The sequence below is a fragment of the Battus philenor genome, unplaced genomic scaffold (genome assembly GCF_028537555.1).
Source record: "Battus philenor isolate CCGP_79_NKW_IND1 unplaced genomic scaffold, ilBatPhil1.0.hap1 SCAF_7, whole genome shotgun sequence".
Lineage (NCBI taxonomy): Eukaryota > Metazoa > Arthropoda > Insecta > Lepidoptera > Papilionidae > Battus > Battus philenor.
In genome coordinates, this window is record NW_027181737.1 from 5843067 (window position 1) to 5987245 (window position 144179).

The window sequence follows — 144179 nt, forward strand, 5'->3', positions numbered from 1 at the left end:
GCTATATTTACAAAACTTGATAAATTACAACAGAAAATTTAATAAACACTTATGTATATCTGCAGTAAGGAAAGAATTTAGAAGCATTGTGTTAACTAAAAAGACGTAGCACCAAATTAACATAATAATTTCGGGAAAATGTTCGACGAACACGAATCAGAAAGCTTAGTGTTTACACAGTAGGAAGTTTGATGGTTACGTGATTACTTCCGCTTTCCGCTGGTTAGTCACGACGTAACCGCGGTTCTTAACCATCTGTGTAACACAGTGTAAACTGTGGAAAATTATAGAGGTAGTATTTTATGCGCATTCTAATGACGTTTCATCTCAATTTTGTAAACTACTTTGTCAAAGGGATTGATTGTCATGTAGTTACAACTACATCCATATCCAAATCAATTTTTAAAAATTTAAACCAATAAACCTTTACCAAGAACTCTTAAGGCGATTAAACGCCTTGTTCCGCTTTCTGATGTATTGTGAGACACACTAGAGTTTATATATATACATATATATATGTATATATATATATATTTATATATATAATATACCGATTCCAACTATTGTGTTCTTCTATATATCGTGAGATTTAACTATGCCATTTTCCGCTGTTATTTTTAAAGCACTTATATTCGTATCACAAACTTATATTTTTGTAATTTACAGAGACAGAAATTTCTAACAAAAAGCGAATTCTTAGCTTCTTGAAGGTTTGACCCCTAGGACATTCCAGGCTGGGACAGTAATTGAAGATCACTTAATTAGATTCTTCCTTTGGCCAGATTTACCTTAAAAAATAATTGAAACCACTTAAAACCATTCTGTATGTCGCTAGTAGACGAATGACAAGTTTTTCACATTTTATGTACTACTTATATATTGGGGAGCTAAAAATGTTATAAATTATCACAATTAAATTTTGTCCAAGCAATTTTGTTTTATAGTGACTTTGCTATCTTCATCAGGTAAACATCACGTAGTTTCGCGGCACACTTTCTCAACTCATTTGAATTCCTCAATACATAACTTAAATTTGCGTGACATCAAAAATGTTTTTAATGTAGCAAATTACAATTTTTTTATCTTACATCTGTAAAAAAATGCGTATGTTAAAATATGAATATTGAGGCGAGTAAGCCAAACCACTGCTCAGGTCTCTAAATTTTATGGGTTTTAAATTACACTTTATATTAAGTTTACAAAAAATCATGAACGTCACACGTATATATCGAAATAGAAAAACTCATTCTACAAACACGCCCGTTATGCTGTTCCGTGTATGTACATGTTGCATCAATTGTAATTAAATAACTATTGTATAATTTTTACAATTAATTTTTTTTTTCAAAAATTTTATGGTTTTATTAAGACTTTTTGCCTTTTTATTTTACTATTTGCAATAAATTTGTACATCCATGTGTGAAGAGGCTCCAAATTATGTTTTGTCCAGGGCGCTCAAAATGACCTATATGCCAAAGTCAATGCATTTTTAAAGTTTAAAATAAACATCTGCGGTTAAGTAATAAGACGTGTTGCAAGTTAAGAGACCTATTCTTAAATACGCGACATGCTTCATTCATTTCGCGAGAGCATGTGACAAACATCAACTATTTTAAATGCGAGACGCAAATACGACTAACTCGTTCCGTAACACGATGAAGCCTCTAGTAAACAATAGTATTCATTAATATCAAGATTTCCTCATTAATCATGTGTTACGGTTAAATCTTTATTACAAAAAATTATATTAATTATAAAACATTACTTTTGTAAGTCTCGAACTATATTAAAGTATAAAATTTAAAAATCTCCATATTTAAAGACACGTTTAGTACAAGCACAAGTTGTTAAAATTAATATAGCCACACACCCGTTTATATCTACTATTTATTTACATCAACTAGAAGTGTAAAAAGTATTTAGACAAAATGGACATCGAAGTGAAAGTGCGATAGTTGTTAATTATTGTTTAAACAGCATAAATACTTTAACGCGGTATAACGAAACGTTTCCTTGGGAAAGTGTAACTAATAAAGATTTTTTTTACGTTTCTGGATGAATTAGTCGTTGGTCCGGATGAATTAACATTATTTGGTGCAGAAAAGTATTTATAAGGCTGTAACTTGAATACATGCATGAAAACACATAATGTTTCATTAAAAGTTTACTTATTATATGTTTATTGACCCGTGGAATTAATGCAACAAGATAAAAAACTTATCTGTAGGTGGTATACTTTGATAAAGGCCACATCGTATTATTTTAAAATTCAGTCGGTTCTTTAAAAACTCCTAAGTTTTGACAGCTGCGACCAACTCAGTGCTCAAACGTAGATCCGGAATACGAAACATGAAATACAAAAGTTACAATAGCGTTATATACACATCACTGTCTCCTTGTCTTTCAAAATAATGTTATTTATTTCATATAAGGGACAAAAATAAACTAAAGATTATCTGTATCGATTGTAATTTATTCGTTTATTTTTATTTTTATTAATTTCCATAGGATTTCTTCTCATTTTTCCGTATAATGTCTCCGCTGTCGCATATCAAGTTTTCCATCTCTTGTTTCATTTGCACTGATACAACTTTCATTCATTCGCATTCGAGATGTCTTGTTCCGCCCGCGTACGCGAGCAGATCAGTTATCAATGATCATTTAAAAAATTACCACTAGTCATCATACCTTCGACAAAATAAATTACAGTCTTCATCATTTTCATCCCCCATAGATTTGTTATATATATATATATATACATATATATATACATATATATATATATATATATATATATATATATATATATAAGATGAACAAATGAATATATACAAATCAAAATACTTACGACCCCGGCCCGCGCGACTTAAACCCGCGGCCACGGGTTGGATGTGGCCTAAATTTATAATTTTTATGGTTCAATCATTACATCTGTTAGATTAGGTTAGGTCAGTAAAACTTCTTAGGAAAGATATCATCAGATAAAGATTAAAGTCAATTATCAGGATATAAACAATAATTTAACATTATATATGTTTATTACATTATAATAGTGAACATAAAAATATTTGTTCCTATGAACATTGATTTTTTTGCGGTAAACCTCTCGTTAAGCATTGCTTATTTGGCCAAAGTATTGTTTTGAGTTTGCCACCCCTGGACTAAACGATTTGCAAATAAAAGGTCCAATGCGTAGCGAAATACGCCTCGTCAATTACATCTTTAAATAAATTGTAACCTTTAACTAAGTACTGAAATTTGTAATCGTTCATTTCCTTCTTTCTTAGATTTAGTAATTTCATAAATATAAATACAACAAAGGCATTTTATTATATATTCTCATTAAGACGTTGCAATACGTAATCAGAAAAGTTCTTGTTTTAAATCCGAGAAGGCGTTTTAAAAATGTGGGTCGAGGATTGCGAAACAAATCCGCAAGACGAAAGTGTAGAAAATATCTTTTTACCAGGATGATGTCACCCGGATTTCGATCAGAAACAATCATGATAATGGAATATTTCGTGTTATATTTGGATGTTACTATATAATATACAAAAATGTAAAAAAAATACGTAAAAGCAATCCTATCGGTATTATATCGGAATACAAAAGAGAAATAACCTAAAATTTTAATAAATGTAGAGTATCTAAAGTATTTTAAAAAATTTCGTCTACTTAATAGAAATAAATTATCACAGTGAGATTAACAAGTTAGGCCATGTTTTTCTAAAAATGATTATTAAATGTAAAAACACTTTCTCACAACACTTTATAATTTAACAATCTTCTATAAAATACTTCCTTGAAGTGTTAAATAATACTTTTCAAATAATTTGATAATAATGACAGTGAAATTGTGCAATAAAAATTATGCAAGTCGTGTTCACGACCGCTGATGATAAAATTTTAGAGACTCAACATATACGTTGTAATTAATCTTATTTCACTGTTAAAGTGATTACATAAACTGTTATTTAGAGATTTGACACACGTTGTATATATTTGGCGAAGTTAAATTAAAATCTTCGTTTAAGAGATAATATATTGTTATGAACGGACACTACGTAACTCATGCATCATGAACTTATTTGTCCGCTCTTTAACAAGCGTACGGTGAAAGTTCTTTGTGCAATGATGCAAACAGCCTGCATCTGCGAATGGAAAACACTTAAACTACGTCATACGACGCCGCGACTTAATAGCATATTTGCACTTTGCGTTTATACAGCAGCAATCAATACTATTTATATAAGTTCAGAAGTCATGTAGAGCGCTAAGTTCTATTTCATTTTTGAAAGTGAAGAAATGGGTAGGGTGTTAAACTTGAAATACACAAAGAAACAACTACTTAAACATATGCGAATGCTAGTCGTGAAACAAACTAAGCGGGCTATTAGCGTTATTTTTTATATTCCCGACTTATTTATGTGGACCGAACTCTTACTGCTGCCCAATTGGCATTTGCAGAATCCGATGCGATAGGGCGCAGAAGGCGCCAAGGTTAAGACCCGCTTTAAGGTAGCGAGGCTCGAGGACTCCCGAAGGAGTCCTGGCACAGGCCGTCACATATTACTATTTCACCGGGTTCGGGCTACCTCCTATGCGATGCTCCGTGGAGAGAGATTAAACTCGAGGGCACCTTCGAGGGGACCTTGACTTAGGCTGCCACTGTAATACCAGCTCAGCATACCGACACAAGAGGGACCAAAAGGGCCAAACGTCGATTTGAACAATAATAACACTACTACCACTTCGGAACTAACGCTTTCCGCTTAAAGAAGAAGTGACGAATGAATCTCCAGCAACGCTTCGCGACCATCATTACGGGTACTCTTGTGAGATGTTGAATGCGCACATAGTTATACTACGCTAGTATAGTTCCTCTATGTTTATACCGTATTACTTTCCAACTAGTTTGTAGTTTTAATTTGATTTACGCAAAATTATATTTTACTCTTCATGTTTATGTTATAGTCCGATAACAATGTTTAATTATTAAGACGTATAATTAAACATATAAATATATGTATATATACGTCTATATAAAGGTTACCGTTTATTTGATAATGGTGTGCAGAATAATAAACAGCCATTAGGGAAACGTAATAATTACATAGTTTACCTGGTAAAATAATATTTTGAAAGCGCTTAAAATATTAGCTTGAAAATGATTTAAATCTTAATCAAAATCTACGTTATTGATTGAGTTAAAATATACAAGTAAATAACTCTATGTGGTGTAGAGTAACTTAATTTTTTATTTTCTTTAGCTAAGAAACTAACGCCGTTTACTTTGCATAGATTATTCTAAAATATTTAAAAAATTTAATAGGGCGTATGAAAGGGTTCGTTGCATATCTTGTTAGTGTGTTGGTTTGTGCAAAGAAAAGAATAAAAAAAATATTTATAAGAAACCAAATGTTACAGTAGTAGGTGAAAAAAATCAATGCCAATTTTTATATTGAATATGTTTAATCAACAAAATAAAATTAAAGAACTAAAGAAAAATTAATATTAAGTATAATTAAGTTAGCGTACGACATGGACTTGATACAAACAACTAAGATTTAATTTTTATTTTATGTTTAAAAATAAAATATTAGTTATATCTTGGGTATAGAGGAGTTATACCAGCGTCCTGGATATGTACTTAGAAAAAACTAATAAATGCGCCATCTCTCGTCAATTTATCTTTCGTTGTGAAAATTATAGATGGCGCAGAAATCATTACTAAGAAGCTGCATCTTATTTTCTAAAAATAACACTAGAGTTCGTTCGAAGCGCTATATTTAGTCTAAAGACATTTGACAAAAAAGATGGCAGCGAGTGCCGACTGCTGTCCTTTGGATTTATTGCGAAAATGGCGCATTATGTGATATTTCCACGTAATTTATTAATTATAAGTGAAAATTTGTGTAGTGCTGCTTTGTGATAGTGTGATTATTTACATGAATGACAGTGTTCTCGTGTGTAAATCGGACTTCAACTTTCTTCTGGATATTGGATTACACATAAAATAAAGGTATTTTAGCTCCTCCTACGCACAAAATATTATTTGGTTGTGATGTTATCCACTAATCAGTTAAACGAAAAAATCCTTTCAGAAGAACAGGCTTCCTTTAGGGGTATATTACATAAGAATTCGTTTGATATGTATGGATTCTCTTCCCTTTTTAGTGCCATGGAGATATTTTGATTCGTGGAACTACTAGTACGTGCTTTTTGACGTGGTATTAGAATCATGGGCGCCTGAATTATTAGGTGCTTCGTACAAGCTTACATGACATCAGTGCATACATTTCCAATTGCTGTAAACATTTAGAATAGTGATTCATCGTGCTTTCATGTTTTGTAGATACAAAAATTTTTCATTTCAATAACATTTAATAATTTTTATTGAACTGTAAATTTCTTATAATTACAAAAACGTTATTAGTCGGGATAATTGTTTTTTTCTAAAATAAATTCCCAATATTCCAATAGGTTTTATTCTAAATTTAAAATTTTAACCATGCATCATACAGAAATTATAAACTCAGTATATTGAGACGTTAATATAACAAATAGTTTTTTAAAAAATTAATAAAATAGAAGAACACATTATCTGCTATAATTTTGTAAGACCTTTAAAAAATATCTTTCTCTGTCTATCGAATGCATGGCTGTTCTAAAATTAAAACTAGGTCTACAGTTTTTCTCAGTAGCTTCCTAAATTTGTGAACACGGCTGTTGTGACATAGATAAATGATTAGGTCAAGTTGGTTTGTATTGAATTTAATAAAAAATAATGTGTTAATATTTTAAGAGAAACACATATTTATATATTTAAATATCAGTATTGAAATATATTAACCGGAAAAGTTGTAAATTTAATATGCTTTCTAAAATTATTCTATTCCTAAAATATGTTTCATGGAACACACAGCCTCCTTTAATTTATTAACAGGATTTTAAAATAATTCAGAACCAGAGAGGAGAATAAAATGAGAATGAATAAAACAAGATTTTTTATGTAACCCTATTACTTGGCTATCACTGGCAGATGCCTAGTCTCCCTGAAATTACCAATATTGGCTTTTACTATGAAAGTTTCATAATAACTTGAGCAATATTTTATATAATTTTTAGTTACCTATTTTTTTTTTGAATAAAAAAGGGTGGCTATCTTTTTGACACTTATAGGCATTTTAGTTTTTTAGTCTTATGAAATGTCTATTTTGATTGATAATTTAATTAGGGCATATTTTCTATTTAACTTCAGCTCGCAGTACCCACCTTATTATATTTTACTAATCTCACTTCTTGTTACCATTGTTTAGATTTCTTTGTAAAGATTAAGTCTTGACCTACAGCTGTTTGAAGCCATATTTCTAAGCGGTCTCCTTTTTCTTACCTCTCATGAAAATTTTATATAGTCTTTAATCTAATTATAAAGGTGTAGGGCATTTATTCTCTCCAGAATATATTTCATAACTCTCATAAAAAGATTTAAATACACATACATTTGCTCACTAACATTCAAATGGTGTCAGGTATATTTTAAGAAAAGTAATTTATTTTCACAGATTTTCTGTTGTATGTTTAATATGTTTAATTTAATATTGGAAAAATATAAGTTCATGAAAATTGGTTTCTATGAACGCTGTGTTATGTTGAATATTATATTATAAAGCAATGCAATGGTGTCGGTAATATTAAATCATATAAGAAACCACATAAGTTGCCAAATCTTACTCATAAAGTCAGACGAAAGACACCTACTCTAAGGTATAGGCCTCCCCTAAAAATCGTCTCGATGACCCATTTTAAGTTGCCAGCATTCAGTGACTTCCCGCCACCATAACTATATTGACGGTTCACTTAGTTAGAGGGCTTACCCACGTCGCTAAGTAAGACGAGTTAATAAGATAGATATATATTCTTCAATTAGTGGCTTTTACATTTACATTACATTTGTTTCAAAATTGTATTAATATCACAGCTCATCAACCGGTTACGTCCATTCCGATCTAATGGACACTTTTCATAGTGATTATTATGTAGACAGCGTAAAAATTCACGTCTACTTCTTCGCCTTCGCCCAATGCAGTGAAAATGTAGTATGTAGCGGCCTGAGCGGAGACTTCAAGGGAGCCTTCGAGCTTCACCACCATAACAGAAAACCAGCCTCTTAAAATTCGGGGAATCTATAAATACCACTTGAGCAGTAGTATAAGCCGGGTACAAATAAAAAAAATACTCCGAGTAATAACATTGACTCCAATTAAAATTATCCGATACGTAAACGGCCTCTTGATTTTTACCTTCAAACTTTTATATATATAATAATGTTGCTTAGTCACGTATTGGCTATACTTCGCAGATTTTTAAATTCTAACGATATAAACTATCGATTTTACTGTGTGTTGCTTTGACATAGAGTTCATTGTAACCGAAGCCATAGTCTGGCTCCGCTCGAGTCGTCGTCCTCCAAACTGCATAAAAATGACGCACCGATAAACTGAATTGCTTATACTGTTTACTAACGCAGATAAGTTATTTGGATGGTATGTTTTCCTCTATTATTTGAGTACCTAAATGTACAAATTCATAACGAAAGTGCTACACGTGCAAAATTATATATTTTTTAAAACTCGATGTTACGCATACACTACTGCTCATATAATATTGAGCGCAATCAAATATATTTTTTTAGAGACAAAAATAAAACTTATGCTATAAGATGATTGGTTATAGGTGTAAAAGTTTTAAAGAGGTGAATGTTCATTTAATCTATAGATAACTCTATTTAGAAAAGCTCATTTGTCAGCAAACCTCTTGTGGGGGATCCTTAAAGTTTTAAAACTATGTCTAGTCACTCTGTATAAAGTGATGCCTCTGTAACTCTATTGGAATGTGATTGGCCACTAACTATGGGTCGTACCTAAGTCTGTAAGAGCAGATATTGAAAAATATATAATTTAAATGTTTATTTTACAATCGCCCCTTTAAAGCATTATACAGGTTGTATCGCCACCACGCGAAAACCACGGACCCTTTCGTTCCTAGAACTCTGATTCGATGAAACTGTTAAAGCCCCTAGGGCTAATAACACTGCAATCTGAAAAAATAAAAAGAACTAGAAAACCACCAGCTATGCGCGGTTATGGAAAAGAATTAAACATTTTAATAGTTTTCAAGTAACGATCGAAATATAATTAATACTCTTGCGTCTTGAAGGTGTAACCTTATGTTTAGTAGGTATAGTTTTGTTTTAAACGATTTTAATTATAAATAAAAAATTAAAACATTTGGCGCAGTGCACACAAAGTTCTTAAAAAGAGCTCTATTTCATTTTATTTCATTACAATTAAAATATAGTATTAAATGGCAGAAATTAATAAGTTGTTTTTTAAATTTAACTGATTTGTGTATTTCCACAGATTATTTACACGTATTAAGTAATATTTTGAATTGAAAATGGATCAAATCCAGTAATATAGTTTTTTTTTAATGGCCTTTGAAAGAATGTAGATGAGAAATAATGTAACTGTTGTTACAAACACCCGGTACATTAGTTTCTCAGACTTTTTTTTCTCATAATCCACTTTCAAAATGTAGCTTACATTTTTAGCATATTCCCAAAACTCAACAAAATATGTTAAAGTTAAATTTAACCGCAACGCAAATATCCGCATATGATCTTTTATGGAAATTTGCGTTGCGACTGAGTTCCGAGCACAAATTAACCTTTCGCAAACACACACACACACACACACAACATAAACGGGAATTCTTGCAGACTTGCTCAAAGAACTACTTTGAATCAGCCACGACACACCGAAATCCCCTCATAGCTAACTTATCATGTATTACTCCCCTTTCCTTTTCCATGACCAGAAAGAAGCGTTCTAAGAATATCCTTATTGATTCCATCTCAGGGTTTCCGCAACGTATCCTCATACTACCATACCACATCCTCCTCAATTACTCATAACATTGCAAGCGCACATCTCACAACAATAATAACTCCACCCGTGACACACTCATACATGAGTGCGATGCACCAAGGTAACAGTGGCACGCAAAAGGGGCAGCAGATTCCGCCTCCGCTTCCCTGCACAACAATCCGAGGTAGGACCCGTATCCCTCCTTCGATTGCTGAGTAGTCCTCGCTTTCATCTCACATAGGAAACTTACACTCACTATACCATACATTCAAAATTTATATTATACTTTTGTGCGAACGTCTTCGTTCAACTGGCGAATTCAGTCTTTTATTTTGTTAAGTTCGTGAACCCTTCAATTTCGCGAAGTCAATTCATATGAAGCTGCATAAACTTCCAGGCTAGCAGCATTAACATGAACAGGTACAATATACACTACGATTAATATTTCGTGACTTTGCCACGTTGTATTGAACATGGAATATGATTTTTTTTACAAGTAACAACAGTCCCCGAGCTCTTTAGAATATTATCTGTCCATATTGATATGTTTCACTATCAAAAGCCGATAAATTTTTGTGGACCTCCGTCGACTTTTCTGTTCACCACTTAGGGTCAACCTGAACTGGTTTGGGAAATAAGGCTCCAAATGGGTAGTTAAATAACACCACTTGTTTTAAATTTGTATTACTGTCACAGTACTATATGTAATAGTTATGAAGTGGTTTCAACGATAACGTCAACAAGTTATTTACATATCAGTAGTACAAATATTACAATTTTATTTTATTAATTATATGTCTATCATCAATGTTAGTCTATATTTAAAGCTACATTTTGTGTAGATTTTATGAAATAGGATAATGAATATTTATTCAATTAGTTGAAAGATGATTAATGTGGGTTTTTTCCCGAAGTGTTACACCGAAAATATACAAGGAAAGTTTTTCGGTATGTATACAAAACTATAAATGTTTACAATACGAATACAAACACGTGATTCAGAGGAGTTCGGATAGCCGTTTTTGAGCGCACCTTTACGACGCCTTGACTGGTCAGTAATTCGTCTTTATAAGGAACGGGAGGAAATTCTCTGTTATAAACCCTACGCAAATAGCGTTAGTCACTAACCAAATCACTTATCTGTAACTGTGCCTTGTTTCGATTCGTTTCCTTATAAATTTTCAAAAGTGCCATTAGTGCATGAATCTCTGGTTTTCTCTGGATAGTACTTCATTTATGTACATACATTTTAAATACAGTAAAATCTCCTTAGTCGCGCTTCCTTCATTCGCGTTTACATTATTCGCGAATTAAAATAATGTGACCCAATTCCTATGTTCGTATATAATACAATAGATATCAAACCTTCAAACGGACTAATAAAAACGGTTACGTTAAAGTGTTAAAAATTCACTGCTAATTGAAGAAGAGGCTAACACCAAGCACTAGAGACGTGAGATTTAATTTGAAAAATCTCAGTGAAGGTCTAAGAACGGCAAATGAGCTTTTCGTTTTCTTTATCAATATTGATCCATCTATGGTACGAAATCTTATTTTTAAGAAAGAAATTACTAAAGCTACTGCTGCGTATCAATCCGAATTTAAGGAGCTTTTAGAAACTGCCAAGCAAGAGAAAATTACAAAATTCTCCAACCCATTGTTTAAGCCTTAAGATAATTAATCAAAATGCTCAAAAGTTTCATTAAATGTAATTTTTATATATATTTTTATTATTTGGCCAAGAATGTTCTTCTATAATCCTATATAAATTATAATATCATTCGGTTTCTGTATTCGCGGCATATTTATGGTACATATACTTCACGAATAAAGATTTTTTACTGCATATACAAAGTGAATGAGCTTTTCAGTCGTAGTGGGTATTAATTCATTATAGCTCAAAGATTTAAACTTAACCTTCTTTAAATTTTCCAGTTTAAAGTGATTTTTACGGTAATGTCGACGACAGGCCCTCACGTTTGCCCGTAATTTTTTAACTTGCTATGTTATATAAAACATACTGTATCAATCATAATAGATACACATTTCGTTGGTGACAGTAAACTATGAATTCGGAAAAAGAAATCTAATCTTTTCTTGTACACTACTCCGACATTTATTTTCACAAATAGGCGACAAATTCAAATTTACGTTTCAACTTCATTATCGATTATTTGCGTGATATTTATTTGCGGTCTCTGTCAGCAACATAGTTACCATAGATTTCGTTTGACTTTTGCTGAAGTTATCATGTTACTATGTACAACTGGTTTAACGAGTTCAAACGTAGTCGTGAGGTGATATCCGCGTGAGGCATATTAATATTCATCAGCGACTGCTGAAACTAAATCAAAATTGTGCGGCACATGATAGTCTGATAAAAGAGTTAACTGGAGTAAGCTTCGACATTGTTATGAGTCAAATTTCGCGTGATTATTTGGGTGTTAGGAAGCTTTGTGCTAGATAAACACTATTTATTCGGATGGTGAAACTTAGATCTAGTGTTAAAATCCTGAAAACGAAAAGAAAATCTCTTTTGAGGATGTTTCTTTAAAAAAAATTGCCTACAAAAAATAAGACCAAGAAGCACAGTGATGATTGACTCGTTCTTTGGTCGGATAGGTTAATAATCTACAATTGTTCCCAAAAATAAGAAAACAATAACAGCAGATTGATACACCATGGTACTTGTTTGCTTGATGGTTGAAAAGTTGAATAACAATATCCACGCAACACAGTCCTACATCGTTTGAACAGCGCGTTAATGCTTGCGGCCAAACAAATAACCGATTATTAGATATAAGTCTTCTCTCCTTAAAGTTCGACCTCGCACCCCGCTACTTTCATTTATTCGCAATATAAAAAAAAATTCTTTGTACACGATTACAAGAAACCATGGAAACGGTGATCGCTACGAAAAACGTCGTTAAAAGACTTCCAAAGAGGAGTGGGTCCATCGCTTCTCCTAATCATTTTACAGGATGCAACGATATGTAGGTTGTCAAAAAAACTATTTTTAAAAACAATTATTTATAAGTTGTTATTTAGTATAATAAAACCATTTAGACCTTCGTTAAATCAGTTTATAATCGATTGCCTATTATCGCTGAGATGATTAAACATTTATTTGAAATAACGAGCACAGCCCATGCTAACATTCTCTCAATGACAGCGGGTTAGGAAGGATTGATTATTGTAAATATTCCTGCTTGTTGCCTGTTGCTCTGGCGGGCATCCAAACTAAAGTGTTCTGTCGCTGAATTGATGGTATTGGTGATTGCGCCCAATGCCTTGTATTTATTTATTTCTCTGCCAACGATAAAGTTTTACTTTAAAGAGAGAAAATCGGCAGCTTACAAATTTTACTTAATTATTTCAACATCATCATTTCAGCAGTAAAACGTTCACTGCTGGACATAGGCCTGCATATATTTCCGATATGCGGCTTGCATTCAGCGACTTTGCCCGATCTGGTGGACTATAAAAAAGGTCAGAACCACCTTGTGGGTGGACGGATGTCTTGCGCTTGCTGGTCAATCGTTAAAGTTTTTAGTTTAGTTAATAGTCAAAATTTGAAAGGTAATATGACTAATTTCTTACCTTTTATATTTTCGTCAAACTTTTTTACGTGCATTATCAAATATCTACATGTAACTAATTCACATGCTAGAACTCTAAATTTTGTTCTCATATGTTTTAAATTAGTAGGAAAAATAACGTAATAAATAAAATCTGAGGTTATGACATGATCTCTAAAAATATGCTAAATATTTGGTCATAGTGTTATGAGAATATAGGCACTAAAACACTCTTTAAAAATGGCCATGTATGGGAACTGTGCCAAACATGCTCTAATACAACTTTGAGACCCTGCGAAAAAATGCTATGATATTTCAATTATAATAATTTCATTTGTTTTACTCCGTGTTAGAGAACAATTGCGAACTACTACTACTTGCAATAAAGCGGTACACAAATATATGGCTTAGAGCAAAATGTACAGTTGAGTCAGCAGCATGGAATTATGTTCTATTTCTGATACTTCCATCGGTTTCAAGCTCTAGACTCTGCCAAATTATAAAGCTACGACAAAAATATGCTACTGCGTCACGCGTCGCTGCTTATGCTTGTCAGCTTGTTGCCTGGAAGAGCGTTGTTATGCAATTACTTATTGAATGTAATCATTTTTTAGCACACAATGGATTGCTCGTGTCATGTTTTATTATTATTTAGACAACTTTTTAATGTTGTTTTTTATTTTAAATAGTAATTAACGTTTAGATTTAAGTCAGCATAATTATGGCCAGGGCTATGTACACGCCTACAATAGGCATAAATATTTAATTTTGTACCTTTGAAATGAATATAAACTAATATTGTACTTTTATTAACATATCATATACTGCTATTGGCGTGCCTATCCAAAATAAATTACCGTTAAACATTTGTTTTGTAAGAATATCGACCGGGGAGGGGTGTTGCGGATGGCTCCATTTTTATTCTGATTTTTGTTATTAAGTAAACTATAGAATATCAATCTGGAGAAAGCAAGTATTTCTTACTAAAATATATGTCCTGAATGTTTATCTGGAAATATATTGATTATAGAAAATGTGATAGAAATTTTACTTGTCACATTAGAAACTCATCATTATTATCATATCATCGATACACGGCCTTTGTAAGGTATAAGGCAGACTTAAATGTACATAAAGAATGTTTCGTGTATTGTTTTAAACAAACCGCAACGTACTATTTTTACACACAATTTAAAATTAAATCTTCGTTCTTGGCTAAGTCTAATTTACTGCATTTAATTCTGTTTTTGTGTCCTTAGTCACTACGATTGATGTCGTTAAGCGACGATATCGTCATGACATTTGTTAAAGCAATTACTTAAGCTTCGTTTAATTACATCACTCAACAATTAACCTAATAGAATTGTATATGTAATTTTTGTTGATTTATCAAGCGTAAAATTGTTTTAATACCTACTGGAAATCAAACTAATGCGCTTTATAGTACAATTTATTTTTCTCTTGCGTGTTTCTCTCTCCGTATATTTCCTATAAAAGAGATAAATTATTTTAAAGTAATAATAAATGTAGACAAAAAATTGTTACTTGGAAAATACTGAAAAATGATTGATACTTACAGACAAAATACGTAATACACTTCAAATGTAAAATGACTACATTATACGTAACAAATTAGTAGATTTTTGATAAAATTGAAGTTTAGAGAACATTCAGAATAACATAACAAGTTTGAGACCGCTCAGACTTACAATACTTATGGAAGGAAAGATTGTCCTTGATATACTAATACAATTATTGTAATTATTATGTGGTATTAAATATGTTCGCGCCATATAACGCTCCAATGATAGCTTTCTCTAGCACCCGGTGTTTAAACCAAACTTATAGTCATCATAAGGGTAAGATGTTCGGTATGGAGTAAAGCCCAAAAACCTTTTAGTAGGTTAACTAAAAATAGTACTTTAAGGTTTCCCACGCTACAGGAAACAACACAACCCACTTAAACTCTACGTTAGTGCCTCCAGTTCGTGCATAAGTACAGTTAACCTAATTCGCTTACTACGAGTTTTATGAAGTGTTCACGCTGCCGAGTACTCACACTGTTCGCTTGTAACAGATTTCGCGATAACAAAAGAATAAAGTTGTTACTTCAGAAAGTCATCGCATTGTGGCGTTTTTTATGCTTCACAAGCACAAGGTTTTCATGAGTCAAAATTCTTTACAGAACAAAATTTGGGGTCGATACTTTGAGACATAAAATAATGTAATTAGTCTGAGAATAGCAATCGATCAGGTAGACGTTCGGAGTATTATGAGTAACTGCCCAAACCGAAACCCTCTCATGGGTGCATAAGCCGTGGCTCCCGGGAAACCTTAAGCCTGGATACCTTTAAAGAGGTATTAGGCTAGGCGACCTCCTTTGCAACACTTTCAAACTCAATTACACTCGAGCAGCAATGAAAGATAGGTGTAAAAAAAATGAACCTAACATCTTTATATCGGAACACGCTATACTTCCATTGAAACCCATATAGATTTCCTTTTGTAAACGAGACCTACCATCCGTAAAATTCTTACGACAGTAATTATAATTTCTGCCTCACCGCGAACGCGTTACATTCTTGTAATACTTAGCTAACTATCGGATCGGTGTTTAATTAACTATTAAGATAACAATTACTGTTTCGCGGTTATTATCAGCGTTTACGTGTAGCTGAGTATTTATAATGGTTTTCTATGAAATGAATGACAGAAATTTTACGATTTCCACCCTTTCTTATCAATGATCGAGGAATGTTAAAATGGTGTATCGATAAGCGCGTTTCCTACTTAAATTAAAGTATATGCCTCTGATGTAAAAGCCATTCTTTTATACGTCGTGCCAAAACCTCATTAACGTCGCATTATATTGAACAGAGCATATAGTTTACTGATTAAATATCTCCTTTATCACTTTTTTGATTAAAAAGAATCGAATGGTGAACCAATATCTAAAAATCTTTAACAAAATAATATTTCATTTCTTTTTCTTCTTCTTTTTGAGGCAAGTGCGATCGAACCAATACTGATCGAAGTCAGTTAGATGTTTTTATTTATTATTGTATTATATTTATAATATGTATTAATCCTTTTTTATTATAAGTATATATGTTATATACGTATGTATGTATGTTTAAGTATATTTATGTTCATTTGTTTGTGAATATGTATTTTTTGTACACGTGAACTACCCTTTATAATACTTTTATCTTTTCCTTACTATGGTTGTCTGTAAGAGATTGCCTTGTGTGATAAGACCGCCGCCCATTGTACTTTTCTGTATATTATTGTAAAACTTATTAAATGTATCTTATCGTGTACAATAAAGAATATTAAATAAATAAAATAAAAAAATATGTTCAAATATACTTATTGCCTTCTGTAGACGATGGATTGTTCCTGATTGATGTGTCGATTTTATTTCACTTATAAATTGCTGCAAATCATAATTTACCTCAAGCAAGAATGAAAGGACCACAAAAAATTTGTTTTCTCTAGACGAGAAGTCGGAAAGAACACATAATTTTCTGTAATATATTGTGATTATGATAATAATCAGTGAATATTATACGATGATTGTAATCCTATTAAATTAAATAAATCAATTCTTCTATATACAAGACAAATAAATATGATGATATGATCAATAAGGGATAATAACGTCACTGGGTGATTTAGAGATAAAAGCTATTGTGCGCTAAATAATACAGGCCATTGTTATTTTTGCGCTTAACAACAGCCTCGTTCTTTAATAATGGAGATGCAAAATCATGGCTCATTGCGAATTCTTAGCAGATGCTAAAGCAAAGCGACAACGGTCCGTGTGGCTGTGTCAGTGGGAATCGTAGGCGAAGTAAGTGCAAATAGTTGATTGGAGGTTATTCAACTGGTGTGGACAGAAATAGCGCGATCACTCGTGGCATCTCCCGCTCGACGCTCCTAGCCGCGCTCTCATGACGCCCCAGGGATGGCTAGTACGTCCCACGGCTTTATACCACTCGTTAATGAAATTTATACTCACTTTGTTTTTTGTATATATAATTTTTATTTCATGAAAAATCAATTTCAGTTTTTCCTTTGTTTTAAGAGTTGTAGTTTGAGAATTAACGAAATATTAAGCAGAACACATGTTTCTCGTTGGGTTCGCCATAATTCAACTAATGTTGATAGCGAGAATTATTTAGAAAATAATGTTTTATACGCGATGAAGCCCAAATCCATTTATAACCGCCACAAAGATACCAGTGTCGATTGCAAAGTCTACGTAGTCATCTCATTCTACCGTCAAACAATAGTGTGCAAGTATTTATATATTCCTGTTTTAATTACGCCTTAGAGAAAATACCATACAAATGCGATAACTCGTCTCTTGTCATAACGCGACAGTGCAGACGTGGTGCTGTGCTGAATTTTTATAAAATCTTATTTAACACAGTTAACAAACATTGACTGGTCAAGGGATTTAATGTGAGGTGATTACTTTATTCGTTCATCTGTCATAATATATCCTATATTATTAAAAGTATTTTACCCAGTTATATTATTTTATATTGTTTAACCAGACATCTCTTTAACTTACATGCAACAAATGTAAATAAATTGCAAGATCGTTACATCGATGATCGGCTCGTCACCGAACATCACTATCCGGGTCGAGCTTCCGGGATACGGGCGCGATTTGTTCGCTCGATCGTTAAAAACAAACCCTGCCCGAGTGATTATTTTGTTCACATGTTCCTGTTTGTGGGGTATCCGGTCTCACCTGTGTACTAGACTTCAACGGGATATTTAGACAAATTGTATTTATTTCCTAAAGTCTTTTTTCTCTCAAATACTCGTTTTATTCTTTGCGTGCACACAAATTTATTCAGTTACATGTATATATTGTGACCCTGTATCAATTTTAGCAACTAGTATATTTTTAATTTAGCATCCGTTCTGATGATATTTAATAAAAGCAAATGTTATACAAATAAAACAGGTAAATAATTTTGTAGCATAAATATTTAGAAATATTGGTACGATAACACAACAAAAAACTAATTTCTTAATAGAAAAACGTAGTCTTAATTTTTTTGAACATTGTTTTTCTCGTCGTCGGAACGAAGTTTTAAACAGGGTATGGATATAAGTAAGTATCGATGACGACAGAATTTTCATTGGAAGAGTTATACTTTGTCTTTATATTATTGCGATCGGCGGTGGCGTTGCGACGGGAGCGGTATGGGGGAGGGTTCGGTGGTGATATTTATAGAGGCGCCGCGACGCCGGCCCCTCACTATCACGCGTGTTATTTGGCTACTTGCGGCACATTTTTCTTGTCGTGTATGTTCGCTCGACGCCAATGTCGCAGTATCGGCCCCGCACTCGGCCGATAACATTGATTCGTCCTGCTTCACGATGCCAACTCAACTCACACTGACATATTACAACTACATATTCACCGATTCTGCGCAATTCTGCATAATTTCTGTTTAAAATTGTATTCGGTTTCTCAAAAAGCGATATCGTTTCTCGAATAGCGAACACTAACCACCGGTACACGCGGTGTAGGTAGACCCCGCATGGTGTACCAACGACTTAGTTCAGGTCGCAGGAAGTTGCTGGATGCGGCAGTGCAAGAGTAATCGTTGTGGCGATTTGCCAGTAGGCATCTGTCGGGGCTGATATGATCATGATGAATTACGTTTTTACCCGACAGAGAATTCAATTGTATGTTTTCGAACGTAAAATCACAATTAAGCCGCATAATCATTATATGTTTTAAGATATGATACTTTTGAACAAAAAGATAATTTATTGCAATGTTTAATGTCCTAAAATTTTTATAGATAATTCTCTTTCAGAGAAATCTGGTTAACGGTTAAATGCAAATCTCTATGTATTCATTCCTATATTAATTTATTATTTATATTTCTTTGCCTTTATTCGGTGTCTTTAAATAAATCATGTTTTTAATTTATTGTAATGAACGGAGGTACCGTCTGCGATATATAATGCGAAAATTTTCCGGTTTGAACAAAAACCCGAGTGGGCAGCTCTGTTATGATTTTTGAGCAGACTACATCTAATTAATTCAATAATATTAAGTAAAAAATCTAGAGTTTGCAAAGCCCATATCAAAATCAAAAGCCCCTAGGAAGCCCTCGATTAGATATGGATGTCTAGATGGCTTCAACGCCCTGCCGCCTTAAATCCGCGAGTCGGTCAATGACCAGCAAGGAAAACAGTGATCTGTCGTAAAAAATATGATCATGGTTCAAATTATGTATTTTGTATGTAAATTAGGTATTAGATACCTATCGAATTCTTTAGAGATGCCAGTTTATGTATCGTGGTAATTCTAACTAGATATTTGGATTTCGTTTAATCTGTTTTACAATCCTATTTCACTGCAAGATAAAAAGTGTCCAGTGATGGTATTATCCATGAAATGCTTAATCAGGCGTCCAAAATAAACAGTAAACGGACCGGAAATCGACCAACGAATTTTTTTTTCAATTAGATTCACACTGAACTGAATTCACGGAATTTAAAGAAAAATAATACATTTACAATACATGATGAATTTCGAGAAAGAATTGTATTGTATAGTTATAAAAACTGTACATTATATTGACGAAATTAATTATACTTTTACTCTCTGTCCCCCGTTAGCTTCGTGTGAATCAAATGTTCAAAATTTACATTTTTTACGACTCTGACTGCCTTTTATAGAAGTAATTTGATAAAAAATTCTAGGTAATTTTTAATACACAAAAATATTCTGTTTAATTATTATACTATAGTTACAAAATATGCTTTTTTAATATAAAAACCGTCTCAATCTCCGTTGGTATCATTTCGTAAAATCCGTGTCTAATTATAAATGTCGTGCTATCGTCATTATGCTTTTTAATCATAATGCCATAAAGTACGATTTCCCACGAGATGGTTTCAGAAATTCCTCATGTTTAGTATGAAAATTTCATTTTTTTTATTTTAGTGTAAAAAAAAAATTCTCAATGAAGTATTTTGTAACATTATATTTTAACGTATACCAAATCTAAGGTAAGCCTTAAATGATGTGTAGTTGACAGCCCTAACTCTACACAGATTCAGGTTTATTCGGCTCTATTAAATCTAGCGTTTCCAAGAAATTTCTGTAATATTTCTTTTTCTATAATAAAGTAAAACCATAATTCGAAGGTAGAATGTTATCTACCTTCAAATGACACACGTATTTATAATATATTGACTGCTTATCTTTATTTGCAAAATTTTAAAGTAGACTACTGTAAGGTATTACCGTAGTTTGAAATTATTGATATACCTCCAATAGATTTCCTTGTTTGAGGTAATGTAAAATACATAACGATCTGTTCCAATAATTCATATTACTTCTCAACTTTTAGAAACTCGATTGTACAATACGCTTATAAATAAAGTAAATATTAATTAAAACCAGGAAAACTGAGGTAAATAACTTCTCATAAATCTTTAGCATTGTCCTTTACCTTGTTATTGACGGTGTATTAAGAAGGATTATTATATAAACTCATTAATGTTCTACATTTGTACGTCTTTTTGTTTTGTATGTAAGGTTAATAGGAATAATTTATTATTTTTTATTAAATCATTGCAATCGTCTTAGCTTTCGGCACCGATAAAAACTGATTTCGGTAAATCTTGCTACGCGAATACTTTTATATAAGTTTTATTTCGAAGTAATTTAAATTAACTTTGATTAGATATAATATGTAATAATGTAACTTGCAAGCTTTTGTCCTTATTACCCTCGCTTGGACGGACACCTTGCAACGAGTACATTTGCCTCTGTAAATAAATTTGCTAAAAAAATAAATCTAAAAGATATTTGCGGCATCTACTAATTTTCATAAAGCTTTTACGTGGATTAATCTTTCAATCTTTTGCTCTAACAATGAAAACAAAAAGCAAGCAATAATAACAACATATTATAAATATGTTTAAAAGATTGATTAGCGAGCCAACGGGAAAAATCAATGTAGCTAACATAAAACATAGTGGAACATTCGTTAAAGAATGATTATCTAATTTTATTAAATAGGTTTTAATATCTAAATCAATAGCTTTACGTGTGAAATGTCGCTCAGAATAAAATATAGTTACGCGTAAAAAAATGATACAAAAACTAGGAAATGTATTTCTTTTTTACTGTTCGAATTTTGTATTGTAACAACGTTCTATTTTTTCCGCTTGGTCGAGTTGGCGGGAATATCGAATTAGACTTGCCATTGTCGTGCCTCCAATGTCGAATATCTTCTTAAAAAAAGCTTTTTCTTATGCACTCGGCTATAGAAAATAATGTATTGGTTTTCCTTGTATTAATAACTTTATTTTAATTTTAGGTTATTCTGAAAATGAGCAATTTATTTATAAAAGATTACCATTATTGAATAATTACAATATTAGCTTGAATTATAAAAATAATAGTCAAAATGTAATGTTAACTTTGTATTATCATTATCCATCATGGTCGGTTAAAGATATTATTATATTTGCAATAAATTTCTTCCTTCTGGATATACAGCTTTCGTTAAAAGTAAAAATAGTATATTATTGTTGCCGCTAATTGTCTTATCAAGTCTTAAACAAACAAAACTTAAAGAAGTAAGTAATTTACATATTATGACCTAGGGTGCACGTGTTTTATGGGGGTATGGTAACAAATAAATATATAATTAAAATTTATGACTACATTCGCGTGGTTATTTGGAGTTACTGGGGTGCTTCTACGCACAAGACGGTTCTTAGTGGCACTTGTACGTAAATAAAAGTGCAACTAAGTACGTTGGCGTACGGCGGCGTACGGTCGTGTAAAGAAGAAAAGGTTGATAGTGCGGATTTAACTAAAAGCGAAGCCGAAAGGCATCTATGTAACAGTGTTTTCAATGCACGAACCTGGTAATATACTCGTAGCCTAAGTTAACGGTAATTATGGAATGAGGATAAGGTCACCAGCTAACACTTGGTCGTTGACAAAAGCGTTTCAGAAATTTATCGGCTCCGCAATTGGGAATTTTATTCCACTGTCATTAATTCTCAGCAGAGTACTTCTGATATTTGCATTTCTTATGTTTAAAGAAATATTAATAACATACGAACCTTTTTAATTTTCGTTAAACCTCTTGGTTTCATTATTGCTACTTAACCTACATACGTTTTATAATTTACTTGCTAAAATATTAATAGGGGTCGGTTATATTGATTTATATGATAACGATGAAGTTATAGGTAAGGCTTATCGGCCTTGATGGCTTATTCAGCATTGGCGCATACAATTCTACAATCGACATGCACAAATTATGACAGTTTTCCTGTATGTGTTTTTATTCTAAATTTCATAATTTCCTCAACGGGTTAATGACGTTTTAGATTTTAGTAGCTTTTTAAACTCATAAAATAATTCATGATATCAAATTTAAAAGTTGTTAAAAAAGTTTAACGTAACTTTATCTTTGTTTAATTACAATTTTAAAAGACGTAATATTGGTAATAATAATGTTTTGGTTAGCGTAAAACTCAAGAACGACATGGTCAAATTGGCAATCATGGCAGTTTAAGATGATCGAAGCATTTCGTTAAAAATCATTGTTGCAATTTTTTAAATGAATTAACATATGGAAGCAAATCACGACTTACTAATTTTTATATATTACAATGGCAAGTAACCGATGAAATCCATTATTAACTAGAATTGTTTTGAAGTTTAATGAATATATTATAATAATATTAAAATCACAGCGCTAAGAATTATAAATACATTTTATAGCCTCATTGTTTTAATGCTTTGTCCTGTGTCTGTGTTTGATGTAAAGGCAATTTAATTATATTGCAATAAAATACTGTTTACTTGTCGACACGGATAGAAGTACTAAAATCTTTCAGCTGTCTTTATTCTGGTTAAGAAACATTAAAGTAAATGAAAAGTGGTTATTTAACATAACTTATTACATTATTGGGTATGTAACGCTGCGATCCATAAGTAAAGTAAATTTGTTTATAATATGTATGTTTTTCATTTTTTCTTCCAAATCAATTTCATTCCCTTCAAAGTAATCCCCGTCCGACAAAACGTAATTTTGCCAACATTTTTTCCAGCCCTCCAAACGGTCGAGATAGTCTTTTCCGGAATTGTCTGAAAGACATTCTTCGATCTGGTTTTTATCTCCTCATCGTGACAAAAGAACGTCCCTGCATTTGCTTTTTAAATTTGCTGAATTGCCAGAAATCTTACGGAGTCAAATCATGCGAATAAGGTGGTTGCAGAACGATATGAGACGCGTTTTTGACGGTTTTTTTTTAAAATGGAGCTGTTTTGGCGCCAATCAATACTTGACGCATTTCAGATACAAAACTTCAAAACGACTAAAATAGACAATTGGCTAATGTTATAGACAGTCCTACCAACCTAAAAAAAGTTCTTTCTAAAGTCCGCTAGTTTTAAATGACAATTTCATCTTTTTGATTACTGTAGTAAATTTAACAATTAAATACAGCAGTGACCAGTACGTATCAGCCACAATAATGGCCTTCATTAAATTTCATAGTCAAAATATTGTACATACAAATATAAATTTATCGGAAACACCAAAACATTAATGTATTTTTATGAAGTTTATATTGTGTTTAAAATATACAATAGAAAAAAAATAAAAATATACAATAAATCCAATCTACCAGTAAACAGAATATGCAGTATTGAAATAAAGTCGTATTTGTCTGTATCGACACCGTTTTATAGAACGCTTTGCGATTGTGACGAAAACGGTCAGTGGGCGGGACTGAACGACTGTCTCAGCCTCTACTTCTATTTTCTACGGCTATTATTACCGAGCCAGTTACACGATCACAGGTTTAGGTACTTTCTACAATTAAATTAACTATTAAATATTGTTTACATAGTTGCTATTTAAAAATATATAATGCAGAGGTTTATATTCATAAGGTTTTTATTATTGGTAAGTATTTAGTGCCAAAACTGCAATTTTTTTCTGTATATATATATTGTATCAAAGTGATCTATGTCACATTGTCAAGAAATAACTGATGGTAAATCTAGTAAATTCATCTTCAATTGGTAATAAATTGGTCCATACATATTATTTCGATTGTTTTGAACCGTATCTAGAGGTTAAAGTCATAAACGAAATATTTATCATGACATACAATCCATCGTGTAGTCTACCTGCAAAGTCGTATCAAATTTTACTGTTTGAATAAATGAATATCGCAAACTCGATTTGCATTTGTATGATACTGGTACTCGATACCAGTAGGCAGTAAGCATTTATTTATATAAAGGGCATTTTGGTATGAAATGAGACATATACAATTGGAAATTTCTGCTATGGATCAATAATTAATATTTAAAAAAATTCCCATACGGTACTTTAAAGCTACATGAATATATATATAAATATATTAATATATATATATATATATATATATATATATATATATATGTATATAATATATAAGATATTGAGAACCTTATTATGATCTCACAAAACTATCTACTATTTTCTCATAACTGTGTGACGATACAGGCGAAAGAATATAAAGTACTGTACTATAACCTTTTTAAAGAAAGGTCAGAAAAATATTTAAGCAAAAAATATTACTACGAAATTTATGTTCCTTAAAAATATCTCTAATGTTAGAAAAAACGAAAATAAATTTAATTTGTATGTGATAACTAACGTGTAAAACCTGGAACTAACGTATAGTTTTGCATTGAATGATTCTTCTTGCTTTTTCTATTGCGTAAAGATCTTATAACACATCTAAAGTTCAAACCATTAATATATAATGGTTTTCGAATGAATACGACCTGTCGCCACCGGGGACTAAAATAGAACAGCTTGTTACTAGTAATTAGGTAACTAAAGAGGCAATTAATCAGTCACTACAAGGAAGTAGAACAGAATTAGGACACTGTTTGTCGGCGTTGTGTGGGAGATCATTCGTTTGCGATCTTACTAAATCATCCAGTTACGAACCTAACGGTAAAGGACTGAAACTTGCGATCGTAGGTCGCGGGCTTGATTCCCAGGTTACGATCTTATGTAATTTACACTTGTGTATTAATTATATTGGATTGCCATTGCTCACAAAGAAGTTTCCAGAGGATGGGCAGCAGCGTCCTCTGCGTACCATACTTCATAGCGAATGCCATCTCGCCTGCCAAACGTGGTGATTATTTTATATCCCCCCATAAATATCTTCGAGGGAGACCTATGCCTTGAGCATGTATGGGTTAAAATGATTCAATACGGAAATGATAGAGTTATATATTCGCTAATATTCTTTGGGATTATTAGCTATTAATTTCTCGTTTACAATTGGTACAATAATTATAATTCCAGTATTTCCAAGGGAATATTATAAGTGATACTATAACAGTAGATCTTAGTCTATAGATAAAGATATAGTTTGAATCGAGACTTAAAAAAAAAGATATGTTATTGTTATGCATTCCATATATCTCTTTCATTCCAACCAAGAAAGGTAATTCCTTTGTCGTATTTGTCTCTAACAAGAAGACTGAATCAACACTACGCATGATTTGATCCAGTCTTTACGGCTCTTATACCATTTAAGTACAAAATATAAATACCGCGAAGTCAATTTCATGATTAAAATGATCTACGTATATTTTTTCTGTTATAAATATTTGAAATTTATGTTAAAACAAAATAAAGCAGCTTCTGCAAATCCAACAAATATTTATCAAAATTAATGTCTATTGTTTATTACTTTAAAAGCAAGCACATAATGCAATAATAATAAGACATGCTTGTTATACTTGTTTTTCTATAAAAATTTGAAAATTGGAATGTAAGTATTTTAAATTTTAATTTTTAAACTGTAATTAGAATTAAGAAAAGAAATATATAATGCAAAACAGGATTACATAAAATTTTGTTCATATGTGCTATATCACTTTCTCTCACTAATCATTTTAAATTGTTTACAAGCAACCTTATTGTATGAACTCTGAATAAACATACAGGAAATAATTTGAAATTGCTATAGTTTTGTTATTTGATTTTATACGATGTGTAATAACTTGTAGCACAAATGTAGCATCTCTTTTCTCCTATGAATTACATTTTCGAAAAAATGTCTACTACCAAAAAACAGAAGAGCTTTCCATTACAACGTCTGATATGTATAAGGTTGTCAAATATCTCCCTTCCGCTTTTTTGCCTTCCAATCCCACCAAACACACAGCAAAACCTTCCTGGCCGTCAATCCCGGCTTGGCCACTGTTTGGGACGATTCACCGGCCTTCGACCACGACCGTTTTCGCTTGATATTGTCGTATGTGATCCATTTTTCGTCGCCAGTCACCATCCGCTTCAAGAATGGGTCGAGTTCGTTCCGTTTCAGCAGCATATCGCAGGCGTTGATTCGGTCCAGAAGTTTTTTTTGCGTCAAATCATGCGGCACCCAAACATCAAGCTATTTTTTTGTATCTGCCTTCTGCAGATGGTTTAAAATGGTTTGGTGACTAACTCCCATCTCCTGGGCGATGTCACGAGATGCCACATGCCGGTCTAACTCGATGTAGTCCATGATTTGATCGGTATTTGTCGTCACAGGTTTTCCGCCGGCTGGCTTATCCATGGTGTCGTTTTCGCCGGCTCTGAATCGTCGAAACCATTCCTCCGCGGTTCGAAGTGATAGAGTACCATCCCCCAAAACACCATTAATCTCACGGAACGTTTCTCTAGCGGATTTGCCTTTAACGAAGGAAAACTTTAAAATAGCGTGAATTTCGGCGTTAGTGAACTCCATGTTTACACGTCTATAACTTGAACGCAATATCCAAACTAATCATGCATCTAATCAGCGTCGTTTTGTAGGTTATGTCAAGACCTTTCAAATTATGTATAGTATTGCCAGATACGAGCTCTGTAGCGCTTTGTACATAGCCGCGAAATTCAAAAGACAAAAAGGCGGAAGGGAGATATTTGACAACCTATTATATATTTATATAACAATGCGCGATATCTACTATAATCTGACTGTGATTTTCCACGATTATTAACAGATTAAATAAAGGTATCGATATTCTCTCATTATTAAATAAAAAGAAGCAGTTCTTTTAAACAAATTTGACTTCGTCGCATTATAGCTTTGTTTTTCAAGCATTCTAGTGCAAGTTGTCATATTTACATAAATAAAGTTACTTCGAGAGCTCTATTTCTAACCAAAGATATAAATAAATTAGTACTGAATTTCTGAGTGTAGCTTTCAAAAGATTTTCTTGTTTTTTTTTTAAATTGATACTATAATAAATCAAATTTTAAACTCCACTCGACATATTTATTTTATTTGTTTGTAGAATAGACAGATCTTACAAATTTTATTGTTTCAGTAGCATGTTACTTCGTATTTTAATAAATTATAAGTAGTAAGTAATAGGTAAGTAATAGGTGATAAGCAGTAAATTTAATTAAAAATATAATAACATTAAATTTACTTTCAATTTTTCTGAATATTTTCGTGCTTTTTGGTATTTAATCCTCAAATTACCTTAGAAAAAAGTTATTACAATTATTAAAACTGGCTGATAAGCCTATGAATACATACTATTCCTAAATATCAATAGATCTGAGGGGATAAATATGTAATGCAATTTATTCGCGTTGCGATTAGTTTAACTAACCTAATTTGCTTTGCCTTCACGTTCTAGTTTGTCTAAGTAGGTGAGGAACGATGTGATGTATTTCTGCTGTTAAGAGATTACAATGCTTATCGGAATTAGTAAAATTTGGTTTAAGTTTTTAAGTCACTTACATTTTTTATAGTTTTAGTGAAAATAGAGAACAGTCATAAATATTGATAGTTTATACGAGTATGCTTGTAACTCCTTCAATTAACATTATCGGATTATTGTTGATGTCAGAGATGAATCTGGTGATTGTTTTTATAAAATATTTCAATTGTTATCAAAGTCTAAAAGAAATACGTATTTATAAACGACAAAAGATCTATTTAAGTATATGCTATGATTTTTCTTGTCTTTTCTTAACGGGCTGTTTTCCACAAAATTCTCATTTTATGTAAGGATGCTATGGTTTACATACTTTTATTGTTTGTCGTAAATGTCATGAATTTTAATTGTGGATATAATTTCTGGAAGTAAATGTCGTCTGCGCACGCTATTGGAATTTGTCCATAGTAATGTTTATGTATGTGTGTGTGTATATATATATATGACCTATAGATAATGAGATAAATCCTTGCAAATACTGGGCGTAGTACAAAAAGGATAATATACTAGTAAAATGTAGCTTAATTATTAAATATACTAAATGCATAAATGCTTTAAAAAAATATAACGTTTTTACTTCGATATTTCGAAGTCGTCTTATTAATCTTTTACAATACATTTCTTAAGTTTTATGTAAAAACTCAAAGGCACTTTCTGCCTACGCACACGAGTAAAAATGTAATGCCGCTGTATTTTTACTCATATCCTAAACGAAACAGGGAGCCCTCGCTATGAGTCACGCGTCGGTTGGGGAACACATCTGTATTCTTAGTTTTTAAACGAATCTCTTTCATCGCTTGTACACGCCGCTGTCTGCTACTAATATTTAAAACCCGCTTTATGAACCGCCTATAACTAACGACCATTTGGCAATGTTGACTAGATGGTACAATATTTCTATCTAACCTTTTCGCTCGGAGCCATTAACTGGAAAAATAATATCCTGTGCTTTTGACCATTGATTAGAATGTAATAACGTTTGTTGAGATTCCCTCCTCACGTGAGCAGCGCCTACTTTTTCTTGACTATTGGGGTCAGTCGGCAATGCGTGGACTCAAATGGGTCACAATCACTTTAGTAGCCGGTGAAATTTAAATTTGTTACTTAATACAATTGTACGATAATTTACCCACAGTTTTGCTTGCGAATAAAATAATAAATAGAATATTTAGAGACTCTTTTTGAAGGCAGTTAGTGTGTTTCATTAATTAAATAAATAATAATTATATTAAAATTATTACTTATTTGGAATAAAAATTAAAGCTTGTTGGTTGGGAGGGTTTTATCCTAGTTGATTATTTAAGTCTAAATGTGTAGAGAAATGAGTCCGGGTAACCGGCGTCGACAGATTCATGTCTTCCGGCTACTCCGCCATCTCATTAAATACGTTTTTCCATTGCGTTTTCGTATAAAAGTAACAAATCATTATTTACATCCTGTCTCCGTAACATTTGGTAATAAATTGAGAATTTGGAATTCTTTATATGAAACGAATTGTGAAAGATATAATGTAATAATCATATTTTTTAAATTGTCCAACACTACAAACAGATACTATGACACTATAGTCCTAGATACATAGAACACAATTCAATAATAGTACTCCTATTACGCACCCTTTCACATGAATGTGGGAAAAATGCATATATAAAAAAGTGACCGACCAAAGACATCGTTTTCCTGTATTATTCCATTATTTTATTGACTCATTAGGTTAAACACAATCCAATTATTTCTAAGAAAAACGAGATGTTTGCATCATCGGTCAGATTGCGGTACGCGAAAGACACTACGTGTTCGGATATTTTCGTCAACGGAGTGAATCTGTTGGTGGCTTTATGATACTTTGATGATGCACAGTCTTAATATTCCTTATTCCTAACTAAAATTGAACATTAATTCACGATATTATATTGATCATAAATATGTTTGTAAATCTTACGTCTACTGTTTATTTTCTAATTTAACTATAATCTATGCTTTAAACCTCTCAATAGGGATAACAACAAGAAGTAATAGTATACAAATATTCAATGCTTTATATGTATGTCTGTATTTTGAACAAACGAATGACGCTTCGTTACTTTCACGCCTGTGTCATTCCGAAAGCTGTGGCATTATGTACGTGCATGGCACTATCAAGTAGTTGTTGCGAATGATGGCGCCCGTCAGTTAACCGTCAGCTTTTGTAGGATCACCATGTATCATGTGTTATAACAACGGACAAGCACAAAAGATGTATCAGAATGATTAATATCCATCACACAGTATCCTTAAATACTTTTTGAAATTTAAATAACGAACACATTAAAATATGTATACTGTAAATTTCTAAAGGTTTCAAGATTTACATTTAAAGAAGAAAATTAAATTAAAAATAGCAACCAAAAACATGTCAATAATATAGAAAAGTAGTCAACAAAAAACTTTTTTCCTAACGTAAAAGCTAAAATTTGTTGTAACATCTTTTGTTGTTCTGTTTTTATCTGGCCGGTTTTGATACAATAAAACTGATGTCATTTAAATATAGAAAAATAACGGGTGTAATGGTTACGCGACCGAATTGTTATTTTAGTAGGCCAAAATAACTGATTTATTGAAAATAAAGACATTCGATAACTTTTAAGTGTCATTGCAAAAAAAAAAAGAGTAAAATACTGACGCACATGCGATGAAAAATGTTATTTTTATGAAATTACCGTAGTGTGAGTAATAAGGGTATCACAAAATTGGTCTATATAAAATACAGAAAGGAATTGATAAATTGGCCATTTGTGAGTGCCCTTTACAAGCATGTTATTGCTAAATCTAAAAAAGTCGACAATAGATTACCTACGACAAGAACTTGCAAAAAACGTCAAAGTTTATTCGATATACATTGACTGGTGTTGAAACTAGTCGTGGAATAACTTGCATTACGATGAATCTGTATAGTGGGATTGAAAGGGCATCGTTCAATATTGAAAAAATTTGGTTAGGAAGTGAGGTAATGCATCCACCATGAAGACATGACCTTGAAACTTTGGACTACACCTTTTTTGATGTCCACAGAATTTTTAAAATAGTTATAGATATTAGAACCAACAAAATACATTCCAGAATCAAATGTAAAAAAAAACTTAAGTTGTTTATCTTAAATTAAATTTTAAACAGAAATAAAATTAATATTTTTCACCCTTCTGAAATTTTTCGTTTATTTTTCATGTACCTAAATAATATTTAATTCGTCTTAGTTCTTATTAGGAATCATTGTGGTTATAGTTTTTTAACTAAAAGTTTTATCCAATTTTTGTCGCCGAGGCGGGGGCGATTGACGTAAGATCTAATAAATTCGAAACGAGTGCAACTTTGTAGGTATTACCTTCGTTTCCAGTATTTCTGCATATATTACAGAGCTCAACACATACATCGTACAGAGGATAGCCTTGCATCATATATTTAGAACATAGTGTTTGATTTAAATTTAATATTGCTCATATAGTTAAAACATTGTCGCTTACACTATTTACAACTCAAGATCTAAACGAATATTTATGATTTTATTTTAGGTTTGTCTTGGTCCGCAACAGGATAATAATTATTGTAACATGAACTTGATCAATTAAGAAAATATCATTTAAAATTTATTATTTAAAATTATTACGTTTAGTATTCTCACAAAAATTAAAGGTAATAAATTTGTGTAAGCATGAATTCATGTGCGGAAGACGGAACCAAGTCAGCCGGGACAGCTAGTAATAATAAACATTTTAGATATTTTGATTTTTGATATTTCACTTGTATAAGCTTTAATAAGTTTTAGTAAATTTCAAAGCCTAGTCACTGCCTGTTCTTATTAGTAAGCTACAGAAGTCGGCGCGAATAAATAAATCAACGCGACCCAGTTGACGGGTCCGGCACGAGCGCGGGCGGCGGTGAAACAGACCGGCAGATGTGTCGACTCCCCCTTTGTGGAGATAAATCTAATTGTCCCATATGAGCTGTGATGGTTCCCAAAATTTATTTACGCTTGGGTGGATAGGGTCTCCAACAGTTGATCGTGGTTTGTGATGGAAAGAATTCCATTCCATTCTTTTTAAGTCCATCGTTGTCTTAGTAAAAATCTTCATATAATAAATCAATACAAATATTTTTACACTTATAGCAAGATAAACTTAAAAATATTTGTATTGATTTATTGTATGAAGATTTTTACGATAGAATTGTGATGCTTCCATATGGTGATGACGTTTTATTTAGTAAACGCACTTGCCAAGTAATAAATTACTAACTGTTCTCTTAAAAGCGCCTTCATATTCAGATGAAAATGAAATTGTTATCTCGTTTGTGTATGCATTGAAAGTCGAAAGTAAAGACTTCGTTCAAAAACATCGAACATCCCTAAAATTTGTACAAAACCAAGTACAGACAAAAAGGTACATTTTACAGATCTAGTACATATTTTCAGGTAATATAATTTTTTTTTCGAGTATAACTTTATATTAATAATTCTAAATTAGAATATACATCTGTTAATCTTTTTTAAAACAATCCTTCGAGTACTCTTTACTAGTGGTATTACATTTTTTATAATTTACAACAATAATGAACTCTGAATTTTTGATGGAGGTAAATATAAACAGAATTTATTTTTACAGGTCAAAATGGTGGTAGGCGAAGCGAAGCGGACTTCTAACATAATGGACGGCATCGAGAACACCGGCGATGTGCGGCTTCACGATCATCGACTACGTCTCAAACAGAGGTGTGTATTTTAAGTGTTTATTAGCCCTAAAGGGTCAGTGATGTGCAGACATGCATTAATCTATCCCGTTGTAAAACGATTCAGTCAAGGTCGTAAGAAGTAGCTGAAGACAAGCAGCGCTAGACCGGTCATCGTCGCGATCTCTAAGGGAGATCTATGCCTTGCAGTGAGCCCCTAACTTCTGACATGATAATAAAGAAACTCGTGCTGAAACCATACTATTGTAACATACAAACTCAACTGTTAGTCTAATTAGCGCAGTGGTTTCCTTTAGGTCGTTTTTAAATTTTTTATTATTGGTGCAACTAGTAAAATAATACCTTTATACTACTCAGAGGTGAATATAATACGTCTGAAAGTGATGCTGATAGACGCTGAATTACTTTATTTGCATTCAAAAGCCCGTCTATCACTATTTAGCTTGGTAGAACAACCGGCGTAATCTAATATATAAAATTCTCGTGTCACGGTGTTCGAACTTGAACTCCTCTGAAACGGCTCGACCGATTTTTACCAAATTTTATATGCGTATTCAGTAGGTCTGAGAATCGGCTACTATCTATTTTCCATACCCCTAAGTGATAAGGGTTGTTCACCCTTAAAATTTTCTTTTTAATTTTTTGACGATTTTTTTGTTTTTATTTCTTTACGATACAGCAAACAAAAATACATACAACCCTAAATTTTTACCCCTCTACGATAAACCCTTATTTTTTATTTGTTAATTAAATTTTTTTCGCAAAACAACGTTTACGGGATCAGCTAGTATTAGATAAATGCCACGCTGTAAATTATTATTTTTTATTTCAGTATTCATCTATGACACAATTATAGAAATTGTTGTATACCATTTGCCCTCGGGGCCAAAAATTTCTCTAGTAGCGACCCTGAACCCTTAGACGCGGCGTTGGTTGGCCCCTCGCTCAATATAACGACGATATGGTCATAGTCACGGAAAAGCGGCAGATACGGACAGCGCAAGGCTGGTCGTTGTGGCGATCGTTGACGGTGGCCTATGCACTGCAGGGGGCGTCCATCAGCGGACATGATGTTGAATTGTTACTTGTTACTTTTGTAATTTGAGAGATTGATGAAGAGATGATTAAATAGTAGTGAACTGTGTTGTTTTGCTTTCATATACGAAAAAAGTGACTTATTAACCCAATGCAACTTTACGGTTGTCAGTTGGCTAACGCACAGATTGGATCAGAGCCAGCGAAGCTCAAATGTTAAACAAAAATATAAAACGAAGGCTTAAGATTCTACTGAGAAGATAACTTTTTTTTATTCATTTATAAAGGATTGATAGGAACATAAAACAATTAGTTTTTTAGCCTCATTAAAAACTAATGTTTATATTGTCAAATAAACATATGTCAAATAAATAACAGACAAAACTATAATCATGGTCAAATTCTTAACTAAAAATGTTACATTGAATTGTCACGAGCTTAAAGGTTGTCGGTGACGTCACATGGCCGTTATACGCAAGCTTTCCATGTAGCTATAGTATAATAAATACGGAACGTTAGGTTTTACAATACATATGAAAATGAAGTTTATACTGTTTGTTTTTTTTTTTTACAATGTGATTAGTTATAGTGGTAAAAGCTTAAAAGAAATGAATGTATAGCTCATTTATCAGCAAAAAATTAAAATTTAAAGCTACTTATTTCTAATCAGCCTGTATAAAGTGATCATCTGGAAATATGCGAACACCTACTAGAGCAGTACAGAGTCTGTAGGAACAGATAGCAAACAAATAATCAATTTCAGTATGTAGTAATCCAAATTTTGTTAATGCTTTTTGTTACTATGTTATCATTACGTTATTTATTATTTCCGAAACCTGATTGGGTGTACCATATATTAAGTGACGAGCTGTACATTCACTACTTTAAAGCTTTTACATGTAAAACCAATCACCCTTTATAAGTTTTATTTCCACATTTATGTGCCATCTATTTCTTTTATACAATATAATCATCGGTAGTATTGTTTTAATTTTTATCTATGACTACATTTTCGTAAAATAATTCTATATTATTATTTCTTATTTACGCTTTCAATTATTATCTATAGTAAGACAGAGGAGTATGATTTTTTTTAAGTTAAACATCATTTATTTATTATCTACAAATACTTAGTTGCTATCCACTTGGATAAGAAGCCAACACCAATGCGATGCTCATCTCACATTGACAATAATTATTCAGTGCAGACAAACTGACGAGAAATGTGTTTCATTTCTTGGCAGATTTCGAGTATGGAGATTAGACGTCGACGATCTGTTTATTAGCTGTTATGTTGTATTTCCTTTTTAATGATATGCATATTTGCTATACATACGCGCATGTTATACATAATGACGTATTATAGTGTTGAATGATATAAGAGACTTAAGACTTTTTTAATTTGCGCTATCGACATGTGAAGGAACGCAGACGTTGGTTTGATTTCCGTTAGTTAAATCTGCTCTATATTTGTGCACATAAATTACACGTTACAGTAATGAAGTAGTACATTCTTTATAATCACTATCAAACATAGGCCCCCCATAGATTTTCAATAGGGCCCTAGTAAACACCTTTAATAAATGGATTTATTGATGTCTTTTATCAACATTTTAAAGTAATCATGAAGCTTGATCCTTTAATCAGGATTCATTATTGCGTGGACTTTATTATTCTGTACTGTATTTTTAAATCTTTCTGGAATGATACGGTCAAAGTATGAATGCAGTAAATAGCATCATGTAGCATAGTCAACAGCATAGATAAATATTAAATTCTCGGCTGGTGTTCGTGGCACTGATTCGAAGGGTCGTCTCTTGATACTTCAAATTAGATTATTTAATTAAAAAGAAAAGTATATTTAGCCTTGTATCATTGTTTTTTTGCATACACATAGCTTGCACTAAAGACGCTTAGCCTCTTTTGATTAACAACAATAAGCTTCACCACGCCGCGTCTCCGGGCTGTTATTTATGGACTGGATTGTGGTAGATCAAGCTTTCTTAGCTCATTTGGGCGGAGGCTTCAAAGAGTGACAGCGCAAGGACCTCGCCCTGGTTTTTCCATTAGAAACGCGTTTACAATTCCTTTTACATGGTGCCCAGGATCAAGCCTAAAATAGATCGACTGCTCCATAAAGTTGCCCGTCTAGACAGCTTTTCACGCAAAAGAATAACATCTCTTTTTTACTGATTTATTTTGGCCAAATGTACCCGATAAACTGATCCTCTGGCATCTGTAAGAAATATTCCGTGACAAAATGCCAGCTAACATAGATCTATCAACGGAGCCACAAGAAATTTTATTTCGCTTAATGGTTGATATTATTTGAAGAAATAAATTACCGAATTGTTTCCTAAAATACTCTTCTGTTTAGGTTTTTTTTTAATCGATTGACGAATTATAATACATTCATGAGGTCCACTCTGATGAAAAATTACAGTGATATTGGAACGTATTTTTTGAAAATATATAAGTGACTAATTCAATACACGAATTTAGTACGAAGGTGCTCAACAAAGAAAACATGGCACGCGACCGCATGCGGATGTGTTTACTCAGCAATGCTGCCTGAATGCACTGCCGGCTTACCGCGTTACATTGACATCGAATTATCACATAAATGCCGCGCTCGAGGCGTCGCGTGCTAATCACTCATTAATTATGTTGGTGCATGGCCACCTATGTAACGCCTTATATAATTATCTACCGACATGTAGTTTCAATCGTTTCTTTCGCACCATTAAATAGTCACAAAAAATAAACAAGGTGAAATTGTTCGCAATTATTTTCGCCTTGTTAATTTTTTGTTTAATGAGTTCTATTAGGTGGAATTAGGTTGTTAAATTTTACTCTTAATATTCACTCCATGAAAAAGTAGTAATAGATAGTGCTTAATTATTATATGTATAAAAGTGTTTTTCATTAGAACGCGTGTTCTGTAGTTATAACAACAGGCATTTATTAAAAAAAGTTCTCACAAATAACAAGTTTTAACTATGACGTGTCAAGATTTTTGATAGATACTTTATGGAAATTTAAAGTTCTTAAATTGCGTTGTCTGTTTTTCGACATGGATTTATGGGACAGTGTGTTTATTCCAAAAAGTGGGGGTTCGCAGGCAAATTTTTTTTATATCGTATAAGTATTAGGCGTTATCCGGATAATATGGGAGTGAGCTTATCTGGCATTCCGAACAAGGATTAAATCGTTAGTGCATTTTTGGTGATTTAAGTGAGAAAGCCTTTCAACTTCATCTCCTGCTTAGAGAGACAGGTCGTGTAAATTGGTGCCTACACTCGGGCAAGTTTACTATCCCCAACGGTATAACCGGTATAATGATTGGGAACTTTAACAAATTTAAGAATAGGCAAGAAAGGTGGTCATGTTAAAATGGTATCATTTACTACCAAAAGAACGCCTTACTTGTCTCTTCATCTTAAGATATAAAACCTTTATGAATAATTTTAATAGAAAATAAGAACTAGATTTTTAAAATTTTCAATTAAAATGCTTAATTTTTTTTGGTTTTAGATTTGACATAGTTAGAAAATTAGGACAAGGCACATACGGTAAAGTGCAGCTGGGGATAAATAAGAAGACAGGGCAAGAAGTTGCTATCAAAACTATAAAGAAATGCAAGATAGAATCTGAGGCCGATCTCGTTCGAATCCGGCGAGAGGTGCAGATAATGTCCTCTGTCAGGCATCCGAACATCGTGCACATTTATGAAGGTAAACTTAACTTTTTTTTAACCACTTTTACATAGAAAACCAAATGATTAACATTTGTAATTAGTTCTTATCATTTACCATTTAATTTATTTTTTTATATTATATTTATATAATTCACTGGAGTAAGTACTTTCATCATCTCAAGTATTGATATTTTTTTCTTTATGATTTTTGATTTTTTTTTAAAATTTTGTTGTGTTTAAATTACAGTATTTGAAAACAGCGAAAAGATGATCTTAGTTATGGAGTATTGTTCTGGAGGAGAATTGTACGATTACCTCAGTCAAAAGAAAGTATTAGAAGAAGAAGAGGCAAGAAGGTTAGTCAATAGTTTTAAACCGTACTGTTATGTTTATTATCACTAGGTATTGTCACGACTTTATCGCTTGTATCTACCGTCGGCAAAACAGCAGTGCCAGTTTTAACGAGTTTCACTTTGAAGAAGTTGTAACCTGGTTAATAAGACATATCATCATATAAATATAGTGTTACTCATGATGTATATATATATGTTTATATATATACATATATATACTGTATATATACATACGTACTTTCTGACCCGCGTCTGTTTCCCTAACTTAATGAATGTCACTCAACCCCTCTGCGGATATAATTTCGCAAAATCCATTGCTTAGCTAACAGCGAAACAAGTATTCTTCATCAAATTTTAAGTCTATAAGTATTATGGTTTCAGAAATATCGAGAGAAGTTAGTACATAAGTGAAAATCTCTTTTATATGTATATATGTAAAGCGCTATATCTTCTTTTTAACTTTTTTTTCTTTTGCAATGTACAAAACATGAACTATAACTACCGTAAAGAGTCAACGCCGAGCCTCTGGCGATGGGAAATAATCTGACACAATGGCCGCTCAGCGCAAATAAAACGGTATATAGTGGCCGTTTCGAATAAATTATTTAAAAAAATCTGAGGCGGAAAGACGTGGGAGCTAATGGGTATTATTATTTTTCGAAGAAAACCCCTTGTTTTGTGAGAGTTCATGGAATCATGGAAAACGACGCAAAGAGGATAAATGAATTTAAATAAACATGAAATCATTGTATCCATATTAGTTTTACTTTACTTATTCATATAGACAGTAGATCATTTGCAATTATTCATCTAACATATGAAAATATCTCATGTTGTTCCAGGCTGTTCAGACAGATCGCGACAGCTGTTTACTACTGTCACATACATAAGATCTGCCACAGGGATTTAAAATTAGAAAATGTCTTACTAGACGACACTGGAAGCGCTAAGGTTTGTATATATTTTCAACTTTATTGAATAATACTCGTATATTATCATTTCTACAGTATTAACATATATCCTTACTAAATATAACTTATTTACGTTTATTCAGCGTAGTTTAAATTCTAAATACGGCTGTACATGTATGCTCACTCCCGAGATGGGGTTTGAAGCACCGATATAAACAGAAGTGTATAATTATTATTAGAAGTATAATATTCATTAATTTATTTGTTTATTATGTTTACGGAAAAGAATTTGTCCATAATCAAAACTTTTGTCATACACATGAACAGTAGTGAAAGATCGGATGATTTAAGATGAAGAGCGAAGTAGCACTGGTTTGAATGATCTTCCTTTTTCATTATCGTTTCGGAGTAGGGGGAATGTTTTAGTACACTTGATCTTAGGAGGGAAGGCTGGTTTATCTGAAATTTACCCTCTTAAACTTTCCCGGAGGCCGATTTTGAATAACCCTATGAATCTTCGTCAAATTTTGATCAAACCGGTGCCTTCCACTATTTTGCCATAGAAGTACCCGAAGGGTATTAGTCTTTCACGATAAACTCTCCTACCACAGCTACACAGGCCGAAACCATTTCGTGTTGCTGCCTTAACCGTGTTCGCTTTAATACAAAACCGCATACGTGAGAGCCGCATCGTAATTTTGATGTCGCCAAATAATAATCTTATTTGTACCGATACTTTTGTTTGTGGATAGATAGATACAAAGCAATGTAATTTAGCAAATAAATTGTGATTTACATTAAAGTTTTCATCGAACAGATTGCCGACTTTGGTCTATCAAATGTGTTCAAAGAGACCTCATTACTTTCCACGTTTTGCGGTTCACCGTTATACGCATCGCCCGAGATCGTTAAGGGAACGCCGTACATTGGGCCCGAGGTATGTGTATATACATTATCAATCAATCAATATAACATGTTTAATAGCTTATATAGGCATTTAAGATAACTAATATATTTTAAAATGCCTTTAAAACGTTAAAAATTTCGAAGTATATGTGGATGAACATAACCGAGACAAATAAAAAAGACAAAAACGCGACACAATTGTGGCCACCTATGGGTTCTTTAATATGGAAAAATTGCAACTGATACAAAATACCCAATAATTTTACTGCTAATTTAAACCACAGAGAGTAATATTTTTTTTTAAATCAGGTCACGCGCACTCTATATGGCTGTATTCTTTTTTACTATTTTGTGTTGCAATTAATTTCAAAGAGAAAAACATTCCAAAGAACTTTAAAGAAATATCTAATACAAATAAAAATATTTAAAACGCACCCATAACCGAAAAAAGAAACCTAAAGGAAATTATTGTGATAATATACAATGATGAACAGTGTCAGACAGTTCACGTCTGCAGATTTAATTGATTTAAATATATCAGTGTAACCAAAAATAATCCGGACATATTTAAATCGAAAACTGCTTAAGAAGATTAGTGAAAAAGTTTCTAGAAGAGATTTTCTTCCAGGTGGACTGTTGGTCGTTAGGCGTGTTGCTGTACACTCTTGTGTACGGAGCCATGCCTTTCGACGGATCCAACTTCAAGCGACTAGTCAGACAAATCAGCAATGGCGATTACTACGAACCTAAGAACCCATCCAGTACGTTAATATATAACAATACATATTACAAAATAAAATAATTTACACGAGATCCTCTACATAGATCATCTGGATTACATTTTATTGACAACTGTAAAATAAAATGTCAACATGTCCTCTTATGTAGAGATAACATGCATTACACATTATAATGACACAAACACACAATCACACATATAAAAAAAATAAAAAGATAAAGCTAGAGACAAAAATTCCCATTCCACTTAAAACTGAATGTGGTAAAAATAAGCACTTATTACATTTTAGCAGGTACAATTCACATGTGTGGCAGTATTGTGAAATGAATGGTTAATGATTCATGTATAATATTCTGTTATTATATTATATGAAATATTTATTTCTGGATTAATAATATGTTTAATAATATGTCTGGATTAATAATATGTATGTAATATTATGATGACTTATGGTGTTAAGCATAATTAATCTTTTTAAAATTAAACGGTTAGAAAAAACAGACAATGGTTTATCTTTAAAAATATTCTTTCTTTAGGTTAAAGTAATGTTTATGCATTCGCAACTAATTAGTATCATCAGTTTTAGTTACAATTTTGTTTCAAATTTAGAGAAGGATTAAAATCTTTTTGTTTAGGCTATATCTGGCAAAAAGCGGATATGCATAAATTGGTATTGTTAAACTTTTTTAAAAAGTTTGTTGTTGCGGTGCTTCTTCCTAATTCTCCACAACTCAAACACCTTGCAGATGAGACAAAAATAAAATAGATTCAAAAAGAGTCCTGTTAAAAGTTTCAATGTTAAATAAATTAATTTTAACTTTATTATATCTTTGAAAAATTGTTATTATTCATAAATAAACTTTTACAGCCGCGTCGCCGCTCATTCGGGATATGCTGACGGTGGATCCACTGAAACGTGCCGACATCGCATACATATGTGATCACCCGTAAGTAACTTTGTAATACACTTATAAGGCAAAAATGAAACATTATTATATTACTAATAAAACAGTATCTATAAATATCCACTTGTAGTACCCACTCAGCAATTGTAATAAAATTTTTGTTTAACTTAACATTTCATTTTCAAATCTAATTACTTCTCATGCACTTTATACACATAAAAGTCTTTATGGTCCATACCGATTCTGGATTATCGTCCTGTTTTTGGAGAGGAGTTTTGTATTCTAGTGAAAATGAGGCATTTATAATTCTACGAAAAAAGTTTAAATCGTACATTCAGTAACTATAATTTACTATGGTCTATGTAAAGATTTTCTCAATAATAATAATTAGTTTCAATGATGAAATTGTAAAAAATGGGTAGCCAGAAATATCAAATTATTATGTGTATGTTGCAGGTGGGTGAATTCTGGATGTTCGGCTTCATGTTTGGAGGTGGCAGAGGCGTTGGCCGCAGAGACACCGGTGCGCCTTGACCTGTTGCTGTCACTCGCGCCACCGCTCGCCGCGCCTTCACACTGCAACTCCGTCGTCGTGCCACCAGAGGTCACTTTCAACAAATTTTATAGCATATTATATTATATTTTATTTAACAGAATATCTGGTATTTCCACGGACTATTGATTTTTTTATTATTTTAACATTATAAGTAATAAGCTGAGCTAGCTACAAAGCGGAATGCAAATCTGCTGAGAAGAGCCGTCCTTAGATTGGTTATCGGATATCATTAGCAATATCTCATAAACCTTTTACGAATAATTTAGACTAGAAGAAGAATAGATCCTTGTGTAACACCCATGTTTAGGTGTGAATCAACAATAAAGATTATTTACAATTTCAAACAATTAATGTATGGAATGCATAGTTTTATTTATAACATAATACGAGCTAGTAATTGATATACAAATAATATTATTGATTACAATATAAAGTATAGACTTTGAATTTTTTGACAGTTACGAAGCAATCATGTCTAGTAAGAACTGTCTCGAATCAGAAGCCATTAAAAGTAATTAAAAAGAATGCAGCTGTTTTGTGTAATGTGAATAATTTTTCTTTTTGACAGGCTGAACTTGGCCCAGAAGAAAGTTGCACAGACCTCACAAGCTCAACATCAATGCCTGTGGAGCCCAGCAACTCTGCGGAGAAGAGAATCCTTGATTTAGTTGCTGGCAAGTTATCAGTTAATTATCATTCAACAACAACATTTCAGCCATAGTTTTATGTACGTTCCAACGTACATAACAAACTATGTGGGAGGTTATGCTGTTGGACATAACCTCTCGCGTAGTTTTTTATTTTCAAAAGGAGCAGTTTGAAGTGGTCTGCAGTTAGATTGATTGTCGTTATCATACCATTGTCATTCAAAAAGTAGCATTGATCTGTTTTTAAATATTTATGTGTAGATGTTTTTCAAACTTTCTGCTCACTACACTGCAACAAATTGAAAACAACAATAGAAATTGTAGATTGATTTTGAAAATATAGCTTAATTCGGAGCTAACTATTGCTTTTAATGTACTTTTATTACATAGATGGGTTTATAAATTAACTTTGCAAAGTCCTGCTGGTGATTACATATATTGATTATAATTATTTTTTTTATAATTGTAGAAGGTGGAGAAGATGCAATAAAGCCTTCGCCTACGCGCACAATAGTTTCAGCGGGTGACAACAAGCGTAAACTAGAGCTCGCTATGTCTGCGAGCGGACTGCAGCGTAAGAAAGAGAAGGTTGCAAGGTACTTGCTTCACACCTTTCACTGCCCCTTTACCAATTTCTTTCAAATTTCGATTTTTTTTATACGATAGTCGTTATTTTACTGTTTTCTTAAAATGTAAACTAAGGAAAGTGTAGTCTTTCTTAAAATGGTTTAAGACTTTTATTTACAGTCTTTACAACTTTTTGTCAAATTATGATTTCTTCAATGATTTTTATAAACATGCGGGAAATATCCTCACTTTAAACTTTTGGAAAGAATGTGTCATTTATTCTGGGTCCATGTATTGGACCACGTGATAGCTCAGTCCTCATTCTTAGAAGGCATGTGTCCTAACAACTCAAGTAACCCAAGCCTGAGCTTATATAATTGTGGATGTTATTTATTATTTAAGATTAAATATGATTCTGTAACAGTTGCGCGAGTGTAGCACTAATGCCGCCTGCGCTGCCTGAAGAAGGTTCGCTGGACTCTCCACCTGCCGACGAACACCTGTCCACTGAACCGGTAAATACATGTTATATATTATTATTGTTAATATTTTGATAAGGAATGAAATACAGCCATTTCGTTTGACATTTTTAATTAATTACTGTTTCCTGTGAAACAAATACACCCACACTTCATACTATTAAGCTAAACAGGTTTTAGGGTGTAGTTAACGAAATAATTAGAAATAAAATCATAGTTAATAAGTAAGAAGTATTGCTGAAAGTCATATCAAAATCTCACTATGACCTTGCTGAACGAGGTTGCGGCTTGTCATGAGCTCATTTCTGGAACAGGCTTCTAAAGCAGCATTGGTAGGATCATTGAAAATATTTAGTAGGTAGAGAGAGAAATCAGGCTGGTGAAAGAGAATGTTAACGCATAAAAGGAAGACATCCCTAAACTGGCAATTCGAGTCGTCAGCCTAGAGCACCCTTCCCCGGTCCCTCTCCCAAGAACACTAAGGACCCAGCACAAATTCGGTAAATTCATAGAATCCAAATCCGTCGTAATTGTAGTATGTAGTGACCCAAGCAGAAGTTATTCAGGGAGCCCTCGTCTGCGGCCTGCCCCCGTTGTACCCACGGAATTTGCAAACCCCATTTGAGTAACAGTGCAAGTCAGGTCAAAAAAAATCATGAAACAAATATGTTACAGCCTCAGCCGTGCCTCAAATCTTCAGCTACGATCACTATTGCCCCTGCACCGGTTGAGCTCGCCAAAGATGCTACAGTGGAAATTTCAAAGAAAATACCCAAAGACGAAGATCTTAAAGAGGTTAAGCCTCACGTAGGCGTCAAGAAAAAGACTACTGTACCTAAAGAGGAAGAGAAAATACCGCAAGAGATTCAAGAAAAAACCAAGGTAGATATAATTACTACAATATATTCTGTTGCAGTAAAGTTACGCCGCAGCGAATAAATTGTAGTATATTTAACGAATAAAGTGCATTTAAGCACAAATCATATTTTTTCATTCAATCACATTTGTATTTATTAATAAAAGTCATAATAGTGTAAGTGCTCACAGTGCATTGGCTGGCATCTTTCTTAATCAAGCAAGAATAGGGTATTAATCTATAAGTTTTTTTACTGACATAAAAATAGCAGCTTTTATTACATTTTTGAACATATGTCACTTGATTACTCTAGGTGGAAGAGACAAGTCCAAAGTCGGTCGCGACCGCCACTGACAAATTAACGTCGTTGACATTGACCCAACAAACGCCTGCATCTGCCACGCCAGTGTCTGCAAAACCAAAAAAATTGTCTATAGGTGTGTATAAAATTTGATTCACTATGACACAGTGTTAGTCCAAAAAGACTTATTGTTTCATTATTGAAGAAACAAATATAGAGAAGAACCATATTTTATTTAGTGTAATTTTTTGTTTAGGCGGCCATGTGGGTAGCTTCAAAGAACAATTTGAGAGACGAGCTTCGCTTACCACTCCTCCGGAGATCAAACGCAATGTATCAAAACCGGGTGAGTTAATTATTATGTAATTAATAACGTATGATTACTTTAATTTATTTTATGAAACGTGGGTTCGACATACTTTCGAAAATGCTAAAATGCGAAAGCCTATACCTACTTATAAATTTATAATTATGGTAATACATTAAACTTTAATTGCCCATATAGTGATTTTCATGGATACTGAAACTTCATTTTGTGCATGAAAATAGTTATCCGTGACTGAAGTGAGAGTATTAAATTTAATTGATGGAGTAAGTCAAATAGCATAGTGTATCAGATTTTTTATCTTAATTTATCAAAGAAACATACATATTTGTATAAATGTTTCTTTATTTTCAATGATTTAGGTTAAAAAATGTGTATAGTTATAGCATGGCTGTGTTTTACAGTTGTATCAAAGATTGCCAAACCCAAGGCGCAAAGCGAAGATAGAGAATTACCTGCAAAGTCTCCTGACAATGGCACTGTGAGGTTGCAGCAGATTGGAATTGAACCGACACAGGTAATCGTTTCTCTCTAATGTTGCACGGCAAACATAAAACCGAAAAAAAAGTTAAAAATATATTTTTGTTACTTTGTCTGTTATTAAATTCTGTTAAATAACTTTCAGATTCCTGTAGAAGAAGTAAGAGAAATTAATCGCAGCGGCGTGAAAAAGACTGAAAGCGAACCGATGCATAACACTACTCAGGTGGACCCGTCAGTCTTGTTGCAAGATGCCAGAAGGTACTAACTTTAAAATATTAATTGAAGTTATAAATAAGTAACTTAAAAATAATTATGAAAAGTCAGCTACGGTTACGTTTTATCGTTATTGCGATACGCAAAATGTACACCTATTGTCTTGTGTTCATATTTCAATAGTATTTAATATTTCTTCCAGAAATCGACTACCTTGTATATACAATTTTTTATTAATATAAGTTTTATGTATAATACCTTAAAATAGCAATAATTTTTTTTTTAATTATTAAGAAAAAGATGACAAACAACTTGAGGCTTGACTTAACTATGAAAATTATCTTTTTATTTTTAGGAGTCTTCAAAACTCTATGGCTAAGCTGGTTGAAGAAAAAGCGGGTGAGGAAAACCGCAGGCGCGCTGCTCGCGATATTATCTCATCTGCCATTCGCACTGGTATGGAAATAATGCTTTCATTCTAGAATTCATACATTAATATTATTAGAGCACAGAAATCGAAATTCAAAATTGTAATTTAAACACATAAAAAATCGGTAAATTCATGATCACTCTACACTTAGTTATCATCTAAACTATTTCGTTTAAAACATACTAACTGACCATGTTTCGTCTCACTTGTATAAACGAGCTTCTGCAGCTTATCGCAGTAATCATTGCGTGTTGTAATGAATACAATTTAATAACTAATATTAATGTCTGACATAGCGCCCCGTTATGTTGTAGGTTAAAAGGTAATTGAGTGTTTAATTTAGGTAAGCCGCCAGTGCCTTATGGGCGTTCCTCGTCGGCTGGAGTAACCTCTTTGTCGTCGCCACCTGGTACTCCCCCTGCTGCACCCCCTTCTGCGCCCCCTGCTCCTCGCGTCTACCGTACCGAGGCACAGCACCGCGTCGACGATCACCGGCACAGGTACGTGACGCACTTTCACGCGCTATTGATACCTATTTACCTTTTGGGCTGCGACGCACAAGCATTCTTCACAATGTCTCAGTTACACTCGCCCAGAACGCTACAGCAGTACATCTACAATCATATAAATGGATACATCTCGTTAACCTTTTAGGCTCTAAATACTCGCGATTTAATAGTACGTAGATTGTGTTCGGCTATCGCTTACGGTCACTGGGGATGGAATACTTTTTACTAGATTAAAATGACCATTTAAGGCGCAAACAGTATAATATACAGTATAATGAATAAATAAATAATAAGAACCTGTTTGCACGGGATTAAGTAATTAAAGAGTTATTTGATTTGCGAGTTGCGACTTCGAGCAGGTAAATGCGAGATGGGTAGGCCCCTCACTAGGTGACATAGTAGTAAAGGTCGTGGGCCTATGTCGTGTAGTAGGCGTCGATCGGTTGTTATGATGATAATGATGATTTATAAGCATTCAATTTGTAAAGTTTAATATAAATGTTGAAATTAGCTACTACCCATGTATTCTTTTTTTTAAAAAGTTATTTCATAGAAAAACTCAACAGAGGCATATATATGCGGCTTTAGTTTACATCGATGACTTAGAGTGAACGCATTTTTGAGACCTTCGTCTACAGCGGTGACTTTATCAAACGCTTTGGCTCTATAGAGCCTAAAAGGTTGCAGATGGTACTTTTCTTAGTCCTTGTTCTTATCTTTTAAGGTATACATCCAAATATTTATTTATTAAGGATTGCCAAAAAAATAACTATATTACATATTTGGAATTGAAAAAAAATATAGGAATGAAAAAAAAAACAATTTTTTGTTAAGAAATGTTTATACTTAAGTGAAATTTTAATCTAATTGAAAATGTTAGCAGGTAAATTATTATTTTATTACTATTTATTAATACAATATTTACGAGTAATTTATTTATGATCAATAAGTTCTAAAATATTTTGTATAATTTATGCGACGGTGTAATTTACAGGGGAGTGTCTGTGGAACGCATCATCCCAATCCGCATGTCCGCCGAGGAGACGCCAACTACTCCCCCGCCCAAACCAGTGCAGCCTGTCACATCACCTGTCACCCCGCCCACAGCACAGCGACAACACACTCCGCTTAGGTATACTTTATAACTAACACATCAAGGCGCATTCTAAGAATTTTTCGGTCTCTTAATCCGGTGTAACTAAGTATGAAGCGATCTGAGCTGAGGTTACACAGGCATCGAGCTTCACTAAATTAACTAAGGTCTAATACTAGAAGCGTCCGTTGTCATATAAACTATGTTCACAACGAGATTTTTAAAATTAAGTCATTTTAAATAATTATCAATGAGCAACTATTTCATAGCATTTCTAAATATTGCATAATTTAAAATCATAATTATATTTTATATAATCTATTACATATTCCACTCAATAGCGAGGTAATAAATCGATATTGAAAATTTTTTTTGGCCAAACCTTAAATGCAAAATTGTAATATGACCCCACAAATTCGTGATTTATCGAACGAATTCAGTTCCGCAATTTATGCAATTAAAAAACTTTGTCAATTGACGTTCTGTCAAACATTTTATCCTACAGGCTACATGTAAGGAGTAACGTTGGCATCGACACATTTTTTTTTAAATACTGTTCGGTTTAACCATTTCAGGCGCTTAACATCGACGGAGTCTCCAACAAGCGAGGCGTGCAGCAGCCCAGGCGAGCCCATTAAAAAGTCCGCACGCGAGTTCATCATCCCTATCGCGGTGGAGGGCAAAGGCTATGTGACGCCGCGGCAGCGCAGTCTTGAGCCAGAAGCCGCGCAAGCCGCACACGCCCCGCGCCTCCCTCGCACGCATAAACCAAGACGCATCAGGTTTTACATATTAACTTTCTATGTCTATGCTTGAATAACAATTAATCTGAAGCGACATAGATGATATAATATAGTTTTATTGGAATTAGGTATCAAAGCATTAAAATGGGTGAATATATAGCGCCTTTTGCTGTCAATTGATGTTATGATACACCCTATCTTAAAATCAATGGTTTCAATAACTATAAATATCGTTTTTAAAATTCTGATTACTACATTAAACAATTAAGTATTATTTTCTTTCGTCTGTAATAAACAATAAAGGCTTGTTTTCCAGCAATAAAACCAAAATTATTACTTCAGGGCAAAGAAGACGTAAAGTCCGCAAAATTTTAGTAGATATTTAAGCTATAAGTAAAATCAATTATTATTTAGTAAATTTTCATTAAAACTATTATTTTAGCTAAAAATACGAATTAATTAGTTTATTGTTTTCTATGTACCAGTAGTCTTGTGAGCGGCGGTGAATCTGAAGAAGAAGACGACACACATATGCATCGGTTGAGGTATGTTTGTTTCAAATAATTTTAGTACATAGATATCTTCTAATAATGAGGCTCAAAGAGAGATTCACTCAGAAAGACATTGAAGAGGGTTATGCTCGGAGTTTCGCTGATCTCGGAAGATCGAATGATGTAATGAGAAGATCCACAGATGATTAAAGATGACAGACGTAGCTCAAAGAATTACTTGTTTGAAGTGAAAGTGGGCGTAGCACGAGCCAGTAGACGTTGCGGGGGCAGGCTACCTACTAGGTGGACCGATGACATACAAAGGTCGTAGAAAGGCTCTGGATTCAGGCAGCGTAGAATCGGTCATGGTGGCGATCTTTGGAAAAGCCTTAAGCCCTGCTGTGGGCGCTTGACGGCTAATAAGATAATGCTGATAATTATGTGCTGATTTGCTTTATTTTTAATAACTTGCTTTACAGATTTTTGAAAATAATTTGTCCTTGTCTAAAGGTCGTCTCGAGCGGCCCGCGCGGAGTCTGTAAGTTCGGGAGAGGAAGACGAAGAAGATGAGGGCTTCCACCTGCTCACCGCAGAGAATTTGTTCTCCACGCTTTTGCACAGGGTATATAACTCTTAATCACGGTTAATTAAAAATTTATGCGACTTTTAAATTTTAAAATAATTTTAAATAGGAGAACACCAAACTAGCAACCCAACGCATGACCATGGATGCTGCAAAGCATATCAGAAATCACAGAGAAACATCGGGAACCTTAAAAAATGAACCGCTACGGGTTTTCCACCGAAAATAAGTTTTATTTCATAAATAGTATTCGCGTAAATGTATGGTATCATTAAGTTATGTATTATATTATATCATTAATACGTTTCTTGTTCTTAAATGGTTTTGATAGTTTATACACATTTTATATGTCTACCTATATATGTTCGTTCAAATGAACAATAGAGACTAAGTCATACTTTTCATGACGAATGAATTTGTTTTATTCTAATACTTATATCTTTTTATATAATATCCGTAAACCGTACAGAACAGATGGCCGCTAGAGCTTTATGGTTCCTGGACCACTGACTAGTGTAGTAGAAGTGCAGCATAGGACATTCACTCATAAGGTGGAGAGTCAATATTGTTAAGTCATCGGAACACGCTGAATGCAGGTCCTCTAAGAATGAGGTGGAAACCACCTGCATAATCCATATCTATTAGAGAAGCTTAAGTCCAATACTAGACGTCCCACAGCTGAACTGATGATGTACTTTCAAAGTTATTCCATTGACTCGGCAAATTGCAAAGGCTACATTATCGTATGATTTTCCAGGTGCGTGCATTAACTCAACGCCTCAACGGCGAGGAGGGCCCGGGCTTCCCTCAGCATCCACACTCCCTCTTCAACAACCTACATCAATCTCCATTCTTCAACAGGTATGTTCTATGGATACACTAAATGTGTGGCTTAAGTCACTTTAACATACATATAAGTTTTAATGTAATTTCACAGCCCCTATTGTTTTAATAAATATTGTGGATCGCTTATAAATAAAAAAATAGTTTGTATTTTCTTAGTAAAAACTTAGTGTTGTATACCTTTTTATTCACAAGTTACGAAATAATGATTAGCGGTCCATTCCGTGTGCTATTAACTAATTTTTTCATCATAGCTATATTTTAATTTTACCAACTTGTTTAATTGTCACTCATTGACAATCCTTCCAGGATTATACTTCATATTTATTTTTAAAAAATACTATCAATCAATATGACTCATCTATTCATCGATGTTTGACAACTAGTTGTAATATTTCATCACCAATAATATCGCATGTAGGTTTATAAATTGTTTTGTTTTTAAATTCAAACTAATGATTACTTTAATTTCCCGCATGCAGCCCTCACTTACCAAGGAGACATCTGGTGTAAGTATCATAAACATGTTTCTTTACAATAGCATTATAGAAAATAGCTTTATTTTAAAAATGACTATACTTAATTGTTACATGCAGCACTCATAAATTTGTGGAAAGTAAACGAAGTGTCTCTGAAACGTGAGTTTATTTAAATTCAAAATATCTTATTCGAGGGCATTTACACGCACTTATGAATTATTTTAATCGAATCGTCGATTATTTTAAATATTTAACAATAATTTATTATAAGCTACCACTGGCTCTGTATGCTGGTCTGTTGAGAAGAGCCTGCCAGATACTGAAAAATTGTCATACCAATATTAAGCATGTAAATAAGCACAAGCGTGTTAAGCTTTTTTATATTATTTGATTATGTTAATCGTTAGTAGTAATATTTCTATTTTCAGCAATATTAAGTTGGCCGTTTTTGCTTATTCACACAAAATAAATCCTATCTAATAACAAATCTTTACCTTACCAATTTTGGGTAAAATTTGTTGGTTGAAATTTTAAAAATGGTTAAATTTTTACATAAAAATAAATTAATGTAGCATATTTCAGGAGGATCACTTTATACAAGATTATTAGAATTATAGGTACAAAAGCTTTTTGCACATGAGCTATATATTTAGGCCTTTACAGCTTTTATACGTAATCAATCACCCACTATATACATTGACGCAAATAACTATTTGTAATTAAAGTTATATGATTATAAATATTTTTATTGTTTATATAAGTTTCGCACGGTTGGTATATTGCACATTATTGCACAGGCGAGACGGTTGGGGCTCACGCGAGCTGCACTCGGACTGGGAGTCGATGTTCAACAAGAGCCGACAGCCAATGCCGCGAGGTGAGTGGGGCTTGCGCCGCTTGGCCGCATCGTAACGTCGCACGGGGAAAACGTCGCCGGTGTCGCACACGCGCACGCGCACGCCAGTGTCTCCGCTATAAGCACATACATCGCTTTGCCGCACAAACGTTGAAAACATCATAAAACCGAGGATTAATTTTTTTTCTTTCTTCATAAAATAATGGTACAGTTTAATGAAAAATTCACATTTAGAATTTATCTAAACAATTATAACATAAAACTTACATAAATATCGTTATATTTTAACAATAAGGAATTTATTAAAGTTTAAACTTGTTTCAATACGTAACAATTAATAGTTCCAATTAAAATTACATGTATAAATCAATAAGCCGAATGGTTAAAAAAACATTCATATTGTTTTAATTAAAGAACAGAGTTGCAGTAGTGAAGTCTAATCTCGTTAAATATGGATGTGTTTCAACAAGTTTGGAAAAAATGAAACCTTTTCGAGCAATTATTATATGTTTCAAAATATGCAACACGGTTGAATACCGAAAAAATTCTAAGAAATATGATATTTTAAAAATCAAGTCAAATATTAATTGAGAATATACTTGAATGTGACATGGGATGTTCAATAGTGAATATTATAAATAAAATGTCGGTAAAGGAATGTATATATATATGCAAATACACGAAAACACGGCATTGCAGTAGCTATTTAGTGCGCCGAGCACGGCCTACGACACTCACCAGAAGCTGGCTTTCCACTAAACAAATAAATTAACTTATATTACATTACATATTCGGGGTTCCAGCGCGTAAGTTGCAAAAAGCGTGATACATCTTGATATCTGTGGCGTTTTCCACCGTCACCGACGGTTTGATTTTTCTAACATTTACAACATATTGAATAGAATATCTAATACATATGCAATATATCTATTAAATGTGTTCGTAATTGTTTCGAGTTCATTAACAACATTAATATTTTTAACATTTTTTTTTCTGCATTGTAGTTTTCTATTGTTTTCAAGTTGCATTATTTGTGCAGGTGTTGACTTTCTCCTACCCGCTAACATTAGCAGGAAAATGTTGCGTTGCTCTACATTTTTACTTTATTTTTATTATTAGCAAAATGCATGAATTGGAAATGAAAAATATTTCATTTTCGTATTGTCTGTGGAAATGCAGTATTAATGCAATATCATTAAGTAGAATTTTATTGGAGATGGACAATATATTTTTAAAATTAAAAATTTGGGCCGTATTAAAGTTAATTTGTTTGCAAAGTGAGATGTTGCATAAATGTGTAGTTAGTGGATGTGGTAGCACTCGACTTTTACTTAGTGTACGTCACTCTTGTGTCGGAGATCGTATGGGACTTTTGACGTGCACACGAAAGCTACGGCCTCTGGGGAGAGAGTACCTTACAGGCTCTGGGGTGGAAGGGCTAGGGGGCAGAAGGACCGGGGGCTCCGGGGGGCGTGTGCAGCGGTAGTGAGGTTGTGTTGGTGTGGTTGCAGTTGGGTTGCGCGTTACACTGCATGCTCCGACCAAATCTTCACTTCACAGCGGCAACAGCGCCAACCACAATCCCGCCACAAACACCACACAGGAATAGGTACTAAAACATGTTTATTTCTTCATTTATGTGTTTTGTGTTACGCACCGCGCTGCGGCTGTTTACCAGAATAGAGATGCCTTTACAACGCGGCGAACTTTGCTCACGCAGTTCATTTGCATTCTGGTAAATTGATTTGATCAAACAGCAACATTTTAATGCATTCCTTTGTGTTTTGTTTTGCATATCCGAGCTTCCGTTTGACCTAAATCGATTAGTTCTCTTTAGTCTCAACAATTAACTTTTAACCCATTGCATCGATGTTACTTTAATCATGAATTAATAATTTTATAAATTTTGCATTTTTGTAAAAAGAAAAAACATTAAATTAATAATTAAACAGTTACTGTACTTTTTCTAGTGAAAATAGCAGGGTTGATACTATACAGTAACATCAACAGCCACTGTAAATATCATAACGTCAAACGTAATGCATGATCGAAACCGTGTGTTCTTTTGGGTTCCGTTGCAGGTAGTTGTAAGAAAGCCGGCAAGAAGTACCAAACGTCGAAAGCACAGGAAAGTCAAACCGAGCGCGGATTAGATCTGTCGGATTTGGATTTGAGCTCAATAGAATTCTCGGAGAGGGAGATGGCCGCGCTGTCGGGGCTGACGCCGGCGCTCTCGCGGCGCTTGCAGCAGCAGTTGCTCGCGCACCTGCCCCCTGCCGCCGCGCGCTCTCTGTGCCGCACGCTGTCGCTGCACGCCACGCCCGCCTCCACCGCCGCCTCCGACTCTGTCCGTCACAGAACTACCCGCAGCCATTCTGCCTCCAAATCTGATGAACCGCCTAACACAGATCTCCTCGACGAACTCACAGCCGGTGATGACAAACTACCTCCCGATTTTACACTCAAACCTGATAAAAAGAACAGCTCCGATGTAAATACCAATAACGAACAAATTCAGAATATTAGTGAGCCAAAGGGCATTCAACGCCGCTACTTACGGGGCCATTCAGTGAAATCAATCGATGATGATACCTCTACCGAAAATCCACCAGAGAATAACATCAAAGCAGCAAACAGCACGTCAGATTTTGCGTCTGAAAATCCTGAACCTGATCTGATAAAGAAAACCGAATGCGATGGGAATATCGGTCGTGACGATAATTTGGATTTAACCGCGTCGCATGTTTCTCAGTTTTGCACGTTACCTCGCCTCAAACGTAACACTTCGACGTCCAGTAGCTCAGCGTCTACCTTTCCTGCCGTGGAGCCGAAAGGCTTTGACTTTTCTACAAAAGTATCTTTGGTAACGGAGCCTAATCAAACTAGGTGCAATAGTATTCGTAACACGCCGGATCGACCACTGCTTAGTAAATATTTAATTCCCGAACGACATCTATCTTTGGATGAATCATATTCTTCAGATTCCGGCAGTATATTATCTGAGCCGAGCTATATAGCGGCATATGGTACATCATCTTTAGGTAATTCATCCAACTTGGGCTTTAGACGCCATTCGATGAGATTAGCAAGCGATCAACCCAGAAAGCGAATCTCGAGATTTCTTAGGTCCGACTTCTTTGATACACCTCCGGACGAAAGTCTTTATGCTAAACACAAGAAAGAAAAAGAATTAGAAACACAAAAAATCCTTAAAGAAATCAGAGAAAAGAAAAATAAATCTCTCGATTCACCTAAAAGCCCATCGAATGGTAGCGAGACTCCGTTGTTAATTAAAGACGAATCCGCTTGCCATCGTAAATGCCTGTCTCCTGTAAATAACTTGATGAGCAAAGATCGCAGTAGATCCAATACGCCATTTTTCCCAATTTTAGATAACATTAAGGAAACTAATTTGGACACTTCATTAACGATAACAAACACAACTAATAAAAATAAAGAGACTAAAAAAATTTTTGCCGATGAGAAAGTACAGAACAAAGAGTCAAGAATGACTAGACCAAAAAGTTACCCTATTAAAAATTGTAATGTATTTGATGTATCAACTAAAACTCCAGCATGCGAAAGAAATGAATTTAAAGATCGTGAGAGCGAAGAAAGAAAGTTACCGAGAGAATCCAAATTAATACGACCAAAGAGCTATCCGGCAAGCAGTCCGTCTCCGGAAAAAATGTATGGCAATCGAAACGTCAAAAAGGACGAAATACAAAGTTCCACAAACTTAAAAGAAGAAAATGGCAGTAGCAACAGTAATCATGTTGAAGTAAGCTTCAGTATTACATTACCCAAGAAAAAATCGGTTTCGGTGTCAAAATTAGAATCACCAAAGAATGTAGATGTATTAGAACAGAAAATTGAAACTAAAACAGACATCACCCCCACACTTGTATTGAAAAAATACCAAGTTGTTAATGAAGAGAATGAAAGCAAATTTGAAAATAATACTAGTTCTGGAAATGGCACAGTCGCTGAAAATGCTAAAAAAAATAATTTGTTAACAGTAGAAGACGGTTCAAACAAAACTACAGAACTTAAGAAAGTAGACAATGAAACAAATAATAAAAAAGCTGTTAAAAAGAAAATTATTAAAAAAGTTTCTTCGAAATCTAAAACTGATTTGATTAGTAGCCAAGAAACAGTTGATGACAACAACTCAATAGACAAAAATAAAATTGTTAAAAAAGTAAAAGAAAAAAATGTTGAAAATAACACCAAAGTATCGACAAACATGAAGAAGAAATCCGTTTTACAATCTATTGGCCATAAACTAGAAAAATTAGCGTCGACTAAAGCGAGTTCTCCTGAAAAGTCATCTCAAAGCAGTACGTCCTTCAAGAATTCGGCGAAAGAATGTTCCAAATTAAATAGAATGCAGAGAGAGCAATCCGTACCTGTAAGCACAAACCCTCCCACCGAATCCAACCTCATCAAAAGAGCGGTTACGCTGACTGATGTTGCTGCTTTAGAAATTCAGAATACAAATCAAAGTAAGACGACAGTATCAAAAGTTTTAGGATTATTTAAGAAATTTGAACCTAAAGACAAAAATGTAAAATCTGTAGGAGAAAGCGCTGTGAGTGAAGTCAATAACGTTAGTAAATATGTTAACCATGAAATCAAAACTGATACAAATTCAGATATCGAAAAAGAAAAACCGAAAAGACCAACTTCATTGTTATTGAACGGCTTAGGACGAAAGAATAAATACAATAAAGCCGCGAGTGACAGCGTTTCTCTTGCTTCTTTGGACACTGACGAGCAATTGGTACTTAAAAAAAATTGTGACCCAAAAAATATAAGAAATTCATTAAAATTAGATTTTTCAAGATTGCCAAGAGTTAAAAAGATAGTTCCTACAAATCCTGTGATAGAACCACAAATGATGAATATTTCCTCGGGCGACAAGGAAGTTGGAAAAAAAGAAATTCTTGAAACGAATGGCTCGATTCCTGTTGGTAGCAGAGTGGAGTTACTCGATGATCATTCACGTCGTTCAAGAAGCACGTCAATTTTTAGTAACTCTGATATTAAATCTGAGCACAGTGCGGAAATTAAAATACCGGAAAAAAATTCTAACCTCTTCACTGGAACCTCCGTCCTTAAAACCGTGCGTAATAATGACTCTATTAGTCCCGAAAAAGAAGATATAGTTGACAGAATTCGAAGAAAAAGTTTTTATTCTAGATTCAATGAAAAAAAACAAAGACGAAAAAGTAGTTTAGTGGGCCCAGGTGCTCCTGAATACGACCCCGTGGCCAGGTTGCATTCGCAGCCTATAGATTCGAAATTAGACGTGTCGCCTACGTCGCCCAGCACCTATGACTTGTCGCCCGGATTTTCCATTGCGTCAGACTTGTCGCCGTCAACAGACCGCTACAGATCCTTGTTAACCGATCTTCCTAGCACGAGGAGTAGGTTAAGGTATGAGGGATTCAACGACAAAGTCGATACATACAGATCCCTTGATCGGAATGATTTTAAAAAAAATTCAGGCGGCAGAAGCTATTTTGATTACGATCAACCATCATCTTATAACAGTCACAGATACACGCGGACTAAATCTCTCTTAGAAAATTCGGATGGTAACGAAGACCTAAGTTTAGGTCACGCCAGAGATCCAATGAAATACACGAGGACAAATTCTTTATTCGCCCCTGGGAACTATGCGACGTACAGACCGAAAACAACTAGGAATTCCGCCATCATTTTAAAAGACAGTGAAAAAGAACCTAGTCCTGAGAATGTACTCGATAAAATAAGGAACAGAAAAATCTCTATAAGCGTAACAAGGAAACAAGATTCAGAGGATTCACTACTGCCAAGGTGTGTATATATTTCCATGTTACGTAAATAATTGAAATAACTTTCCCGAAATTAAAGATTTTACTCTCTGCACGCTTCATGCTTATAAATAAACTTTGCACTAATACATTAAAGGTTTTATGATGTATAAAAAATTAACTTTAGCAAGTTTGATAGATACATAAAATTCATGTAAAAATTCATGAAGTAAATTCTACATTGTTTAGATATTTTTTCTTACAAAATACTACACAATATTTTTAAAGTAACAATTGAAAGAAATATAAAGAGGTTAGTTATTAAGACAGAGGCTATAACAATGAATCCATTAAGCATATTCATCGACACAGTGACATCGATAAAAATTTCCATAACATACATAATAATTTTTTACATTATGTAATTTCAGATCCAATGTCCCATCTAAAAGCGAAGGCGACCGTGCAGAACGCTCTGAGAAAATTGACTGAGAGACGCTACTGAGTTTTTTTTCATCGAGATTAAAAATAAATTATTTGTGATTACATTTAGCATTTTCAACAGACCTTACACATAATTTATTTATTGATTTCGTTTTAACATTAAGTCTGAATCTTCCATAACTACTTGCTATTATAGAACGTAATGCGTTTCTTGCTCTTTATACGTTTAGTTTACAACGTACAATTCAATGTACATTCTTGCCGCGTAGCTCTACGACTTTGACATATTGACTTGAAATATACAATTCGAACTACACTTTGAAACGAATGAATATATGGAAGAACAATTCTTTTGTCTATAACTTTCGAAACTTAACACGTTAGGCGTAACGAATAGCGTAAATGAAGTGTCTGAATATTGCATGTAGTAAATAAGAAATAGCGAGGAGCGTTTTTAATGTTTTAAGATAACGAGGAATTGCATCTTTTGATATACGGCTGATGGTATATGATTTTTTAAAACCGAATTGACTATATGATATATTGAAAATGAAAACTTGTATGGTTTGCGAGTAATCAACTTTCTTTTATTAAATGATTAATTATACCGAATGTTACGTGCCTTTGTATAACAAAACTACTGGATTTGATATTAGTTTTATTGACAAAAACAAAGCTTTGTGTGATTGCACAAATATGTTTTACTCATTATTTTTATTTGTTAACTGTCGTAACCAACTTTGTACGCTATCCTAAGTCAAATTAAGTTTTAATGTTTATTGTAACGATATATAGTACTGAACGCTAAGTCACTTGGTAACAGTTATCGAATAGAATGGTGCTTAGTTGAAGATTTTCGTAGAACATACGTATTTATAGAATGACAAGCTAAACAGCTCGTAGGTATTACTGCGTCAACGAATGTTTTGTGTTTCCTTTTCAATGTAAATGTTATCTTGATTGTGACTACTGTCAAATGTTTTAATGAATTGTTTTCATTTGTTGCCATAATCACTTTTAAGTAATCAAACGGCTAGTTGTTAGTCGTTGACAAATCAAGCAGATGAATTGAAACAATTTACTCGCATGTCTACTTTCATTTAGAATCTATTTATTAATTTTATTATTAAATTGAATCTATTTATTAGTGTGTGGTGATTATTAATATTTCTTTTGTTAGTCATGGTAAAACATGCTGTGATGTTTTAAGATGAATATTATAATTACTATCACACGCGTTTTGTATTGAATGTCAATAAATGATATATAGTTGAAAACACGTTTTTTATTTCCTTAAATATATATAATTCGAAAGAAAATCCATCTGTTGCGATTCATTCATAAGTTGACCCATTTAATCAAGTCACCACAGATTCAGTTTCCCAACGCAGTCTTCTGTAAATCTTTGAAAACATTTGCCGAATTAATGAAAAATATTCGAGAAGAAATGGCGACGATAGCTTAAATTTGCTGGTGTGTTTTCGAAAACGTAGTGTTGTTTGGAAAAATGTTCCCAAAGATCTAGAGGACCCTGTCGCCGCCATACATCTTACACTGTATAACACACTACACTAAGACTACTGTCATAAATAGTGTAATCTACAATCAATCAATCTGCTTCGCATTTTAACTTTAGGTTCAAATAGAAAATCAGTTTGGCGACAAAGGCACATTGATGTATACCGAGAAATCGAGACCCAACACATGTAAACACATGTAACTGAACCCGCACTGACACACGAAACGCACCCGGGAGTCACCAAACGGTGCACGGCCCCCACAGGACGGGCACGCCTGCTGCCAACTACGCTCCAGCTACTGATGTCTACCAATTCACATCACTACAGAGTAACACCGATAGCGAAACACGGTCTCAAGCATATCGGCCTCTACCTAGGACACCCAGTCCTACCCAGGAGTCCCAGAAACCCAGGCACGGCTCCCGTGTAAATCAGGTAGGCCCGTCGTCCTAGGCTATCATCAAACACGGCCGGATCACTGATCCGGAAGGGTCCTCCACACTCGCCCCTACAGACCCGCCACAACCACCATCATCTCAACACGGTCTTTAATCTATCTCTCGATATACATCATCTCATAATACAATTCAATCTACCAATGGTTTGTGCAACTTACCCGGGCGATAGGTAAGTACTAACCAACCGTCATCGTTCAAGAATCTTACCACGTGAGGCCTGTGACCGTATTACCAATCGGTCACAACACAACACGGCTCCACCTATGCACTTCTCAAGCGCACACTCTGTGCGGCAACACATCCTTCACCAACACATGTTGGTTACTCCTCCACAAGCGCACACTCCGTGCGCCAACACATGCCTCACCAGCGCATGTCGTATTCTCCTTTGCACGTGCGCACTTCGTGCGCCCACACATGCCTCACCAACGCATGTCGTATTTATCCTGAAAAATACTCCCTTCGTCTTCCCGAATATTAATTCGGTCTTTCCCGAATAAAATTCGGTCTTCATCCTTTTCTCCATCTTGACAATTCTCTCTATTCACGCGTCCGAAAAATCGCGTATTTCGCGACAGACCCTAAATTACAATCCTTCATTTGATTAATAAAAGAATACATAATCGTCAAAGAATAACATGTATTTTCCTATATTATTTTACAGGTAAACCGACGTTATTGTGGCCCACCGTTACCATGTTTTCATTTCAGGCGATGTCAAATTATGGGCTGTTGTTAAATTATTTTTTACGGTAGACAATTTGATGTCTCCATTATTTTTGGTTGTTTCAATGGCAAAATATTGAAGTTTTTAGTAACGTGAGAAAAAAATCGTCACAGATATCCATAATATTAATTATTGAAACAGCCTGCTTCGGGTTTGCAGACATAAATAATCTCATTAATTATGAAAATTAAGTTGTCTCAAGGTCTCTTAACATAATTGTCAGCAATAACGCGCACAGAGAATAGAGTTCATTTTAAAAAGCGCGAGCGTAATATGAACAATTTTTTTGACTCATAAATTTCGATATTACGCATTTTGTAATTGGACTAAGGCTACTGAAACCGCCTTAGGAAAAGCGCGGTTAAGCGGGTGCCGAGGAACAAAGAGCTCCCACAATCTCTGCGCACATACCTATGGCGCGGTTCAGTGGTGTGGGTCGTATCACATTTTATTAAATCATTTATGTTATTGAAAATCTACATCAATGCATGGTTAATTTGACCACTCATCGTCGATATAAAATAAACATTCAATAAACAGATTCAATGAAAATAAGAAAAGTAGCTTAAATTGAATGGCTTAGTAATGTAATCATACATTCCATTCACAACTAAAATTAATGAAACATTACAGGCTACTACTAAGTAATGGTACTTTGGTTTCCACTATAATCATTTAACTTTTATAAAATTAAACAAATTGTATGATGTAGAAATATATTTTATGTATAAACAAAATTCACATTGGAAAAAATACATTTAAGAACATTAAATTGATCAAGCATTTGCGAGTGGTTCCAGCTCTGCAAAATACTTGGCATCCGCCTCGGCCAGCTGTTCCAGCACGTCGTCCACCTCAGAGGTAGGGAAGCGTTCTACCCAGGAAGCCACCATGCCCTCTGCACTTGCCGGGTATCGTTTAAGTTTAACCTCGTTATCTGGATTTCAAGGAAAAATTTAATATCATACTAGTTTCTAAGGAGAATATACAAGACTTAAATATATTCTAAAAATAGACAGTCAGTCCGTAAGGCTCAAAGTTTCAATGTAAACACAATTACACACTATATATTTATTTGCTTGCGATTTGAGGGTCTATCGACTCATATAATTTTTGTAGACTGCTTTTTGTACATGCACTGTATGACACTAGTTCAGTTGATTTTCCGGGGCAAGCAGGTATTCTAAAATATTGAAAGGAAATCAATATTTCGTAAGCAATTTTTTTATTTAGTTTCTTTTTGCTTACAAAGATAAAAATTAAAATTTTTTTCATATTTGAGACAAATTCATATATAATTTTAACCTAAGTTCTATGTACATATGTATACTAGCAGTCTCCCCTTTTCATGACTTGCATTGCCCTTGTAAACCTACAAATTACTGATTTTAAGGAATTCGGTTGAATTTAAAAATAGTTTAAAATTTTTTACATCCCAAAAAAATATTCTGGTTTATACTTATAAAAACAAGTCTGAAAAAAATATTTTTATGGCACCAATCTTCCTTGCGCTTAATTCAGCTCTCTCAGCTGACCTCTACTCTGTGAAGGAAATTTTCTTATCAAATTTCAAGTCTCCAAACTTTATGGTTTCAGAGATATCGTCACCCCTCGGTATTATGCTATTGCGCCGGGCGTGGACCAGACCGTGATCCACCTTGTGGCCCGGTGTCCCGCATTCGGGGGACTCCGGTTCGGCTTCGAGTGCCGGTCTGGGGTTCAAATCAGGGAGGAGACAATACCCTCCCTGATTGGTGGCGAAAACAAAACGACATTTATATCTCTATGCAGAGAAATCGCCAAAAAAGCGATTGAAAGAAACAAAACAAACAATTTATAAAAAAGATAAAACAAAATAAAAGGCTAAGAGAACAAATATGTGATAATTATAATATAAGTTACAATGATAAGAAAATGTTAATCAAAATTACAAATTAAATGTCAAAAGAAAAAAAAGGGAAGAATGTCAGACGAACAGAGCGAACGAGAAAGAAAGTAGAAATGTAGCACGAAAGACAGACAAGACCGAAAGAGTATGTGATGAACGACAGAAGAGTATGAAAATAAAAATAACTGTGAAAAAATAAATTGAAAAATAAGTCCCTGTCCCACCTAAGATAGGGGAACGAGAGGCCCCCAATAGCGGGGGTCATTTAAAAAAAAAAAAATTATGCTATTGCGAGCTTATTCAGTTTCTGTCAAATTCGGGATTTACACCTTGTAAATTTTCTAAGGTAAAATTATGTAAACGAAGTTCTAATGAGGAGAATCGTTAGACCGAGTACGATATTATTCGCGGGAAAATAGTTCGATAAGTTGCCACTAATGGGTATTACTGGCAACTTTTTTTATGAATATATTTTCGGTAACGTTTTATTACCACAATCTATTTTAAAGAATCGGCCTCAAACTAAGTCAATGCGAAAAAAGCTGAAAAATCTTTTGCGGTGAAAGAGTTGTCAGAGTATGTACACATGAATTATATCGTAATGAAATCTTACTTACGACGGTCAATATCAAATTTCGTTCGAATAACATCGTAAAGGACACTCAAAAACTTTTAAATTTTATTTCAGTAAAATCTATTTTTCGTAATAAAACAGATCATTTCCAGAATATATAAACACAAAATCAAAAATGGATGCAAACACTAATAGCTATTATTTGGTATATAAATTACCCTTGCAGGATGAATATAATAAAAGTTATCAATGAAATTCGGTTGTTTGTTTCTCATATAAAATTAGATTTTTGGGATCATGGGTTTTTGAGCGACGATATAACCACTGACTAACCCATTGGTGGAATTATATATATATATATATATACACATGTTTCTGTAAGTATGGAAGTATAGATATAATATTTATTGACCTTGAAGCGAAGTATTAGGCTGTACGAATATGTTTCTGGGCTGCTTATGCAGCATCACGATGTCGCGCCAACGCGACCACGGTTCCTCCAGCCGGCTGTAGCGCGCAAACAACGCCTCGGCGCCCGCCGCATCGCCAGTCGCCTTTAATGTCTGTAGTTTCACTAGGAATTCGCCTGCAAATTGAAAAAATAAATAATGAATATTTTTTAAAAAAAAACTATAAATTTTAAAAAACTTTGTGATAACGTGAAACTCGGGTCTTACTATTTTTCGACCAGACATTCGGGCATTCTAGAGATCAGGCCGTTCGTAAGACGACAAGTATAGATAAGAAAAATGCGACGCTACGAGGGATATTATAATAAATTTATATAAATGGGATTGGTTTTGAGTAAACGACACAATGTTCATTTCAATCATTTCAATCACCTGCAGAACATCCTCAACCAGACAGACGTGTAAGCCATGTCAATGAAAAAATATTAAAAGCACGAGAAGATATTTAATACAAAAATTGTATGTTCGTACTTAACAGAAACAGCTGTTGCAGTGCCCTTTACGATGTCTTAGTCCGTTATAAATACGGCAAAATTCTGTTTACCTTCGACAATTATGTGGTAATTACTTTTTTTATAATAAATTAATAGTGTGTGAGGTAATCGCAATAGCATTGTCACTTCTAATAACAAATGAGGTTAGTAAATTAACGAGGAAAATTATATTTTATTATTTACCAATGATCCTTTTGCCGTCGGTGGCGAGGCGACTGCGGTCCAGCGTGAGCAACAGGTTCCTGTCGGGCTCGGGCTCCGTCACAGTCAGCAAGCCATCGCCTTCCAGCTCCAATAAGCGCATCAATACGAAACGTGCACGCGCGTGCGCCTAGAGCGACAATTTTTACTATATTTTTTTAAACAAAGTAATTCATCTGACTTATTTTTATTAATCTAATAGATTCAGGCGTTAACTCGCGAAAGACCATCCTAACTAAGAAAGGGACTAATATTTAACTATTTCCGCTATGCAGCAATAGTCGTGCAATGAAGTGCACCGCCCGCCAGCCCGCTGATAAATGCGCGTGCGATAAGGTAAAATTCATATAAATATGACAGAATAATAAAGATAAACATTAAACTTATTTACATCACACTTGCTTCAGAAAGAATAAAGAAAATAAAATGAATTAACGGACAAATAATCGTAGGTCTAGTAAATAATTCTTAACTATTTTCTTAAAAATAGGTAGTGAGTTAGCACGTCTTATACTCAGCTGTAAATCATTCCACAATCGAATGGCCTGTGTGAAAAGATCAAGATTCAAAAAAAGATTCTGATGTTAAACAAAACTGCGTACACCGCTGTTTACAGTGGAATAAAGTGTCTTGGAATTCACTTTTGGCAAATTTTAAATTAAGGATGAGCCATTTGTTGAGCCAACAAGTTTTGCATGTTATACCTATAGATGCTATATGTAGATATAGTCAGTTTTATCTCTAGTTCTGCTTAGTTCTAACACAAGAGTTATTTTATATTTCCCTTGAAACATTTTGACAGGATTTTTTTATTCAAGTTTACAATACTTTGCTGATTGATGTTCGAACTTTAAGTGAGCTTTTACTGCTTGGACATTTAAAATTATTTAATACTGTATTATATTCCTCGATTCCTACATACATATATAATTCACACTTGCATTAATTATGCACGATTGCCACTGCTCACAAAACAAATTTACAGAGGACGTGCAGAATTTTCCTCTGTGTACCAAAATACCACACTCCGATGGGGATTACGCCGCGTTTGGCAGTCAGTTTGGCGATGATATACCCTTAAATATACAGGCAGTCAGTTTGGCAATGATATACCCTTACATATAAATCATTGGAGTGGCTTATGCCTTGCTGAGAGCATCAATGGGCTGAAAAAATAACAAGAGTAGTTTCTTGCCTGCAACCAAGTTTTTGTTGAAGGTTGATACATCTCTGTTGCCTTGGCAGCGCCATTCCACAGTAAACTCAGCCAGTTTACATAAATTACATCTTCTGCTTCTTGTCCTTCGTAGCCGAAAATTCTGTAACACAAAAAGAGTTTTTGGGTTAACCCTTTGGCCTTTAAACACGAGTCTGATTTGTGGCGTAAACGAAAGCTGCGGGACTGACTCGTAATGAAAAATTGGTCCCATAGACAAAAGTCACGAGTCTGGATCGTGGTTATAGGCCAAAGGTTTAATCTATTAAATAGTCATTGCAATGCAAAATACACATTTTGCGCCAGTTCAAATACACGATAGTACATTTGAATGTCATGGCGGCGCGCGACCGATTTTCTTGTCAACTATTGCACTCGAAATTGCCAAAAATCTTGTCGACCAAAGGAGTAATAAAATATAAATAAAAATTGTAAATTCTTACCACATAATAGATTACAAATATTTTAAATTCCTAACATTCTCACTGACATAATATTAAAAATATACCAGAAAGACTTACTTAAGTATTTCTGGTCGCAACGATAGATAGAGGCCGACAGCCTCCGCGCGACACTCCTCAAAGGCCGAGCCCAACGTCGTGAACTTGCTGTCGTACGTCTCGCCTTCCGTATACCACGCCTCTATTTCTTTACCTTCAATAAAGTTCAATATTACATTAAGTTTTGACGTACTTTTTTTCAAATTGCCCTCGCTATTGGGAGCCTCTCACTCTCCCCTGTTATATTTATGGGACAGGGCCTTAAAATCTAATTATAACATCCTTAATTAAAATACTTATTTACTTTCATAATTAAACAAATTTTGAATATTTACATAGCTTTCTGTTTTGTTTATTTTAGCTTTATTTATTTCGCGTTAGTGTTTTTTCCCTATTCCTTTTATTTCTTACCCGACCTGTACTATTTTCAATTCTTTATTTCTATTAATTACATCGTCAGTTATCGCTCTGCAACATTTGAGGAACGCAGGCCGGTCTTCGTTACTTTTGCGTACTTTAGAACAGCCAGCGTTTTTGGCGGACTATATAAGCACCTTTATATAATAAGCCTAGTTATCAATATATACGACTATATTTATAGGGATTACTTGTAATGAACTAAAATCAAATTAAGTCCCAATCTAATATCTTTCAACTTAAGGTATGTTGCTAAGGGCCCAGAACAAATTCAGTCATTTTTATTATTTATAGGTCAACAAATATGTTTAACACCGGTCAGAGCAATAAATACCCAAACTATATTATCACTTAAAGGGTATCATACGCAACCGTCATAATTAAAATTTAGTGCCTATGTAAGGCTATACTATATTTTTCTTTAAGGAATTGGTGTTGTATATTATGTGTTCATGTTTGAAAGTTTTTAATTGTGTTTGATCATCGTGCATATAGTGTCATAACTGAACTGAACTGAATGAATCTGAATAGTTATTTTACATATATGTACAATAGAAATATAAACAATTATACCCTTTCGTTTCAGTAAGGATAGCGATAAGTTTAGTCCATTATACGCAAACCTTTAAGATCAAAGTATTGAAGAAATTACTTATTGCCATAAAATTGAAGTTAGCGATGAACGACTTTCTATAGCTTACCCGTAAGAGGATTCTTCACCTTTTCTTTGTCGAAGTTAAAAGTGCCATCCGCATTTTGACGCAGTAGTTTTCCGCTACCGTGGCCCAATAGCTCATGCAGACCCACTTGTACCTAGGAACCAAAAGATCCTTCATCACATCATACTTAACTTTTATTTTCAATAACATCACTAGCTTGATATATCATTTGGCCAACACTTTCGTATATTTGATAAAAAAAAACTTTTAGTACTTTGAATTATTAATTTGAAGGACATTGTTGAAAACTAAAGCGGCGCCCATCTTTGATAAACTTCATATTGTGAAATGTCTGTTATTGGTGATGTTATTAAGGCAAAAATTAAAAGTTAATGTTCACCACTTGATCATTCAGCTCCCATGTTATAAACAATATTAGAGAGCACCCTCAAAATCTTAAAAAAAAATCCTACTATCGAAGGTAAATATCAACCTAACATAGCTGTTTATTACTACATTAATGATAGTTACAACTGATGGTAATTGTAATTAAGAGCTTACTTCAAAGGAAGCGACCCTGTATTTCTCCAGCAAGTTTTTATCTGCTTCAGAAAGGAATGGTATGACAGACTCTTTGTATGCTGCTGGAATCACATTGCCGAGAGACACGTTCTTGAAGCCCTCATTTTGACGAATCTCGTCATCTGTAAAAAACACAGTTATTTAATAACATGTTTCTTTATAACAAATATAGACTACAATGAGACCCATCTGATGCTGAATCAAATAGTACTTTTGACTGTAAAAAGTACCATACTGTTTTGATGTACTTGGATGGCTACAGTCATCTTGCTAGCTCCCCTAATGTTTTGTTGGGCCCTTTAAAATGACTAATTACTATTAAAAGAGTCTTTAAATAATATTGAACTTTTCCCCGATGATAATTTATAAATATATAATATGATAGATAATTAATTATACATCGAATTAATGTGTCGAAAAACATTTAACTAGAAAGTATTATACACTTAAGTTGTATCATACAGTTGTATGCATAAAATAAAAATGTTAATCAAGAATTTATACAGTTTAAGTCGTAAGTGTGGTGTTTGCAAAACTGCTGTAACAATCCTTGGCGATGTCACATAAAAATTCATCAACTTATCTATCATTCAACAATTCACTCTGGGTATGCATAGGCTTTCTTGACAAATTTTATTTCTGCTGTGAAATATGGTATACAAGTTGCATTCTGTATGGAAAATAAAATTCTAAAATATGCTGCAATGCCTAAGAAAGAAATCATCACTTTATTTTTCTTGAAATTACTCACAATTAGGAATGTTGATGCCTGCAGGGATGCCACTGCCAGAGAATGTCAAAACATCCAAACTGGTAAAGTCAGGCCGAAGAAAAGTGTCCTTCTCTAAATCTTGGCCCCATGGCAAAAGCTTGATGAAGCCTTCTGCGCCGTCGACCAGACAACCGAATTTCTTAGACATCTCCTTGTTTACCATTGCCACAAAGCCTTCGAATTCGCCTCTTTGACCACTTGGGTCACGGTAAGTTTCTATGAAGCCTTGGTACCTGTTTCAAAATAAGTATTGCCTGTTACAATAATGCTATCAAGCACTTTTAATAAACATAAAAAACATTCAATAATGTTACAGCAGTTTTTTTTTAATAACTAAGAACATTACTGATATCAGAGAGTTGTTTTTACCAGATTTTATAAGATATTTTGTTAAAAAAGTTATATTAATAATTATAATAGCTGTTTCTTACGTTTCAATTATTGGTCCCTTATCTTTAATCCAAAACCGGCTGCCTTCTTTATGCTCATCTAAGTCGCCTTCTTTGAAGCTGTTTATGTAATGTTTTAACATATTTTTCTCATTATCATTTGCCGCATATTCCACCGCCTTTGCAAGGTTGTCGCCCGCTAGTTTTAATAGCGCTGAATAATCTCCACGGGTAACTTGGAAATATGCATTCTTATATTTCTCCTTATCCATTGTTAGTGGCGGCTTTGATGATGATTCAACACTTGCCAGATGAATTGTATATAAAGGTACTAGAACATGGTAAACAGATAAAACTTATAAATTATAATAAAATAAAATATTTTGTAATACTGTCTAGTTTTTCAAAAAGTTATCACTTTAATTAACTTATTAACTTATAAAGTTCTTTTAATACAATTTGTTGAGCATATCGACGCCAAGCCAGTGTACCTTGCCAAAGCAAATAAATAATTACAAAGATACTCACAACCGTCATCAGATACAGTCTTAAATGTCCGACAAATATAAGCTTCAATGCGTTTAGTTTTCATCCAATCATTAACTAAATTTGAATCCTCTTCAGTACAGTTGCTAGAAAAATATGTGGTAACACCCTGAAACATACTTTGAAATGAGATATAAACATCTGACATTATAGGCAGGCATATAATGTATATTATGTTGGTTATTGACAAGAAGGCAATTTTACTTAAAGGTAAGTGTAATTTTGGTAACACAGTGGCAGTGCTTACCTTTCTTACCTACTACAAAATTTACAAAAATTGTAGACTTCCAAAAATCTATGGCCAAATAGAATTTTCACTCTTTACAGCTGTGTACTTGAATATACAATAATATAGCAATATATTAAAGCAAATTAATAATGAAGAATGACAAAATTTTTTATCATACTAGAAAAAAATGCACTAACCTTATCAGCCATACCTAAACTAGTCAGTCTTGGTGCTAAGCTGTAAATAGGATTCTGAACTTTTTGCCATAACTTTAATATATGGGTGTTATCATTCTCATATGCTTTAGAAGATTTAACAATGAGCTCAAATGATTCCTTAGATAGATTTGGAATGAACTTAGTATCACCAAAACCTTTGTAATTTCCACTGTTGGCAAATAAACCACCAGCATACACAAGAAATGCCTGAAAGAAAAGGAAATGAAGGCTATATATTATTTGTTAGTGGAATAAACCGTAAGAACAATATTTTGTAAAAAATAAAATAAAAATAATTGGCATAAAAGGGTTAGGGCAAAAGCACACTACAGCTTTTTACATTCAATTCTTATTTTAAAGGCTCACTGAGGCCTTGTGCAGTAATTAATAAAGATTAGGCCATTAGACTACTATCAGCATAACTTACAAAACTAGATATTAAAGATTGATATTTTCTGCTCAGGTACTATTTTTCCCAAAACAGAAACATTCTTAAAAACATCTCATCGTTTTTTCAGCCCATAGTATTTGCCTACTGCAAGACATAAGCCTCCTCCAAAGATATGATAGGGATACACCATAATCACCATGATTGATAAACAGATTGGCGATTGGTGTGGTATTACAGTTTGCAGAAGACGCTGCTGCTTTTCCTCTGGAAACTTCTTAGTTAGCAGTAGCAATGCCATATAATTTATGTACAATGTGTGAATTATAAGATATAATAAGATTGCATCCTGGGAATTAAACTTGCAACCTACAATTGCAAGTCTCAGTACTCCATCACTGGGCTACCACTGCTCTAAAACCATGTAATGTTATTAAGCATTATATTATTATCTTAACAATGTTAAACAGAATGTACTTAGTAGATCTCCCTTGTGACATAAAATATTGAAAAACAAAAACCATTATGGTGGATCCATGGCCAGCAATTGTTTTAATATGTGTGTCAGTGATATTTCACCTTTGTATTGCAATAAATACAATTGTAATTTGAACATCTGAGTTACTATTAATAAAGTACATATCTAAATAGAAAAATAGTCAAACAGAAACCACAAATGTTTATCAAACAGGAAGTGGTAAAACTATTAAATAAAAAATGTCATAATAGATACATCTTTAACCAGGAAATTTTTTCATGGAATTTTTTTTCTAGTGATAACTGTTTTAACTTATGCATTACTTATATTATTATAGTTACCTGAAAATCATCTTCAGATACTCCAGCTTTCATAGCTGATTCTTTTAGCTTCTCCAGGGACTCCCCAATAAAAATTCTATGGAGAAGTGAAAAGATTTTTGGAGACTCTGGGCTGGTTTGAATTAATACTATGAGTCCCCCATTCCAAGCAGCCTGTAAAACAAAAAAAATATTAAAATGGCATTTGAATAAATATTAGTTATGAGTGGAGTGTCAATATTACTCACAAAATTCAAATGAAAAATGTGCTCACACTTCTGAAACTAAGTATAGTATCCAGAATTGGAATCTGTACATTGGAAAAATCTTATCACAGAAAGATATTAACCATTTTGAAAAACAATAACTAATTAATCTATATATCAGTGTTTGAACATTGTATAATAAAGGCAATGCTTCTCAAAACAAAACCCAGCTGATCTTCACTGCAAGTCTTACTCTAATGTCTGATGTGCCATACCAAATACAGGTACTATTATAAATTATGACATACACATTCTTAATTTTGGACAATACACCAAATATCTAGTTAGACCAGTGTCTAAGTACATATTTTGTGCATAACTAAGTAACAGACAAATCCCAATCAAACTTAAGTTTGCTCAAACTTTGGTGATGTAATGTAATCATCAATTTTATTTATGGTTTTAACTTATTCATGATATGAATGCAACCCATATTTCTTGAGATATTGGCCTACATGATATTTTAATGTTAAACCAATAAATGAACAATCTAAAATATGATCTTTATTTACCCTATGATACAAAAATGTCAAGATTAATTTATTCACCCATTAACTCACAAATGAATACATTGTTTATTTGTTGTACAATATTTACACCCATAAAATTAAATTCTTAAATGAAAAAATACATTTACACAGTATACTTAAAAATTTGTTGAACAATACAGATATATTTACAAAGTTTTAATAGGTTAGAATAATGTCTACAAAATTCTATTTAAAGTATAAGTCTTAAAATAAAATTACGTACCTTACTCAAGTAATGAGCATAAAGTTTCTCTTTGTTAGTCAAGTTATTAAAAGCTTGTGAACTATCTAGTTCCACAAATCGCTGATTATTTGGCAACAGAAAATTAGATTTATCTTCCATTGCTGAAAAAGATACACAACAAAGTTTTACATGGTATAAAAGCAAATCTTTCCTTTATGAAAACTACTTTTACGTGATGACGGATACTGACCATTAACTAATTTTGCCGGTTGAATATTTTTAGGTTTAACTGGTGCCGTTCCAATTAATTTCTTACTATATTTACTAATAAATGAATCAGCATTTATGTGATGCCGGCTTTTTATAAGGTTAATAGTCAGAGTTCGAAACATTTGGACAGATTTCTATTATTATTTTTACACAATATCTATTTCATTTTAATCGTACTTACTAAAAATTTATTTAAGATATATCTCTTAATTTCTATAATAAGAACTGAGAGCCCAGTGGAAATTGTTTTCTGAAGATCTTCAAACAGCACGATTACAACAGATTGAATATAAAAGAGTTGATAGATTATAAATTATGTTTTTTTAGTATTGATAGACAGGTCATGAACATAAACTCAAATATACTTTATTTTAGCTAAATAAATAAGTTAAAGTTCATAAAGTAAATAAAATATACAAAACAAAGTAAGTCTTTCACTTTGTATATTTCACTTGCTAAAATTATTTACGTATTGATATACTCCAGTAAATTCAGTTTTTTGTACTCTGTATTGTCTCTAATAATCGATAATGTGAATGGAATTAAATCTCAAAATTTAATGCAAACTTATCGAGTTACCAGATTCATGCCTCATGAGGCATTTTGAGTAAACTCGAAATAAATCAGCAATAGAAACCGCTCAAGCTAAATTATAATATTTTCGGGTATCCGAGATTGGGTAATTTATTGAAGAAAATCCCTAAACTAGTTTAGTCTTGAGTGACACTTCAACTCGCTTTTCATTTGTGAGCCTTTACATTTATTCAGTCCATATAGCAACTACCTAAAGAATCTAAAATTTCTGCAACCGTTTAAAAAGGAAAAATATTTACATATAATTCAATATCTTTAAATAATTAGGTATATTACTAAGAAAAAAATTAGAATATGTACCATCAGCGCTTTTAAACTTTTAATCCCCGGTTATTGCATATATCACTAAGCCAAAGGTGTTCTTTCGTCACGATTAATAATTACAGAAAAGATCGGTCACTGAGGCCTATTTTTCTTGCTTAGGGTTATTGTGCATACTATTGTAATATAAGTTAGCTAGTATTAATTATAAACGTAGTGCCTAAAATCGTGAAAAAATTATATTTGTAATGAAATTTGTTTTTGCACCTTCTTAAAGATAATTCAAATTATTTTATCTGTACTCAGTTAATAAATATTTGATTTGATGTAATTTATTTTTATTAGTTTCAAAATTGCCTTTTTGTTTCAAACGCAAGTTTTACATTTCTTAAAGGCTTTATAAAATTTAATAACGTTAAATAAATATTTATACAATCCTTGGTACTTTTTTAGTAGATCTGTGACGAAAAGGTTATTTTTTATCTGAAAATTGAAGTAAACACTCAACATGGATGATTTCTCGTTACTGTCGATTGTAATTTAGATTAGAATAATTTGTTAATAATGAATGAGTAAATTTTAAAGGGTCTTAATTTTGTTGAAAAAAATGTCTTCCGAAAGGTAATTTTTCGTTGCAGTGCTTTTCATAAATCGGCAATAAATGACTTCCGATAATAGACGAAAGTTGCAAAATCAATAAAGTATACGGAAATCGCTAATGTCACGCCCTGAATTTATTTGTTCCTGCGGGTAAAAGTACCTAGAGTGCGGTAAAAGTTTTATGATGCTTTATTCCAGGGTGGAATGGGTTGAAATTATCGAGCCTAAGACAAAGGAGCATATGTATGCTAACCTAACTACTGGCGAATGTGTCTGGGACCCACCTGAGGTAAAGCTTTTGTACAAAATTTAGTCCCAAACTTTACTTATAAAACATTCTTAATTTTGAGTAATAAATTCCCAATGTTCAATCCCTTATAACCCAGTTTAGCTATGTTACATAAAAATCTTTTTGTGGATATTATTATAATTTAGTTGTTTATATTTTGCTTTAACGTTAATTTTGACTTAATTTTGTTTACGTATAAGTTTTATCATTAATGTATTAGTTACAGATGTAAATCTGTTATTGTGAGTTTTGTATACTTGCAATTTTTTAAAGTTTTCATTAAATATATTCTGTTTTTAATAAGTTTATTTGGCAATTGTTTTAATACAATTATATTCTAAAATAATTGGTTTTTCAGGGAGTAAAAGTAAAGAAGACAGACTCTTCCCAATGGTGGGAACTGTTTGATATTAATACTCATAGGTTTTATTATTACAATGCAACAACACAGGTCAGTTCTGTTATAGAGTTAAAACTTATTCTTGAATACATTAAAACATGTTAGCAACAATTTTCATATTTAATATCGTTTGAATGATATGGTACTTTATATTTTTAGACCACTGTATGGCATAGGCCTACAGACTGTGATATTATACCATTAGCTAAATTACAAACATTAAAACAAAATACGGATCCTCAAAAACGAAGAGAAACTGCCACACAAACCAACCAAGCTGCACCTCAGGTACAAAAATTAAAGTTATTTTAGCAGTTGTAAATTTATAAATTTTAATATAAACTCAGTGAGGTATGACCAGTATCTAGATACTTAATAATTTCTACAATCATACTTTTTGAGATTTTTAGATTTCTTTAATAAATTTCTATGTCTTGAAGCCTTTAATTCTTGTTTCTAATTCTTCAATTGTAGTTTTTTTTTGCAATAGTTGTTGTAAAAAATTGTTGTCTGCTGTAAAACTCAAAGGGCCATTTTGGTTTAAGGTTCCCTCATTGCTTGACCCACTAAGCAGTAATGGAAACAGTACTGCTGCAAGTGTCAGTAAGCTTTCACCCAGTAATGCCAAGAATATCACCATAACCCAGACAAGCCCTGTAAGGACAAGGAGGTCCCATTATCATCACAGGTAATTTTTTGGCTCAACATATACTTTTTACTTTTTGTACAACAGTTAAAGAAATAAGGTTAACAAATATTATCCAAGTAAATTTATTTGCTGGGAATTTAATTTGTTTTTCTTGTTGACGTCTTAAATGCCTTATAACTTGTTCATATGTCATATAGTTGCAGCTATTGGCTCACTTTTGCAATCAAAAGATAGTACTGATACACTTGCTGTGACAAAATAATTATTAAAATAATAATTAGTGTGAATGGCAAAATAACCACTACTATTAAAAAAGTTATCTTAAGTAAGTATTTATATTAAGCCACTTTTAAATTAGTGTTATAGTTAAATTGTATGACATACCAATCCATAACTAATATAGCCTCTAAGTAAATTTGTTATTAACTTTCTGATGTACTCACTAGGTTCTGAAAAAAAATTATTATTATTAAAAAAATTATTACAAATGGTTATGGTGTGGACACCACGGACTGGCAAGCAAAGCATAGACCTTCCACCTGTAAGGCTTGTTTAGTTCATCTAGAAACTGATGGATGCTGGCCACTTAATACTGGTCTTGTTAAAAATGTCTGGGAGAGGCCTATTTGCAGCAGAGGACCTACAGCTGAAATGATGATCATCTGTTATTGATTTTATTTGCAGGAATTTCTCTTGAATAATCTGATATTAAACAATGATTAAAGACTTGACTTCTGTAATTTTACATAGTGCTCATGTCCTAGGGGCAATAATTTAAAAGACTGCCAACATCTAATTTTCTTTGTTTTATGTTAAAACCATCATAAAACATAAAGCTAATATGTCTTTGCATTACAATTACTTGTAATTGGTATGTATAAATTTGGTGTATAAAAAGTATATTAACTGGTGTAACAAAAACAAATGTCTTCAGTCATTAATACAAATATAATATAATATTGTAAAAATAGATAAAAATTATAGTTACTATCACATAGTGTGCGTCACAAGAAAAGGAAAGAAATCTCTTACTCCAGAAATCTTTATATCCTTTGTTATTATAATATATAATATTCACATTGAATCTGTTTCTTATTCTGGGTATTTATAATTAAAATCAAGTTTTATATAGAAACAGTGGAGAAAATCGCCGTGGGAGGTTGAGTGAAGATGGATCCACTGGACTGTGTCGTCACACAGACTCTGGTCGATCATCAGACAGTAGCATTAGTAGCGCTCAGCAGCGGCGGAAACAGGTAAATTTATTTACAAAGAATATTTTTTTCGAAATATATCTTCTGGTTTACAGAACACTGCATGTTTGGTTTAGATCCTGAATTATTATTGTCAGATTTTCGAAACTTTCGGTTCCTTATTTAAAAAGTTTTTGTCTTATTTACTAAATTTGACTAAATTTTTAAAATCTACTAAGGGATGTTCATGGAATATGTTTACTGTTGCTTAATCTTTATCAATAAATTTACTTAAATTTCGGTATTATTGTCATAAATTAGAATACAGTTTAAAGAGTAAAAAAATTTAAATAAATCAAATCAAGTGTAATTATTTGTATAAGACTTTCGAAATATAAGTTCCGAAACCCCAATCGTTGCTTACTTTCTGATGTCCGGCTAACGACCTCCGAGGATGTTACTATTAATCGCTTGCATCATTCTATTGCAACGTCCTGTATTAAACAATGCATAAACGATAGTACCTATCGCACGACCCAAATTTTGTTGATCTAATTTTATGCCGACTGTACGTAACCGGCGATGAGAGGTTAGAGGGGTCAATTAATAAGTGGTTGATTTGTGCGGTCATGATTTAAAATGTCTATTACAAAGCTTATAGTACCGATATAAAGTTTGAATTAATTTATACAAACTAAGAGTTTATTGTCGTATTATGATTTTATGTTTATACTTAATAATTTGTTAAGTTTATGTTTAATGTGGCATCAAATACAAATAATATATTAAGATAAACTTAAAAATATCTTAATGTTGGTAGAAATAGTTGTTCTGGCCATTCTCTTACTGCTGAAGACGGCAATGAATTTGTTTTATAATTAAAGTTGTTTCAAAAATTGTTACTTGAAATGTTATTATTCCACCAAAAGTATGCTGCATGGGACTCCCCGGATGTTCTACGATAATCGAATTAATCAGCAATGAACTTGGGTGTTAGGGACTGGTTTTAGTGATTGTGGGTTATGAATTGATAGACGAAAGGCGCACCCTTGTACTAATTACGTAACAACAAATGAAAAACGTTGAAAGAAAATATCAAAATTTTCATCGAACAATTCGCAACAGTACTACGGCAAGTCCGTACACTTTGTGCGAAGATGTGCCATAATAGTGAAAAAAAATCTGAGTTGATTTCAGCATATATTTATCAAAATAGTAGTCTTTACTTCTGTGTCAGTTGTTTTGTTCTCGACAATTTTGAATCATGTAATACATTAACTGTTATTATTTTTTTATAATTCATTGATAGCAACCAATCGTACCAAGGTTTGGCTCTCTGAGTCTCCCTCCAATCAGAATGCTAGATGCTATTCGATAGCTAAACAGCGGTCGCATCTCGGTGAGCCCTTCATTTCATGGAGCGTCTAAGGAGCCTGAAAGCTTGGAAGATTCCAATCCGGTATAATGTTACGACCCGAGCCCTGTAATTGTAGCCATGGAAACCTGTAAATTCCAATAGGAAAACAACAATTTGTCAATGATAAAAAAATAAGTCGTTATTAAGTCGATAAAAAAATTGCTTAAACATTAGTATTTCGTAAGGAGCTGAATGCCGTAGCGTGCAGCGTTCCCGTATGCACGCCACAGTTGAGGAAACGAACCAGTGCAACACAACCGCATGACAATGATAAGTGGTCGCCACATTCAGGTATGCTATACCCTTGAGCTATGCACTAATTGTAGCATTTTGTATTTATATTAAACAGTAAAATTAAAAGAATAAAAATGTAGCAATAATTACCGCAAAGTATTTTTACTAAACCAAGAAGAGCTTAGAGTCCACATTTTGTTTGCAAACATGGTCTATTCCAACTTAAACTTATAAATAAAACTAAATAAAATAACTTTTAAAAATTTCTGCCCATTTGGGATTGATGTTGTTTGCATAAAAAGGTCCATGACGGTGGATATTGTGTTAATTCCACAATTAACTTTTCAGGTTTAAATCGCAGTGGCAGCTTTATATCACCAAGAAAAGATGCATCCGATGATTCAATGCATGAAAAATACTTCAAGTCTGTAGAGAGTACACCATTAACCAGGCGTAAGGTAAATATTTTATTATAACATTACAGATAATCTCCAGAAATTTATAAATACTTATATAATTATGATTGTGACTTTTTGTATGATATGCACCTACTTTTATTTTAAAACATCTACATAATGATTTGGAATGAAAATTTTAAATTAATAAATCAAATAGACATGTTTTGGTTAATATTATATAACAACGTGCCACAGCAGACTTCATAATGTAAAAACATTGTTTGCCTATCAGTCAAAAATAAATTCCCTTTTTAGAGTAATGAATAAAATAAAAAATAAATGGATCTAATTATATTTATTCATTTTATGTCATAGTGAATGTGATGTTATTTTCATGACATCTCAATGTCTTTTTAGTCTTGATTGACGTAAAAGGTTTGACAATAAATTCTGTTTCTGCTGTTTTCTTTTAATACATAAATAAATTGCCGAAATTGTCCAGTGCTCTTGTTTTTTATTTAACTAATTAAGATTCATTTTTATTATTATAGATGTCTTGTTATATAACATATGCTAATGATGCCATTTGGATGAGAGATACAATGGGCCTCATACAGAGCAATGGAGAGGGCTGAGCTTGGAGTTTCATTGTGAAAAGTGAATTTGAAATTAGGTGATCCGAAGAAGTACAAAAGTCCTAGACGTAACTCAAATAAGTCTGAAGTGGCAAACACCGGCCGATAGTCCTGGCGCGGTTAAGCTTCTCACTAGTAGGACCGACGACATAATTAAGGTCTCAGAAAGTCGCTTGACCGTTCATCGTGGCGATCTTAGGGGGAAGGATATGGCTTGCAGTGAGCGTCCAGCGATTGTAAAATAGATGAAGACGAAAATTTATAACAATATTAACTGAGTTCAATTTTTTTTATTACAGCTCAAACAGCAGTCAGCAGGCGGATCGTCGTGTGATTCTGCCTCACCTCAAAGTCCGAGTAGCCCCTTGCAGAAACCACAACCTACTCCGTTTTTGCAGGTATTTGATGACTATTGCCTATTTGTTTATTACATATCCTTAGAACTAAAATTACTGTTGAGATATGATATTTAATTAAATAGAGTTTTAATTCTTCCATGTTTAAAATAAGATTTTGCTTGACAAGCCGATAGAATCATCACGGTAATTGGTTTTTATTTTATTTATATAAAAAGTATATGTAGATATTTAAATATATATATCAAGGTATATTTATATATAATTTCAAATGCGTCTCACAAAGCCTATCCGTCGTTTAACAAAAGAGGTGTGGTGGAAATGATGTCCGTGTAACCTAGAATCTCTGTGTAGTCAATCTTACCTGGCTTCGGAATGAATAAGACTTCCACCTCTTTCCACTTATGCGGGATATAAACGTGAATGAGGCATGCTCTCATAGTTCTTACCAAGATGTCCACTAGGAGTTCCATACTCCATTGCAGCAGTGAAGGAATAGCACCATCCGGCTCTGCTGCTTTGGATGGGAAAAAACTGCTCAAAGCCCATATGATTTTCAGCCGTAATAATCTCAGCCAAGGCCTCAGCACCTCCTGTTACTGTGTATAGTTCTTCAGCATCTTGTGTGCTAGGTACCTTACATCCAGGGTAGTGCGTTTCGTGCAGTAAACCCTGGATTTCTAATGCCGAGGAAGTGTGTCTACCGTCTGGACTTACATAATGTTAATATCTATTTAATTTAGACAACAGCAGCGCGACCGTCGTTGGTATCATCGATATCGCTGGCAACGGAGGCAGCGGGCGCCCGGCTCATGCACAGTCTCGAACGTCCGCACCAACTGTCGCGACATGCCCGGGAACGTTACTCCGACAGGTATTACTCAATTACATTTTTATGGATGCTATACCTAGGCTCGAAATTATATACATCTACCATCGGGAGAGTGCGTTTGTATGACCAAGAGTATAAATGAAGAGTATCTAGTTATTTTACAAATACATTTGTACATAACACTATGCATACTGAAACACTCTTAAATTATTTTTTCTTCAGGCATGAAGAAATTCACTAAATTCTGTAATGAATAATATGTTTAAAAAGGCCTCATAAATTTTGTACTTAAATTTTTAAGATTAAGATATATAGATATATATAAATTTTTGTATACTTTTTGTTAGTGTAGAGTGGACACAAAACTCTTTTGTATCTAAAATAATAAATGTTAATGACATGCAATTTTATATTTATATTTCATATTTAATATTTTTTGCATGCCATTGGTTGACCTTACAATAAAAAAATATATTTTGTAATTACGATTTTCAGGCATTTAGACAAGGATCGCGTAGGGGAGTTAGACCGCATGGACCGGTACCCGGACAAGCAGGCGGTGTACAGCGTAGACAAACCTTTCCGGCAAACTAGCCTCGACCTGCGTCACAATGCAGCCCCCAACTGGCATCAGCCCAGGGAGTTTACAAGGTTTGACTAATTGTTTTTAAAAGCAGTTTCATTAATAATATAGTTTTAGATTTTAAATTGTCACACTTTTTTATAGTCCTTTATTGTCATCAAAATTCACTCCAAATGGACATTATGTATGTAGTTTGTGTCTCAAATTAAAAAAAAATGTATTTAAACAAATATCACTATTACATGCACAGCATCCTAATTTTTTGATGACAGATCATTGACAAACGACAAGACGATAGTCTCATTGACAAAAATATTCGTCCTTAAATAACAGTATCGTAATGACTTGCACTGGATTAAAATTTATTTTCCTTTGTAACAAGTTAATGTTATTCATTGCTGGTTTTTAAGCCTAAATTTCTACAATAATTAAGTGCCATAATGCTGGTATGAGCCTGCACTTATGACATTTAAAGGAACTAGGCTTGGTGTGACAGCCTTGAGGCTTTTGGGACGTTTCTATTTAGACTGTCCATTGGAACTCAATCCAATTAGAGGGAAGTGTGAAGTTGGTATAATGGTATTATGACTCATGTTGTATATTTATTTTAATGTTAGTAATGTAAACCTCTCTGAGATTATTATGGTGCAAACCGCTTTGATGCAATTATATGTTTCATAATCATCGTCAAGTTAGCATGTTCACTGCGTGGCATAGGTCTCGCTAATAGATCGCCATGATGACTGATCTTGCGTTGTCGGCGTCTTGCGATTTTCGTGTGACGTTAACTATAATATCAGTTCACCTAATAGAGGGCCTAACTAAATGTTTTTCTTAGGGTTATCTTTCAAAGAATATTATAATCTGTAAATGTATGGGCATAAAGCAGGCGTCAGCAAGCGGAACCAGAGCGTTACACTTCGAGCAAGACGTCGGTGTCGTCGGGAAGTAGCAAGCACCGCACGCCGCCGCATGAACCACATCACAACTTCATGCGTCTCTCATCTGCAAACGAACAGGACAATATAGCGGCTGGTAAGTCTTAATATTTATTCTATTAATGATATTCTAATATGGTAAGGGAGTCATAATCATTATTATTATTATTTTATCCGTAAAACGTGTACCTGCATTCACTGCGTTCAAACATTTCGAGCCACTGCCCGACAACATTAACAAGGTTGTCTGTCCACTTTGTGGATAGAGACTCTGCTGTGCTAGCCAATCCTTGTATATAAAATGTTGACGGAATGTATATTCTTACTTCTAATTTTTTTATTAAAGATTTAGATTGCAATAATCATTGATATTTTATCCAAATAGAATATTGTAATATAATAATATATTGTGACATAAAAACAAATAGAAAATAAATATACACATAATGTGACAAACAAGCAGAGAGTGCCCTATCAAATTTTGGCTTTGTTAAAGGTTGCGTACCCTCAGATTTGATATCTGGTAGCATATTTACCTTATTGTTTTTTAAGTAATTTGAAAGGCGAATTTAACAAACTATTAATGAGTCTTACTCGTTAACAATTCGACTTCCCAAATCTTTTCACAATATGTAATCTCTGGTTAGATATTTAGATCATAGCTGAAAAGGCTTCTTTCTTCAACTGATATAATTATATACAAGTATTCTAAGCATTACCAATAAATGTTTACAGTGAACTATAAACTTAAGTGTGTAAACTTGGAGCCACCGCTGACCGAGCCTAACGTGCAGAAACACAATCAACGCTTTGAAAGAACAGAGAAAGTAAGCACGTCGAGGGATAGGACGAAGTCACGGCGTAAGCCATTTTTTTATTGTTAGCTTAATATTTGAAAAGGAATTAAATAAGCAAAACTTTGTTCACTGTCATTAGTGTTTTACACACTTTTCTTAACATACAAAAGTAAAAAAATATTTTAATTCAAAAATAATTTCCAAATTGTTATACTTAAAAAATTACCTATTTTACAGGGCACAAAAGACCTGTGGAAATAGATGAAATACAAATGGATGGCGAGGATGAGGAAGAAGAAGGTGGAGGATCTCCCTTGTATTGTAACTGGGACTTGCGGGGCATGCAGCATTTGTTACCATTGCAGGACTATATTATACAGCAAGCTAAGTTATCCAGTAAGTAAATTTTAGAACTATTATTTGAATTATTAGTAAGATATGTACCCATCTTAAACTGAACCAATAAATTGCATCTCTTTAATTTAACTTAGAAGCTTATAAATGTCAAATAACCACTATTTGACATTTGACTTTTAGTGTTTTAATAAATGTATTTAAATGCATTTTTAATTATTGAAATATTTAGTTCGTCCATAATAATCTTCACATGAATGGAATAATTTGCCGGTGTTTGTATGCTTATGTACTAAATTTAATAATGATTGTGATTAATTATTTTAAATTCGAACAAGTACTTTTCAGGTGAAATTTTTGTCATGTTTTTCACTCTTTTTAATACGTCGAATTACCTTATGAAGTGTGGTAGTGTAGAAAGAATAGATGGTGTTGAAAAATTTGACCAGGCAATAGCAACTGACTAAGTGAAAGTTAGGCCCTTAGGTCAGAATGCAAAGTGGGTATAATCGACGAGTGATGACATGCCGCGATCGCCTCTTGGGGGCCCCGGAACCTAGTCACCCTATAGAGAATCCACCGAAGCGATCTGAGCTCAGTAGCTTTTCGATCTGGTGATTATTGTAAGCAAATCGAACGTTTTAAATCGGCGGAATTTGCAAATTATATTTAGGCAGCAGTGGGATTCTGGTCTAAAAAAATGTACTTAGGTTTCATATTTGACTTTAATTGATTTAAAAACAAATTAAATGAATTTTTAATTTTGTTACATTTAAGGTCGCGGTCGCTACGCAGCTGGTTCAGACTCCGATGGTTCCTCGGGTTCGTCGCGGTCCGGCTCTCGGTCGCGCTCGTTGTCTGGTCACGAACCTGACAACGAATCGTCCGACGGCGGTGCCCGAACGCCAGACGACGATGACGGCTCCGGAGTTTATTTACCTCACGCATACCGTACGGACGCCGAATATATGAATCATGGTGTCGCGTATTATAATACGTTTGTTGGATTCGATAGAGATAGACAGCCTTCTCCGGGTATACACCGGGTAAGTGAATAAAAAGAAAAGTATAAGTTTATCACTGTTCAATATTAGTACAGATAAATAATACACACTTCAAAGTGATCCAACTATATCTTAATTTAGCCTCTCATTAGTACTATTTTGCATCTTGTATCTTACATTAAGTGTGTCTCTACAAAAATTTTGGATTGTTTAGATTTTAGTTATTTTAGATCCTCAAAGATTTTTTTTATTTGATTGATGTCAAACAAATGGCAGCTAGTCATAGGTGTTTTAATTTATTCTTTTGTTTATTTGGAAATGCAAAAGTAGTAGTTTTTGCTATTTTCCTTAGCAATGTTATATATTTTTTGGTAATAAGAAGATTGCGTCCTAGAATTTTTACAAAATCATGAATGAAAATGTATTGGCCGAGACATTCTCGAGTTTAGCAAGTATTTTTAAAGGTATGATTAAAAATTAAAAGTGTTCACTCTAAAACTCTATTGGAATGCGACAAGCCAATAACTTGTGGAAGTATTAAGTCAGTGGGACCACATTGTAAACAAATAATGTTATAAAAGATGAACATTGTTCATACTCCAATGACCCAAAGTGACACATATGAAACAAAAAGAAAACCTTCAGGAAAATAGAGTATGATTAAAACAAATATTTTTTTATCAATTACAACATTTTAGCTGGTACAATTGATGTGTGTTGTAGTAGTGTGAAACGGGTCAAGATTCAGTTATAAGAATCATAAATAACACTGTAATTTGATATTACAAGTGTTCAAAATTATAATGTTATGATTTGTTTCATTTCAGACATCATCCCTCGGAGGAGGAGCGACGGGGGCAGCAGCTGGTGGCGGTAGTGCGACAGACGGCGTGGGGGCTAGCGTGGCGACTGGGGGTGGTGTCACCGGGGCGTTGTATAGTCCGGTCCGCTCGCACGCACCCCCACATGCGCACGTGCCGGCCGAGCAGGACATTGAAATATTTGCTAAAGATAATCTGAACTTTAACAAAGGCATCTTTAGACGGAAGGTGTGTTGGTTACGGATTTTGATGTAACCTATAAATTGTTTTTAATGTAGATGGGGCCATTCATAACATGTAGCACCTGAAATCCGATTTCATAAACGCCTTCCCTAAAAATATTACGCCACAAAAGCTAAAGCCCTAGATAATAATAGAAAATCGTACAAAAATTTTGATTTTTTGAGTATTTGTATTTGACGAAATTTAAATAAAATAATTTCAGAATAAATGTGTTTTGCGAATAACCCTTACTTAAACAAAAATAAATGTCATATTTCATTTACCTTGTTTCGTACAATTATTCAACAATTGACTTTCATTGGTATTCAGATACCAATTTGTATCAAACTAAAAAATAACCATGTTTAGTTGTTACTTCAGCTTTTATCAGAATAAACCATTCTTTAATTGATGTTATCATATTATATTTATTTTCTATGGTTTTAATGTTTTATACACAAGTAGTTTAAACTCAAGCAAAATAGAAATAGAACACAGAAAAATTAAACATGTTTAAAAATATGTTTGTGTATGTTTTTTTCAGGCTTCAGTCAGAGATATGTTGTCATGGACATCTTCTTCAATTAGCGCGCCTATGGTTGGTGCCGATTGGGATAAAGCGCACAAAAAGGCAGCTATTGATCTTTTTCGTCTCGTGCAAATCTACATGGGCGATAGAAAAGCGAGGCCGGGCATGACACTAAACTCTGTTGCACAGGATATCTTGCATGCCACATTTGCCAATGAAAAGTAAGTATATTAATGCAATATATAAATGTTTACTAAAATGTCGAAATAGTAATGGTTTTTTATTACATAGAACTCAGATAAGTTGTGGAATATATAGAAGTGTACTTGTTTGTGTACGCTAATCGTAAATTTGTTTATAGAATCATGTGTAGCCTTATTTGGTTCTGTGGTTAGGTTGCGGGACGAGATGTACGTGCAGCTGTGCCGGCAAACAACAGAAAACCCACTTCGAGACTCATTGCTCCGTGGCTGGGAACTGCTAGCTGTCTGTCTAGCTTTTGTGCCTCCATCACCTGCCTTTCAGCCTGCCCTTACCAATTACGTTAACAGACATAGAGACCCAGCTTTTGCCGACGCTTTCCCTGAGGTGAGGCAACATTTCATTATTACCTTAAACATCTATTTGTAGTGGAAACTATATAGTCATTCTTTTACGTGTCCGAGTGTATTGAGGTAGGTCACGCCAGCCAATCTGATCTAAGTTGGCTTCTGGTAAGCGTAGGCTCACAATTCGAAGGGAAAAATTAAGCATTGTAATTTAGGTGTCTTTCATTTTATAGGTTTAAGTGATTAAAATTTACACCAATATTTGTCAATCTGTATGATCACAATCAATCTTAAAATACAATTTCTAAATGTTTTTCTTTTTAATAGGTTGGTAAATGGCCAATTCATGTACAAGTCTCACATTACGCTGGAGTGGCATGTAAGCGTCTAGAGAGAATTGGTTTTGGTGGCAAGAGGCAACCACGGAAGCCAAGCACCGAAGACATTGATCAAGCTAGAGTAAGAATCTCTTTTTCACTTTTATTTTTGCCGTCAGTTATTCTATTGTATGCATAAGTTAGTTAATTAACGCATCCTGAATTTAAATGATCAAATATGTTTAAACTTTAATGACTTTCTACAGATTCAAATCTTCCGTCAATCCATGTTCGGTAACACGCTTTCCGAGGTGATGTCTCTACAAAAGGAGCGTTTCCCTAACCGGCAGCTGCCCTGGGTACAAGTGGCCTTATCTCAACAAGTACTTGCTTTAAATGGAAGAGAAACGGAAGGAATATTTCGCGTGTCGGCCGACGTGGACGAAGTTAATGCGCTCAAGGCTAAAATTGATAACTGGGAACTGCCCGATGCTTCTACATTGACTGGTATTAATTTTTATCCTTAGTTAACTTATAAGTGATGTGATGCCAATTTTGATTTAATATTACACTGTAGAATTTACCAGTTGATTATTTTTAAAATTAGCAAAAAATAGTTTCAACATCATTTCAGTTGTAGGATGTCTACTGTTATGCATAGATCTCTCTTTATAATTTTTCAAAAAGGCCGGTTGAAAGTGTCCCGAGTAAAGTGTTTTACAATTACCTTAACAATGTTTAAGTAAATGGATTGTCTCCTTTACAGTCTGCTGAAAATTATGTGAAAGATAGTTGCTGGGTCTGATTTTCAATACAACCTGATACTGTGTGAATAAAGTTCTACCCAGTTACTATGGCCACAGGACCAACAAACACTGACCGCATTGCTTTTGATTATCATTACATCATTATTCTCTCAAATGTAACGTAATTTAACTGAGACTTTCGGCAATGTATACTGTGTAGACAATGAATGATTCTGTAAATTTCTAGAAGGAGGAATTTTCATACGATTTTAGCATCATCATCATTTCAGCTGGATGTCCACTAATGGTACACAGGTATTAGCTTGTATGTAACAACTTCCGACGATCTTAGCAATATGGTCGCTATCACTTCCAACTTGTTAATTTAGTTTACTTAACAGTTAATTTTAAAATGATGTATGTCAGCTCTTAATTAATTAATTAAAAATCAAGCACGTTTTTTATTGATGTCTTAGTTATCGTGTCAACCACTATTAATTTGAGATTAATGGCCTTTAAAAATATCTCAGTATATTTAAGAAACTCTTTGACATCTGAACAATCAAGACCTTATTTATTAAATCTCGTTACAATCAAAAATCAAACTATTTGTATGAATATATATTATTTTTACGGGGGAAAGGGTCGCAGAGAGTGTACAGGGATGCGACGAGGGAATGGGAAGAAGTCTTCATAAAAGTGAAATTTTAGTTTACGTATTTTATGAACGATCCATAAAAGAGGTCATCTAGTCTAAGTCAAATGTTTAACTGGTTCAGATGCGCACGCCCCCGCCAGCCTGCTGAAGCTATGGTACCGCGAACTGTACGAGCCGCTTATCCCGGACTCACTGTACGGTGCGTGCGTGGCTGCCGGCTGCGATTTCGCTGCGTGCGCCCGTGCCTTGCAACGCCTGCCCGCTCTTAATCGATTAGTACGTCCTGATTTACTTGTACTTAAATTTTGCTAGAGATATTACTTAATCTTCATCATTATTTCAGCCATAGGATGTCTATTGTTAGACATAGGCCTCCCCCATATATCTAATACGACCGGTTGGAAGCGGCCTATGTCCGAAGACTTTAACAAAATTTAGTCCACCTTGTAAGAGAACGTCTTATGCTGCGCTTGTCGGTGCGTAGTTTCCTCTGCAGAACCTTAAGGCTCCAGCAGCCATCAACTGCTTTCACTTCAACCTGTGGACAAAAAACAATTCTATAATTCAAATTAAATTATAATTCAAATCTATAATGCTGAAATGTTTCAAAACAACACTTTTATATGAAAGCGGATATAATTCCGATACTCCCAGAGTAAACTGCTTTCTTATACTGATTTTAACATGGAACTTCGAATGTAACAAATTTTCTGTTTCAGGTTCTCACATACTTAATAAGCTTTTTGCAACAATTCACCGCACCAGAGGTCGTGAGCCAAACAAAAATGGATTCCGCTAACTTGGCTATGGTTTTTGCACCCAACTGTTTGCGTTGCACCTCTCAAGATCCACGCGTCATTCTCGAAAACGCGCGCAAAGAAATGACCTTTTTGAAAACCCTGATAACAAACCTCGATACATCTCACGTCCAAGACCTGCTGTGACCGATGAATCTCAACTATTGCAACAACAATGTAGTTGCAATAAGAAAAACCGACTTTTAACGTTCATACAACGTCACACATTGTTTATTAGTCAGCTTGGAAGTGTAGTCGGTCGTGCGGCGGCTAGAGTCCAGCTTTAAAAGACTTTGAATGTGTATCATGTCGACATTTCTAGTCTGTCTCATTTCCATTGATCTGTGGTGAGTAGTGGTATAAATATATGCATGTAGGAAAACTTCCCATAAATTGTATTTGACATTCTTGTATATTTTTTGTATTTTTGTACGCTAAATCATAATTTTACTTGGTTGTATCCAAAGATATTTAATGAGATGTGATTTTTAATTATATTTAGAACTTGAGCTTTACAAAAGTGTATGTGCAATGTGCTCGCACGGTGTTTGTTAAGGGGAAGGCTTGTTTGTTATCATTAGTTAATTTTTGTTTGTGTGAAAGTGCAGTTAATTTATTTTAAGAATACTTTTTTTAATTGAACAAGTACATGTTTCTGAAGACTACTATATTTTTTACCTTTGTCACAAGAGAGATAAAGATGATAACGTGATTAAAATTTAACATATGGTATATTTTAAGAAAAGTTTGCTGTGCGTTTGCTGCAATTTCTAATCTATTTATCACAAAGCAATATCAAGGCTAAGCTTTTTAAATATAACTTAAGTCTCAACGTTTATCTTCCGAATTTGTCTGTAGAGGATTTGTATCATAGCACATTTTTTTAATGTTGCCGTCACAATTAGCAAATTATTTTTCTTTTTAATTTTAGGTATGTTTACAAACAAGAATTTATCTTTGTCTTTAAAAACTGTATTCCTAGGTCGGTATTAAAAAAAACATAGTGATATTGAAATTTCTATCTTTGTTGGTTTATGCTCCATGGACAGCCATTTCATAAGTTGTAAGTACAACCGCCTGTTGATATTTACATTGATGCGAACTTTGGTACATTATATAATATAGCATGTTAGGTTTTTGTATGATCTCTCGATTTTAGACTGATCAATCTGGTATTGTGATTCTATATAAAGCTGGCAGCTATATGCGTATTTTATACAAAAAGCTATGAGGTGTAGAAATTTTGAGATCATTTACGACGCTTTTCTTTGGAAAAAGCACTGGACAGCTGAATAACACGTCTAAAAAAAGTTACTAATACATAATAGTAAAACTATTTACTTATAGACAGGCTAATTGAAATATAGATATTATATAGATATTTATTCAAGAGTCCTATAACTACACGTTTGCAATTCTTGCTATTTTTAGATCGAAAATGTAAAAAGGAATATTAAATTACAAAGCTACGCATGTATTAAGATATTTTAGCATTACATTAACATTATTGTGTTAAAATCCAAATTAAAAAAAAATTCCACTATTTCAAAAATACATTAAAAAATTAGTTTACATACTGGTTCTATAATATAATACTATATACAATTTTATAAAAAGGACTAAGTAAGAAGTGCTTATCGTGATGAAAATAACTTAAATGCAAAGAACAATGTAAAATATTGTAATTATGTTAAAATGGGCTACATTCTTGTTAAAATTTGACAACAAAATAACAATAGATGATAATTGTTTTTTGGTTTGGAAGTCTAATATTTATCTTAATTTTCCACACAAAACACGGATTCGTTCTGTGATTTAGCAATTTAGTAGCCCATGTACAGTGGTAGAATTTTTGTAAAAATGTATATAATCATATACATAAATGTTCCAATATAGTAAAAGTAGATGGACACTATTAATGCTACAAAACATGGTTTTCTGCGGTATCAATATATATCAATTATTGGAAGTCATTGATTTTCGCTAATGAATATATATTTATATATATTGATGTAAGAGAATATTCAATTATAAAAATGATTGCACATTTAACTTTATTGACATCAGTTACTGTTTTTACACTGGTCGTAAATGAACTACTGGGGTAGTAAGCCAGTGATCTACTTCGTAAGCATTATTACTCGAGAGATGTTTACATGGAAGATAAGTTTGCTATGAGGTGGCAGTTTGTAGCTGCTTTACGTTGCCTGTGTATGGACAGTCTAAGTACACTATTATAAATAATCTTGAGACTGTAAACATTACATAAAAGTATAGTTTCAGCTATTTTTTTTTGTTTTACTCAATTGAAAAAAATTATGCATTTTTTTACATTTTAGCACTTTCTAAACACAATAGTAATTATCACAAATTGGAAAAAAATTTTGACATTTCAGCATTTATTTTTCTCTATATTATATATGCTACCAACGATAGGTTTAAAATTTTTGGGCACAAACTAGTAATACAAAAAACCTATTATTTTCGTTATATCAACATGGTTTCGACTATTTTCAATAATAATAATTCTATGACTCGATAGATATTAAATTTTTAATCTCTTTTTAAGTCATATGTTAACTTCAAAGCTTTCCATGTCAATGCCATATTACAATAACCATTCTCTGTATTCATTATAAATAAACTTAAACTCGAATGGTAAACGCAAATTTTCTATTGTATATGGTGCCTTCTACGCTGTTTAATTCTGTTTATATTGCAGCCAACAAAAATGTCATAAAATCTAAAAAAAAACCTTAGAAAGACAACTAAAGATACGAGATTATTTATATCTGAAAATATATAATTTGCAAGTTTATACATTGGTGTATTGTCCTGTTGAGTGTACAACATAAGAGAAATTAAAGTCGATTGTGTCGAAAGAAAATTTTATGTGTGAAAACGTCTATGACTAAATATCTTTTTACAGCGATTTGGATCGATTATTTTACTATGCAGCTAAAGTTTAATTTTGATTTCAAGGCATTTATTTTTTGAATCTTTTTACAATAATTTATTTCTTCTTTTACTAAATTCATTTAGGAGTATAATACTTTCATCTATTCCGATATAACATTCCGCCTACGTTAAAGATCTGCTGGGGATTTTTTTTAATAACACCTCTTTGTTTTTATTGGTATCAAATAAAAGTATTAATTTTAAATATGCCCTACTGATAATGTATTCTGTGTGTTCTATGAGTACAGTGATAACATATCATCGATGAAATTCGATTTTATGTACTTTATAGCTAACAATAGAGGCCTTCGCAAAACCTGTATATAAATATCAAATACGCTAGAAGATATTACTAAGGACTAATATTACTTTTAATATATTTGTTAAGTGTCGCATAAGTAGCATCGCTAATGCGTCGAATGTATGCTACACATAATCAGATGAAACTGTTACCGTATCAATTTTATAATACTTGGAATATTGTGCCATATACTCGTAAGGCCGAATCTAGCTGCCTAGCGTATCGGTGGCGTAAATACTTGAGTGGGTATTTTATTTTCATTGGGAGTGTACTTTTAATATTGTCGACGTATAATTTCTGAACTTTTATCTATAGCTAGTGTGTGAAATAAGATTTGTTACATTATAACCAGATGTACCTGGTGTTTGACCGCAAAACGTGACCCGAGTCAGGCAACTGGATGCCCTAAGCCAGACATCGGGCTACATGGCGTGGAGGACTTTGTGTCCAGCTGTGGACTGATAAAGGCTGGCGATGACTTGAATAATATAATGTAATGTTTGATTTTTAATTTATGAACAATGTTAAAATGTTATAGTCATTGGACGTATATTTGTAATTGAGCACAAACTAAATTCAGCGTTCCTGGTAACTCGACAGTTATCAAACATTTGAATCTGGCCATGTTCAGTATTACTATTTTTTTAATAGCTTATTTACATGTTTTTCCTTCTACTGCTGTATATATATAAATATTATCCGTTTCCTATACTTTTAAGTAAAATTAGGTGTTCTGAAAATGTTTAGGGAAGAAAATAAAAACACGAGATACGTTGGGTACATTTTCCTAGGTGTTTTTTTGTAAGATCACTGGCAAATGAACGATGATATATCACGATTTGTTACCCTACAATATTAAGATTACGTCGATTTTATTAAAGACAATTGCAGCTCTATTTTTAATTGGCCATCTAGATGGTTATCGAATTGTATTGTACTGCGAATTATTTTTCGAATTTTTAATAGAAGAATTTATATTATAAGTTGCTAGCCATATCTTTATTGTTTATGAACAAACGAAGAATACCTGGAAGAATAATTAAATCAAAGTTAGTATTAAAAATCCTAGTGTTCGTTTTAACTAGCGTAACGGTTTATCAAAATGCACTCAAGGTAATGCAAGATAATTTCAGCGGCGAGCCGCATAATGTTACTGTTTTTTTGCAGATGACGTATGTAAAGTTGTATAGTGCTTATAAATATATGCAAAAAATATTTCAATTACTTAAACCCTTTGTACATAACACGCCTACCTTTTCATTGTTATTTGAGACGATAAATATGCCTACGATGTTCAATAATGTAGGTTACCACTGTAAATGTGAACTTTCAGGAATAAAATATCTAAATATCTGTTGGATAAATCACAAGTTTGTTTTATTTTTGTTCCCTACAAAGACCTCAAGTTATTTTGTCCCTCTGAGCTATCAAGGTAATATAAATAAAGTTAGATACTAAGTTGCCCTGGAAGAATAACTCAATGTCAATACTTACGTTAGTGAAGCTCAATATAAGGTTTTTGTTTTCGGCCGCATCTACCCACTACTTAACAGCAAGGTAAGTCACTTTCATAGTGACCCTTCACAAAGCTGCCTTTAAACCGATAAAAAAATAAACAAGTCTGATCTTAGCGCGTGCACGGTCTCAATTCAGTCATAGACCTAAGGTAAGAACAGATTCATACCACGGAAGCACAGAGATATATGCATACTGAAGATCTGTATGTCGATTTGAAACTAACAATAATACACTGATACTGAACAATAAAACATTGATGTATACCGATTGACCGAAAATTGAGACCCAACAAATGTAAATATATGTGACCGAACCCGCACTGACACGTGGTCACACCCGGGGGACACCAAAACGGTGCACGGCCCCCACAGGACGGGCACGCCCGCTGCTAATTACGCTCCAGCCACTGATCAATCAATCTACCAATGGTTTGTGCAACTTACTCGGGCCAAGGGTAAGTACTAAACAGCCGTCATCGTGCAATAATCTTACCACGTGAGGCCTGTGACCGTTTTACTAATCGGTTATAGCACAACACGGCTCCACCTTTTCACTTCTTATGCGCGTACATTCCGTGCGCCAACAGCACGCCCTCTTAAACGCATATCGTTTTTATCCTGAAATATACTCGGTCTTCCCGAATAACATTAGGTCTTCATCCTTTTTTTCCATCTTGAAATAATCTGTCATAAAAAGTAAAAATAATATTGCGACAATACATTGTCAGGGTGACAAAGGAGATTTAATACATTTAATTGCTCTAACCACGCGTCCGAAAAATCGCGTATTTCGCGATAACGTCTACACACTGACTACGACGCGACTTTTTCTCTCCTTGAATAGAAAATACGGCGTCAGGAATGGCATTCTTCCACATATCTTACCACCTCAGGATGTTTAATAAGCTCGACTGGAGAACTACTCGGATCACGTATCGTCTCGCGCCGGTTATAAAGGTATACCTTGGGTGATTAGGCCACGGCTACTAAGTCCTTTCGCTAATAGCTGAAACAAGGCCAGGAGATCTTTTTAATAGCGAGTGTTAAGGTATCAACACACAACATTTTAAATTTTATTTTACAGCTCATACATTTTGTATGAAAACTACGATCTGTCACTTTGTGACTATATACAAAATCTAAAATAAATAAATTGAAATCACCTTACAGCTATGTCCTACATGTATGTATATATATTACTTTATTCTAAGTGGATATACCGCACAAAAATAAATTATTTAAGAAATCATATGTACCGAATTTTACTCCAGATTCTACCAAATAAATGGAATTTACGAAAAAACTGTACTTCGAAAATGAATTATAGTAACTGTGTTGACGGAGATAACTATCAAGAGCAATATTCAGTAAATAAAAAAGACTTATTAGATGTGTACTAACATTATGCCATTTATAAATAAAAATAATTAATACTGGTCATATTTAAAATTTGAAACAGTTTTTACTTGGTATAACATTTAAATGTTACTAATAGCGTTTGTTAGAAACTCGAATTTTAAAATAGTATCATAACTTTTGAAATAGTATCATCATTTACATATATGAAATTTTATTGATTTATATGTGTGATTTGTCAAATTTAGATTCTAGACAGTCTCTTAAGAGGACACGGCTATTAGGAATATTTTTTTTTAAATTAATGTTACGAGTTTTCGATATTAACAAAAGTCACAAATTAATGGCGTATGTCTGTGCTTGATAATCACAGTCTTACTTTTATATGACCGATGTTTACACCAAGTCACACTTTTTTTATTTCATCAGAAAATTACAATTCATACAGTCTGAAATTACTTTTTTTTGTTGAACAGTTAAAATTTTTCTATCAATACGATGACAAATGCAAACGAAGGAGTTTTACCAATTATACTTTATTAGTAGACGGGATGTTATTTACAGTTTTCCTTAAATAATTACATAATTTCCGCTAATAAGTCGTCCAAGTGGGCAATACTCAGCAATAGTCTTTTAGGAGTGGAGAACTTTGGAATTTGTGATTCTTTATTCTAATTGAAACGAAACAGTGCTGTGCAAAGTAAACCAATTGCCTGTTCCAGACGGAATGCTTTTACGGAAATTACTTAAGAGCTTTAAGTACTTTAAGAATGCTTCTTTGAATGAATGGGCGCCTATGTACAACAACAGTATTGCAAAGCCGGGGGGGACTTGGGGTCCGGACGCGTTTAGCATTCTGATCAGATGGTGGTCGAGAGGGCCTGTCAATATTAGGCATAGCGATTATTAAGAATAGGAATAAAGCATCTCTTAACTTTTGTAGTTACCACGCAATGATGAATTTCGTACTTTTAAATTTCTCTTGCGGCAATTAAACGTGGTCTTTCATTTTGTGCCTTATTGGTAAGCTCACAATCTCTAAATAAATCACGAAGAAACCTATGTAAGGGATTTCTCTATGAGATCGAACCAGGTACGAGAAGATCCGTAGATTAATGAAAATAACCAACACAGATCTCGATTTGGTAAGTTGAAAGCAGATGGCACCTGGCCTTAAGGCATCGAGTGGAGATCACAAACTGGCAAGCGCAATGTAGGATATCCTACGCTGGATGCAGGCCACTACTCACTAGCCTTATTGGAAATGTATAAAGGGGGTCTACGTCCAACGGTTAACGTTACTACTGAATACAGTTACTGCCGAAATTATGAAAATGATGAACTTTTTTTTAATTTTAAATTGAATTAATCTATATTGAAGCTAGTTTATAACTAAATATGAGTGAATTATAGATTAAAGAAAAAATGTAATACCATTTAAATTAGAAATTGAAACTGAATTGAAAAAACTTATGAAATTTTTTGTTGCTGTGAACTACATACCAAATTTACGACTAAACATCTGAAATCAAAACACGTAAATGTCATTACTAAATAGACAGTAATCATTTTACCACGATTAGACGAAATAGTTTTTGTTATCTTTACATTGACAAATTATGCTAATTTAAGTATAAATATGCAAAGAAATATTTTGTACTTCACATTTCTTAGAGAAAAGCTATATCGTAGTAAATTATGCGTGCAGAAATAAATGGTGAACTTCGCAATAAGTTTAGACACGTCAACATTTTCAGTATTTTCGTTTTCGCATGATTGATGTCTTGCAAGGCACACGCAAACTAATACTTAGTAATTCATTTCATTTAGGATATATCAATCACTGCTCGTTTACTTAACAAGCTTTGATGTACGTAATTTATTTTATTTAGTAAAAGTTAATAATTATTATATTTCGGGAATACCTGCTATTATATAAAAGGTTATGGGTTATATCTGTAATAACCTTAAATGAATGAACAGTCTATTTGCTGTCAATATATAGTCTATTCAAAAGTCAATGATTTCAGAAACAATAAACAACGTACTTAATGATGATATAGTAAGGAAAATGGTTATCAAAATTCGAATTACAACATACTAAAATTTATTATTGTTTACTATCTATAGACTTTGTACTGCCAAACGTTATTGAGTTGATGCATTTCATTAGAAAAAAATAAATTAATGTACTTACTGTACACTTACTTCATACTTCATACTACATATTTACTTCATACATTGTAATGTAAATCGATGTGAAAAATTTAAAGCTTTTACACTCATATCCAATTACCGCGTATACATTTTTTAAGTAACGAGTTATGTAATTTAAAGTATGTAAAATAAATTCATAGCGTTTTCATATTTACCCATACTTTATGACGTTATTTTCCTGTTTTAAAAAGAGAATAATATTAATACGATAGAACTCTATCAGGTCTATAAAACTATGTAAATTGATTATTATTTTTAGCAATTAATTTTTTATTAAATTTGTGACAAAAAAATTAAATGTATTGGAGGTAACAAATATTTTGGTCTTACATTTATTCCAAATAGAATATATTCAACTATGCTATATAAATATTCTATTTTAAAAAGTGTTATTTTACCACGGTTTATGGGGTATGTAAATTTTCATGAAAATAAACAAAGTTATTAAAAAAGGTAAGGTCAAAATGAAATTGAGCATAATTTCCCATGAAAGATTTTAAAAAATGCTACCGAAAACAAATTCGGTTTTACTTAGGTTCATTTTAAGTAATTTAAAGTCGTTCATCTTAGGTTATAATAAATTCCTGAAAGTAGAAGATCAATATAGATTTCATTCCTCCAATCATTAGAAATATAATACCAATACATAAAAAAATTGTGACTAGAGAAAGAAAAAGACGGAACATATAATACAAAGTAATACAGTACGAGCAGTGAACTAATTATAGAATTCATGATGATGGAAAAATTGAGTCAGTGTCGTTGCATAGTTCGGGAAATCCTGACATTGCAGCTTTTAAAAATAATAATTATTGCTTCCTTTTTAAGTCGCAATGACCGCACCATGAAGTCAGTGATACTATGTCTTGCATATAAGAGTTTATATAAGATGGATTTTATTTTCCTTTTACAGATGTCAGCCGGCTACGGTCAATAAGCCGACTCAAAGCTAATAATAAATATAACTTTTGGTGTGCTTATCTTCATAATGTTTCTGTGGTTATTGTGCTTCATTTTAATTATTTTAGTATACAGGTTTAAGAGGAGGAATATGTACAGATTGGCTTCTGCTATTCCGGGGCCTGAACAAGAATTGCCTTTTATAGGAGTGGCGCATACTTTAACTGGGAGCACTGAAGGTTGGCAAGTATTTTAAAATTAAGTGTTAAAAAGTAAATACAATACAAAACAAAATCTTATGAATTTAAATATGATTTCGGGCGCAATAATTAAAATTTAACATTTTAATGTAGTTTGCGCTAATATGTGTGTATTGAAGCCTAAGCGAAATAAAATCATTTATGAATTTCGAAGAAAAATGATTACTTAATATCACACTTCGATATAAAAAATAATCATTGTAAAACTTGAGTTTAAAGTAAAAAAATATTTATTATAACAAAATTAACAAATAAAGAATATTACAAATTAGCAAATATATATAAAAAATTAAAATTTCGCAAAGTTTTAGCAGTAAAAACAGAGTGATTTATCCGTAACAAAATAGAAGTATTTATTCCAAATGTCAGTCAAAACTAATTTGATTTTACTAGCATGTGTTTTACTACGAGTTTAGGTTTCTTAAAGCAGTTATAATAATTAATGAGTAAAATAAAAATTAAACTTTACAAAATTACATTAATACCTTGATACTTTTTGACAACATTTTTTCATTCAACATCATTCAGCGGCTACAACTATTTTATACTCGTAGATTTTCGTTGCTAAACATTCGGACTTGATCTAGTTAGAGCATTACGATTGTAATGAACAGTACTTAAATGACAGATGGTGCTTTATTAGATATGTGTCATTTATTATAATATATTAATAAAAATGAATAATTATTAATAAAAAAAAATATTTACACATATTATACAAATGTATACACATTAATTATATACACATATATGCACATGTGTAAATAATAGAATTAGTCTCTAATTTTAATATTTTTAGACATAATGGAAAAACTACAAATGTATAGCTATACAGTTATGAAGACTAATGGAATATTGCGCGGTTGGCTGGGACACATTCTTTACTTTCGTGAGTGAAAATGTTAATTAATATCTGTTACTGGCGAAGAATTCTTAAAAAAAATCAAATTACATGTTTGAGAAATTAAACAATTTTGCGAAATTATATTTTCGGAAAAAATTATACTGTAATTTTTATTTAGGCATAAAACATTATTAAATTATTTTATGTACAACAGTGTAATTCAATATTAATATTATTTACCAGTAAAATTCAAAAGATTTTTAGATAATTTATGTTGTTTGTAATTATATTATATAAAAAGTTTATTCAAAAGAATTTGACTTTTATATTTTTGAAACTTTTTAACTCGAGAAATTCTCCAGTTGTCACAAACCCGGTAGACATTGAGGTGGTGTTGAAGACTTGTTTAGAAAAGGATGATCTGCATCGTTTCCTCAGGAAAATCACTGGAAATGGTGGAATATTTGCTCCTGGTATGATATTGCAATTTGCTTTTATTTTAATAAAGTGTAAAGTACTTGATCGTATTCTATTACGTTATCAACAGATTTCATAACAAATATTGTTAGGTATTGTTCTGTTAGGAAAAAAATTAACGTTAAATTGAAAATCTTTTCAATACTTACAAACAGATATTGTAGAGAAGATCAAAGTTTTGTTGCTTTTTCTAAGCTTCATAAAAATAACTCTTCTGTAGACAACTATGTAGTTCAAAAAATTTTTGATGTTTTTTAATTATCGTGTAGTAAATTTGAAAAGTGATAAAATAAATTCTCTTAATGTAAATAATTTTTTTATATTTTAGGATTGAAAACTAATTGCTCTTATTACTGTATTAAGGACTTTTGTGAAAATGATCACAAAAATATTGAACTGAGTCTATTATGGACTTGATCAGGGTGCGCATGGAATTCTTATACTCATAGTATTTTACGTTGAATGATGCCATTATAGGAAAGAACAGTTTAATTTTTTTTATTTAAAATTGAGCTTTATTCGGGACGAAGTCAAATGATCACTATATCAGCACCTATTTTCTTACTTGGTGATTTTTATTGCTAATAATTTTTTACAGTCTACAACTTCACCGTACTCAGAGTTCGCTTATTCATAATATGCGTACTGAAAGAGTTGACTAAGAAATAATTTTATTTAAGTTAATTTGTAAATTCACCAAATAAAAAAACCTTAAGTTGTTATTTTATTACGAATATTAAAAAGAATTTTACAAATAAATAAATTCATGTAGAAAAATAATAATTAGCACTGTTGTATTCGTTTTCTTTTTAATATTATTTATTATCATTTCTTACATAAAACTGGCTTATTTTTTAAATGATTGTATTTTATTTACTATTAGTAACGATATGGAGAAAAAGACGAAAAGGTTTAATCCCTGCCTTTAGTCCGAAAGTAGTGGAAACATTTGTGGAGACATTTTCAAAACAAAGTGAGAATTTATCTTTAAGACTTGCTGAACGCGTCGGTCGCGGAACATTCAGTTCATGGCCTTATCTTACTGCTTATACTTTGGACTCTATATGTGGTGAGTCGAATAATTTATTTAACTTTCATCTTTAACATTAATAATATTCTCAGTTGAGGATCGAGTTCTCTGGAAATTTCGTTTACCGAAGATCTCAAAAAGAGTGATCTTTCCATTTTGAGGGTGGATGTGCTACGCTGCGTTTACCGGTCCGATCTAATTTTTTTGTGTTTTTTAACAGAAACCACATTAGGAATAAAAATTAACGCTCAGGTTAATCCACCATTTTTAATAGCCATGAAATCTGTGCTGAATTTAATATGTGAAAGAATTTTTCACTTGTGGCTGCAACCCGAATGGCTGTATAGATTGTTTCCGCAGTATGCAAAGCATGAGGAATGTAGGAAAATATTGCATGATTTTACAGACGAGGTAAGAACAAACTTAGATCATAGATATAACTGCCTTTAACTATAAAGTAGAAATTTAAATAATGTAATATTTACAAATTAAATGAAACAGCCTGCGGATGTTTATAGATAACATTTATAAATGATTCTCTAGTTATAACTTTGTTATAGGTTATACGAAACAAGAGGGATGAGATTATAAAAAAGAAAAGCTTGCAAGAGAAAGCAGAACATGGTTTCGGTAAGGCAATATATGTTGTAAAGATTGAAATAAATAGTTAAGCCTTTTAAAAATAAACAGTGAAGATATTTACAATTTATTTTTACAGATTTGGGTAATTATAAAAAGAAATCATTCCTCGACCTTTTGATAACATTATCAGGTGACGAAAGGGGATACACTAACGAGGAGCTTAGAGAAGAGATGTTAACTTTAATAATTGCCGGCACCGACACTTCGGCCGTGGCAATCGGTTACACTTTGAAATTGTTAGCAAAGTATCCGAACGTGCAAGAGAAGTTATTTCACGAGTAAGACGTTCGATTGGCTACAAACTAAATAGCTACGCGATCGTGATTTTACAAATATTGTTTTTTGGAATATTTTGATGTACATTGCTAACATAGTTTTAATATGTTTTAATTAAGCTTTAACATTTTTTGAGAAGTAATAATATTCGTTAAGTAAGAATAGTATTCAAGTTTAAGTATGTCGATATAGGTAAGGTCGACGGCAGGTTCTATTGGAAATTTCAAGAAGAGGTCTATGTTCAGCTGTGGACGTCTTAACATAAAATATGGCGTGCTTTAAAAGGTCCAAGTTCATAAAAATTCTAAAAAAAACTTGTAGTTAAAAAATTTCAATTATCAACAACGTTGATCACTAAATTTTAGTTGATGAAAGTTGAATTATATCTGAAAATAGTTACTGATTTTATTATTCCACGGTTAAAAAATAATTGATCTTATTTTTTGTTATTTCACAATCTTTATTTTAGGCTACAAAGTGTTTTTGGAGATTCCGATCGGCCAATTAATAAAGAAGACTTACTCAATTTGAAATACTTAGAAAGAGTTGTGAAGGAGTCTTTACGTTTATTTCCACCAGCTCCCTTTGTAATAAGAAAAGTTTTGGAAGATCTTTATTTACGTTAGTATAATATATATTTTAAGTAGTTAAAATGCAAAGATTATATTGTTTTTAATGACCTTCAATGATACTTAATTTTAATTACTATTTACTGTTGGCTTTTTTCAATAACAAAGGTGTCAGTATGTTAGGAAATATTTATTTTCAGCATCCGGAAATGTTATTCCAGCGGGCTCGGGTATTGTGGTTAGTATCTGGGGTGTACATAGAGATCCTAAGTACTGGGGTCCAGACGCCGATTGCTTCGATCCAGACAGATTCCTGCCGGAAAGATACAATCTTCAACACTCTTGTAGCTACATGCCTTTTAGCGCTGGACCTAGGAACTGTCTTGGTTAGTATTGTTTTGCATTTCATGGGTACCGTGTTTTTACATTTATTTATTGTCGTTTACACTCGTTTTTTTAATAAATATTGAAGATGGATATTTAGGATTTTTACTTATAAATTGTTGTAAAATGTATATAGTACATTGATGTTTTCTTTCATAACCATTTTATAAATAGAGAAGTATAAAAACGACTGTTATTCGCCATTTAAACAATTTAAAATAAGCTAAAATTTAGGATACAAAAATAATTTCACGTGAAACCTGCGAGAATTGTTAAGAATAATTGTAAAGCTTTAACCATAAGAGCCTCTTACTTTAGATATCCTTGATTTCAATACGTTTTATAGTAATTAAAACTCAATAGTGCACATTGCAATATAAACCAATTAAAAATTTTATTGCACTGTATATAAATTAAATAATATGATCTTCGCGTTTATACGGTATTTAAACGATAAAGCCCCGTTGATTGTAATATTTAATTAGTTATTATAGCAATAGTGATTCAGTGATTTAAGTTTAACTTCAACCGGAAAATGCGAGTGAGATTGCCTATTGGGACACATCGTCGTATCAAAATATCAAATGATATACGTTCACTTCAACGTTTAGATCCTTCCCAAAGATCACTACGATACCCGGTCACGCACTGCACTCATCCAGCGACTTCAGTCGATCCAAACAATGATCCAGCTTAAAGCTTTTAAAGTATAGCTTTAAAATATTTTATTACAATTTCATTTGTTATGTATTCGAATGGTTTTAATTGCTTTAGGTTCTCAGTACGCATTAATGTCAGTGAAGTCAGCGTTGTCAGCGATTCTTCGACGTTACAAGATAGTTGGTGAAGAGGAAACCGGCCCTGTACCGCACATTAAGTCGAAGCTAGACATCATGATGAAAGCAGTTGATGACTACAAAATAGAATTACAAAAGAGAGATTTGTAACAATAAAAAACAAATTCGAAATTCAGTTAGTTTAATATAAACTTTAGATTTTAAAATAAGCGACGAAACATAAATAACACGACATTTTTTAGTAAAAAGAAATTAACAAATTTTAGGTTTGGTAATTATGTATGTATGTAATAAAAACGTAATTTTCTAACGTCCCTTGTTTTATTTTTCCTTAAAAGACTTTATATCAGTATCGGAAATAGTTTTAGTGTATACTAACAAATGGACATATACGTTAGTTACCTTGAAACAATTATGTATTACATGAGATAATACGAATACATGTGCAAATAAAATGTACATAGTGTAATATAATATTTTTTATGAATATTATATTTTTGGAGCAGCAATCTTTGCTATATGTCCTAAATAGGTATGCGCAAACTGGAACTTATTTCTGCAATAGTCCCCAAATGACTGGGTTCAAAGCTAAGAAGACGGCGTAAATAAAACTCAAAGTAGTTCAGGTATGATGTTATGTATAGGAATTAGAATTTCCTATGGACTTCACAGTTTCTACTGAAGATTTTGTGCAAAAATGAACGTTGGGTATAGTTTTCAATATTGCTTGTAGACAGTGATGCGAATAAACATTTCACCTAATCTCAATGGCCACAAGAGTAACGTACACCAGCCGCACCGCTCTAGTGACTGTACCATAATGTCATTATTCTTTCAACTGTCCAAGCAAAGATCTTTCGTTCACTATTCAAATATTATATATTATATCTATGTTCAGATGATGACATCTGAACACGATATATTTAGCAGAGATTTTCTGCAATCTGTACAAAATGGTTAAAGAAAGGGTTAATAATTTTCTAGTGAGAGGAATTTTTATTTGACTTTATCATCATCGTCGTTACAGCTGTAGGATGTCCACGCTTGAACATAGGCCTATCCCAAAGTTTTCTAATAGAACCGGTAGGAGGCGACCAGCGACTATCTTAACAAGGTCATCGGAAGATTCTAGATCGGAAGATTCTATGCTACGCTTGCTGGCTCGTCATCACCACTCCAGAATCTTATCGGATTTACTACAATAGAATTAACACTGGTAGAGTAATACATAAGTACGTATTGCATTTGTAAGCAGTCGTTGTTAAAATTGAATAATTTATGTTGGCAAATAAAAAAAATCCAGTACCGTGTTCCAGTATTGGACATAATTCCTATAATCCTATAATTTTGTATATACTTAAATAATCTTGCTTCAACATCATGTATTGCAATTAGAAGGTTCGTTTATAGTAAATACTATAATTAAACATGCAATCGAGATGTGATGGAAGTGACACTTGTTAGAAGCAATTTAAATAATATCAGTAGTAAAATAACATTAAAACGCATTCCGTCATTGCTAACTAGTTACATAATTGTAAGTTTTGCAAGGATGTCTAATGTAACATTTCAGATTTCAATTTAGTGGTTTTTATTGGGTTAAAAGTTGTATAATTTCTTTTTCGTTCGTTATTGACAAGTGTTTTCGGCTTCTGGTTATATGACAGGTTCAGTATTGTAGCAGTATGCTGCAGGAGCTTAATCTAAACGTTTTTGTTATAACTTAGCTCCAGGCTATTTCCAGGAGCTTTAGTTACGTTACATTATTTATTGTAATGGTGGCCTTTGTTTTTATTTTTTATCCCCCCTTGCCATGTATAGGGCAGGGATGTTATTACTTGGATAGAGTTTTTTTATCATTTTATTCTTTTAATTTACTTTTGTCTTTCATAAAACTCTTGTTTTACAATTTTCTTCTGTCTCATCTTTAATAATCTCTATCTTTTTTTACGTTTAAATCGTCACCCGTGTATCACCTTATTTTTATACAATTATAGCTATTTTATTTTCTTTTGTTATTTATAGTAATTAACCTATATTGCTTTATTCATGACTAGGTTGCGATCTTGCTCGACTCTTTTTGACTTAATTCCGATACTCTTTTTTTTGTACATAATACTAGTTTTTTAGAGAATTCTAGAAAAATGGGGCGACGTCTATCATTAGCCTTGATGGAGGCGATGCTGACTCCTTCGATCCCCTTCCCTATCATGACCTCGGAATCAGAGCGGATTTACCGGTGAATTGTGAGGCTGCCAAGTTCTTAGGTCATTTTTGCAGATTGGCTATGGATTGCCTGGAGCTCAGATATGTTACCCTCGCATGGGGCATCACTGGATACGCGTTTTGGGTGAAAATTCATGTTTTCGCGACAGAGTCAAACCATGGCTGCGTTTGCAATATTGAGTTACAGTACCATATTTGTGTAATTATATATATTTTGTCGGAAGGCCAGGCTACGAAACGTAAATTCTAACATTCCGTGTATTCACCATACCGTTGTCAGGACAGGGGCCGGGTACGTTGCTCGGGGTTGACGAACTCATTTGGGGAGTTCTACTTGCGATGCAATAGCATTTACTTTCACTGACCAGACTCTTTTTTCTACCTAAACAAAATTTTAAATGACCAAACATAGACTGCTTTAGAAGCTCGATCCAGAAATGAGCTAACGCATGCTCTTTTCAGGCCTATAGTTCAGCAGGTTACAGAAAGATTACGTTGTTTAATAATTTTCGTTTTTTAATAAATTTTCTATGTTTTTGTTGATCAAATTGTAGATGTATGTACATGTTTACTTTGCCTTTACAGTCTTTAGCTTTTTTTTGGCAGGGAACAGAAAATTCTATTAATATTCCACATTTCAACGTCCTTGAAGACAAGAATAATTCCGGTTCAGTTGAATTGAATGTTAAATTAACATTTTGACAAAGTAAAATAAGACTTTAACTGATCAATTAAAAATATATCTGATGACACAAAGTCTTAATGACAAGTGTCATTAAACACAGCTATTGAACTAAAATGACTAACAACTTTACTTGATAATTTTTTAAAGAAAATTTTCTTACAAATATATAGTCTTAGATATAATTTATAAAAAGGGTTTATTACTAAGTTTTTACTTGCTATATATTTTTTGAAGTTGATTTTGATGATAAGTGAATATAATTTTTAATTTGCTATAAAAGACATGTGTACCAAGGTATGATTTCAAGATATCTTTTAATGCGGTAAAGCCTTGCTAATACATTTTAAGCTACTTCATAAGCTTTGTAATAACGGGAAGCACATCGAGCTCTTATCAGAAACTTTCGGGTTTCGTGCACAAATTCCAGTAGGTTGTTTTCTTGTAAATAAGCTTGACATTTTCAAAGTTATCTTAACTAGGTTTACTTTGCCTTTGAAGGATAATAAAGTCCTTTCAACCGTTTCTAAGAACGGGCCGAATGCATAACATACTGTGTCAATTATACAGTTTTACGATTTGTGATGAGATCATCAGCAGCTAGGCATTTCAGTGTTAGGAGGTAATCACTCGCATTTTATATTATAATTAAATATAACTTTATACTAAAGCTTACATTAAAGATTTTCTACGGTTAGGGCAGGTTTAATACGAATGTTTTTAATTGTCCTGTACTTGTTTTTTTTTTAATTTTGACCGTATAACCATAAGTAAATATGGCCACGTGTTTTATTTGCTAAAATAGATGATGTTTGGTGATGATACATACATAAGAATCAATTCGTTTATTAGAAAAAAAGACAAAATGTCTTTTTCGGAGGTTCACATATAATTTCGCTTGTTGCTTGAATGCCTTATTCTCATATCCAAAGACTAGCCGTAATAAGAAATAGGTAATTTGTTTTCCACTTCGTTTAATATTTTTAATTAACTTTTAGTAATTAATCTACATTTTATTAATTATTTAAATAATTTTTTTTTAATACCAGTAGATGCCCTGGGTTGTAGTCTGGACCGGTCTAGCGGTTAATCTGCGACTCACGGTCATAAACCATCACCGGTTTATGATCATAAATCGCTGGTTCTATTTTTAAAAAGTTTATTTTTTTTTGGAATATTTTAAATTGCAATGGTGACATTACCGTTGTTTTGAAATGTTTAAAGAAAACAATGAGAATGTTGAAATTTTGATAGACTAAGAAATCAAAAAAATGTTTGCTATTTATTGATTCTCATTGACACTACATTAAACATGCCATTGTAGAATGCATGTTTTTCAGCTTGGGGAACGTGAGGTTCTAAAAGAATTGTCAATGTAACAAACGCATTATTGAATGCACTTGTAACGATATTGTAATGGTATTGATTGCATCCACTTTAATGATTTACAGAATAAGTTTTATAAGTAAGATAGGTCGGTCGCCTGGTATGACTTGGAAGATATATAATTCAAGCATTGAATGTTCACATTTTTATTGTGTTCCCTTGAGATTGTTTACTGGATCTAGTCACGTGGGGTTGTGCAAGGGGTGTTTTACTGTTACGGTTTGATAAGCCATGAACACGTAATCTCAGCCCTTACGAATTCAAATGTTAGTCTTTGATAGGCAAATGTAATCCACATTGGTCTACTCAAGATCTATTAAAAATGTATTGAACGCGCTATGCTCGTTCAACCACTGTAATATCGTGACTGAAAAATACACACGGTTAGAGATTACAACTACATCACCCTGTTGGCGTACCGTTTATAATTTTTCAATATATAAACTAGAATATATATTAAAAAGTTATAAACTATATATAATATAAATGTACATATATATATATATATATACATACATATATATACATAAACATATATATATATAAACATCAATCTGCCACTAGACACTATGTAGTTATATACCCTAAAAATAATAGTGATTTATCTTACTGTAAACAACTTTATATTTTGTTTCAACCCTTCAATTTTAATGTAACTTCGTTCAATGTATATTATGAGTAAAGGAAATAGTTGCAGTGATATATTAAGAAAAAAGTGTTTTGTCGGCCACTCTCATCACTGACAATAATTCAATTACAATTACTTTACACTTCCATAGTTTCGAGGAATCTTCGAATATTCAACTTATAGCGTAACAACGTCTAGAGAAATCTGAATGCTGTGGTGGTTCCGATGACAACTCTTTGTTTTATGTGTCATCGGCGGTCATTACTTATAATGTAATGCCTAATGTATGGTGTAGTTTTAAAAAATTATAATAAAATAGCACGAAAGTGATTTCTTAAATTCGGATAAATATATATTAAATTATTTATTGTTTACTATTTGTGCCTGCATATTTTGTACCGCTAAAATTACTGGGCTGACGCATTCCAATAGAAAAAAATAAAATACATTACTTATTTCAGAGTGATCACTTTATACAGGGTGATTGGAAATAGGTATAATCTACTTACCGCTTTAGAGTAACTTCTGTCTTCTGAGTAATTCCGAGCGTTTGTAAAGTTTCGTAGTCATATGAAGTAATAAATAACAAACATCTCTTGGAGGTATTTACGGCCCCGCAGTTCTGTCGCTTTTTACAGAAAACAGGCGTGTCACGAATACTCTGTAATAAATCATTTCGGTTGCCTCAGCCTGATGCCTGAAAGCTGCCGAGTTGGCGGGACAGTGTTGGGCGGGCGGGCATGTAGTGCAGTCGTTTCTGTCTCCCGGCCAGATTTGAAGTCCCCTCGGGAATGAATTTGGAACGATAACATAAATTTTGCTTTTACTACTATATTAATATTATCAACTTTACACAACTTTAAAAGACTTTTCTATATAGTTACTTTGCGATGATAAGTTCATATAAGTAATTAATTGGTAAGCATATTATAAGTTATTTGTTATTGTTAAAATAAATTCGTAATTTAAATTTTTTTTTACAGAATTCGCAAAATGGATGATGAAATTGATGAACATTTTATTTATAGATTAAATGATAACGGGTCTGGGCCTAGTCTTCTTGTGAAGGTATGGAGACTTTAAACTTAATTATGAATTAAACTTGTGCGGTGTATAATTTTACAGAAGGCTAGCCTTTTGTGATTTATCCTTGTGTATATTATTGGTTTATAACTTGCACGACGTGATATTAAGCAATTAACATTTATGATTTTATGACAACTTTAAGCCCTAGGTTCATCATTAATTAATCATTTAATGATTATATGGGAACTGTTATTTATAAGCTTAATAACATAAATACTCTTTTTAAATTTATGGACAAGATTTTTAACGACTTTAATAATTTTTTTTTTTCCTATCACATCGCAACCGTTTCCCCGAATCGGTTGCGATGTGATAGGAAAGTAATTTAAAAATTGAGTACTCTCTTATGCTTCGTCTTCGTTTAATTAATTAAATTCTTAATTATCTTTTAAAAGTTATTATCAAATAGCCGATACGAATTTCCGATCATACGAGTATGTTCATAAATGCGTCTTTTTATTTTTAATACGTTAAAGTTACCTGTTCTACTTTTGAATAAACTCCCCCTCGAAATCAAAGAGTGAGTAGGATGTTTTATGTTTTTAAAAAAAAGGTCGAGACAATACGGCGGTAGAGTTGCTGTAAATCAACTATAATTGTATGTTTAATTTATGTGTATATTGTACCCTCTTGTTTAAGTATCTGTTCAATTAGATATTACGTATGGTATTGAGTATGTCTGTATTTCATATTTATGTCACATAGGTGCATACTAAAGGTTGACTGGTAAAAAATACCTATTAGAGATTAAGTCCGCCATTGCAAAATTATGTAAAAAAATAAATAAATAATCCATTATCCCTATCTATAATATTACCAATATTTTTAAATACAAAATCTTGTGTAGTTTAATCACATTACAGATTTACTTAATGTAACCGCCTATTTCCTAATAAATTTGAATGTGTGTTTAAATTTTATTGCTACTTAAAAGGTATGCGCTGAACGGGGCTGGCGTATGTACCAAGGCTACAGCGGCGCTGAGGACAGGTGGAATCTCTGGTGGAGGACCAGCGCTTTCCCGGCTGCTTGTTACAGGGCTCTTGGAGACTGGCAGGTTGTTGTGTGTTTATTTTGTTTTACCATTATTTTTGTTAAATGGACAGATATTAGGTGCTGGATACGGCAGCGTCGGACCAGTTATTGATGCGATCTTTGGGGGAGGTCTATAAGCTGACTTATATGTAAATGTGTATGAGAACCGGGAACTAAGGAACCAAGTGGTGTTTGATTGTAAACTACGCAGGTCGCAGGTTCAAAGCTAACAAGCGCGTCATCGTTATTTTCATCATTTTAGACTTATGGAGACGTCGGATGTCCATTGCTGAACGTAGACAGCAATAAGTTTTCAATGGAATTGTTTAGAAGTAGCTTGCATCCAGTGTTTTTCTGACGGCTTTATTAACATTTGTCTGACTTTGTGTGGGAATCTTTCACTGCGGTCTGTTGTTTCCACTTCAGAATCTGTAGGTCCCTGCGGCCATCTGTTCTACGCGCTATGCTATATAAAGTAACTGACTTTCTTTGGTTTATAGAAACTCGACATTCTGTTAGCTGGCTATCGTAGTGACTACAAGCACATTTTATTAATTGCAACGTCGCCAAACAACATATTCTAGGACCAAAATTTCAAAAGTTATTTAAAATCCACAAATACGAAAGTAAATACTAAGACTGAATTTAATATCGCAGTAGTTTCACAATTGCATTTTGTTATTTTTGTCATTTTACAATTATGATAATTTATCATAAATTCCACTTATTTCAAGGTGAATTTAGATTTGTTGCCATGAATAAAGTTAACGGATGCGCCGCTAGCTGGAAGAGGTACGGAAGGTCATGGAATATTGTTGTAATGGATTATAAAAATTGCGATCGGTTTCCGCCCAGAGGCTTCCGTGCCCATTATACATTAGCCGGCAGAGCTCGTGTAATGTGTAAGCGTTTCGCTATGACTTATGGCATCGTTATTCGACACCGGTACTTGAATCTTATATATGTTATCAACCTTGTGATGTTTCCCATATTAGTAACAAACAACAATCACCCTTTATTTACTTTTTTTAGGTATAGAGTAACTCGATTATTGGCGAAAGGAGTTCAACGTCATAAGTTTTTTTTTTTAACTCAGGGGCGATTAAATTGATTGCACTTTAAATCTGTCATATACGGGAAATACATTCAGGATTCCTAACGACGTTTTCTTTATCTGTTGGAAATTAGCGATGTTATATAAAACGTACAGTGTCTGTTGGGATTTGAATCTGGCACGTATGAATGTTTTTATTAACTGGAATTTCCCTAATCGTATATACAAAAATTCTGGAATTTTATATTATTTCGTGGCTTTGGGTCTTAGTTCATTGTATTATGGGCGACTAAGACATAGGAAGATTATTTTTTTATACTTTTAAATTTTTATTTAAACGCAAAATTAATATATTTAAACAATAATTAATTACCAAAGGTCTGATTTTTCGCACATACACAAATAGGTTTTTAATTTGTAACAATTATCAAGTTAATTCAAGTATATTTATTAAAAAAACGAAGTTCGTCAAAGTGTTGAAAGCAGATGATGCGTATGTTAAAACGCACAAAGAATTGTGATGTGTCGTGTCAATACCAAATGAAAAGAGATGGTGGGTGCCCTAGCATAGTTTTACGACTGCGCTCGTGTTTGACAAGCATTGTTTATTTACGTTTATTTGTATTCCCGTTCCAGTTTATGAATCACATACCAAAAGGAGGATCGATATGCCGGAAGGACAGCTTGTCGCGGCTCTTGCGGTGTATGAGAAGAATATATGGAACTATTTATGACTTTAGGTACGTGCTTGTATACATAAAATATGTAATATTTTAAATACAACCAGTTACAGCGATTATACCATTACAAGAGTTTCATATAATTTCCCCTATAAACAATGTTTTCTCCAATTCTTTATTTTTCAATTATATATTAGAATAATCCTTCTAAAGAATAATCTTTACACTTTTTTAACATTTAAACTAATTTATAAGTGTAGTTAAAATTGAGTTAATACATTACATAAGTACGTTAAATGATGTACGATTATCACTTGCAAATACCATATAACACTTATAGCAGAGAAGGATATTTTATATAAAAATTAATAGAATCGTTCCTGAATCTCGTATCTAGTTATGCGTTTTATGTTTTAAATAAGATTTAAATTAATATCACATACCATACATACATATATTACATTAAGTATTTTATATAATTAACCGTCACCCTTATTTCAGTTATCTTGCACATAATGCATGCTCTAGGGTCAATTGAGCAATGGTAGTTCAGCAGTAGAGGACAGAGACTTGCAATTATAAGGTTTCGGTTTTGATTCCCGGGATGAAATCATATATCATTCAGACTTTGTGAATTAATTATATAGGATTGCTACTGCGTATCAAAATACCACACTACGATTGTTAATTCGCATGCCAAGCATAACTATAATGGTATACACCTATAGATATCTTTGTGGGAGGTCTATACTATACCTTGCAGTGAGCGTCTATCAGTTGAAAAGATAGGCTCAATGCCCGTATCATGAAGATTAATTGTTATCAACATTGAGTTGACTGAGTGTTTATATATCAGGATGTGTTTACATATAAATATTATGTGATTAATTGAGTATGTTATTGAAGATATTTTCTGGTTGATCATATCTCAAAATGCGCCACAACATCTTGGTCGTAACTTTGGCTTATTTATCATATTTGATTAATTTTATTATAGATATTCGTATGCTCGTAAAAAGCTAGACATCTTGCAAGGGAACTGTGAACCGCTAGAATTAAAATAGAGTACACTATTTTCTGAAGTAAATCTAAATAGAGACATTAAAATTTATCTTATACATATCATGCAGCGATTTACCAGGCGTAATGTTGGCGTAGAAACTGGCATTCGATTGTTTTTATAACCCTCCAAAAAGTGTAATTATCCTTTTTCAGAATTGTTTGTTCGATAATACGATACGGAGTAAAGGTAGAATTGAATAAACAATTTTAGTATAAAGTATAAAAATATATATTAAGGTATACACCGTTACGCAATTACGTTAACGACTTTGAAAAGGCTATTCTGGTACGCACATTCATTCATAAATGCGTAAAGTTTATTTTCGTCAAAGTTTAGTTATTGTTATGCATGTTACGAGTTCAGGCCCCCAATTTCCCTTTCGCCGTTACAATGAAATTTGCTCGCAACTGCTTTAATGTATTTCGAACGCAATAGCAGTGATTACGTCGGAAGTAATGATCGAGGCACATAATGCTTTCCGAAGGACTGGTTAAATTGATGTTTTTAATTTCAAGCAGTAAAAACAAACCAAAACAAATGTAGACACGCAAATACCGAAATTTCATCAGGGGCCATAAATTGTAATTTTCCTTTCAAACGGCCCCTGTTGTTTTTTAAACAAATGAATAAATTTGATTTATAAGCGATCGTTTATATGCCATAATTTTCGGTAAAGGATGAACGACTTGACAATTACAATAAACATCGCCGATTGACGTGTAACTGATCGATTTTGATGGCACCACATTCTATCAAATATTCAGTAAAAGAGAAAAGCTTCATATTCCTTTTGTAGAGACTTTTTCTTATTATCAGTCAATAGACGAGCACTACAAGGCAAAGGCCACTTCCAAAAATCGCCACGATGACCGGTGCTGTGCTGCTCGCATACAGCAAATTTACGTGACTTGTACATTCTATTTTATATTAATACACTTAATTTATACATATATAAAAAAATATTGAATTGTTACTTAAAGACATATCATAAGCTTGTGATCGATTCTTACAATTTTTTGTACTTTTAAAAGGTTTTTTAAAATTTTGGTCTAGTAAGGTTTAGTACAACGAACATCACCGCTACACATTCGTTTCAATGATTTGTCCGCAGACGATATTTTAATTTTTTAATTAATTAATTAACGTCATTTACATAATAAATTTATGCGATCTAATATTAAACGAACAATTAATATAATTAAAAAATGGCCGATTTCTTTGATAGGTAAATGGTTTTTTAAAGAATAACAAAAAAATTTTGCATATCAACTAACAGATGAGAGTAACTGTCGCTGTCACTTTCGATTTACAATAACGTTTTGTATTACATATGGTAAACCGCTTATAAGCGGCAATTCTATTCATTTTGCTAGTCTAAAATGTTAGAGGGACCGGAAAGTAATGTCACTTTCTTTATTTAAATTCATACGACTACATTTTTTAACAAGTCTTTATTTCTAATTAACAATATATTCACCTTTTGCCATATAGTACACAAATTTTCAACGCTGGAGCGGTAAAAATCAATCGATTTTTTTGTAAAATATATCCACAGAAACCACATTAATTTCCAGTCCCCCTAATATGATATGTTTTTTCTACTAAAGAAATAGCTGGAAGACAGTTGTAAAATGTTTTAAAGCGGAGTGATCACAATAGACGGGTATTTTTTAAGGTTAGCAGAAAATATTTGATGATGAGAATATATCTATATTCTCACATATCTAGAGTACTTGTACACTCTCTCGATTCAGAGCAAAAATACATTGAGCTGAATTATGTTAATTTATTTTTGTATTTGTTGATTGTCCTGGCGTGTATAATACTGGATTCAGAAGTCAATCGCCCCACGTCATCGGCGATTTGAATGAAGCTATGCGACCCGTTGCGTGGCGCACGGCATTACCTAGCTTCACATTTATAGCAATAGGTACATTGTAAAAAGATGACGTACATTTTTTTTAAATAGCCTCGTTGAAATGCTGTTATTCAAGTGACATTGCATGGCCAAAATGACGATATTATTTTAAGCGTGCAACAATGCATTTATAAATAGCATACAATTTAAATACTTAATACTTTTAAAAAAACATTCATAGTTTCCTTCTCATTTGTATGTTTCAAAAACATGTTTTATATTTTCACAACTGTATATTTAACAACAAGCATTATCTAGAAATATTAATAATTAAATGATCATATTCCTAATATTAATTATAATTTTAGTATAACGTCAATCAGTCAACTTTACCACGTTTTCATAATACCGCAGTAAAATTAAATTCGTGGTGGTCTCCATTGCAGATCTATTGCTGTTTAGGTCAATATCACCGCGGCGCTTTATACCACCGAGCCATGTTCGATGGTATTGTTTTTAGATTTTTGGGCTTTGTATATAGTTAAATTATTCGCCGAATAATACTAATGTCATGTCTCAGATAAAATGTATTTACAGTAAGTAGCCCATCGCATATTATTCTTTACGCCTGCTGAGCTTCATTTCCGTTAAGCTGTCTACAAATGATTCTCTGTGATAAATTTGCTTGTATAAAAATGTAGACTGCCGCCGATTGGACAAAAAGATATTTAAATTCACAGTAAAGGTACAACTATCTGATCAGCTGATCGAGATAACATTTTTATTTAATATTTTTTTGTCATTTTTCTGTGGACAAAATATTTTAATTTTCATTATATATCACTGATGTACTAAGAAAAGTGACTTGATATGCTGACCGAAATATATTAGTGTAACAATAGACGTTAAGGAAATCTATGGGGAAGGACTATGTTCTGCAATAGATGTCCTGTGGCTGAGATGATTATCCTCATCTTTAAGTGGTCTTATCGTTAAGAGCAATCTTTTTTACAACATATACACAAAGGACTAGTACTATACTAGTAGGAAATGTCTCGAAATATTTTTAAAAAATATTTATGCAGTTATATTAAAAAAAAAAAAAAAAAACTAAATGTGACGAGCGTGCGAATAGATAACAAAAAACTGTTTCTGTAATTTAAAAGCTAATCATTAAATTCATTGTATAAAATTGATCCATCGTTTAGAAATTATTGAAGTATTTAAATCAAAACCATTTTTAGATTATGATTCATAGAAACAGTTTAAAACAATTCCGTTAAACAAAGCGCGACTGCAGTAGCGGCTCCGATGAAATTAAATTAGCAAACTTTGTTCGCGACGTTCAAAGGTCATATTAAAAACTGTTCCGGACCGAGTGAGAGGTGAAAGTTCAGGGTAATATTAAATTATCATTTGGAATATTAATGAATCGTGCCTTCATTGCAATTACTCCAAGTGGTACCGGATCGCGTGACGCTCCCAAAAGAAAGATCCGATGCCGTTGTTTTGCCGCGTTTGAGACATTAACTTGATGGCGCCGTTTCGATATTTCGATTCTGAATTTATTTCAACGAATCGCCGATGGATGCTTTTTTAATAATTTAAAAGGGATTAAGTTAACCGATAACCTTTATTCATCTACTTGTTATTCCATAGTTGTAATCTTTTAATAAACTGGAAAATTGTACATGCGTGTGTATGTCTGTATAGTGTACAAGTAAATGTATGTCTGTATATTTGGCATTAATTTTGTATTGTATATATATTGCATTATAAACTATCCCGTGTAAGTTGACTACTTCTAATTGTCCTCTTTTTTCATACTATGGTTGTCTGTAGTAATTGCCTCGAGTGATAGACAGTCCGTTGTATTTTTTTGAGATATTATTACTCTATGGGTTTCGGTTGATGTTACGTATATATTAAAGAATATGTAATAAATAAAAATGGAATACGTAAATTATAGTTGCCAAACTAATTATTGCAGTGTCCAAAATTATACATCCATTAGAGATGGAAACGTATGAGAAAACGTTCTCCTGTAATATTTAATAAATTTCTGGTGTACATTGTTTAGCTATATGCCAGTACTTTTAATTAACAATCGGTTAGTAAGACGTTCACTGCTAGACAGGGTCTTTCCCAGGAGATTTACAACAGAAACTGATTTAAGCGGCCTGCTTCTATCGTCTTCCAACGACATTGACAAGGACATCTGTCTAGATTGTTGAGCCATATATATACTTCAAAAATTAGAATGGGTAAAAGAAAGAGAAGGTACTAATATTTTTCGTTGTTAATGTTTCAGCCCACCGTGTTTTCATTTGCCGCTAGAGTATGCTAAGTTAGTTTCGGAGTGCTCTCGGCTTCGGCGAGCCGAAGAAGGTTCTACGTCAAACGTCGTGTGGATACATAAACCTGTAGCACAAAGTCAGGGGCGCGGGATATTTTTATTTCGGGTAATTAATTCATCCATGCATTCATTAAACGCCTATACGAATATAGACTGTATTGTAGGAATTATTTTTATGTACCATTGTTTATATAAAATAAAGAACAAAACTGGTCTATTTTGCTAGCGTTATGTATATAATATTTTAAATTTAATACTTAGTTTTAAATGATCACTTGTACAGTAAATAGTAGTAATACTCTTTATTGTATGAGTTATCACAAATTAATCTTAATAAAAATTTATAGTAGCAATTATAATATTTTTTTTGCAATCTCTGGGCCAATGTCCGGCAGACGACATTACGACGATGAAATGATAATGAAGATAATTTTATAAGAAACGGAAAGAAGAGTTATAATAGCTAAAAAAAGGACAGAGGGTTTATTCAATGATAGTATGAAAATAGTAGAACAAGTAGCAGTTAGTTGATGTGTACAATATACGAGACAGATGACATTGTGTTTCTATATTTTCAGAGTGTATGTGAGATGCGATGTGGTGCTGCTGCAGTGGTACAGCGATACATTGAGCGTCCACTGCTAATAGCCGGGTACAAGTTCGATTTGCGATTGTATGTTTGTGTACCGGGCTATCGCCCTCTTACGGCGTATATGTACGCCGAGGGCCTAGCTAGATTTGGTAAGGATATGAAATTTGTTCTAACAACTCACTGTGCCTGTAGTTTTTAAATAGGAAACGACCACAACTTTAAAATTATATATTACCCTATTTATATAAATTAATATGAATCCGCGAATTTTTCGGTAAGCCGAAAATATGTCAGCCAATTCGATTAGTTTTTTCTTATTTTCGTAAGGCATGAGGAAAGCTCTTGTTAAGACAATTTTTAATTTTATAATGTTACGTGGATAATAGTATGATCATTTTTGTATTTCTCGAAACCGTATGTACACAGCAGTCAAACATTTAAGGTTAAGAAAAAAAGCGTATTAGGGTGTTACGCACAAAAAATCTTGTAAGAATGAAGTTTTACAGTGTACGAAATAGAAAGCCAGTTTTGTAAATAATCGTCGTTTATCACTAAAGTTTTAAATCAATTAATAAAGTTATGAATCTTTAAAATTACTTTTTCAAAATGGTTTGACCAGTTAATTTAAAAATTGTCATTTTTTGTATGTAGAACATGAAATAAAAAATTAATGCTTATTCGATTTACTTTGATGTTTCAGGAACCGACAAGTATACGCTATCAGATATTCATAATCCTTATAGACATTTAACTAATTCGTCTCTAAATAAAACTGGGCCACGATATGCCGAGTGCAAGGATAGAATTGGAAGCGGTAAGCGAGATAATAGCCTATTTTAATTAAATTTACATTTCGGTACAAACATTGATACGTTGATAAAGTAAAACTATTTAAAGTTCAAAATAATATAATTAGGTTGTAAATGGACGTTGAAGCAAGTGCGACGAGCGCTGGTTGGAAGGTGGGGTGCATCAGAGTGGCTTGTGTGGCAGCGGATCAGGGCCCTTGTCACGCTTACACTGTTGGCGCAGGCTGCGGGCACTCCGCCTGCGAGGAATTGTTTCGAGTTTTATGGATTTGATGTGCTCCTTGACGACTCTATGAAGCCTTGGTTACTGGAGGTGATATATATTCTTTTTATTACAGCATTTTTTTTTTTCGCAAAAGGCCTTACATTGTATTTACAGTCGAAAATGTGTTCCCCAAAAGATAAAGATTAAATCACACTTTGATGATTACAATCCGCGTCTAGTGGACAAAAAACATATATTATGTTTAAGTATTATGGATATTTATATGGATCATCTATATGAACACTTATGTAATCATTTATGTATTCCAAATCCTTTTTAAAAAAAATCCTGTGCTATATGTACGTTTAAGTGTCGAATGTCTTTTTTTTGTAGCATTAACGATTTGTTAAACCTTGATAATGATACTAATTAATACCGTTGGTAGTCAATGACACGTGGCAGACAATATAATGTTAATGGCCCAACGTGGTCTTTCACTTCGGGCCTTATTGGCCAGCTAGCATCATTTAAACAGCAGCGGAGAGGGCTATGATAGCGACTTTTCTATGAGATAGAAACAGGAATGAGGAGATTTGCAGACGAATGAAAGTATCAGACGCCCAGCGGGTTGGCAGCGGTTGAAGTGGCAGTGGGGGGTAAGATAACGTGCAGAACAGATGACCGCTGGGGTCTAGCGGTTTTGAAGTGGTGACCACGGACCGGCAAGCGCAACGAAGATCGTCTACCCTCTAGATGGATAGGCGACCTTGTTAAGGTTGTTGGAAGTTGCAAGTCATCTCAAACCGGTCTTATAGGAAACCTATGGACTATGTAAAACAGTGGATGTTCTTCATCTGAATTTATGATGAATTATAATTTATTTATTATAATTTACAGGTGAACCTTTCTCCGGCGTTAGCTGCAGATTGCGAAGCAGATGTGCTGGTGAAGCAGCCAATGTTGCACGAGCTGTTTGACCTGCTGGGCTTACCGATGCGTCATACGGGCCTCTCGCTATTGCAAGGAGCACCAACACCGGTGACGAACAGGTAATATGTACTTTTAAGACTCATTTATGAGACTAGGATCTTTGTCCGTCATCGTAATAAAGCTAGAAGCGAAATTTAATATTTGCCATCTATTTCTAAAAGATATTATAACCGTGCATAGTGAAAAAGTTTCATTAATCTTGTTTGGTTATTATAAAATATGTTTTTAGTGTTCTCGTAATCATCATCGTCACTATTTAAGCCTTTAGATGTCCACTGCTGGGCAAGGCCTCCCCTATAGATTTTCGTTGAGACCGGTTGAAAGCCGCCTGTACTTAGTGTTTTCCGACGACCTGAACAGGGTCATCGGTCCATCTTGTGAGTGGGTGTTCTACTTGCCGATCCATAGTGAATGAATAAAAAAATAATTTTAAATTTGACATGTTACGCCTCTAAAGCAAAAAAAAACACAATATATATAAAAAATAGTTTAGAGTAAAGAGCGCAGGTGTTGCTAACAATGTTGCGCTAATAACTACTAATTTTGCAATGCATTAGTCTCTTTAACGTCTCGCTTTTATAGGTGGATCGTACATATTTTCTATATAGTGAACAAATGATTTCGGGGGAGGGTTTAATTTGAACGGTAATGTTAAACCGAATTTAAGTTACAAATCAAATCGACAAGTAAGCCGATCTTGGCGGAAAATACGGCATCTTTGCATTCCTCAAACCCCATAACTCTATGAATGCCAACTAGTAAATAAAACCTTTTTTTTAACACACACATATGACAGTACTGACAATAGTAATAAAAATTTAATTTGATGAAAATATAATAGGACATTTACCGTATAGTATTGAGGGTGTGTAGATGTATTATTGAAATCGTTATTATCATCATCGATACATTAATGATATCAACAACTTGACGCCCGCTGTCTAGTGTCACATCGTAGATATCACCTCAAAAAATCGCCACCACGAACCGGACTTGCGCTGCCTGTATCCATAGACTGACCTTGACTATATCATCGGCTACAGGGCGACCCTTTCATTGAAGAAATAATTTTTCTTAAATGAAATCAATTAATGTTAATGTACTTCTTTGTAGCTGTAGTTCGGAGGAGGAGGGCGGGACGACCCGGGCAGAGCCGGCCCGTGTGGTAACCGCGAGCGCTCGCCGCGGTGCGCGTTGGCGGAGGCGGCGTGCGATCCCTTTGCACCCCGTGACACTGCAACCGCCTTTGCCTGACAAATGCATGGTAGATAATTCATATACCTAAGATAAGGAATATATATACAAACAAATAATCTATTGCTATAAATAAATATAGGCGCATTCGCAGCAATTTCGGACACGGTTATGCACACAGAAAAAAATCTAAAAGTATTCTCCGTAATTCCTCTAAAAACTGTTGTCATCCGATCACCAAACGATACCAAGTCGGTAATATGCTTCAATCAAATTATTATATTAAATTAAACTACAATTGGCAACAATATGCTTAATAAAACTTGCTTGTTCTTCCGTTTTTATGTGGATTAGATGACATTGCCTCTGTTCAAAATCTTACACTAGGTTCAAGAAATATCAAAACATAAACAAGTTAGTTTATAATTGCAAATGAATAACTTGTTTCCGATATTTTTATTCTCTTTATAATTGCCGCAAAAATAAAAGAAATGATAATGAAAAAAATTATAAGACTTAAAATGAGACAAAATCGAAAGTTTTTCTGTTAATACTAAAAAGCTTAGCATAATTTAAAAATAAAGTAGAATGAAAATAATTCTATAATAAATAATGTAATGATTAAAGAGCATAATAGTTTGCGACTTATTTTGATGTGATCGAGAGAGCGTTCAAGAGAAAATTAAATCAGCTAAAGCATTTTTAAACCGAAGGCTGCATCGCGTATCATAATTATAAGGTAAAAAAATGTCGTTAATCGAAAATTTTCTGTTTTTTAAAGGATTACAGTGAGAAAAATATTGCATTTGGGCGGCTATGTAAGCCGTCATCCGAGACTAGTTCAGAAACCTCAGATACTCAGGTAACAGTTTTTCAAATAATACTTTACATTTTATTAAACACAAAAAATTACCAAATAACGTTGAAACGTGATCCGAAATCTTGAAAGTATTGCAAAAGTATTACGCTGTTCACGAAGAAGGATGGTGAGCTCACATAAAGTTTACAACTATATAGTACGGGCAGCAATGACATACCATAAACTTTATGATATTTTAATTAGGTGCCAATAGTAAAACATACGCTTACATAAGTTGTGCAAAACATTGTATAGATTCAAATAATTTTGCTTATGGTGAGCGTACACAGTTTTGAAGAAAAATATATTTAAAGAAAATTATATTTAAGGGGTTCTCGACGTGAAATTTATTATTAACCAGATCATGTGAGATAATAGAGCATTTTATACTTTAATACATAGATATTTTAATTTCATTTTAATGAATACATAATTTAAAACACAAAAAGTCTTTAAGCATCCTATTCTTGAAAGTGTTTCCAGTATCTCCAAAAATGTCGAACTATTATTTAATTAAATAATGGGTGTTGCATATTTTGAAAAACCAGTGACGTAAATAGTAAGGTGATATTTTAGTTAGTTAATTTTTCTATGGACAGTGCATACGTCTATAAGATAGAATGTTCAGAAAGCGTCTTTTACTAGATTAAAAAAAAAAATTAACGAATGTTTGTGTGCTACGTATAATATATTGTAAATAGTTGATGCGTTCGCCTCCAGCATTTTTTTTAAGTTCATTAAAAATGTTATTTTTATATACTTTAAAAAAAAACGTAAATTATATTAATTATATATGACATGTAGTTAGATAGAAGTAAACTATTTACACAGTTTTATAATATAAAATTTAGTTTTCCGAATTCTGTGCTAGCTGTAAACAGATACTATGTATATGAATTTAACAAAGAAATATACCAATTGAATATATAGTCCCACTGTATTTCTTTCGCCTGTTATTCTTAAGAATGAGAAATTTATCATTCAAACAGGCGGTCGACTTAATTTGATTTCATAAGAAGTGTAATGCATTGTAAGTTGGATAAAAGAATTTAAAATTTGAATATATTATTCACCGCTTTTATGGACAAGGGTCTTTTTTGTTAAATATTATAAGCCACTATGTAAGTAAATTGATGTAATGTAGGCAACCTCGGGCATGGCCACGTCAGGGGTGGATTGTGGTGAGGAAAGTTGGCGCGGCGGGTATGCGACGGCCGCGAGTCGCCGGCGCATGCTGACAGCGAGTTCGTGGGGCAACGGCGTGTGCTGGCATCGCGCGCCAGCTCGACTCGGACACTGGGTGCGGATTTATCCGCACACGCTTCCTGATGACGAACAAGTAAGTAATATTCGTCATTTCAGTCGTAGGATGTCTTCTGCTGATCCAGCCCATAGATTTACGGTCTATTAACCGGTTGAAAGCGAATTCCATCCAGTATTTTCTTGTAGCATTAACATGGTCATTTGTCCACCTTGTGGGTAGACGTCTAATCTATATAAATAAAATATAGCCTAATGTTTTGCATGGGTAAAAACTCGTGAACGGCTCGACATTTCCGCTAATTTTTTTTATATACCTTTCATTAAGGCACGAGGAAGTTTTGTTGCTGAATAAAAATGGAAAAAAATGCGAGGAAAATAGTAAACATTTTTGAGTGGTGGACGTCGGCAGAATATTTGGCACTAACAGTAATTACAAGACTCCCTTTGGTGTGAGATTTCTATATAATCCAATGTCTACTATGTTCATCGCGGAAAGGATTGGCGCAGAACTGAAAGAACGGAGTGACGGATGTGTATATATATATATATATATATATATATATATATATATATATATTTATAATAGTAAACTTTTTAAAGTCCCTCAAACATTAGTGTTACAATATTTTTATTATGACCCGCAAAAGAGTTCAAAAACCTCTAAGCCTATCATAAAGAAGCCATGAAAAAAATTTACGTAGAGACAAAATTAGGGAACAGATTTCCTTATCTTTTTATTAGTTTACTTCATGGCGTAGTAGATATACTTTATCGGTTAACTTTTAAACATTTCGCAATTTACTCACAATACTTCTTAGTCATAAACTATTTGCGACGCAAATACGAACGGTGAATACCTAGCATAACCAAGGCACAAAAACCTCAATTTTTAAAATTAGATTTACAAATTGAAGCGATAACGCTCATCGGTAATCTTGTTGGTTAGATTAAGTACACGAAGTAATGAACACTTATACAGGATGATAGGTTATAATTCGATGTCAATAAATATATGATACACACTATACAAAAATCAATGGATTCAGAAATAATAAACACCGTAACGATAGCTTAATAAAAAAGCGTTTTCAAAATTAGAATTACTACATCTCTAAATTAATATATACTATCTGTTTTCTAAGACTTTGTTCTGCCAGAAATCATTGGCCTGTCGCATTCCATTAGATAAATAAATTAGTGTGACATACTTCAAAGTGATTACATTGTACACAGGGTGATTGGAAATAAGTGAAAACTTAAAAAAAATTACTTACAAGTATATACGCCTCTTTAAAGCTTTTACACGTGTAACCTAATACACTGCATAATAAATTATAAATTGGAAAGATAACCTTTAGGGATTAATTGTTCATATTTTAGCAGTTCTCAATGGAAGATGCTAGAGAAAGTGTGGCGCATGTATCAAAGTTCCTCCGCGCTGCGAGGGAGGTTGTTAAAGAAAACGGCCGCGATATGAGAGCGCCTCGGGATAGCGGTCGCGACACCGCCTTTGAAGCATTACTGCGTAAGAAGCTCGGCTATGGACCAAACTTCGAAGTGTGGCTTCCTCCGTTCTGATGTGTTCAAACTTTATTACTAAGAGATTAGTAATTTTAAGTAAAGGAATAATAAATGCTGTATGCGCCCATATTGTTGTTTTATTCACCTGTTATTTACTGCAACTTACAAGCACTGCTGTACATGTCTCACTCATAGATTCCCAATAGGACCCGTAGGAAGCGGCCTGCTTCCAGTATCTTCCGACGACTTAAACAATTAATTATTATTTCAAATTAATATGCAAAATTAATTACAGGTAGTTGAATATGACGATTTAAGACTATATGCATGAAGAATATAAATGTAACAAATACTTGAAAAAATCAAAATGGTTGTAAATGCTCGACCGAAGATATTGTAGTTGAAATGGTGGTAATTTTTTTCGAACCTTCCTTTCGTTTGTAATTCTTTTTGCATTTATGTGTGTATTTAAGTGTGTTATACGCTTAAAAAGTAACAAACAGATTTTGTTAGTATATGACATCGGGAAAACCATTTAGATTTATATTTATTCTATCATAATTGACAGTAGAAGATACAGAACTTATTTAATATAATGAAAATGTAAACGACAATTGATTACATTTTGCCGGAAATACTTGAACATAACATAATTATCGTAGTTTCTAAGGCGGCGAATGTAATGCCAATGAGAATTTGTGATAGCAAAGTGTGTGCATTCAAATGTATTAATCCTTATTACTATGGTGAATTAATTAATGCTATAGAGAGTTGAGGTCAAGGCCCTTAATGAGTTTAATTTCAAGCCGACAATCTAGTTATGAACGCAGATGGGTTTCTAGAAATCAATGTATAAACTAAATAAGAGATAACGTGCATTTCTTAGACATTTAGTTTAGCAAGTAAGCTTTATTAAAGATCGTATAAACATCCGACGTTCTATCTTACAATAACAAGTATACAATTCGAGGGACATATGATGAGGCTTTTATCAGTTCTAATTAAGGCTCCGCTCCACCAGTGATTCCGGTCACCATTTTGCATTTGATGTATTAGAAGTTATGCTGCTAGCCGAACTAGGCTTTGTGCAGCTTCATCAAAATTGAGCCCGTGCAAACAGAGGTCCACGGACTAAAAAATTTACGCTGATGATTGTACCCCAGTTACAACGAAGATGTGCACATGCGGAGGAATATAACCGTGTAGGTGTATAGTGTAGTGAGTGAGGTTTGCTGTACGTAGCACGAAGCGAGGACTACTCGGCGGTCGGCAGTGACACGGGTCTCTCCGGACCGCCCTCACTTAAACGCGGGTTAGGCGGGCGCGGCCGCCTGGTCATGTGTATGTGACTGGTAAATGATTTGTGCATCGAGACCAACGGGTATCGATGTGAGGTGCATATCCTGATGTCGAATGCTTTAATGGCGGCGGGACTGCTCACCAGGGTACTTCTTTAGACACACAGAGTCCCAAAATCGACTCTAGGGTAATCGCTCTTGAAAGAATCAGAGGACACGAATCAGCTCTTAATTAATTTACCTACATTTAAACTGTAAAGCTAAATAAAATGTTTTTTTTTTAAGTATTCCGATTTCGAAATTTGATCATAGAATAATTTTCATTGTTTTTCACACAAAACGAAGTGTGTTGATAAAACGATGTAGTACACTGAAGATTTTTGAAAAGAATATTTTGTTTTAGAATATTACAAATATTGTAAGCAGAGCAGTACTAGCTCAGCAGTACAGATCTGAGACTTGCGATTCTCGGCCATGAGTTCGATTTCCAAAAAAAATCTTACACAATTCATACTTTGTGCATTAATTAGATAGGATTGCCATTGCACACAAATAGATTTCAAATAAAAATGATTGCTACAATTCTTTCAAATAATCTTAATGAGCATAAATAAATAAATTTAGTAGCACTATGACGTATGTATTAAGCTTCAATAAATGATTGAAATCATTAGACAAAAATGTGTCACGGTTTTTTTTCAATATTTCCTTGGAACGTTTCCCATGGTATTACCATCCAAGCCTAAAAGGACCACAAATCATAATTTGTGTGAAGCTTATGATTTTGGGTATGTGTTATAATGGATGATAAGAGGTTACCTCTAAATATCGTGAATACTTAATATGGGATAACATAAAGTATATGCAATGTTAAGTGCCGGACGGTAGTTATCGTGGTAAAGTTAATAACAAAGTCAATGTTTTAATTTTCAGCTTCTCTTCTAGTTTGTTTTAATAATTCTCGTAATATTCAGTAAGTTTGTTAAATATTAAAATACTACAATGGCTCCGGGAAAATAACGTATTAAATATCATACCGCCATATCAAATACACGTTGAGCTTGTTACGAAATGTTTTGTGTGTGGTTAATGTTTGTTTAAAAAGTATCACTTGTCCCATTAAAAAGTACCTTCTATTTGTTAAAATTCGTGGTAAGCAGCCCTTTAATACATGAAGTTTGATATTTCTAACTTTATTTAAAACTTTGGGATGGATATCTTTTCAAAAAAATAATTTTCAGCTCTATTTCTTTATCACATTATGTTAATATAAATATAGTTGATCTAATAAGTTTATTGAGTCTCCAGTCTAATAAGTTAATAAATATTGTTCAATAGTTCATTGTATAAGAACAAATAAAAAATATATAATTTTCAACGATATTAATGATGTGTTTTCTAGACTGATGTTATTATATAACATATATTTCAGCTTGACCGCATTGTAAAATTGCTTAATTGAGGAAAATTGTTTATTGTAAGTTAGACACAAATTTTTTAAACATCTGATAGTTTCTTTCTTACCTGGTTAGATGGTGATATACGAGTAAATAACGACGCACCGACAATTGCCTCGTTGATATCTGACGACGTTGTTACGTTGTTACTAGAATATAACAAGATTCTCCGAAACTGTGGCGCCGGAATTTCCAAAATAATGTTAGGTACGTCTGAGTTGCTGACATTGCGATATGTAAAAATCACTACTGAGGCTAATTTTTCGACATTAAAATAATATTGATTAAAATAAAGCAAAATACAAATAAATAATAATTCCGTTTTGTAGAAACTTATTAAACAGATAGATAAATCTGCTGAGTAAATCTCGAGTGCCATGGAAGCCAAGATCAGGTTAAGTTGTTATTAAAGCTATAAGTCTTGCGGCTTCGCCAGTGCGCTGCGGGCGGGACCAGGAGCTGTTATTAAATGCATATTATCCGGTCTCCCGAACTCTGTAGATGGGGATAGATATCCACATATATTATTAGTGTCTCTATGCCTTAGCGTGACCAATATCCTTCCTGTATGTGTTGATATTTGCTTCATCTTCAGAGAGTTAAAAGTGCACTCGGGAATTTGCAAGAAACCAATCTATTTTGAATAAATCGAATTACATATTAAGAATCAAAATAAAAATTGATATGTCTCATGTGATTTTGCCGAAAAATTGCTGATGCAGTAATTTCATGTTAGATTTCGTGCCTTTCGTGATATGTATAACTAATACTAAACTATGCCCGAACTTTGACCTGCAAAAACGCCACACTCTTTTATATCGCCAGGAGTTTGTACATAAAATTTTATTTAGCGTAAATTGCTCATGAAAAAGGTTAGCAATCCTTGAAAACCATTTTCCACTTTTTTCTCATCAATAGAAAGAAAAAAAATGTCCTTAAAAAGTGTTGTAAAAATATTCTTTTTATAACTTACCTCAAAACTTAGGACTAAAGGAATTTTCGGTACTGATGTCATATTTAAAAGCAACAGACGATTTCAAAGCTCAGAGTGTTTATTCAATATCGTAGTTTCTGCAAACACAGTGAACTTGTAACTGACTGGTTTAGAAATTAAGTGCTTTTTGTCCAAGTTAATTTTACTTTGGTAATATAACTTCGAAAAGCTCAGTTAGCTAAGCGTGGCCAGAACATAGGAAGTTATTTCGGAATATTTAATCAGTAATATTAGTAAAATTATTACAACTAAAACTTTTTAGTTACTACCGAAATAGCAATTTTACAAACCAAAACCTTATGAATCTAACGCGGTGTTCATCATCATCATCATATCAGCCGATGAACAACCACTGCAAAGCATAGGCTACCCCTAAGGATTGCCACGATGATCGGGGTTGCATCTAGCGACTTTCCGCGATGTTCCCCATGTCGTCAGTTCATCTAGTAGAGGGATTTACCCACGCCGAGTATACCGGCTCGGAGTGGCCGTTTTATCGTAAATGAAACCTAAATCAGTGCGATACTATACATAATTTTGTTATACAAAATTTTGGCATACAAAAATATGGTCTTCGAGTCCGGGTCTTTCTTTAGTTTTGTGCTTAGAAATACATTTGGTAATTCATTTTTATCTAAGTATCGACTTATATCTTTTTACTAAAAGTACTTATTTTACCAAATGTTGAGTACATCACGATAAAATAAAAAACGATAAATATTATTAAGTAATAATATTTGTTATGAAACCTTTCTTCTCGCTCGCTTAATCTTTAACGTCTGTAAGAAAGCGTATTACTTTCTTAGGATTAAGGAATCGTTGTTAAGCCGTACGTCTTGCGCTTGGTGATTTTATCGATTACAAAGACTTATTAATTTTAAAAACTCTTTATATCAGTACTTTTACTTTTACATGAAATTTACGAAATTTTGTTTAATGTACTTTATATTTTTGGACCTAGCATGTATTTTTTTTCAAACCTTTAAGATATTTTTTTTTGTCTCTGATTGCTTAATTAAAATTGCTTTGAGATATTCACTTCGCGCTTTTTTTAGTCTAGGTACAAAATAGAAGCGATTCTACATATTTCTACATATTACGCCCTTTTCACCGCACTCACATTTGTTACTGTCTATATGTAAGCGGTATTGAAATCTTTACGTGGTTAAACGTTTATAACAAAATTTTAATGACATCGTTTGATTGTAGTCTCTTACTTGTTTGAATGATGCTTTTTAAATGCACTACAAATAGTACATAATATAAAAATATCTTCCCCGTAATATCTTAACTTTGTAAGTGTAGATCAAGCAAGTATAATTCCGAAAATTATTTAATTATGTGTTTATCAATTTACAAAACTATTTATTTCTTTCGTATAGTTATGAGAGATTGGTTTTAGTCGTTTGCATTATATTTTGTTATTAATGTCAACACATTTATATTAAAGGTTACCACGATATGAAATGCCTGTATATATAGAGTGTAGCAGTACTATTTTATTTGATGTATTAAATGTCTGGTTAAACCATATTAAACTCAAGCTTATTGTATAGGTATTACATATTATTACTTGTTTATTTACTCAACGGATTCTAAGATCAAAATGTTTATTAATAATTTCTATTTTAAAATATAATTTTGAAATTAACATTGAGCGTTGACGGAACTTTTAATCGGACAATAAAATTTTGTATGACTTGGTTAATAGACAACGATGGCGGCCATTTTGTGATGAATAATTTTTTTAAAATGCCCGGGAAGTCGGCTTTTAGTGTGAGCTTTAGATTATAGATAAGCCTATAAGAAGGATTCAATAGGATTTAGGACTGTGGAGACTAATTTGTATCATCTCTTCTGAGAATTCGTTTGCTAAGGAAAATCACGATCAAATGGCAAAGAACGTATTCAATTTATATGAATTTATTTCGTTCTACAGGTAAAATATTTTGTACAAATTTCATCATCAACGTATACTCAAAAAACAAGAATTCATATAAAATATTAAAATTTATTCTTAAACAAATTAATAACAAAAGAGGTATTATGGACGGCTGTATCTTGTTTAACGCACACACACACACGCACACATACATACTATATGTATGCGTATTGCAATGGTCACAGCACCGTGGTGAACTTCGTAAACATATGTCGTTTTGGACTTTATAACGGACTAAACAAATTTGTACAGGTAGTGGGGCTTGTAATCGATTAAATGCGGTTCTAGTGTAGGTCGACAAACACCGGCATCACCTCGTTAGCTCGCCACAAAGCGGCATGGTTTCGGATTCTGTTCTACGATTCAAATATGTTAGCTTCATTAGCACTTCTACCTTTTGACACTGGTATCAAGTAGACATTGAATTGCGTCCTGTTTTTCTGACCCTCCAATCTTGAAGATCTAAATGATGTTAATAAATCACCTAACATATTATAAAATAATTTAAAAAGCGTATCTAGCTTAAGTCAGTTATTGTTATTTAACGGATAGATAGAAAATAACGGCTCGCTAACAGTTCAGTATTCGGGTGATTAAAAGACCAAATCTTGCACAGTCTGAATTTGTCTACCTGATTTAATAGATGGATTATTACATAATGCCAAGTAACTTGAACTAAGATATTATAATGCACATACACAAAAATATCTCTCTAAAATATGTCCCTTGTATTTACAAAAAATAATAACTAATGAGTAGGTTTTTTCTTAAATATATATGCTTCCAAAACATTAATGAGAACATTTTCGTTTTAAACGTATTTAACATAATGTTTGCTTGAGTTATTTGCTATGGAATTTGTTATAAAAATGTAGCATTTATTAAATAATAACAAATTAAATATATTCGTTATTCTGAAATAAAAATTGATATCACAAATTCGTATGGAAGCTAAAATTTCCATTTGACTAGACGGTAAAGACTGGAGAGTGAAGCATTGTTCCACGGCCATTGTGTTTTCCTATTAACTGGCACGGTCCACGGGTTATGTCAGAACACGCATCTCAATTGCTGTACAGAGATTACAAATGAAATAGGCCATGTGAAATAAAAATGTAATACGTTGGTTATAACGTATTCACAAGACTTAATTAAAGGCTTAAAATTGACAATCAGGAAGTTCGTTATGAATACTTAATGTTTTATTTAAGTTACTTTGAAAGTAATTTACTAATTTGCATTCGTGATATTATTCAATTTAATCGACAAGTCCTAAAGTTTGACTTATTCTGTTTTTATATTAAAAATTATATTTGCACTTAAAGGACAACAATCAATAATTTATTTAAAGCAATATTTATAAAAAAAAAACGATTATTAAATCAAGTTTAAGAAAAGATGATCCGTGATTACTATTCTTATCAATCAGGATAAGACACTTGAGAGACAATATGTGAGCGACTACTATGAGACTGGTCTGATAATAGAATAACTGCTGAAAATGGTTAATTTACTTGTCTGATTTTCATGTAAGTTACACACTCTTAACGTATAAATATAAATAAAAGATAGAGATGTGTAATTATAACTGTATATAAACAATAAACAATCTTTGAATTTGATGGCGTGGGTGAGTAGTTCAACCGCGCGCAAACTTTCGAAATTCACTTTAACTGTTGAGTTATATCAGTTTTATAACTGATATAACTCAACACATTTCATACACACTTTACACACTTCATGCAGACATATTTACGTTCCAGTTTAAAATTGTTTATGACCAAGTACCATTTGTCATTTAAATAAATAACAATAAGTTGTTAGTTAAAACGCATCGTTGGTCGAAATTAAAACTGTAGTGCATCACACTATCTTTAATTTTTAGGGCTATGGTATCAATTAAATAATAAGAACCGTGTAAAAATCAAATCGCTATTGTGAACGTTATAATTATATATGGATAAAAAAGAGTGTAAAATAAATAACCTTTCTGCGTCTACCGAAGTAAATTTCTTTTGATAGAGACGTTAGGTAGGTTAGGTAGGAATAGTTACTGGCGTCTGGCACATCGGACAGAAAAGTGAGACTGCGAGCAAAGATCGGCAGGGTTCTGTTTTGTGAAACGTTAAAAAAATTCTATATAAATATGTATAACTATATGTATGTGTATAATGACTTAAAAGAATTCAGTATATTGTAAGAGACAACATTATATTAACAATAATTGTAAGCATTTACGGATAAAAGTTCCGATGCATTGATTACGTCGGTTATGGCAAAGAAAAGTTCATTCGATGGGTATCGGGGCTCTAAAATTTCCATTTAGCGTGGCACGTTAAAGACCGGTGAATGGGCCCCATTGTGCCGGACCCATTGTATTTTTGTATTGGCCGGCGCGGCTCATACGGGCAATTTCAGAGCACTTCATGTATTTCAATTAACGCACTGACATTGTACGAGCAACTGAAATTCCTAATAGGAGCTGTTTCTATAAAGGTTTTTGCAATGTTCTTTAATCTTTTGTGAAATCGTTTGCGATTGTGAATTTTCAATTACGTTCTTTTAAGTGAATGAACGAATTTTTTAAAGTATTGCAGTAGATATATCAGAATTAGCAGAACGTAATATTTTGTACAAATGAAAAAAAAATAAAACACTTTATTTCTCAGGTTATTATATTTAATATCATTATTATAGTAAATAAGATACATATTTTTAACATGTAAGTAAGTGTGTAATACACAGATATGTAAGTGGTAAGTAATGAATTTTAAATATATATATATATATATATATATATATATATAACGCTTCTTCCGAATTGAAAATTTAATAAAACGTTATTTAATTTATCGACATTATCTTGTTTATCTAAAGCTTATACGATATAAAGTATCAATTGCACTGTCGTCCATCAAAGTTAGTGCCTATTTAAAATCATATTTCTGAACATGGACCCTCTCACAGCTCGTGCAATATGCGCTCAATAAATCTTCGGTCTCGGGAAAACAGGTTCGGGTTATACGGCGGTTATGGTATAGCTCTTAGTGATAGCTTTATTTCTTTTCTTACAACATACAACCTATAAAACGATTTTAATGATACTAAAATGACTTTTTAAGACAAGGTAAGATATAAAAAAAATTTACAACATATTTCTAGGCTTTCAGAAATTATATACTTAATAAATTATGTCAGCCGATAGACGCTTACTACAAGGCGGCTTAAAGATCGACACAAAGACCGATCTTACGTTACTTGCATCCAGCGACTTTTTGCGTCCTTGATTATGAAGTCGGTTCAGCAAGTGGTGGGCTTAACCACGCCGAGTCTACCGGTTTGTGGCTATTTGAGAAACTTTCGGCCCCAATGGCAGTCGATTGCGCTCATCTGGATTGGACATTCTTATCATTTTTAGTACATTTAGTAATACTAGAACAATATATAACAGTAAACGTTCGGTTGCTTGTATGTCAGTCTATATTGAATACTGATAACTCTTCATAGTATTAGCCCATTCAAGAGACCTTTTACTAACAATTGCTATATAATATGTTACTTTGAAACTATGTAAATAATTTACAGAAATAGCAAACAAGTTGACAAAATTGTTAAAACAAATATGCAAAGAATTCCCGTGCGACGCGTTCAGAGGTATGCTGTCACCTAACTCCATATTAACATTTGAATTCTAAACTACGAGTCGAACAATTTGTGGTAACCACATATGCAATACCGCTCTAATGTACGAATTCAGAAATGAATACACCTAAGCCGGACAGCAATCAAAATTAGATGGAAATGACGCGGCCTGTCGTTCGTGACGATTTCTGCGAAATGATGTGGGAACGGGATTACAGCGTAAAATTTTCCAAATATTTACATACTTTTGAATTATTGCGCGTCATTTTTAATTACGAACATTGTATCATATTTTTCTTTCTTTAATATTTCTTGTAGTATACAATATAGGTCCAACCTATCAAAACATGATATACAGTGACTAATTTTTCCAGAAAGTTTTGTTTTAATAAAAATTTATTGTCGTCGTAAAATATTAAAAGAGACGAACATTTAAAAGTGCAGAGGAAATTTTATTTTTTGGAGACGCATTGTAATTATTTGAGTAAATATTTCTAAGAATGTCTTAACATTTTTTTAATAGTTGACAAATTTATAAGAACAAGCTACTTTCTACCACGACTTTTATTATCCAACAAAAACATTCTTAATTTTAACACAAGGCCTAAAATTCTAGTAAATATGACAATATTTTACATCAAGTACATGTTCCAGTTGCATTATAAATGAATATATAAAGTACTTAGAGAAATATTATTATTAAATTGCAGACAAAGCTTCCTCCCAGGGCCATGAGCATATAATTCAATAAACATTTAAAGCACATAGAAAATGTTTCGATAGTTATAAAGGAAATGTGATTATTTAGTTTTTCGTACTTCGTATCTTCGTTCTTCCAAAGTTTTGGAATATTAACACTAAAACTCATTCATACTCTTCTCCTAATTTTGACGTTGTTTTGATTAATTGCTTGCTATTTCTCTTGTCGTTGTCAACTTAGTTATGTTTTCTGTTTTTATAAAATCATAAGCTGAAAATTATATTATAAATAGGGAAATTGATGTTATAAATGAATATTATAAAATAAGCGAATTTATTTATGTCCCCGTATTTGAGTACCTTTCTTACCAACCATGGCAGGCACTATTTAAACAATTAATAATTTTTCACCGAATCTTATATTTGTCATGGTGCTCCCTAAACCTTCTTAATATCTTCAATTCATTCCCCTTTTTCTCTTTACAATATCTTGCATACCTTTTCTTACTTTTCTTTTTGTACATCGCCTTACATTCATCGCCATCTTGGCATTTACATCTTCCTTTTTTTGTTTATTTTTGCTTTTAACATTTATTTGACTTAGATTAATAATAATATTATTTTGTTTCCTTGTTATGATATTTTTTATCATATTTCCTTTTTTATTTAAGTTATTTTAATTAAACCTTTCATTTTTTGGCTTTTATCGTAGGTCCTATGACTTTCCTACAGAAGTCTATAAGGGTCTGGAGACTGCTTATTTCACTAGTGTGTCGATGGTTCCCTCTTCGATCCTTTTATGTAACCGAAAGTGGTAATCCGTTCTCTTCGCGCCAAGTACGGGTCAGCCGGTGATTAGGTGCACCACGGTCTGGTTAACTTCCGGGTCACAGATGCACGCGGGACTCTCCTTGAACTTAAACCTATAAATGTGCTCAGAGAATTCCCCCGTGATCCGTGAATATCTCGGCTAGAACCATGCCTAGCTCAACCCGATGAAGTACGCGGTTGGCTGAGACGATGTTCGCGAAAAACTACGGCGTTCCCGAAGCCGTTGTCCCTACCATATATCTTTACCATTAGGCCAGCATTGTCCAGCGTAAGCTGTCGCTTGACCAATGAATGAAATAGGGCATTCCTCACAGTCTGATCCACATTTACTCTTAATAGCTGCGTCCTTCGCCGAGAAATATTATTACGTACCCTTTTCACGAACCTTTACAGTAATTATAATATTTGGTTTTCTTGTTCTTTGTAGGTGCTTTTGCCAATCCGCAAAGACCCCTTGCAGCCTTCTCCACTCCTGTCAATACGACTATAATTTCTTTGAAAATATATTAGAATGAAAGCTTTTACACGGGTGAAGGGAAAACTATAAGGCCTCGTTAATATTCGAAACATGGACGTGCGTTCGACTTGAAAAAAGAAGGCCAGGTGTGTTGTAAAGCGTCGATCAGTGGCTGGTACGCTAGAACATCCGTGAAATTATTAATTCCGTATTCCGTAATAACCGGTGCGACACATCGGCACACATCGGTCGCCGCGACAATTGAATGAGCGACCGTAGGACGCGTTCGGCCGAGCAATCCATTATGCAGATTGGTAGTCGGATTGCGGCATTGTCGTGAGTCCGCTCTGCCTATTACGCGCGGGCCGAGACCGCCCAGTTCGCGATTCATTTTATGGATATTGCGTCGTTGGATTAACGATTGATTGATGACTCGCAACCGAGTGCTCTCTGTTTTGTTTCTGTGCGGCATGTGTGCAGTTCCGACGCTCTGGTTATTGGCAGGCACTTTTTACAAGCGTCTGTGGAAATTTGAACGAAATAACGGACGCAATTTATGCGTGGATTATGAAAAAGTGTTATAAATATTTTTTTAATATTAAATCCATATAACACATAACATGAATATTTTCAAAATTTTTAGTAGATTTTTAGTTTTCGTAGATTTTAATGTTACAGTAGAAAGAATGACAAGAAGTTTTACCAAGAAAATGACTAAATATTCCATTGGGATAAAGGTAAATCTTAAGCCCGCCTCCAGCGGTCTGAAGCAATCGTTCATACTTACTCTTATATAAAGTCTTTTCAATTGTTAGACTGGTCTTTATGCCCATTTTATTTTATGTACTTTTATAAGGCGTAGTAGCTTAACCCTTTCACGACCACGGGGACGCCGGTGTCCCAAGCAAAAATGATGGATTAATTAAATATTTACGTAACTATTGTAAATTATTTTTTTGTTTTAATATTTCGGAAAGTACCTTTTTATTATTTTTTACTGGCAATATAGGATAACTAACACCGTTTATTGTTTATCGTCATCGAAACGTTAGAGTTCTTTTGGCGCGAATGATCTGCTGTTTGGAATAAATAATTGATATTGTAAAAGTGCTTTTCAAGTTTTAACAGTGTCAAATTATCATTACCTGTTAAGTAAATTGTTATTCTAAATATTCAGTAGTAATGTATTTATGTTGTATTCTGTGATAAATCATTATAAAGATTATGGAACACGGATGTCCCTGTCGGCGTAAAGGGATACTTTTTAAACGGAATTTCTTAACTTTTGGCCTGGTGATATACCAAAATACTATCATTTTCTTATTCATATTTTTCTCAGAATATGTTTCGTAAGTGACGTGCAGTTTTTGACCTTGAAAAAATAAAATTCTTCAATTTTTTGTGGGTGACAATAGCGATGAGGAAGATGACTTAGTGCTTGATGACGAAGACCAAAGACTTCTAGTACAGGATGATGACCAAGGGGTATTTGATGTCGAGGTTGAAGAAACGACGATTCTTCAACGGCAAGAATCACCTGAACCTTCAACGTCTCAAAAAACAATCCATTTAATCATTAACCAATCATCTAACAACAGGAATTGTTTCGCCGAGTACCACAAATAACTTGCCCTATTATATTTATATTATTCATAGACAAGTAAAAAAAAGTACACTAAGTAACAATGGTACATTATTTACAACAAAACAGACTTACTTATAAGTAAACCAAAATTTAGAGTTTAAGTAGAAAGCAACCCTTAGCGACCATAGGGACATATTTGTCCCATAAATTTCCAAAAAAAATGTAAAACTTTTTTGAATTTTTAGTATAAATTATGTTTTTAGGATGCCTATTAATTCATTACATCTAGCTAAATTGATTAAATAAGGTACCGTAACCTTATGGTCCTGAAAGGGTTAACTAAATAAGAACAAGAAATTTCATGTGATTTCGTATTTGGTGCTGTTTATACAAAGATTGTATAACGCCTTATCGAAATATCATAAAGGCAATAATGCAAAGAGATTTTTGAGGAAAAATTATATCAGTTATAAAAATTATATCAGTTTTCTGTTCGAAATGACAGAACGATGTGAATTGCGAGGCACATCCGATTGAAGGGAGTTGAGATTACTTCGTGGCGTCCCCGGTAGCATTCCGCGCGGAAGGAGCTTATGAATATGTAATTACTTCTCGGCTATTAATATTTTTACCCGCCCTCGTTGCGTTGATTGCCTCTTGAATTTATTATCTAACTCCGCGATAGACCATTGCCGTATTTATTTAGACCACCTGCCAAGCCCCACGACGCACCTCTGAGTGAGTTATGATCGGACGGTTTTTGTTGATAGAATATTTTATCTCGCATTCTTTTTGTTTAGGGTTTGTTAAATGGCTTGTTTAATGTTTTAAGGTAAATTTGTTCGCTTACACGCAGTATATTATTCGTTAAGAAAATTATATTCTCTGTTGTCTATCAAGCAGACAATTAATGTTCAGTTGCGTTCAGTTTTTAATTGAAATGGACTTACGCGATTGGTATGAATCGAATTGTTAATTACAATTATTAATAAAGAAATTACTACGTATTTGCATGTGAAGAGACTGTTTACAGATATTTTATAGAATTGGGAAATAAATGAGAAGTTAATTAAATTATTTAGGAAAAATTTTACATATTTCGAATTGCAAGGATTTATTTAAGGTAATGTTCTATGTTGATTTCTTGTTTCAAATAAATGTATAAAGTTAAAAAGTGATAATACATTGTTAATATTTCAACAAATATAAAAGATATTATAACCTAAAAGAAATATGATGTGACCAATGAAATCCTTTTTGTGTAGTTTGCCTTGCTGTCAATCATTTTTATACTATAATACAATGACTAGAAGACATGTACTCCTCTTTATTATTTGATATGTATATATCGTGTTTAAACTGGGTAGTTTATTTGTTATGACAGTATATAGTTATTTCTATGTGTATTACTAATTCCTTCTACTACTTGATGTCAGCCTGCTTTATTTTTCTTTATTAACCAGGTCCATATAATGGTTGTCTGGAAGAAATCGCAGCGTTCGATAATATCGCCATTTTACTTCATATGTTACCTATATCCTATATTGATGTTCAGTAAAGAGTAAAAATATTAAATATACAAACTAACAGTAAAAAATAAATTAATCTTTAAATAAAGCTGTGTTAATAAATATTTTGAAGTTTATAACTTTGCACAGTACTACATTAGCGTTTGTTATTGGAAACTTTTCAGTTCGTCACATGTTTAATAACCTGGAATGTATTAAATAAAGTACTTACTTATACAATTACATAACAATATACACTAAAATTAGATTAAACGGCGTTCACTGACCAATTCCTAATGAATACAGTCAGCTGCATATTCCTCTCGATTTCATATTCATGGTTTCACTAGTACGTTATGCGGGCTGGAACTTTACAGTCTACCGTGCCCAGCTCAATTCGCAGTATCGGTTGTGATTGCAAATGTTTGCTGTTATTAGATAAATAGTCGGCGGAAAGGCTAATGTTTGCCCAATGCTCTCATTATTGGAATGAGGTGGCTAATATTAATAGCACTCACAGATACGTGTACTGACTGTTTATTAATATGTTAATTGATTGGAATATACATGGAATATAGAAGATAAACTCCATCACTATTATGTCGCATTTTAATCATACAATTTGCCTTTTAATCTTAATATAAAAAGTAGCTTAAAATTATTCTCTGATTCTGAGAATAAACCTATCGTGAACTAGCTGTCCCGTAGACTTTGTTCCGCCAGAAGCTATAAGCCCATCTCGTTACAATAAAAGAAATACGTAAATATAATATTTACAAGTGATCACTGTAATTCTTAATGAAACGTGAAAGAGATAAATTAATTTTGTGAACTATAAATATTGACCTATGAAGCTGTTAAACGACAACAAAACATTGCAATGCGTGAAGTGTGCGGAGTTCAAGGCGAACTGTTAAACGCGCGAACTTCATAACGAATTGTCAAACGCGAAAGTTTCAATAGTCTGAACATTTTGTGAAATTTCTCAAGCATCGTTAGAACTTTAGAACCTGAAACAAATAATATTCGCCAATTAATTTGTGTAGTGGTTCTCATCTTTCTTCTTAATTTTTATTATGAATTATAAATGGAAATACATTTCGATAGCATTATAGTCATATAATTGGTCGTGTTATCTAACTCTTTATTGGCAATCAAGATAGACAAAAGGACTTATCATAAAAAGGCCAAAGAATAAGTGTAAACGACGATTTCTTCCAGACAACCATTAGATGGACTTAACAAACGGAAATTTGCAAAAGCGGTCATTAATCCGACGTACTAGTATAACTCAGAGTACGTATAATTAAAACACCATAAAAATAAGTACATACATAAATTAAATAGTAAATACAAACTGTACATTCATATATCCAGTGATAAACAAAAACCAGAGAAATATTACAGTGAGTAGTAGGACTTTACAAACCTTTTAGTTTCCTACTGACTTACTGTCTCGTAATCAATAAGATTGCAGCCCGTGACATTTAATTATGTGTCTAGAAAATTAGTTGAATGAAAAAAAAATTACAGGGCTTTTAGCCATTATGAACAACTTTTCCGGAAAGCATAATAAGTGGACTTTACAGGGGATGTAAATATTTACATCTCTCGGTTTTATTACAAAACGAAGTCATTGTCACAATGTGTGACATGGAGCCAGCGTCGAGACGTCCGCTTAGATTAGTTGCCGACATAAACATCGTCTCATAACCCTATCACTGCCAGCCGTCTCTACCTGCCGCCATTGTTTCGTGTTTAATTAGGCGCGAACAAATACGTACGCTGAACAAATGGCCCCAGGTGAGATTCCTTTGTCCTTTGTGATGAAATTCGTAACTTTCTTGCATCTGCAGCCCGTTTGTTAATGGCTCTTCTTTATTAATTTAACGTGAATGGATATTTCATTTTACTCTTTTGAAAATGTAATTAAACAGTAAACCACGACCGAGAGTAGTTAACATATAACTACACTTAGTTTATTTTTTTATTTAATCACGTTTTATTTATTAACTATTGATTATTTTGTCAAAAAATATTGAACCGTTCGTCGTTAAAGCCAATGGATGTTCACTGCAAAGCATATGCCTTCCTCTAATATATCTATGGGGGTATATACTATAATCGCCACGCTTGGCAGGCGGGTTAGCTAAATTATAACGACTTCGTTAAAAAAGTAAATAATAATATATATACTTACCAGAACTAATATCTGACAAACAGCGTTTACCCCATGATCAAAAATAAAAGTTTTTGCGTTATTTATTTTACATTAATTTATAGTTTAGATTCCATTTCATGTTCTGATTATTTAGGATTCTCTCCATTAAGCAAGAGGTATTTCTGTAACGATTCGGTTAACTCAGTGGGTATTAAATAAACTTCTACAATACAAGTCCATATTTTCTTTTAATATTAAGTAAATTATGTGGAGAATTGTCAATATTGTATTTTAATATAATTGTTGTTTTATAATGTAATTTTGGTAATGTACTTGATATTTTTCAACTAAGTATCGAAACCCTCATTTTAAACAAGTAAAATTTATTTATAAAAATATTTGGTTATGAAAAATAAACTAAAACGTATTGTTGTGTATGACTTCGTGATATTAATTAATACATTAGTTGCCCCAACATATTTCGTAGAGACAAAAGTTATTGACCTGTCCCAATCTAGATAGATTTATAAGAAAAATAAATATAGAAACGGCCTTTCATAATTGCTATTCATAAACGCCCACTGCAAGGCATAAGTCACCTAAACATTTCTAAGTAGGGACATATTATAATAACAACGCTTGGCAGGCGGGTTGGCGATCGCAGTATGGTATTATGTACGCAGAGAATTAATGCACGAAGTATGAGTTATATAAAATAAATGGGATAAACCCGGGAATCGAACTTGATATCTACGATCACAAGTCTTACGAAAACTACTAATTCTGTTACCAGTACTTTCCTCGTAGTATTTTTATTTTTCTCTCTATCTCCCTCCATAAGAGCCTTTATTGATAAATGTATATTTGGACAATATAGACGAATCCGAGCATTTTTTGATTTTTCCATATTTATTTACATACCATCTATATCACATTGCATCTACGATATTTATAACTTATGTCAATAAGCCACCTGAGTAAATGTCACTTGTATAAAGAAAAACTTATTCAAATTTAAAAATTCTTTCCATCACAATAACTGGAAAATTTACAGAAATTATTAAGTTATGTTTATTGACATAAAAAATTGTACATAGGTGTGATTATTGTAAATAATTTTCTAACAATTCTATAATGAATTGGTCAATTGAAGTTCGGTGAAGTAATCGAACATTCGGTAAAAACAAGGTGCAGTGGCTCGAGCCGGAGCTTCCCAGGGAGTAACTAAAAGGAGTCTTAGACTTAGTGCCCTTTGCGCAATGAGGAATCGGAATATGAAAATGCCACTTGAGCAGCAATGAAAGTCAAGTAATGGACGCCCTGTAGCAAATTAAAAAGCAAATGAAATATTTTTATACTTTTTGGATACTACCTTAATGTAAACTGTAGAGTTTCTGAATGTTGATTTTGAAAGAAACTCGCGACGAAATGTAGAATTAACTCTGAATTAGTAAAAAGTAACATAATTCTTTTAACATTCCCGTTATATTTATTTAATAATAAGATAAGCTCAGTGTAAAGTTGAGAGCGTGCACAGAACATTTCTAGTTCGTTGTAGTTCAGTTTATAGAGACGGGACTATTCGAGCGGCGTGCCCTGGGGCGATACACCTCAGTGCTTTGTGAATTTAACTTACGTTACCAAAGTAAACTCCTAATTGAAATGTATAGTTGAAATAACGCTTTTAACTGTAACTGCTGTGTTTTAATACCTGTAGTTCTGAAATTAGAGTTGACTCTCACGGTTCTGCTATTGTTCTCAGGTAAAAAGCGTTAAAACTGAGTATTTGCTTCGGTAATGTAGATTTTATGTTAATTAATTTATTTAGAAAAGCATTTCAGACCTGATGCATTAACGAATAAGCGACATAAAAATTTAAATGTTATTGTGATAATATATCGCTATAAAATATTATAAGTATTATTTAACATTATTAGTATTACATAGAGTCTTCGTTATGATAATCACTGTGCAATACGGTATAATTAAACACGAGAGCGCTATTTTGAGCTTTACCGTACACCAACCTTAAAGATGAAGGTTGATTGCGTTCGATTCCTGATGGATGTTTCACTGTCATAATCATTCCAGCCGTAGAAGATTCATTGATGGACATTGGCCTCCAGCATAAATTATGAATAGGACTGGATGGAAGAGGCCGACATCAAACACCTCATGACAACCTTGACACGATTATCTGCCCGGCTAGTGCGTAACGGCAAACGCTGCGATTGTCGGCCGGTGATCTCCACTTAGAACGTTAAAGCCCAGTGAAGAAATCGAGTGAAAAATTGCCATTTAATTCAAATGATGATTATTTTTCCATAATTAGTCACTAACATTGTTAGATGACATTGCCTGTTATAACTTTCTTGTGTTAAGTAATGAAGAAATAAGGATGAAAATTGTAATCATCTGTTAGTTACTTTTGGAACAAATTTTGATTTTAAAATTCTCGCGCTCTGTGATCATTTTTTATTCGAATACACATACAGTGAATTTTTGATTTAATAAATCTATTACATATAATCAAGGGACGCTTACGTCCACGTGCAGACACCCCAGGGTTTTTTTAGTTAAACCAAAATAAGTTTTATATAACTTTGCGGGTTGGGTCATGCTAAAAACAAACGAGTATTTCACATTTTGTGCAAAAAATTCTTAGTATTTATTTTTATTTGGTTATTAAAACTACGTTAAAAGGTGTATCGACGAGCTTTATTATCGTTATTTCGGCGGCGCAGGCTCTTTGTAGAGGCAACAAACAATCGCCATATTTCTAACAATGGCTGGAATTGGTTCAGCCGGTTTATTTGCCCCGGGTAAACATCCCCGCAGTGGTCCG

At 33.1% G+C, this 144179-nt stretch overlaps 5 protein-coding genes across 14 annotated transcripts; 4 read left to right on the top strand and 1 right to left on the bottom strand.

The window, feature by feature from the left end:
- The first annotated feature begins 5814 nt into the window (after nt 1-5814).
- Nuak (Nuak family kinase 1) lies at nt 5815-59526 on the top strand. Of its 4 annotated transcripts, none has more exons than XM_068774737.1 (28): nt 5815-6022; nt 32951-33057; nt 37605-37804; nt 38015-38123; nt 38963-39071; nt 39849-39968; nt 40566-40698; nt 41545-41623; nt 42038-42185; nt 42706-42811; nt 43254-43380; nt 43776-43866; nt 44506-44712; nt 45000-45123; nt 45244-45333; nt 45717-45829; nt 45938-46053; nt 46364-46464; nt 46782-46938; nt 47942-48079; nt 48616-48822; nt 49269-49328; nt 49785-49896; nt 50615-50718; nt 51183-51209; nt 51977-52056; nt 54117-57876; nt 58265-59526. In XM_068774737.1, the coding sequence occupies exons 2-28, from the start codon at nt 32957-32959 to the stop codon at nt 58323-58325; spliced, it is 6780 nt and encodes a 2259-aa protein (XP_068630838.1). In that variant the 5' UTR covers nt 5815-6022; nt 32951-32956; the 3' UTR covers nt 58326-59526. The 4 variants fall into 4 exon arrangements, with proteins under 4 accessions (XP_068630838.1, XP_068630839.1, XP_068630841.1 ...); XM_068774738.1 differs by having other exon boundaries at nt 49272-49328; XM_068774740.1 differs by having other exon boundaries at nt 46364-46407.
- Nucleotides 59527-61686: 2160 nt separating this feature from the next.
- DppIII (dipeptidyl peptidase 3) lies at nt 61687-72837 on the bottom strand. 2 transcript variants are annotated; one of them, XM_068774087.1, is made up of 14 exons: nt 72755-72837; nt 72343-72464; nt 71345-71497; nt 70117-70344; nt 69673-69799; nt 69187-69475; nt 68735-68988; nt 67963-68105; nt 67444-67555; nt 66347-66479; nt 65805-65928; nt 64592-64739; nt 63857-64030; nt 61687-61919 (listed from the first exon to the last, which is right to left on the bottom strand). In XM_068774087.1, the coding sequence occupies exons 2-14, from the start codon at nt 72460-72462 to the stop codon at nt 61759-61761; spliced, it is 2166 nt and encodes a 721-aa protein (XP_068630188.1). In that variant the 5' UTR covers nt 72463-72464; nt 72755-72837; the 3' UTR covers nt 61687-61758. The 2 variants fall into 2 exon arrangements, with proteins under 2 accessions (XP_068630188.1, XP_068630187.1); XM_068774086.1 differs by lacking the exon at nt 72755-72837 and adding an exon at nt 72554-72731.
- Nucleotides 72838-73962: 1125 nt separating this feature from the next.
- RhoGAP93B (MyTH4 and RhoGAP_KIAA1688 domain-containing protein RhoGAP93B) lies at nt 73963-90345 on the top strand. Of its 6 annotated transcripts, none has more exons than XM_068774234.1 (22): nt 73963-74049; nt 74227-74317; nt 74676-74768; nt 74877-75005; nt 75263-75405; nt 76499-76622; nt 78162-78267; nt 78559-78668; nt 79543-79641; nt 80343-80473; nt 80927-81082; nt 81901-82049; nt 82688-82813; nt 82987-83145; nt 83881-84149; nt 84935-85156; nt 85695-85900; nt 86075-86267; nt 86555-86686; nt 86811-87051; nt 88070-88224; nt 88668-90344. In XM_068774234.1, exons 1-22 carry the CDS (start codon nt 74036-74038, stop codon nt 88890-88892), a joined length of 3273 nt encoding a protein of 1090 aa, XP_068630335.1. In that variant the 5' UTR covers nt 73963-74035; the 3' UTR covers nt 88893-90344. The 6 variants fall into 6 exon arrangements, with proteins under 6 accessions (XP_068630335.1, XP_068630338.1, XP_068630337.1 ...); XM_068774237.1 differs by having other exon boundaries at nt 81904-82049; nt 88668-90343; XM_068774236.1 differs by lacking the exon at nt 73963-74049 and having other exon boundaries at nt 74112-74317; nt 78165-78267; nt 88668-90345.
- Nucleotides 90346-98026: 7681 nt separating this feature from the next.
- LOC137930830 (cytochrome P450 4c3-like) lies at nt 98027-103453 on the top strand. Its single transcript, XM_068774163.1, has 10 exons — nt 98027-98233; nt 99054-99143; nt 99461-99571; nt 100459-100644; nt 100826-101016; nt 101166-101235; nt 101324-101525; nt 101993-102144; nt 102293-102478; nt 103251-103453. The coding sequence occupies exons 1-10, from the start codon at nt 98083-98085 to the stop codon at nt 103421-103423; spliced, it is 1512 nt and encodes a 503-aa protein (XP_068630264.1). The 5' UTR covers nt 98027-98082; the 3' UTR covers nt 103424-103453.
- A 5735-nt stretch (nt 103454-109188) lies between these two features.
- Nucleotides 109189-124817, top strand: LOC137931261 (probable tubulin polyglutamylase TTLL2). Its single transcript, XM_068774688.1, has 12 exons — nt 109189-109263; nt 110216-110338; nt 112007-112110; nt 117283-117433; nt 117906-118068; nt 118620-118733; nt 118836-119041; nt 119831-119982; nt 121037-121187; nt 121899-121979; nt 123121-123315; nt 124623-124817. Exons 1-12 carry the CDS (start codon nt 109189-109191, stop codon nt 124815-124817), a joined length of 1710 nt encoding a protein of 569 aa, XP_068630789.1.
- The last annotated feature ends 19362 nt before the right edge of the window (nt 124818-144179 follow it).

Excerpts from the sequence above, each read along its gene's own strand:
- DppIII (XM_068774086.1), bottom strand. The coding sequence starts at position 72,695 with ATGTTTCGAACTCTGACTATTAACCTTATAAAAAGCCGGCATCACATA. Across the intron at positions 69,476-69,672 it reads GACTGTATCTGATGACGGTT|TACCTTTATATACAATTCAT; the intron begins GTGAGTATCTTT and ends ACCATGTTCTAG. Across the intron at positions 65,929-66,346 it reads TTGCGACCAGAAATACTTAA|AATTTTCGGCTACGAAGGAC; the intron begins GTAAGTCTTTCT and ends TTTGTGTTACAG.
- LOC137931261 (XM_068774688.1), top strand. The coding sequence starts at position 109,189 with ATGGATGATGAAATTGATGAACATTTTATTTATAGATTAAATGATAAC. Across the intron at positions 118,069-118,619 it reads CGAGGGCCTAGCTAGATTTG|GAACCGACAAGTATACGCTA; the intron begins GTAAGGATATGA and ends TTGATGTTTCAG. Across the intron at positions 119,983-121,036 it reads CCAACACCGGTGACGAACAG|CTGTAGTTCGGAGGAGGAGG; the intron begins GTAATATGTACT and ends ACTTCTTTGTAG.
- Nuak (XM_068774737.1), top strand. The coding sequence starts at position 32,957 with ATGGTGGTAGGCGAAGCGAAGCGGACTTCTAACATAATGGACGGCATC. Across the intron at positions 48,080-48,615 it reads CGACAACACACTCCGCTTAG|GCGCTTAACATCGACGGAGT; the intron begins GTATACTTTATA and ends TAACCATTTCAG. Across the intron at positions 49,897-50,614 it reads TCTCCACGCTTTTGCACAGG|GTGCGTGCATTAACTCAACG; the intron begins GTATATAACTCT and ends ATGATTTTCCAG.
- LOC137930830 (XM_068774163.1), top strand. The coding sequence starts at position 98,083 with ATGTTTCTGTGGTTATTGTGCTTCATTTTAATTATTTTAGTATACAGG. Across the intron at positions 99,572-100,458 it reads TGGTGGAATATTTGCTCCTG|TAACGATATGGAGAAAAAGA; the intron begins GTATGATATTGC and ends ATTTACTATTAG. Across the intron at positions 101,236-101,323 it reads GAAAGCAGAACATGGTTTCG|ATTTGGGTAATTATAAAAAG; the intron begins GTAAGGCAATAT and ends TTATTTTTACAG.
- RhoGAP93B (XM_068774233.1), top strand. The coding sequence starts at position 74,210 with ATGATGCTTTATTCCAGGGTGGAATGGGTTGAAATTATCGAGCCTAAG. Across the intron at positions 84,150-84,934 it reads CTTCTCCGGGTATACACCGG|ACATCATCCCTCGGAGGAGG; the intron begins GTAAGTGAATAA and ends GTTTCATTTCAG. Across the intron at positions 86,687-86,810 it reads AAGACATTGATCAAGCTAGA|ATTCAAATCTTCCGTCAATC; the intron begins GTAAGAATCTCT and ends GACTTTCTACAG.